General features: G+C 43.0%; 1 protein-coding gene across 1 annotated transcript; it reads right to left on the reverse strand.

Moving 5' to 3' along the window:
* Window positions 1-19035: 19035 nt before the first annotated feature.
* On the reverse strand, window positions 19036-116196 carry LOC128699676 (26S proteasome non-ATPase regulatory subunit 10-like; the record flags this gene model as incomplete). Its single annotated transcript, XM_070080736.1, has 7 exons — window positions 19036-19179; window positions 23326-23388; window positions 28737-28835; window positions 55005-55103; window positions 97536-97634; window positions 109651-109749; window positions 116098-116196. Coding segments are annotated over 7 exons (702 nt in total), but the record flags the coding sequence as incomplete, so codon positions are not given.
* Window positions 116197-124100: the final 7904 nt, after the last annotated feature.

Here is a 124100-nt window from a genome sequence, read left to right on the forward strand (position 1 = left end):
AAAAATGATATATTACTCAAATGCTGGCTTAATTGTCCACCTATTGAGGAATACAGAGACAGACAGTATAATAACCTATGTGACATGTCAAGATATCTTATTAATGAAAATAAGATACCAGATATACTAAGCAAATTTCCTAAATTTGCTTGTAACAGATAAGTGAACTATAGATATGTAGATATAAATCCATATGTATTCCTGTTAACCCTTTTGGGCCTAGTTCCTAGGCCTTTTGTGTATCCATATGCTCTCGCGCTACCGTCCACAGGATGGATATGGGATGGATATCGGTGGCAAAATCTAATCTGACATGTAGACATAAGAACCTAAAAATGGAAGAACACTGGTGGCCTACTGGCCCATACAAGACAGGTCGTTCTCTATATCAATCATTTCCTCCCACCTCTTTGTCCATCGGTTTCCCAGTACTTAATAATTTGCTTCAATACCTCAAGTGATAATTAACCAACCCCAGCCCTTCTCGCTCATATATTTGTCTGGTATAAACCTTAGTAATAAATATCGACAAGTTGGTTTAGAAAAACAGGTAAGCAACACTAGGACACATTAGAAAACGTTTTGGTCCTGGGACCTTGATCACTTCTAACACACAGGTTAAAAAGACAGTATATGTAGGCGGAGAGAGGTGTGAGTGATGCATGGTGACCTGAAGAATGTCTTGTTGGGATGAGGACGGGTAAACAATATGATCACGTGACTCCTGTGTTACGTAGGTGACGCTGTGTCTGGTTGTTTATCATGTATGATAATGTTTTAGAATTTTTTTAGCTTCTAGTATTATGTTCTATGGTGTCTGTGACGGATTTGCGAGGCTTCCAGACATCGTTTACATCTAAGATCTTATTCGAGAGGTCGAGCTGTGCCTCATTTTACTTCATCAAATGTCCCATGGAGTCCCTGTGGGGGACACAAGCGTTAAGGCGGATTGAAAAATTTCTGCCTGTTTCCCCTACATATTTCTTGGGACAGTCTCCACAGGGGATAGTGCTCACCTGAGGAAGTTAGAGGTGTGGGGCTACGTTTCATAGTGATGTCTTTGATCAAGGACGCATTTACGGTTAACACATTTATGTTTCTTCTAGCAAGAACCTGGCGGGTCAACATCACTACATGGAAGCAACATGAACTCCTTAGGCGACTATTCCACAGGGGATTTGTTCAGGATAGCTACCCAACGCTTAGCCTCTATTACCCTATTCGAAAGACTGTCCTACTAATCAACTCAAATCAAGTTTATTCTCTATAAAGATTACAATGCGGGGTTTACATATTATAGGACACTGTGTGGTTTACATATTATAAAATACTAATTACAGAGAGGGCCACTATCCACAACTCTGAAAACCAGTACTTACCTGCGTCCTTTCTAAACGTAAATTTATCTAACTTAAAATCAGTTATTCTGGCTCTTACTTGATTCGATATCTTCAGTTCTTTATTTATATCACCTTTGTTTACGCTCATCATCCAGTCATATAGTTAGGTAAGACACATATGCAACAGTTAGGTATCTTTATTATGAAACGTTTCGCCTACACAGTAGGCTTCTTCAGTCAAGTACAGAAAAGTTGATAGAAGCAGAAGATACTTGAAGACGATGTAATCAGTCCATCACCCTTAAAGTTTTGAGGTGGTCAGTCCCTCAGTCTGGAGAAGAGCATTGTTCCATAGTATGAAACAATATGGAGAAGAAGTGACAGGATGGAGCTTTTATAGCGCCAGGAGGTGAGACGTAGGCCACTAGGAGAGGTAAGAACTCAGATGTTGAAAGGTTAGGTCCCTCTCAAACCCAGCCCCTCTCACTAGTGGAAGTTGTCGAAGTTGATTGCAGGTCTGTACCAAGATACCCTTGTGTTGCAGTGTCTGACAGATTGAACATTAAAATGGTATAAAATACCGACAGGTTGTTAGGTAAGACACATATGCAACAGTTAGGTATCTTTATTATGAAACGTTTCGCCTACACAGTAGGCTTCTTCAGTCAAGTACAGAAAAGTTGATAGAAGCAGAAGATACTTGAAGACGATGTAATCAGTCCATCACCCTTAAAGTTTTGAGGTGGTCAGTCCCTCAGTCTGGAGAAGAGCATTGTTCCATAGTATGAAACAATATGGAGAAGAAGTGACAGGATGGAGCTTTTATAGCGCCAGGAGGTGAGACGTAGGCCACTAGGAGAGGTAAGAACTCAGATGTTGAAAGGTTAGGTCCCTCTCAAACCCAGCCCCTCTCACTAGTGGAAGTTGTCGAAGTTGATTGCAGGTCTGTACCAAGATACCCTTGTGTTGCAGTGTCTGACAGATTGAACATTAAAATGGTATAAAATACCGACAGGTTGTTAGGTAAGACACATATGCAACAGTTAGGTATCTTTATTATGAAACGTTTCGCCTACACAGTAGGCTTCTTCAGTCAAGTACAGAAAAGTTGATAGAAGCAGAAGATACTTGAAGACGATGTAATCAGTCCATCACCCTTAAAGTTTTGAGGTGGTCAGTCCCTCAGTCTGGAGAAGAGCATTGTTCCATAGTATGAAACAATATGGAGAAGAAGTGACAGGATGGAGCTTTTATAGCTCCACCTCAAAACTTTAAGGGTGATGGACTGATTACATCGTCTTCAAGTATCTTCTGCTTCTATCAACTTTTCTGTACTTGACTGAAGAAGCCTACTGTGTAGGCGAAACGTTTCATAATAAAGATACCTAACTGTTGCATATGTGTCTTACCTAACAACCTGTCGGTATTTTATACCATTTTAATGTTCAATCTGTCAGACACTGCAACACAAGGGTATCTTGGTACAGACCTGCAATCAACTTCGACAACTTCCACTAGTGAGAGGGGCTGGGTTTGAGAGGGACCTAACCTTTCAACATCTGAGTTCTTCCCCCTCAGGGAAGGTTCCTTGATGTTGGTGAGGGGCTCTTGATTTAGGGAATTGGATCTGTGCTCCAGTTCCCCAAATTAAGCCTGAATGCCTTCCACATCCCCCCCCCCAGGCGCTGTATAATCCTCTGGGTTTAGCGCTTCCTCCTTGATTATAATAATAATAATAATCGTATTGTAGATAGTCTTAATGACCTTGGTGTAGCAGATAGTCTTTTTAGTATGATAATAAGATGTTATCTTCATTGTAGAATAATAAGAAAATATTATAACCTTTATACTATAATAATAAGGTAAAAGGACCCCAATGGAAATAAGTCACTCTGTCTGACTTTTTTGGGTTATCCTAGGTTCCCTACACATATGCTGCTATGTATGATAATTCTATGTAACTGTATTTGTGTTTACCTGAATAAACTTACTTACTTACTTACTTACTTACCTCTCCTAGTGGCCTACGTCTCACCTCCTGGCGCTATAAAAGCTCCATCCTGTCACTTCTTCTCCATATTGTTTCATACTATGGAACAATGCTCTTCTCCAGACTGAGGGACTGACCACCTCAAAACTTTAAGGGTGATGGACTGATTACATCGTCTTCAAGTATCTTCTGCTTCTATCAACTTTTCTGTACTTGACTGAAGAAGCCTACTGTGTAGGCGAAACGTTTCATAATAAAGATACCTAACTGTTGCATATGTGTCTTACCTAACAACCTGTCGGTATTTTATACCATTTTAATGTTCAATCCAGTCATATACTTCAGTGATATCTCTCTTCATTCTAGGTCTCTCAGGAGAGTGAAGGTTCAGAGTTCTCAATCTATCTTCATAAGGGAGGTTCTTTATACAGTGCATTAATTTTGGCATCCTTCTTTGAATGTTCTCCAATGTATTTATATCCATTCTTTAGCATGGCGATCTAATGATGTATCTTGCTTATATTAGATCGCCATGCTAAAGAATGGATATAAATACATTGGAGAACATTCAAAGAAGGATGCCAAAATAATGCACTGTATAAAGAACCTCCCTTATGAAGATAGATTGAGAACTCTGAACCTTCACTCTCCTGAGAGACCTAGAATGAAGAGAGATATCACTGAAGTATATGAGTGGATGATGAGCGTAAACAAAGGTGATATAAATAAAGAACTGAAGATATCGAATCAAGTAAGAGCCAGAATAACTGATTTTAAGTTAGATTTTTGCGCCACTACTTGCTCTTGTGTCTGACTGGAAGCTTGGAGGGCTGGAAAAACTGCAGAACGAAGCAATGAGGATCATCCTAGGATGCCCTCGTACTGCCAAAATTTTAAATATGCAAAAAGAACTTGATATTCCAAGCATCAGAGATCGTGTTACTGAAAGAAATATCCTAACTGGGGTTAATATGCTCAGGCAAGCTCATTCAAACCCCTGCACAGAAGCCCTCCAAACTTTCCTCAGCACTGGTGAACACTCATCCAGATGGATCGAAAAGACTGGAACCGACCTCCGCATGAATCAGATACATGATCTATGTCAAGTAAGGCAACAGCGGCACTTCTCCGCTCCATGGAATATTACCCCATTCCAAACTACCATTCCTCCATTTCCCCCTAAACTACTACTTAAATCACAACCAAAACTTCGCCTTGAAGCCAAACATGAGGCCTTAAGCTGTATTGATAACTTAGTCACACAGCACACACTCTCCCAAATTATTTACGTTGATGGTTCTGTTCACCAATCCACTGGTGCAGCTGGTAGTGCTGCTGTTGTCGTACAGAGTGATGGCTCTCTTAAAGAAATTGGAGCACGCATCAATAATTGGGCCTCTACCCTTCAGACAGAACTGTTTGCCATACTCCTTGCACTGAAATGCATCTATGTATCAAAGATTGACAGTTTAATTGTAACTGATTCTCTGTCATCCATAAATGCTCTCAACTCATTAGGCATAAATTGTGGCATGCTTGTGTCAGAAGCCAGACACACGTATGGTAGGATTGTGGACAGTGGGGTCAGAGTGCACATGCTGTGGATTCCATCTCACATTGGTCTTCAGATGCATGATAGAACTGATAAATTGGCTAAGCTGTATGCTTTCAAAGAGGGAGTAGATTACAATCTTGGCTTGTCAGGTAGTAGTTTGAGAACAATAATACGAAAAGAACTTCAGCTGAATTTTATGGACTTAAGGCTCAGGGAGATTGACACCAGTGAGTCCATCTATCATCATTCTATCATGCAGGAGGAGCCACATGTCTATGGTGCATCCAACAAAATAAGCAGACTCTTGGATGTCACTACCGCCCGGCTCCGGCTGGGTTACAAGTATCTTTGGCAGGTTAAATCACCACCACCAGATATAGACCAAACGAAATGTAAACTTTGCCAGATGGACTATTGTCACACCCTGCGTAATTATGTACTGGAGTGCGATAAAATTAGTGAATTTAGAAACAACTCACTCAGAAGTGTTCAAGAAATGGCTAAGTATTTTATCCACAGTGATATATTACAGACCATTCTGGAGAAATACCCTGACTTTGTTAGCTGTAAATAATGTGTGTGTGTGTGTGTGTGTGTGTGTGTGTTTGTGTGTGTGTTTGTGTGTGTGTTTGTGTGTGTTTGTGTGTATGTGTGAGTGTGTGTGTGTGTGTGTGTGTGCGTGTGTGTGTGTGTGTGCGTGTGTGTGTGTGTGTGAGTATGAGTGTGTGTGTGTGTGTATGAGTGTGTGTATGAGTGTGTGTGCGTGTGTGTGTATGAGTTTGTGTATGTGTGTGTGTGTGTGGTGTGTGTGTGTGTGTGTTTATGTGTGTTTATGTGTGTGTGTGTGTATGAATTTGTATGTGTGTGTGTGAGAGAGAGACTCAGCAATCAACATTTGCACCAATAACTCACTACAGTTGTGACCGGGTGTGGAAGTGTGAATTGCTCATGATTCGCTGCCTGACCACGGTGGAGTGAGGTTGTCTCGGCACCCCTCTGCTGTCTTCAGGCGAGCTACCTTAGTTCAGCAACAACCATTGAGTAGTGAGGACGTGCGCTGCTCATTGGGATATCAACATGGCGGAACATACAGTACGGAGAGTGAATACTATCTGCATAGAGCTGGTTCGTGGTACGTTAAGTGGAGATACGATGAACGTCCTTCTCCCTAACATCATCAGGGATACATATGGTATTCCCAACGAGGAATTGTATGGCGTCGCCCTTAATGGTTTAACAAGAATCTTTGTGAAATTTCTACGAGTCGATTACTACACAAGAATTGTCGAGCATTACCAGGAACAACGCATGAGTGTGAATTCAACGATGGATGTTGTGTTACATGACGTCTCTAAGTACTTCACATGGGTGAAGGTACGGAATGTACCCTTCGAGGCTACGGCTTATGGCCTGCAGGAGTTTTTTCGAAGTTATGGGACAGTGCATTCTGCAACAATGGGGGTGTGGAGGGATGGTCCATATGAAGGAATGCCGGAAGGTTCTTACACCCTTAAAATGACCTTAACAAGGCCTATACCATCCTATGTTACGATGATCGGTTGTAGAACACAGGTTTATGTGTACTATGCTGGGCAAAGGAAAACATGTCGTCTATGTAGCTCTTATGAGCACATGGCAGCCCAGTGTCCTAGGAGGCGGGCTTCTCGAATTCTCGACACTCCAATTGTGATTCAACAGTCGTGTAATTTGGTGCCTGGCTCTGATGCCTCGGGAGGCCGGAGGAATGACCTCTGGAGCGAAGAGGTCGACCGGGAGGTGGCGGCGGCGGAGACATGTGTCACTCTCCCAGGGGCGTCGGGGGAGTTGAAGGTGACATCTGAGGAGACTTTCGTCCAGGAAGCTTCAACCCAGGATGGGTTATTGGCAGATGTGATCAAGGATTTTTTGGATGAGGAGGAACCCTGTGCAAAAGGTGTCCTCAGTTCATGTGAAGCTGGAACTTTGGAGGGACAACAAATTGTTGAGGAAGACTTGAGTAAGATTGGGCGGGAGCATGTGGTGGCCGTGGAGGTACACCAGGAGGAATTGTCTGAGGGTGATATGTGTGTAAGTGTGAGTTCTAGGAAACGAACTGCGGCATCAGAGATAGATGAGGTCATTACCCCAGGGCAGAGGCCGGGGAAGAAGTCATGGGCAGCGGTTGTGGAGCCGAGGACACATAGTGGTAGAGGTGTGCCTGAGTTGCAAATTGGGAAAGGGAGGGGGGAAGTGACTGCACAGGAAAACTCGAGTGGCAAAGGAACACGTAATATGAAAAGTGCAGTGGGTAAATCCCAGAGGCATAGGGGAAAGCCGCCCCTTCTGTAATTTTCAGATGTGTCACGCTTAATGTTAATGGACTTAAGACTGAGGTCAAGAAAGTTTGGTTGGAGTGGTTTTTAAGGCGGTTTGATGTTGACATATGCTTTTTGCAAGAGCATAATCACAGGGCTGGTAGTGTGTTGAGGGTGAAAGGATATCGGATGTATGTAACCAGTGGTTTGCAATTGAAAGGTGGGGTAGCAGTTGCGGTAAAGGAGACCAGCCCCTTGCGTGTCATCGGTTGGGAAGAGGGGGGGGGGTGGGAGGATCGTGAGGGTGGATGGCGTCTGGGGTGAGAGTCGAGTTAGTTTCGTGGGAGTTTACATGCCAGCAACTAGTAATATCAGGGTAAAAGTAGATTTTGTCAGAGAGGTATTGCTGTATCACTTGAGAGGTTTGCCTGCTATAACAGTAATAGGAGGTGATTGGAATTGTGTGATTAGGAGTGGTGATGTCGAACCGAGAGGGGCGGGTTGTGTGCTGAGTGTGCTGAGGGATGTATTGCGAGATATTGGGGTTGTTGATGTGGTGGGGAGGGGGGGTTACCTAGTGGAGCATACGTTCGTCCGTAGGGGATATGAAGCGCGATTAGACAGAATTTATATTAAGCAGGGTATAGATGTTGTGAGGGTGCAAACCTTCGATGTGGGGTTTTCTGATCACAGAGCGGTAATAGCAGATTTGATGTGGGATGGAGTGGTGCGTATTTATTCTGGGTACTGGAAATTAAATGTAAGGCTTCTTAAGGAGGAGGGGGAGGGGCCTTTTTTCAGTGATTGGTGGTTGCCTTTTTGGGAGGCTAGGAACAGGGAGATAGATCTGTTAGATTGGTGGGAAATGCAGGCAAAACCTGGAATAGCGAATTTTTTTAAGGCTAGGGGACGAGAGGAGGCGAGGTGGCGTTTTGGGTTGCAAAATTATCTGGAGGGACAGTTGCAAGATTGTTATGTTGGGGGAGGTGGTAGGAGGGATGATATGGACAGACTGCGGAGTAGAATAGCTGAATTACACAATGATAGGTTTGATGCAATTAGGGTTAGGGCGGGGTTAGAGGATGTTTTGTGGGGTGATAAACCGTCTGGGTATGTTTTACGTAAATTTCGGGACCGACAGAGTGTAACCACCATTCTACAATTGGAGACAAGCCCTGGGGTGGGAGGGTATCCAGTGGGTCGAGTCCTATCCAATACGGAAAGTATGAGTCTCTATGCTGATAGTTGGTTTAGAGAGAAATGGAGTTGGAGGGAGGGGGGTTCCTGGGAGGGTTTTTTTGAAGGGGGGTTCCATAGCGTTTTAAGTGAGCAGGATAGAGTGGGGTTGGAGGTTGGTATAAGTGAGGTTGAGGTGGAAGAGGCAGTTTTCGGGATGAGTACCGGGAAAACACCAGGGATAGACGGTATACCAAATGATTTTTATAGAGCACATTGGGGGTGTATTAGGCAGTGTTTTGTTAGGCTATTGGACCATATGTTAACTAGTGGGAAGTTGGGCATATCGCAAAGTACGGGTGTCATAGTTTTGGTGCCAAAGAAGGGGGGGGGGTAGAGAGTTGAGTGCTTACCGTGCAATATCTTTGATGTGCGCTGATTACAAGGTTTTTGCGAAAATTTTGGGTAATAGACTGAAGAAGGTCATGGGGTCGGTGATACATGGGGGACAGTTTGGTATCCCGGGGAGGAGTATGCGGGTAGGTCATGGTCGTATTCGGGATTTCCTTGAGGGTAGTAATAAGGGAGGTATTCTAGGTCTGGATTGGGAGAAAGCTTATGATTATGTGGATAGGGAATTTTTGATTGAGAGTATGGTGAGAATGGGTTTTGGAGGGAGGGTGGTTGGATGGGTGAGGACTTTGTATGAGAATGCATCAATGAGAGTACAGGTAAATGGGAGGTTGGGTAGTTCAGTAAGCATGGGAAGGGGTTTAAGGCAGGGGTGTCCACTCTCCCAAATACTCTTTGCATGTATGCAGAACCCTTTCTATGTTCTGGTTGATGGTGGGATGGGAAGGTTGGGGGAGAGTGGAGGATATTGTGGGAATATTGTTGGTTATGTAGATGATACAACTGTTTTACTTAATGAGATTGAAGATTTAAGAAAAGTGGGAAGGGTAATTGAGATTTTTGGGAATGCTACTGGGATGAGAGTTAATAAGCAGAAATCACGGTTGTTGGAGGTAGGCGCTTGGGTAGGAGGGACCTTGGGGGAGGAGTTTGGTTGGATAACTGTAGATAGGCTAAAGATTTGTGGGATTTTGTTTTTGGCAGATGCACAGGAGAGCAGGAGGGTTAATTCAGAAATGGTAATGGACAGAGCTTTGAGTAGGCTGAGGGGTCTAAGGGCCGGGGATGTAACCTTGCATCAAAGGGTTGTGGTGGTAAATACGCTGATTTATAGTAAGGTGTGGGGAGTGGCGGAAATTTACCCATTACGAAGTCAGGATATTATGGAAATGCAAAGAAGGGTCTTAAGGTATGTGTGGGGCTATGGGAGGGCGTGGTTGGGCAAAGATGTAGTAATGACTGCGGTAAGGCAGGGAGGACTGGGATTGATTGCATTAGGGTCTAGGGTGAAGGCGCTATATGTGAAGCAGAGGTATATTCGGGCAGCGGGGGAAAGGGGTCTTCGGGTGGGGGAGGTGATGGGGGATATCCGCAAATGGTGGGGTGGCAGGGACTTAGTGGAGTGTGAAGACATGTTGCGGTTTATGTTAAAGGTATGCAATGTTAAAAAACTCAAGGTAAAACGGTTAGTGGGTGTGGGCCGTCGTCAGGAATTAATGCAAGGGATGGCAGTGTATCCCACATATGATTGGAGAGTGATATGGGTGGAATTTAGTAAATTAAGAATACCGGCAAGAGCGAGGGAATTAGTATATAGATTTCTTATGGGGACGTTAGCATCGAAAGAGGTGCTAAGACGAATGGGTTTTGTGAGAGAGGCGTCATGCGCTTTTTGTGGGGAAGTTGAAACGGCTTTTCATGTAGTATATTTCTGTTCTGCATTGGAGGTGGTAAGATTGTGGTTGAAGAGGGTTTTCTTTTTATTGGGGGGGGGAAAGATATCACCCCTTAGGGCTTTAATGTTAGATATGGAAGGGGTACCCAAAGAGGTGGGAAGGGCTATCAGATATGTAATAGTTGATTACTTGTATGTTTCTTGGGGGATGAGGGAGGTGGAGGGGAACATTAGGATAAAAGCGCTGGCGGCGAGTTTTTATAGGACAGCATGTAGGAACAAACAATTATATGGGGGAAGGTGGGTAATTAGTTTTCCGGAGGGATATCGTGGACTTACTGTTGAACGTTTACTCCGTTTGAGTATGGGGTGAGAGGCAAGGGGTTGGTCTCTTCAGTGGTGCGCCCTCTTGGTGTGATTGGAAGCCTGGTGAGGTATGGTTGATTGGTTTGCACGGTGGTTGATGTGGGTAAAGTTTATTGTAGGAGTATGTAGACCTTATGAATTTTTGTAAAATCACAGAGTCAAAAGTTATGTGATTTTCGGTTTTTTCCCTTATTGTTATAAGAATCATTTTATATAGGAGGTTTATATTTATATGTAAAATGTGAGGTTATGTCTTATATATTTTTAATCTGAAGATAGATTTAGCCTTGTCATACACCTCTTTTTTATTATTGTATTGAATATGTACATTATGCACTATGTACGAAAATATATAAGTATTTGATGGGGTTTATATATCCCCTTATTTTGTATGGAAGGTCCTATTATATATAGAGTGTTAATCAGTAACATTAACTTTGTGTATGAGTAGGGTGTTTGGGGGAACCAATGTCTTTGGTATAGTTCTATCATAAATTGTAATATTTAGTTTATTTGCAGACAAGTCATTTAGCGATTTATTTTCTATGTATGATTTAGTTGGTTCTTATGAATAAGTGCACATACACGTATGTGTATATTAATGCGTATATGTATACATATATGACTGCAGGACTCGTTCCTACATGTCTTATAATGACCCTGACTGTTTTTGTTTGGAAGTCTGCTGGGTTGGGTTATTTTAGTAGAAATTGTTTTCAATGGCCATTCATTAGGGAAATTAATGTATGTTATTTAGAATGGGGACTGTACATACGGGGGGGGGGTAGAAGTGTCAGCTGTGTCGGCACTGGCAATGATGAGTATTGTAAAGGAGGGTTTGAAGGTTATGTGGATTAATAATATATAAATAACAAAGTGGAAAAAATAATGCAGATTGTAGGTTTGGGTTTTCCTTGGTTATAATAATAATGATGAATATTGTTATGTTATCTTGTGTAATCTTACTTAACATAGTTACATTGGATGTAATGTATATGACAATGGGATTTATAATTTTGAGTAAGAACTGATAATGTGTTCTTTTATCTATTTAATGTATTGTGTTGTTTTAAATAAAAATATAAAAAAAGTCCCTGGACCCATTATGTACCTCTGTAATCTTTTGACTACCGCCCACAGGATGGGTATGGGGTGCATAATAAACATATTAAACTAACTAACTTTAGCATGGCGACCAAAACTGAGCTGTAAAATATCTTTTCGACTCCTGTTACTTATATTTCATGAGATAAATCCAGGTAATCTGTTAGCCTTCATGTCTTGCCTTCAGATTTCTATTTAAAATGACTTCCAAGTCTTTTTCATATTCTGGGTAATTAAGCTCTATATCGCCTAGTTTATAACATCGAGTTTTTTTTTTTCGTTTTTAAGGATTAGGACTTGATACTTGTCTACAGTGAACTGCATCTGCCACTTTCCAGACAATACCATTACTTTGTCCAAATCCTCCTGATGTTCAGTGGTGTTCTCAGACGAATGTCCCCAGTCAAGACTAAACAAGTGTTCCCTAAATCCATTACAATCGGCTGAACGAAAATAATGTATTTTTACAGTATAATATTTATTTTCATATTCCCGGGCCACCCTGCCTTGGTGGGAATCGGCCAGTGTGATAATAATAATAAAAAAAAAAAAAAATTCCCAGGTATTAATAAAGGTGATAGATTTGTGATCACTTGTGCCAGGCTCTTCAATGATCTCTAGATTATTAACGAGGGTTGACTTATATGGTGTGTCCCGTAACTGGATCGCTAGTGAAGTCAGCTCACACACTGAGGTTCGGAGTTCGAATCCCCGGTACAGCTGGGAAACATTAGGGACGTGTTTCCATAAGACACCTGCTGTCCCTGTTCACCTATCAGTATAAAATGGGTACCGGGGTGTTAGTGGACTGGTGTGGGTCGCATCCTGGGACAAAACTGACCTAATTTGCGGAAAATGCTCACCATAACAAGTAACTTTCTATATAATCGTATGTCACTGATGTCAGCTATGGTCTGTATACCTTGTACATGTACTGCTAGAAATCAAGATTATTATTATTAGAAAAAACAGTTCTAGCAGATTACCATAGGTAGGTTATGTTACAAACTTTCAGAAAGCAGTTCTGAACTACTTCCAGCAGGTCACTCTACTCTAAATTTTCTGTCAAAGTAGTCTAGACTATTTGACCAAAGTTACAATACCTCACTATTACTACATTAGAAGCCCTAACAATTTCGTTACAAAGATGTCTCCGTCTTTCACTAAGTTCAGGGGTTGGTATCTAGCACCAAAATAAATTTTCCTGTCCTAGAAATTCTAATCCATCGATTTTTACCAGTTTTTATGCAACAATTAAAATTATATTGTACATCTAACTACTCCAATCAACTTCCCGGTGTTTCTATCAACATGGAACTTAAACCTTTAAATATAGCATTCATTAATCCTATCCCAAATCAGTAAACTATACCATGTTTCCGTTATTGCAATATCAATGTTAACTGACTCAAAATCATAATGACACGATTGCAAACAAACCATACCACGGGCGGGGATAGAACCCGCGATCAGAGTGTCTCAAAACTCCAGACCGTCGCGTTAGCCACCGGACCAGCTAGCTTCAGTAAGATTTATCCAACTATGTATACACCATAGGAAGGTTAGCACAGGCACCACTGTGACTCTCTGATCGCGGGTTCTAACCCCGCCCGTGGTAGTTTTACCTCAGTGTTATCCCCACACACTATCAAACACAGTCCATTAATTTTCATCAGTATAAAAATATATGGTAAGATGTTATTTCTTCTGCACTTTTCCTCTCATCATCTTTGCAACACCAGAATTTCTGTCACCTTCTTTACTCAGTGTTACTTGATCATTGTTACTATAATTCATGATCTAAAACCTAAATCAATATTTGACAATCCATTTTCTCCCTGCTAAAACCCATAATTCTAACTAAACCTAATTTAAAACCCTAATAAAACCCATAACTGAACTAGCGAGAACACCCACACCTGCCCTAGACAAGTGAATCCCATTATTTACACAGTGTCAATAATGGTCTCGGTTGTCAATGAATGATGCTGCATTATCTTCACAGTGTTTGTACACCAACAACTAATACCAGTTGTCCTGGACAACCATTCATCTCCATCTCCCTTTCCAGGTAAAATGCCACAGTGCTTCCTCCTCGTTCTTCCTAATTATGTCTATTGATAATAATACTACAAGGTATACAGACCATAGCTGACATCAGTGACATACTACTATATAGAAAGCCGCAGGAAATGAGTATTTCCCGCAAATTAGGCCAGTTTTGTCCCAGGATGCGACCCACACCAGTCGACTAACACCCAGGATGCGACCCACACCAGTCCACTAACACCCAGGAAGCGACCCACACCAGTCCACTAACACCCAGGATGCGACCCACACCAGTCCACTAACACCCAGGATGCGACCCACACCAGTCGACTAACACCCAGGATGCGACCCACACCAGTCCATTAACACCCAGGATGCGACCCACACCAGTCCACTAACACCCAGGTACCAATTTTACTGATGCGTGAACATAGACAACCAGTGTAAGAAATCACGTCCGATGTTTCCACCCTTCGCCGGGAATCGAACCCGGACCCTCACCACGTGAAGCGAGAGCTTTTCCTGGTATAATACCTTCTAACTTCTATGATTGCCTCCATCACTGAGGTAGATAATAGGACAGATCCCACTACCGTTCACGTTGTTAAAGTAATATCTAAACAGCTGCAGATGCTGATCAATGGGGGGGAAACCTGGAGTTTACCTGGAGAGGGTTCCGGGGGTCAACGCCCCCTCGGCCCGGTCTGAGAGCAGGTCTCATGGTGGGTCAGGGTCTGATCAACCAGCCTGTTGTAATTATTGGGAATGAAATGAATTCTTGTGAAGCCCGGATGCTGAACAGAATTCTTTGAATGAATCTAAATGCTGTAGATGTTTGGATGACTTCACATGTTTAATGGTGTAGCTGTTTGGATGACTTCACATGTTTAATGGTGTAGCTGTTTGGATGACTTCACATGTTTAATGGTGTAGATGTTTGGATGACTTCACATGTTTAATGGTGTAGATGTTTGGATGACTTCACATGTTTAATGGTGTAGATGTTTGGATGACTTCACATGTTTAATGGTGTAGATGTTTGGATGACTTCACATGTTTAATGGTGTAGATGTTTGGATGACTTCACATGTTTAATGGTGCAGATATTTGGATGACTTCACATGTTTAATGGTGTAGATGTTTGGATGACTTCACATGTTTAATGGTGTAGATGTTTGGATGACTTCACATGTTTAATGGTGTAGATGTTTGGATGACTTCACATGTTTAATGGTGTAGATGTTTGGATGACTTCACATGTTTAATGGTGCAGATGTTTGGATGACTTCACATGTTTAATGGTGCAGATGTTTGGATGACTTCACATGTTTAATGGTGCAGATGTTTGGATGACTTCACATGTTTAATGGTGCAGATGTTTGGATGACTTCACATGTTTAATGGTGCAGATGTTTGGCTGACTTCACATGTTTAATGGTGTAGCTGTTTGTATGACTTCACATGTTTAATGGTGTAGCTGTTTGGATGACTTCACATGTTTAATGGTGCAGATGTTTGGATGACTTCACATGTTTAATGGTGTAGCTGTTTGGATGACTTCACATGTTTAATGGTGTAGCTGTTTGGATGACTTCACATGTTTAATGGTGTAGCTGTTTGGATGACTTCACATGTTTAATGGTGTAGCTGTTTGGATGACTTCACATGTTTAATGGTGCAGATGTTTGGATGACTTCACATGTTTAATGGTGCAGATGTTTGGATGACTTCACATGTTTAATGGTGCAGATGTTTGGATGACTTCACATGTTTAATGGTGTAGCTGTTTGGATGACTTCACATGTTTAATGGTGTAGCTGTTTGGATGACTTCACATGTTTAATGGTGTAGCTGTTTGGATGACTTCACATGTTTAATGGTGCAGATGTTTGGATGACTTCACATGTTTAATGGTGCAGATGTTTGGATGACGTCAGATGTTTAATGGTGCAGATGTTTGGATGACGTCAGATGTTTAATGGTGCAGATGTTTGGATGACGTCAGATGTTTAATGGTGCAGATGTTTGGATAACTTCACATGTTTAATGGTGCAGATGTTTGGATGACGTCAGATGTTTAATGGTGCAGATGTTTGGATGACGTCAGATGTTTAATGGTGCAGATGTTTGGATGACGTCAGATGTTTAATGGTGCAGATGTTTGGATGACGTCAGATGTTTAATGGTGCAGATGTTTGGATGACGTCAGATGTTTAATGGTGCAGATGTTTGGATGACGTCAGATGTTTAATGGTGCAGATGTTTGGATGACGTCAGATGTTTAATGGTGCAGATGTTTGGATGACGTCAGATGTTTAATGGTGCAGATGTTTGGATGACGTCAGATGTTTAATGGTGCAGATGTTTGGATGACGTCAGATGTTTAATGGTGCAGATGTTTGGATGACGTCAGATGTTTAATGGTGCAGATGTTTGGATGACGTCAGATGTTTAATGGTGCAGATGTTTGGATGACGTCAGATGTTTAATGGTGCAGATGTTTGGATGACGTCAGATGTTTAATGGTGCAGATGTTTGGATGACGTCAGATGTTTAATGGTGCAGATGTTTGGATGACGTCAGATGTTTAATGGTGCAGATGTTTGGATGACGTCAGATGTTTAATGGTGCAGATGTTTGGATGACGTCAGATGTTTAATGGTGCAGATGTTTGGATGACGTCAGATGTTTAATGGTGCAGATGTTTGGATGACGTCAGATGTTTAATGGTGCAGATGTTTGGATGACGTCAGATGTTTAATGGTGCAGATGTTTGGATGACGTCAGATGTTTAATGGTGCAGATGTTTGGATGACGTCAGATGTTTAATGGTGCAGATGTTTGGATGACGTCAGATGTTTAATGGTGCAGATGTTTGGATGACGTCAGATGTTTAATGGTGCAGATGTTTGGATGACGTCAGATGTTTAATGGTGCAGATGTTTGGATGACGTCAGATGTTTAATGGTGCAGATGTTTGGATGACGTCAGATGTTTAATGGTGCAGATGTTTGGATGACGTCAGATGTTTAATGGTGCAGATGTTTGGATGACGTCAGATGTTTAATGGTGCAGATGTTTGGATGACGTCAGATGTTTAATGGTGCAGATGTTTGGATGACGTCAGATGTTTAATGGTGCAGATGTTTGGATGACGTCAGATGTTTAATGGTGCAGATGTTTGGATGACGTCAGATGTTTAATGGTGCAGATGTTTGGATGACGTCAGATGTTTAATGGTGCAGATGTTTGGATGACGTCAGATGTTTAATGGTGCAGATGTTTGGATGACGTCAGATGTTTAATGGTGCAGATGTTTGGATGACGTCAGATGTTTAATGGTGCAGATGTTTGGATGACGTCAGATGTTTAATGGTGCAGATGTTTGGATGACGTCAGATGTTTAATGGTGCAGATGTTTGGATGACGTCAGATGTTTAATGGTGCAGATGTTTGGATGACGTCAGATGTTTAATGGTGCAGATGTTTGGATGACGTCAGATGTTTAATGGTGCAGATGTTTGGATGACGTCAGATGTTTAATGGTGCAGATGTTTGGATGACGTCAGATGTTTAATACCAACAAATATAAAAATGGATATAAATCACTTGGTGTTTCTGTTATAATATTTCTCCCACAAACTTTACTGACCATCATCAACAAAATATTTATTGGTATTTTTAAATTTGTTAATTATTTAAAGGAACCAAAAATTTATATTATAGAGAAAATCACCAAATATCTGATCTTAGGTTCACTGTTATTCATCATGTTCACTATTATTCATGAAGTTCACTATTATTCATCAGGTACACTATTATTCATCATGTTCACTATTATTCATCAGGTACACTATTATTCATCAGGTACACTATTATTCATGAAGTTCACTATTATTCATCAGGTTCACTATTATTCATCATGTTCACTATTATTCATCAGGTTCACTATTATTCATCAGGTACACTATTATTCATGAAGTTCACTATTATTCATCAGGTTCACTATTATTCATCAGGTTCACTATTATTCATCAGGTTCACTATTATTCATCAGGTACACTATTATTCATGAAGTTCACTATTATTCATCAGGTTCACTATTATTCATCAGGTTCACTGTTATTCATCAGGTTCACTATTATTCATCAGGTACACTATTATTCATCAGGAACACTATTATTCATCAGGTACACTATTATTCATGAAGTTCACTATTATTCATCAGGTTCACTATTATTCATCAGGTTCACTATTATTCATCAGATTCACTGTTATTCATCAGGTTCACTATTATTCATCAGGAACACTATTATTCATCAGGAACACTATTATTCATCAGGTACACTATTATTCATCAGGTACACTATTATTCATCAGGTTCACTATTATTCATCAGGTACACTATTATTCATCAGGTTCACTGTTCTTCATCAGGTTCACTATTATTCATCATGTTCACTATTATTCATCAGGTTCACTATTATTCATCAGGAACACTATTATTCATCAGGTTCACTGTTCTTCATCAGGTTCACTATTATTCATCATGTTCACTATTATTCATCAGGTTCACTATTATTCATCAGGAACACTATTATTCATCAGGTTCACTATTATTCATCATGTTCACTATTATTCATCAGGTTCACTATTATTCATCAGGTACACTATTATTCATCAGGTTCACTATTATTCATCAGGTTCACTATTATTCATCATGTTCACTATTATTCATCAGGTTCACTATTATTCATCAGGTTCACTGTTCTTCATCAGGTTCACTATTATTCATCATGTTCACTATTATTCATCAGGTTCACTATTATTCATCAGGTTCACTATTATTCATCAGGTTCACTGTTATTCATCAGGTTCACTATTATTCATCAGGAACACTATTATTCATCAGGTTCACTATTATTCATCAGGTTCACTGTTATTCATCAGGTTCACTATTATTCATCAGGTTCACTGTTCTTCATCAGGTTCACTGTTATTCATCAGGTTCACTATTATTCATCAGGTTCACTATTATTCATCAGGTTCACTATTATTCATCAGGTTCACTATTATTCATCAGGTTCACTATTATTCATCACATATGACTGAGTTTAATGTTCTGTTCCACAGGTTTATTGTGGTTTATTGTGATTTATTGTGATTTGTTGTGGTTTATTGAGTTTTATTGAGGTTTATTGAGGTTTATTGAGGTTTATTGTGGTTTAAAGAAAAATATTCTCACCCTCGTTGACTATTACTCCTTCAACTTTCATTTTTTTTCTTCGTTTTATTAATAAATGAACGGAATAGTTCAGCAGCTACACATAACATGAACTAGAGCTCAACATTACCAAGTGTTGTTGATGTAGGTGGCACTGGTGCCGGTGTTCTCCAGGTGGTGTTGCTGCATGTAAGGAGACGCAAGGGTGCCACGCCCGACCCTCCCTCAGTCTGGCACTCAGTGCCCTCCACCACACATGGTGTCGACCTCTGACCTGCCTCACACACACACACACACACACACACACACACAGAGGGATAAAAAGAAACAAAAATCAATATAATCACAAAATATAAGTTAATACATCCACAAGAATGTCTAAGAGTCCCAACAGAAGTTTCCCAACACACTCAAGTGTCCCAGAACCTAACTCAATATTCTTAGAGGCCCAGCAGCTGGAGCTCAACAGGTTAATCTCCAATGCAATACAGATTAATCTGATAAAGAATTATGTCATTATTTTTAAGATAAGATAAGAGTCAGCCAGTCTCCGGTAAGAGAGTTGGTCAACCAACAGAATCACTACTGTAACAAGTGACAATAAGAGACGCAATTTAATACCCTAAAGAAACGTACAAGCTGCAGCACAACCCAGTTCAACACTGGGAATATTTAAGGCCAATCTGAAGGTGAAATTTGAAAACATCAAGCTAAACAACCTTCACGAGGCCCAGGAGCTGAAGCTCAATCCAGTAAGGATGAAAGAGCATAAGTGCATATTCTACAAAAATCTTTACTGGAAACGTTTTGGAGTGGCCATGCTACTAGGATTGAAATGTTGTTACACTTGTTGCTTACACTCAAGAATAACATGCAAGTTTGTGGCCAGAATAATGGAAATAAGTTACACTGACTTTTTTGGGTTATCCTGGATGGTTCTCTACACATATGCTACTATGTATGATAATCTACGTAACTGTATTTATGTATACCTGAATAAACTTACTAGTCGCAGTGTTCCTAAGATGCTCACGATACTTAGATTAAAAGTTTCCTTAAACCCCGTTGCTGCGACTTAATTCAGTACGATTCTGAGTAAATTTCCCATTGTTCACGCAAAACATTTCAATCCCCAGAAGTTTCCAAAGACTCAGGAACAGAAGCAGATCAGAAAGACATTTTTAAAGGTATTATACAGATTATTTTTTGTTAAGGGCGACAATGGAACCTCAGAGTCGGACAGGATTCACATACAGGTTCCTGGATTTTGTTTTACGTTTATATTTTTTACATAATTTCACATCGATGACGCGAGAACGTTTGTGATTGGATTCAATTATTTAGCGCTGATGCATCAGTCGATTTAATAGTGAAAATTTTGGGATTTTTGGAGAATGTACAGTCTTGTAGTCATACCTGGAGTTTACCTGGAGAGGGTTTCGGGGGTCAACGCCCCCGCGGCTCAGTCTGAGACCAGGCCTCATGGCGGATCAGGGTCTGATCAACCAGGCTGTTACTGCTGGTCGAACGGAAACTGACGTACGAACCACAGTTCAGCTGGTCAGGTACTGACTTCAGGTGCCTGTCCAGTGCCTTCTTAAAGACTGCCAGGGATCTATTGGTAAACCTTGTTTGATGCTGAGACTTGTTGTGGAGAAATTTTCTCCAGGAGGGGGGTATCAGCCCCCTTCAGCCCCTTTCAGCCCTGAGGGGCCCAGCCCTCTCAGAAGGGGCAAATATCTTGTTTACTGCTACAGCGAGTAATTGATCCCAGATGCAGTACCAGTATACGACCTGTGGTCAAGCAACCGCCGCTCCTTGCACCAGTGTTGCAGAGTGTAGTTTAATAAGAGACAGTACATCTCTTACCTTAGCAGGACAATTAAGGAAAATCCTGCTCCCACTTTATTACCATAGTAAAGATAGTGTACATTGTTGTCTATGCTTAAGACAGCAAGACACAAACATTCTGCTTTGCTTCATCGAGGAAGTGGCAAGGAAGCAAAAGTACTAGGTTAGCTTTTCCTTTGTGCTGGGGGCAGTGACGGCGTGGGGCACTGTGGCGTCTTCAGATTACTTTTGATTCTACTGAGAGTGACACTGATGCCAGGATAACCAACAAAGAACGATCTGTGCGTTAGTGTGAAAAAAGTGTCTCATAAAACACAATAAACACTTAAGAGAAGTGTGATCAGCTTCTTTAGTGATAAGATTGTGAACAATAAAGACAAACTTACTTGTGTGGACTCAAAAGTCCGCCCCTTACTGCCGACTATAGGTTGATTACAAACTCCTTGCCACTCAAGAACTGTGCAATCCCCCGTACTACAAGAAACTCGTAACCTACCTTGCTCTTGTAGCGTGAGCTATGGTGTTCTTCACACCTTTGACAGGTATTGGTGACTTGATAGAAACTGAAGTGTCCTTCGATGTCCACGTCTTCCATAGTCTAGGAATACGCACACTGGTACACTATGTTCCACAAGATTTGTCTTTATTGTTCACAATCTTATCACTAAAGAAGCTGATCACACTTCTCTTAAGTGTTTATTGTATTTTATGACACTTTGTTCACACTAACGCACAGATCGTTCTTTGTTGGTTATCCTGGCGTCAGTGTCACTCTCAATAGAGTCAAAAGTAATCTGAAGACGCCACAGCGCCCCACGCCGTCACTGCCCCCAGCTCAAAGGAAAAGCTAACCTAGCACTTTTGCTTCCTTGCCACTTCCTCGATGAAGCAAAGCAGAATGTTTGTTTCTTGCTGTCTTAAGCATAGACAACAATGTACACTATCTTTACTATGGTAATAAAGTGGGAGCAGGATTTTCCTTAATTGTCCTGCTAAGGTAAGAGATGTACTGTCTCTTATTAAACTACACTCTGCAACACTGGTGCAAGGAGCGGCGGTCGCTTGACCACAGGTCGTATACTGGTACTGCATCTGGGATCAATTACTCGCTGTAGCAGTAAACAAGATATTTGCCCCTTCTGAGAGGGCTGGGCCCCTCAGGGCTGAAAGGGGCTGAAGGGGCTGAAGGGGCTGAAGGGGCTGAAGGGGGCTGATACCCCCCTCCTGGAGAAAATTTCTCCACACTTGTTGTGAGTTATTAAGAAACGTCCATCTATGGAAGAACTTCCTCCAACAATACATTCACTTACTAGTCTTTCATGGTGGATTTTGCTGGTTTCACTTATTAAAGGCTACGTAAAGCTTCCCATTTCTTGCTGAACTGGCTTAGACAGACCCTACAAAATGTGTCCCACAGCTGACAATTATGTCTCAGACAAGGGAAGCAGCGCATCACATCATTGCTAATGCAAGCAAGTAGGTCCTGAATATACAACATTGTTACTGTGAAGGAACCTGTCATGTGTAGCGGCATTTTTGTGAGCATGTCATGGTTTGTGTATTAAAAAAAATTCTGTGTTTGATTATGTTTGTATACTAATATGCTTTTCTGAGCTAGTCAAGAAGTTATTTTTCAGTTGTTTGTATATATTGTTTATCTGTATGTAACTCGAAGCCCTCTCCAGGTATACCCCAGGTATACCCCAGGTATACCCCAGGTATACAGTTCTAAAAACTTTTCAATCCAACATGAAAAATGAGTAACAATTTTCGACTTAAACTTCAGATAATATTTATCATGTTTCTTAATCTTTGGATCATCAGTGAACAACCACGACGTCCATAGTTATAATTACTATAATCATTAAGTCAATGTGTACTAATACCAACAAACAATAATACTGTAAACATTTAACATGACTGCTGTAAGAAGTGAACATCATTTCCTGTTATTAGTAATTTTGTTAGAATTGTTGACTATCAAAACTATGGTGTACTTGTATCATCATGATGTGGTTAACACTGGTGGGAATATTATCGAAAATGTCATGTTAATGGCAGGTTGAAAGTGGTCTTCACAGGCACCAAAGGTTATTTTGGCAGTAGCTCTCTATCTATAATTTGTTCATTATCACCATGGTTAACTTTCCGCAGTTTGTTTTTACAAAAAAGTTGATCATTATGCTGTTTTGCTGTCTTTATCTCTGTAAAATGGAGCAAATTTCTAGGAAACTAACACGACTGCAAACAAACCACCTCCCGTTCCGTGGTTTGTTTACAATCGTGTCATTACAAATTCTTGCGTCATGATGATGGCTTTGAAGAGACTTGAGCTGGAGCTCGTCACGGTCACTCTGACGGGAGATTTATATATAAAATCTTGCATCTGTGGTTACAGTGGTGGCCCATGCTAACCTCCCTATGATGTATAAAAATATACCTAGCTCGATGAACCTTACAATAGCCAACTGGCCCAGTGGCTTACATACTGACCTCGAGTTCTAAGACTCACTCGCCATGGGTTCAAACCCCACCCGTTTCATGGTATGACAATGATAACTCATCTTACCTTGCATGATGGTCGCTAGCACTACCATCCCACTCTCCCTGGCTATGTCAGCTGGCCTCTTTCCTGCAGGGGACAGCCCAGATATTATGTTTTACTGTATGCAGGGAGGTACAAGGGAAGCAGAACAAGTAATAAGTAGAGACAGAGACGGAAAAATGAGAGGATAGAGGTTAATTAGACAGCAGGAGAGACAAGGGAAGGAGAGTTGATAAAAGAAAGACAGGGAGACAGAGAATGGTAGTTATGGAAAGAAAGAGTGAAGTAGTTCTACCAATCTACATTATACAGAGGAATATTTGCAATTGAGATAACTAATTCTATCTTGACAGATGAGATTAAGAGAGCAAGAGAGTCAAGTCTTTCTTCCCAATGTATAACTGTTGTCAGTGGCAGAAACAACACCAGCCCTGAAACAGTGTTTGAAGTGCCTAACAATGTACCGAGAAATAGTTAAGATTTCCACTTTTGCTAGTAATAATGTTACCACTGTTACTGTGCTATTGTTGGGTTGTGGTCTACTGACACCTTGGTAGGTCAACCATAGCATGGTTGATAGCGCACTTAGCTTGCACGTTGAGGTTCCGTGGTTCGATCCCCGGTACGGGTAGAAACATTAGGACGTGTTTCCTTAAGACACCTGCTGTCCCTAATCACCTAGCAACAAGTAGGTACCTGGGTGTTTGTCGGCTGGTGTGGGTCAAATCCTGGGGGGACACAATTTACCTAAGTCGCCAGAAATGCTCTGCATAACAAGGGACTTTGCTTATAGTATGTCACTGATGTCAGTTATGGTCTGTATGAGTCGTATCATATATCATATATATCATATATATATCATATATATCATATATGATTTGTATCATATATCACGGTAGGTCCCTCTTCTTCAAGAAAATCTCGATTTTCGAAGTGTTTGTTGAAGTATTTCTTGACTGTGGTGGGACTGTGGTGGGACTAGTGAGACTGTAGTGGGACTGTAGTGAGACTATAGTGGGACTATAGTGGGACTGTAGTGGGACTGTAGTGGGACTGTAGTGGGACTGTAGTGGGACTGTAGTGGGACTGTAGTGGGACTGTGGTTGGAAGTCTAACCTAGCGTCTTACGCCAGTAAAAATGTCTTTTCTAACATTTGTGGTGCAGTTGTCGCCTCAGTTTAGTCTTGTTATTATGCATTATTTAATCACTTGTAATATTTATAAAATTTTGGCTCGATTAATCTTGAAACATGAAGACACAGCGATCAAATATTACATCACTAGCGAGCCCAGTGTAAGCTTTAATACTCTCTAACTTCTAACTTATTGCAGGTCACAACGTAACTAGTACGACCACATCTCTCATTCCACAACATAAGTCTGCGCTCTTGTAGTATTCCCATTGAGTAAGAAAGGTTCACAAATGCAGTATAATGTGATCCTTTATTGACAACGTTTCACCCAAATGGTATAAAATACCGACACAATGGAAATATAAACACAAATGCAGTATAATGTGATCCTTTATTGACAACGTTTCACCCACACAGTGGGCTTTTTCAAGTCACACACGGATCTACCTGGGGTTGGAAGGTACGAGAGTATTTATAGTCATGTTCAGAATGTTGAGGTCAGGTGGAGAATGCTGCATCTGATGATCTACCGGGTGGGGTTATAGAGTCTTGGGTAGCTTGGCAGGGGTATTGGACAAGTTGTGAGTAGACCTTCTGCAGTGTTCTATGTTCTTATGTGGGATAGCGATGAAGAAGTTTCTTGGCGAGTGGTTCAGCTATGTTATAGAAGCCATTGTTCTGGTTGAAATTGTTGGTTGTAGAGATGAGCGATGATTCCAGGATTCTTCTGTATTGAGTGTTGTCTTCTGTGGCTATAAGTCTTGAGTTTCTGTAGTTAATTAAATGGTTGTGTGAATTGCGATGTTGTACACAGGCATTCCTTGTATCGTCAGTCCTGCTTGCATATTGGTGTTCTGAAATACGTGTTTGGAGGTCTCTTGATGTTTCGCCCACATATAATTTGTTGCAGTCATTACAAGGGATTATGTATACCCCTGCAGAGGATGGAGGCTTGTCCTGTCTACTACTGGTGATGTCCTTGATGGTCGTGGTTGTGGAGGTAGATACTTGGAATGATGTTTTGGCAAAGATGTTGGAAACATGTTTGGCAATGGAGTTGGTGGGAAGGACTATGTATCTCTTCTCGGCAGTGTCTTCTCTGGGTGTGTTGAAGATGTTTAATGCCCGCCGTCTGCAGTCTCTGATGAAGTGACGAGGATAGTGGAGTTTAGAAAATACTTGTTCAATTATAGTGCATTCTTCCTCAAGGAACTCATTGCTGCAGATTCTGAGTGCACGTAGGAAGAAGCCTATAATTACACCACGTTTGGTTTTGGTGTCGTGGTGAGAGTAGAAGTGGAGAAGATCGTTTTGGTTGGTGGGTTTTCGATAGACTTTAAAACGAAGTTCGTGGTCAGCTTTGCAGAGCAGAACATCAAGGAAAGGAAGAGTGTTGTCGACTTCTTCTTCAAGTGTGAATTGGATTGAAGGCTCGACCTGGTTGAGCTTGTCTTGGAGAGCTTGAACGTTGAAGCGTTTAGGAGTTATGAGGAGAATGTCGTCAACATAACGGAGCCAGGTGACAGACGAAGGAATAATGGTGGAGAAACGTTCGGCTTCTAGATGTTCCATGTATAGGTTCGCCAGGACTGCACTGAGTGGCGAACCCATGGGTAGTCCAAAAGTCTGCTGAAAGAGGTGATTTTCGAAAGAGAAACACGTAAAGCCAACACATAGTTCAACAAGGTCGATGAAATCGCTGGCTGGAATGGGAAGATCAAGTGAATCGTCAATTTTCCTGCGCAAGAGATCGATGGCTTGTGTAGTAGGTACTTTGGTGAATAGGGAAGTCACGTCAAGGCTGGAAAGTTTCTTGTTCCTGATGTTGATGTTGCGAATGCGATTGAGAAGATCACCCGAGTGTTTGAGATGTGCTGGACTGATAGTGCCCAAGAGTTTAGAGAGGTGTTTGGCGAGAATTCCTGAGAGCTGGTGGGGAGCACTGCCTATTCCCGAGGATATGGGCCTCAGTGGGATACCAGGCTTGTGAGTCTTTGGCAGGCCGTACATTCTGGCAGGTCTGGGGTTGCTGGGCATGGTGTGCAGAAGTTTCTTCCCTTGTTCTGAGCCCCTCAGAATGCGGCGAGTCCTTTGAAGAAAAGTTTTAGTGAGGTTGTCCACTTGGTTAGTTGTGAGAGGTTTGTAGGTATCTGGGTCATTAAGTAGATTAAGCATTTTGTTCCTGTAATCGTCAGTGTTCATGATAACAACACCACCTCCTTTATCAGCGGTTGTGACCCTGATGGTCGTGTCTTCCACCCGGTAGATCATCTGATGCAGCAATCTTCACGTGACCCCAACGTTCTGAACTATAAATACTCCCGTACCTTCCAACCCCAGGTAGATCCGTGTGTGACTTGAAAAAGCCCACTGCGTGGGTGAAACGTTGTCAATAAAGGATCACATTATACTGCATTTGTGTTTATATTTCCAGTGTTTGGAGGTCCCTTGATGTTTCGCCCACGTATAACTTGTTGCAGTCATTACAAGGGATTATGTATACCCCTTCAGAGGATGGAGGCTTGTCCTGCCTACTACTGGTGATGTCCTTGATGGTCGTGGTTGTGGAGGTAGATACTTGGAATGATGTTTTGGCAAAGATGTTGGAAACATGTTTGGCAAACACACCCAGAGAAGACACTGCCGAGAAGAGATACATAGTCCTTCCCACCAACTCCATTGCCAAACATGTTTCCAACATCTTTGCCAAAACATCATTCCAAGTATCTACCTCCACAACCACGACCATCAAGGACATCACCAGTAGTAGGCAGGACAAGCCTCCATCCTCTGCAGGGGTATACATAATCCCTTGTAATGACTGCAACAAGTTATACGTGGGCGAAACATCAAGGGACCTCCAAACACGTATTTCAGAACACCAATACGCAAGCAGGTCTGACGACACAAGGAATGCCTGCGTACAACACCGTAATTCACACAACCACTTGATAAACTACAGAAACTCAAGACTTATCGCCACAGAAGACAACACTCAATACCGAAGAATCCTGGAATCATCACTTATTTCTATATCCGACAACTTCAACCAGAATAGTGGCTTCTATAACATAGCTGAACCACTTGCCAAGAAACTTCTTCATCGCTATCCCACATAAGAACACTGTAGAAGGTCTGCTCACAAACTTGTCCAGTCTCCTTTCCAAGCTACCCAAGTTTTTAGACTCTACAACCCAACTCGGTACATCATCAGATGCAGCATTCTTCACCTGACCTCAGCCGGACTATAAATACTCGCGTTCCTTCCACCCCAGGTAGTTCTGTTTGTGACTTGAAAAAGCCCACTGTGTGGGCGAAACGTAGTCAATAAAGGATCACATTATACTGCATTTGTGTTTATATTGCCATTGTGTCGGTATTTTATACCATTTATTTCCAAGAAAGGTTCAGGTGAGCGAAACGTCACATTAATAAGGATATTTTATGTGACGTTCCTCTGACCCCAAGTCTCAGTCTGTGAACCACTGACAGATTTCAAAATTGTCTTAATTAACCACTGGCCAGGTAATTAACCACTGGCCGGGTAATTAACCACTGGCCAGGTAATTAACCACTGGCCGGGTAATTAACCACTGACCGGGTAATTAACCACTGGCCGGGTAATTAACCACTGGCCGGGTAATTAACCACTGGCCGGGTAATTAACCACTGGCCGGGTAATTAACCACTGGCCGGGTAATTAACCACTGGCCGGGTAATTAACCACTGGCCGGGTAATCATATGATGAGGACTAACATTAGAAAATTTTCTTGGAGAATGAATTAAATCCAAAAAAAAAAAAAAAAAATAGAAAACCACATAGAAGGCTAACACACATCACTAGAGACATGTTTGTAATCTCATGTAAACTACCAAGTGTTTCTGGTCTGGTAATTTTTTCACTCTCGTATTTCTCATATTTACAATTATGTGTTTTACTGTGTTTTTTCTCTTACAACTTTAAACCTTTTAGATATTCGTGTTTGGATTGTTTATATTTAAAGTTATTATTTATATTTGCAAATTGACTGTTTATGCACTAGTATGATGTAAGATGCAAGTTAGGTCAGGTCAGGTCAGGTTTGTCAGGAAACAGGACAAGTGTTTCTTGACAAACTTTAGTTATGTGATGACCCACAGCTGAAGCTTTTGGTCATCTGACCGAGGCCTTCCGCTGGCATACCGTTCCACCCCTTTAAAAATTATGGTTGTGATTGCATTTAACCTATGCATATAATTTATATTTATAAGCTTACCTAATATTAAAAAACACAAGTGTGATGCAGATATTAAGTACTTACTCTGGTAGTTCCGAAGAGTCATGTCTGGACAATACAGCAGCAGAATTTCGATCATGTTGACGTTCCTTCTTCGAGCAGCCAAGTGTAGCACTGTGTTACCTACGGAAGAAAAATACCATTAAGAAAATGCCATTGTGATTATGTCCAATTAGTATCGTTATAACTTTTTGCCATCAGGCGACTCACTTATTTTCAAAGTGAATCGTAATCCAGTAAACAAGGATGACTTAATGTGTTACTAACACCATAGTTTTTGCAGTGAATATTTTGAGGTGGAATGTAATTTTTATCCAGCTAGCTTTCTTCAAAATAAATAAAGGCACAATACAGTGACTGGAGTAGACAAATAATCCGCACATAGAACTGTGTGACTGTGTAAAAATTGTAAATGGTCCAAGTCGGACCGAAACAACATCGTAAGCTCCTCTCTCCTATGTGCCGGTTATTTGTGTACAGCTTCCTCCACACGGGACATCTGCTGAACCTACATTTCCATTTCATTTACGATTGTCAACGCTGAGGCGAAGCGTTATATATATATATTTTTTCTTTTTTTTTAACGAATATGAGACATCTAGTTGATTTCCCAGTTTCCAAACTACACTGTAGATAAAAACTTCAAGATGTTCCCAGCTGGGGATCCTCGAGTTGCTACTACCTTCTGCACCACCATTATTGAGCTCACAAGACGTTAAGTAAAAAGACACAGGAGCTTTATCAAGCCGTAAAGGCTTGACAAAGCTCCTGGAGAGCGAAACGTTGCCACAATAAAATGTCACATTAGTTAAGATATGATTTCGTTTGGATTTTTAACCCCTGAGAGTTAGCATTTGTGTCCTTTTATTAACATTGTCGGTAATTCTACCAATATTAGTACAAGTCGCAAGACGTCTAACAACACCTACGACAAAGTCTAAGTGACAGGGAAACAAAAAATAATGAATATAAGTGAGCATTGGCAACAATGTTAACATAACATACACACAAGCACTGATGAATTATTAACTTGCACAAAACAAAACTCATCGTAAAGGAGGACCTCAACTGACACTTTCCTAAAATCAATCGTAATATATCTCGTCAATCTTTGCAAAATAAATGTTTAAAACGCAAGTTTTTGAATTTCGAAAGTGTTGGAAAAGTTTATCTCACAGGATACTGCGGTTAGGCGACTTAACACCTCATAACATTTAACCTATTTCCATTATTAATTATGCCCTATATCATATCTCGTATACTTACTCTATTTTTCTTACAATATGTACGTATTACCTATTACCTAACCTCTTCCTATACAAAATTCAATCAAAGGCCCATCTTTATCACTTACCCATGACATCCCAAACTTACTAGTCCTTGTTCCATCGTTTCTTCACATTACCATTCAGGTTCACTACCACAATTAATCTCACTCGATTTAAAACTCCCTAAACACTTAACATCTCCCAAAATCTATCTCTATCTCTATCTCTATCTCTATATCTATCTCTATATCTATCTCTATATCTATCTCTATATCTATCCCTATATCTATCCCTATATCTATCCCTATATCTATCCCTATATCTATCCCTATATCTATCCCTATATCTATCCCTATATCTATCCCTATATCTATCCCTATATCTATCCCTATATCTATCCCTATATCTCTCTCTCTATCTCTCTCTCTATCTCTCTCTCTATCTCTCTATCTCTCTATCTCTCTATCTCTCTATCTCTCTATCTCTCCATCTATCTCTCCATCTATCTCTATATCTATCTCTATATCTATCTCCATATCTATCTCCATATCTATCTCCATATCTATCTCCATATCTATCTCCATATCTATCTCCATATCTATCTCCATATCTATCTCCATATCTATCTCCATATCTATCTCCATATCTATCTCCATATCTATCTCCATATCTATCTCCATATCTATCTCCATATCTATCTCCATATCTATCTCCATATCTATCTCCATATCTATCTCCATATCTATCTCCATATCTATCTCCATATCTATCTCCATATCTATCTCCATATCTATCTCCATATCTATCTCCATATCTATCTCCATATCTATCTCCATATCTATCTCCATATCTATCTCCATATCTATCTCCATATCTATCTCCATATCTATCTCCATATCTCCATATCTCCATATCTCCATATCTCCATATCTCTATATCTATCTCTATATCTATCTCTATATCTCTCTCTCCATCTCTCTCTATCTCTCTATCTCTCTCCTCTAGTTTCATAAACACTTAATGTAACCCACTTCACATCCGGTGTTCATTTTAATCCATATAATCCTTCAATTTATACACAAATAGCCCGCTCATAGGAGAGAGAAACTTACAACGACGTTTTAGTCAGACTTGGACTCACTGATACGTCAGGAACTGCGTCCTGACACGCGTCACAATCCTAAAATGACCCGTTTGAAAATCTCGAAGATGTCAATATAATTCAGCTGTTCTGTGGCCACGATCAGGGTCTTGGTGTGGTCCCTAAGAACATAAGAACATAAGAAAGGAGGAACACTGCAGCAGGCCTGTTGGCCCATACTAGGCAGGTCCTTTACAATTCATCCCACTAACAAACATTTGACCAACCCAATTTTCAATGCTACCCAAGAAATAAGCTCTGATGTGCAAGTCCCACTCAAATCCAACCCCTCCCACTCATGTATTTATCCAACCTAAATTTGAAACTACCCAAAGTCCTAGCCTCAATAACCCAACTAGGTAGACTGTTCCACTCATCAACTACCCTATTTCCAAACCAATACTTTCCTATGTCCTTTCTAAATCTAAACTTATCTAATTTAAATCCATTACTGCGGGTTCTCTCTTGGAGAGATATCCTCAAGACCTTGTTAATATCCCCTTTATTAATACCTATCTTCCACTTATACACTTCGATCAGGTCTCCCCTCATTCTTCGTCTAACAAGTGAATGTAACTTAAGAGTCTTCAATCTTTCTTCATAAGGAAGATTTCTAATGCTATGTATTAATTTAGTCATCCTACGCTGAATGTTTTCTAACGAATTTATGTCCATTCTGTAATATGGAGACCAGAATTGAGCTGCATAATCTAGGTGAGGCCTTACTAATGATGTATAAAGCTGCAGTATGACCTCTGGACTTCTGTTGCTTACACTTCTTGATATAAATCCCAGTAATCTATTTGCCTTATTACGTACGCTTAGGCATTGCTGTCTTGGTTTAAGGTTGCTGCTTACCATAACCCCCAAGTCCTTTTCGCAATCTGTATGGCTAAGTTCTACATTATTTAACTTATAAGTGCTAGGGTTATGGACACTCCCGAGCTTCAGAACCTTGCATTTATCTACATTGAACTGCATCTGCCACTTTTCTGACCAAGAGTAGAGTTTGTCTAAATCCTCCTGAAGTTCCCTAACATCTACGTTTGAATCAATTATCCTACCTATCTTCGTGTCATCGGCGAATTTGCTCATATCACTAGTAATTCCTTCATCAAGATCATTGATATATATTATAAACAACAACGGGCCCAAGACTGATCCCTGTGGAACGCCACTTGTTACTGATCCCCACTCGGATTTAACCCCATTTATGGACACTCTCTGCTTCCTGTCTGTGAGCCATGATTCGATCCACGAGAGCACTCTTCCCCCAATGCCATGAGCTGCTACTTTCTTCAACAGTCTTTGGTGCGGAACTCTATCAAATGCCTTACTAAAATCTAAGTAAATAATATCAAATTCTTTATCGTGGTCAACAGCCTCAAAAGCTTTACTGAAGAAAGTTAATAAATTAGTTAGACAAGACCGGCCTCTTGTGAATCCATGCTGAGTATCATTAATCAAGCTATGCTTATCGAGATGGCTTCTTATAATTTGAGCTATAATTGACTCTAGTAATTTGCCTACAATTGAGGTCAGGCTTATTGGGCGGTAATTTGACGGTAACGACTTGTCCCCTGTTTTAAAAATAGGAATTACATTAGCCATCTTCCACATATCAGACACTACACCTGTTTGAAGAGATAAATTAAAAATATTAGTTAATGGTTCACAGACTTCCATTTTGCATTCCTTTAGAACCCTTGAAAAAACCTCATCAGGACCCGGTGACTTATTTTGCTTCAGTCGGTCTATCTGCTTCACAACCATTTCACTAGTGACTGTGATGTTACATAATTTATCTTCTTCTGGCCCACTATAAAAATTAATTACCGGAATATTATTAGTGTCTTCCTGTGTAAAAACCGAGAGAAAATAATTATTTAAAATCGAGCACATTTCATTCTCTTTGTCAGTAAGATGCCCATAGTTATTTTTAAGGGGACCTATCTTATCTCTGACTTTTGTTCTATATACCTGGAAAAAACTTTTTGGGTTAGTTTTAGAATCCCTAGCAACTTTAATTTCATAGTCCCTTTTAGCTTTTCTTATCCCCTTTTTAATGTCCCTCTTAATGTCAATATACTGATTCATAAGATGACCCTCGCCTCTTTTGATACGCCTATAAATTCCTTTCTTATGCCCTAGTAGATATTTCAGCCTATTATTCATCCATTTTGGGTCATTTCTATTTGATCTAATTTCTTTATAAGGGATAAATGTTCTTTGAGCAGCATGTATTGTGTTCAGAAAACTGTCATATTGATAGCTCTCTTCGTTACCCCAGTCAACAGATGATAAGTGTTCTCTAAGCCCATCGTAATCTGCTAAGCGAAAATCTGGGACTGTTACTGAGTTATCCCTACTATCATACTTCCATTCAATTCTAAATGTAATTGATTTGTGGTCGCTAGCACCCAGTTCCTCTGAAACTTCTAAATTATTAACAAGGGATTCATTGTTTGCCAGAACTAAGTCAAGCAGGTTATTACCCCTTGTAGGTTCTGTCACAAACTGCTTCAAAAAACAATCCTGAACTACTTCTAAGAAGTCGTATGATTCTAAATTCCCAGTCAAGAAATTCCAATCAATATGACTAAAGTTAAAGTCTCCTAGAATTACTACATTATCGTGCCTTGTGGCCCTAACAATTTCCTCCCATAGTAGTCTCCCCTGGTCCCTATCTAAATTTGGGGGACGGTATATCACACCTAAAGTTAATTTTTCATGCCCCTCTGAAAATTCTATCCAAACAGACTCTGTATGTGTTACTTCAGACTTAATACCCGTTTTTATGCAACAGTTCAAGCGATCTCGGACATACAATGCCACCCCACCCCCCTTCCCGATACTTCTATCTACTTGGAACAATTTAAAACCCTGAATGTGACATTCTGCAGGCATGTCCCGACTTTTTGAATTAAACCACGTCTCAGTAATGGCAAATACATCTATGTTACCTGCACTAGCAACTAGTCTCAACTCGTCCATCTTATTCCTAGCACTGCGACTATTTGTGTAATATATACTTAAGGACCCTCCTTTCTCTTTATCATTCCTGCTCCTTTCTGTTATTCCACTAAACCTATTACTGTCCTTGTCAATTAGTGCCACTGGCTTTCCAATATCCACCTCATTTTGCCTATTACTAGTTCTCCTAGTACTCATATTACTACCCTGAGACTTCACAGTTTTCCCGCAAAACCCATACCACTAACTATTCCTAGTTTAAAGACCTAACAGCTCCCTCCACTGCGTTGGCCAGTGCTCCCACCCCACACCTAGACAAGTGAACCCCATCCCTGGCATACATGTCATTTCTGCCATAGAAGAGGTCCCAGTTGTCAATGAATGTTACCGCATTTTCCTTACAGTATTTGTCCAGCCAGCAATTGACACCAATTGCTCTGGACAACCATTCATTTCCAACTCCTCTCCTTGGCAAAATGCCACATATGACAGGTTTCCCACCCTTCTTCCTAATTATCTCTATTGCTGACCTATACCTGCTAATCAGGTCCTCACTCCTACGTCTGCCAACATCGTTGCCTCCAGCACTGAGACAGATAATAGGATTGCTCCCATTACCTCTCATGATGTCATCCAGACGGCTAACAATATCCTTCATCCCAGCCCCAGGAAAACACACTCTCTGCCTCCTACTCCTATCCTTCAAACAGAATGCCCTATCCATGTACCTAATCTGGCTATCCCCAACAACAACAATGTTTTTACCTTCCTTGGCGTCGTCCGTAGTGATGCTCCGAGTAGTCGACTCACATTCGCCAGGTAGCATTACACCACTTGTAGAATTCGTCATGACGTTCTCGATGGTCTTCGTTGGGGTTTCTAGGGATGTCTCACTCACGTCTGCCAATGCTTCCTTGGTGCTCGTTGTGGCATTCCCAGTAGAACACTCACATTCGTCAGGTAGCACCGAGAATGAGTTGGAAGTTTCCACGGCAGTCTTCTGGTTTCTCGTTGTTTCTGCCTCTCCAACCGTTTTCTTAATCTTCAGCTTGGTTCCATGTTGCCCGGCCACTGACCAAGCTCCCCTCTTAACCTGGGGACTCACAACAGGAGGATTACTACGAATCCTCTTGTTCTCCTCCGTTAATCGCCGTATCTCCAGTTTAGCAACTCTGAGTTCTTCTCTCAGCTGCTGGTAAAGCTGCTCAAGAGAGGGCATCCTGGTTCAGATTCACAGAGAGCACACAAACAGGTCTTCACAGAGCTAAGTACACGTCACCACTGAGCTAAGTACACGTGACTCTTCTCATACCCCTGTACCTTCTGCTGGTGACGCTTCATCACCTGCTTCAGGTGCTGTTGCGCCACCCCTTTCTGTTCATGCCGCTGCTTCTAACGCCTTTCACAATGCGTCCAGCTTCCCCGAATACAGTGCAATGGATCTCGGATCGCCCACCTCTCTCGGGTCAGACCACCCACGGTTCTACGCCTAAACATCCAAGACAATCTACGGATGACAGTTCATCAATGAACTCTCAAAAACGACCTACACAACACTCACTGCTTTTGTGTTCCGGACTAACGAGTATGCAAGGGACAAAATTCTTTTCTTTACAAACGACGTCTCAAACTGATTATCTTTCTGATCATGGAATTGGTAAAACTCTTTTATGGCACATTGGCCAAAATATATCCTTCCACGTTCTTCGAAGCTGTGCGCGTGTCATAACAGTGCAGAATTCAGAGTAAGCTCATGTTATCTCCTGCATCACTTCCATAGATAACATACCAGTCACCATTCATAAGCACACTACTCTTAATTCTTGAAATGGTACTGTGGTCTTACCACGTACCATTGTACAGAGTGATTTTTTTTTGTCTTACGGCAAGGATATTTTGGAACAATTAACCCTTTAGAACCTCCCTATTCTCAAGTTAGATACGTACATCCTACCTGCTCGTGGGCAGAGGCGTTTTCCTAGTAACATTACTCGTTTAACCTTCAACTGCCGTAAACTTCCATCCTCTGTCTGTATTGCGGGCCATTGTTTAGAGGTCCGTCAAGTAGTTCCCACTCCCCAACGGTGTAATTGCTGGCGTTTTGGACACCCCGCTAAACATTGCAGATCTGCAGCAGAATGCCCAGTCTGTGGTGCAGCAGATCATTCCAATACGTCTTGTAGTCTTCCCCCCTCTTGTCTCAATTGCAGGGAACCTCATCTTTCTTTTTCACTCCATTCCCAGGTTTATCGTAATGAACGAGAGATCCATCATCTTAAGGAGCGTGAGGGCCTCACTTACACTATGGCTGTGTCTCAGCTCCGCCTTCAAAGTAAACTCCCTCGTGTCCCGTATGCTCAGGTAGCCCGAAGACCTCCAACCTCGACAGCCCTCCCACCTCCCAATCCCTCTGCGTCTGTGTCTTCCGGGGTCACCCCAGTTTCTAATTCTTTTGCAGTTTTACCCTCTGACACTCCTACCTCCGCACCACTTCCTACTTCTTTTTCATCTCGCTCACTCCCTTCTCAGTCTACGAGACCTTGCAGACCTACACTTTATTCTCGTCCATCACCTGCAGAGAATATATATCCTACCTCAGAGCCTCATTCTCACCCCGTTTCCAGCTCTCACACGAAGCTAGAGGCTCATCCCCCCCCTCATGTAGTCTCCTCTTCCTCTGTCTCCCCCCCCCAGCTTCCTCCATAGTTACCCTCCAATCTCCTTCCTCTCCTGTTACACTGCAGGCCTCTTCTATCCCAGCCAATGCATCTCTCCAGGTTCATACTCCCTGCCCCCCTCAGACCTCCGTAGTTACTCCAACCTTTTCTTGCGACGCCTCTCCTGTCTCTGACATTATGGCATTGTCGGCTTCCTTAACAGACATTAGATGCTATATTGCGGAGACGACACCCCCGATGGACATCAATGTGACTCCTTCTACCCCTTCACGACCCTTGCAACAATCTATTCCTCCTCAATATTCACTTTCTTCTTTGCTTACACACTTACCGTTACTCCCACACGTTGACTTTATAGATCCTCAAAGCTCATAGGTTTTATCGTTTCTTATTGTTGCCAGTTTTATTTCTGTACATAATGTATTTTTTACAATGGAATATTCGTGGCCTTAGGGGCAATCGAGGAGAATTTCAAGTGTTGCTCTCCCAGTTGTCCCCAGTATGTGTTGGGTTGCAAGAGCTCAAAATTCATTCTGCCGTCCTTCACCCCATTTCGGGCTACGTGCTATTACATTCTTCAGATCCTTTACCTGATGAATCATTTAATGAAAGCGAGCTTCTTGTGTGCATTGATATGCCTTATCAACAAGTTTTTATTCGTTCCCCACTGCATTATACTGCAGCTCGGATTTATTTACACAGATGGTTTACAGTTTACTCTCTTTATCTTTCTCCCTCCCGTGCATTCTGTATCTTTGATATCACATTTTTAACTTCTTTTCTACCGCTGCCCATCTTGTTGTTGGGTGATTTTAACGCTCACCATCACCTGTGGGGAGAGTCCCACTGCAACTCTCGTGGTGATCAGTTAGAGACTCTTCTCGCCTCTCATCCTCTTCATGTTTTAAATACAGGTGCTCCTACTCATTTTGACTCTCACACTCAGTCTCTCTCCTGCATTGATCTTTCTATCTGTTCCTCACCAATTGCACATGATTTCACATGGTCTGTTCTTCCATATTTACATGATAGTGATCACTTTCTTATTCTTCTTGCTTCTACTACATATATCCGACCGTTTCGTAACCCTTGTTGGCAATTTGCTCGAGCAGATTGGGACTTATACTCCCATCTTACCACCTGTTGTGAGGACCCCCTTTTGTCGTCTGTTGATGAACTGGCGCACCAATTTTCGACCTTAGTCCTAACTGTGGTGACTCGTTCTATCCCCCAAACCTCAGGTAGGCATTCTCAGACATGCATACCTTGGTGGTTTCCTACATGCGCCCGTGCAGTGCATTTAAAATGTGCTGATTGGGGCCGTTATCGATATAACCATACCGCAGAACGTCTGTTGGATTTTAAGCGGGCAATGGCAGTTCCTTGATACGTCATACACTATGCTAAATGCTCTTGTTGGCAAGACTACATGTCTACCATTACTTCATCTTCCCCTGTGTTCACGATTTGGAAAAAAAGTGCGGAAATTGTGTGGTAAGTACACTCTGGACCCAGCTCCCATTTTGCAGGTTGCTAGAGTTGATGTTGCAGAGCCTTCAGAGGTTGCCACAGAAATTAGAAACTGAAACTATCTTGTCTGTATCTCCCAAGGGCTTCACCTGTCCCTCATTTCTTGCATCTAAACCTACCAAGGAGCAGTTTCCCTTTAGATTTCTCCTCTGATGGATTGGAGCCGCATAATGTACCTTTTACTCTTCTAGAATTAGAGTCCATGCTTTCCATGTGCTTGCCATTGGCACCAGGACCTGATGATATCCACATCAGTATGCTACACCATCTCCATTTTATGGCCCTTCCCGTTCTTTTACGTCTTTTCAATCTAATTTGGGAGCAAGGGGTTCTCCTACAACACTGGAAATCAGTTATTGTACTACCGTTTCAGAAACCGGGCGCCTCAGGGCTTGACACCTCTCACTATTGTCCCATTGCCCTGACCAGTGTGGTCTGCAAGGTGATGGAATGACTGGTGAATAGACGTCTGATGTGGTTCTTAGAGACACACATTAGCCTTTCCCCTTGCCAATATGGCTTTTGCAAAGGCCACTCTACATTAGACCCCTTGCTCCACTTTGATACATACATTTGAGATGCCTTTGCTAACAACCACTCTGTCCTAGCGGTCTTTTTCGATCTAGAGAAGGCATACGACACCACTTGGAGGTATAACATTCTAGCCCAAGCCCACTCCCTAGGCCTCCGTGGTAATCTACCAAACTTCATCACTGCTTTCTTGTCCCATAGACATTTTCGGGTCGGTATTGGTGCCTCGCTTTCCTTGGACTTTGTACAAGCTGAAGGAGTCCCACTCTTTTTCTCTTAGCTATAAATGACCTACCTTCCATTCTTCCTTCACATATTTCATCACTTTATGTTGATAACTTCGCTATAGCTTACTCGGGCGCTGACTGTCGACTAGTAGCAGCCTCCCTTCAGGTTGCGATAGACCAAATCTCCCATTGGACCACTTCTCATGGCTTTAAATTTTCCAGTACAAAAACCCGATTCATTACCTTCGCTAGACGTCCGCTTATACCGGATACTCCCTTGTACTTACACAGTTCACGTATTTCAGCATGTGATATGGTCAGGTTTCTGGGCCTGCTCTTTGATCGCCGGCTGACGTGGAGACCTCACATTTCTTTGTTAAAGACAACTTCCAATGGTTGGCTAAATCTCCTTAAGGTTTTCGCACATCGTTCATGGGGAGCAGATTGTTGCACTCTCCTCCGTTTGCATTCCACCCTAGTCTTGTCCAAACTAGATTATGGTGACCAAATCTATTCTGTGGCCTCTCCCGCAACTCTAAGTTAGATCCCATTCATCACCAAGGTCTCCGTCTGTGCCTTGGTGCCTTTTGTTCATCCCCTGTTGAGAGCCTCTATGCAGAAGCGAATTTACCATCCTTGTCTGATCGGCGTGATGCTCATTGCCTTTGCTGTTATGTTCGATCTCATGACCTCTACAATCCTTCCGTATATAGGATAGTCACTGATGTTAGTAGATGTTCTTTATTTGTTCGTCGCCCGTTTACTCTGTCCCTTTTCTCTCTGTATACATTCACTCATCTTCTCTTCAGTTAACACTTCTCTATGTTCCTGTGTGTGGAAATTTATTTGGTCCAAATAGTTCCACAGCTCAGATCCAGCATGAGCGTCTGGTCGTCTGAGCCGAGCGACCCTTAAACCCTCCCAAACAAGCAAGGCATTCTCTGGTTGGCGGTTGGTAAGCTTATTTAATTTATAGATTTACTCTTCAGGGAAGGAGTAGGTAGGTTTACTGGTAATACACTAATATTAGGTTTACTAAGGCATCTGTAGATAATGATAGAGTAGACCTAAGACCTTAACATAGGTAGTAATAGGCCGATAATGTAGGCAAACATTAGGATAAGTTAGCTAGGGAGAACTGGCAGCCCTAGCTTGAATGGCGGGGCGCAGGTCACAAAGACAGAATAGCGTCCTTCTTACGATAGACTTCGACTGGACAAGACGTGCCGTGAACATCAGGCGGCGCCCCCACGTGTCTTCACATCTGAGACCTGGGGAAATCTGGTAGAGACACCTCGATGTACCGTAGATGATCTCCTCCATCAGCCCATACAGTAAGACGAGATATTCACCTTTTCCCGTAGGATCTGGCCAGTGACTTAGGAGATTGTGGGTTGAGTTAACTGAGGGCTCGGCGTGCTACAGAGAGAGTATGCCCAGTAAGTACCAGCGTCTCAGAGTCGTCTGAAGCTAGCGTCTGAGTCTGCATAGTTATACTAGGGGATACATACCCTCTTGGATATAGGAATTTCTGAGGTGCAGGCAGGACACTAATAACGATTGAATATTGCAGGAATTAATGCTCCCGGTTGCACGTGGTTCCCAAGGGGAAGTCCAAGGGGGCTAAAGCTAGGCTTAGGAAGTTGAAGATCAGGATATATGCTGCAACACCAAGTAAGTTAGTCCTTTATACGTGCATGCAGGCGAGGTTTCTTGCAATACCAATCATTTGTGAAAAATCTGTCCTATAAGCCACTTGTGAGGCTGAGGTACCCATCTCAGAGCTCGGTGTCAACAGAGTTTGCCAGGGTAGGCGACTCACTTGGAGGCAGCCCAGACAAATTTTCACAAAAGTGGTCCTTCGAAAACCGGATGTGGAATAGCTAGGTTAAGCTATCATAGCTAGGCCACAGTTAGGAACCAGTTTTACAGAGTTAGGTTAAGCTATCATAGCTAGGCTACAGTTAAGAACCAGTTTAACAAAGTTAGGTTAAGCTATCATAGCTAGGTTAAGCTATCATAGCTAGGCCACAGTTAGGAACCAGTTTAAAAAAGTTAGGTTTAAGTTAGCACACCTAGGTCAAAGTTACTCAGAGGCTAGGCCAAGCTGACTATACACAGAAGTTGTTATTTGCAGTAATTTACAGGCAGGCCAGGTAGGCTAGAGAAGCTTGTGAATTTAATTATTTACAGTGATTACAAGTAATCCAGAGTAGGAGACTTGTGTGTTAATTACTTACAGTGGATTTGCAAGGTAGCCACAGTTAGGCTAGGCTTGTGCAATATTTACAAAAGGTTATAGTAGCTAGGACAGATTTAACCTAGTTATTATTTACAGGGAGTTATAAAGCCAGGTTTAAGTTATAGCACACTAGCTAGGTTAGGATTTACCTTATCCAACCATCCACGCTAAACAGAGTAAGCTGGGCACAGTTAGGCCAAGCTGTTTACATACATTATTTATTTACTGTTTCACAAGTTGAATTGTTGAATTTGCTTGTGTTAACCAAGTGATTTTAATTTGTATACTGCACTTTAGTGTGTGATTTTCATTGTCTTTGATTCATGTTAATGTGGGATTTGTGAATTATACCTGAGACTAGGTTAAGTCCTGTAATTATTTGCTGGCATTGTACAGTTAAGTGCTAGATTAAGCTTTCACATCGATACACATTTTGATTGGGATTTGAGAGCTAACAGTGTACATTTTTGATTCATAGTAGAGTCAATATAACAAAGGGAATTGTTAAGCTTGTTGAGAAGCCTTAAGACTCGTTCATTCTTACCTAACACCGTGACGTGCTGTGGGGTGGACTGGGTAAAGTACAATTAGTGTCACACTCCTCATTAAACTTCGACAATGGCAGATGGGGGTTCAGGAGAGTCTGGTTCAGTGCTAACAAAATTAAAACGATCAGTAGCAGCATACAAAGGGCATCTGAACAGAACGCGTAACAGGTGCAAGGCTACTTGCCAACGCAGTAATGTAGACTGCGATGATTTGCAGAACTGCTTGAAGAGTTTGGGGGAAAAGTGGGAAGCCTATGAACAAGCATTCTCAGCATATGAGCTACAGGCTATTGAGGATGAGGAATCCCAGGGAAGTCTTCAGCAGGCTATGGACGAATTCACTAAGGATGATGTAGATTGTCATCAGGAGATGAATATGTACAAAGATAAGTTAAGTACATTAAAGGCTAGTATTCCAAGGATGGTGTTGAACACCGCAGGTACCCCAAACAACCACACACCTGTCAATATGTTGCCCAAGTTGCCCCAGCTGAATTTACCAACGTTTGACGGAACCTTAACAGAGTACATTGGTTTCTGGGATCAGTTTAGAGCCCAGATAGATGACAGAAATGATTTGTCAGATGCCGTCAAGTTGCAGTATTTGCGGTCGCAGCTCAAGGGTAAAGCCTTAGATCTGGTCCGGCACTACCCGATTACTGACGCTAATTACCAACATGCCAAAGACCAATTAGAAGACATGTTTGGCAACACTGAGGAGATAAAGGTAGCTATACTTTATCGGTTGTTGGATCTAGAGGCTTGCCGACATGACCGTCAAAGTCTAGAGAAGTTCCGTATTGAGATTATGAGCTTGACCAATAGTTTCAGAGATTTGCATGATGAGAATGATTCAAAATGGGTCCTTAGCCAGGTGATTCAGAGGAAACTGGCTAGCACGACAGTGCATGAGTTACACTTAAAATATCGGACGAATAGGTTCACGATAGACCAAATTATTGAAGGGTTAGGGGATCTCATATCTCACCTGAGCATAGGTCAGGGGGAGAAATTACCTACCAAGGAGAAGTCGGTCGACTTCCCCAGACATTCGAGAGATAGACCTAAACCACCTCCCACTAAAGTAGGCACGTATTATGCCCAGGGCGAACCCTCCACCCACAGGGCCAAGGGAGAAGCCACTAAAGCGGCCAGTATGAGACGGTGCGTGTTTTGTGATGAAGAACACGCTAGTTCAGGGTGTTCAAGCTTCACCACCTATAACCAAAGGGTTCAACGGCTAAGAGAGTTGAGACTTTGTTTCAAGTGTTGTGGAGAACATTTTGCCAGGGACTGTAACACCATGCTCAGGGAGTGTCGGGGCTGCCGGAAGGGAAAGCACCACAGTGCACTGTGTCCTAATGATGCCGGATTAGCACAAGTTAAGGAGAGCAAACCGCAAGAAAGGGCGGAGAGCAAGAACAAGTCAGAAGTAACGATGAGTGTGGTGAGTACGGCACCGAGAATTTGTTCTGGTGAGCAGTTTCAAGGCTCGGTGGCCTTGCCCACCATAATGGCGGTGGTCGCGAACGGGAAGAAGTCTGAAACAACCCGTTTGTTCTTCGACAGTGGGGCACAGAGATCCTTCATAGCGGAGAGTCTAGCCACTAGGTTGAAGCTGGAGACAGTTGGTAAAGTTGACATGAAGGTGGAAGGGTTTGGTGGGGAAGTCCCACGCAGGTCTTATCCAGTAGTCAATGTGACGGTCAGGTTAGCCGGGCATCGACGGGAAATTTCAGCCTTGATGGTGAAGAGGCTGCCCAATATCATTACCACTAGGGGACTGGCTGAAGCAGTCAAACGTTTGAGGGAGTTGGGTGTGAAGCTAGCAGAACCAGACATTGCTACAGACAATGTTAGTAATGTAGGCATATTGGTAGGAGGGGATTACCTAGACGAGTTCGTGTCTACGAGAAGGGTTATCAAGGAAGGTGTGGGCCTGTACAGGACTCCAGCGGGGTACATCGTAGGAGGCAGAATACCAGCTCACTTCCCTGCGACCCCGGGAAAGGAGGGCTCTGGTATTACAGCGACTGAGGCTGTACTGGTGATGCAGATTGGTGTGCACGAAGGCCTGTCAGAGGCGCAAGTTGGCATATCCGACAGTGAGCCGGTCCATAAACTATGGGACCTGGATGTAGTAGGGATTAAAGGTGACCAGCCGCCCCCCGAACACGAAGAGACGTATCGAGATTACTTGAACCATGTGCAGTTCAGGGACGGGCAGTATTGGGTGCGACTCCCATGGAAACCGGGCCACCCAACGCTGCCCACTAATTTCAAGAGGGCACGTGGTCAGTTGAATTCATTGGTGAACAGCCTGACCAGGAAGGGTCTGGTGGGGAAATATGATGATATTATTAAGGAACAGCTGGCCCTTGGGTTCATCGAGAAAGTGCCCAATGCCAGCCCTGGGGAAAACACCCATTATCTTCCACACATGGCAGTCACCAAGGAGTCGGTAACCACTCCCATCAGAGTAGTCTTCAACTGCAGCTCGCAGGCGAGTCCCCGAGAGCCATCGTTGAACGACTGTCTGCTCACAGGGCCCTCCCTGACGCAGAAATTAGCAGATGTGTTGTTGAGATTCAGGACGGAACAGTACGCCTATGCGGCAGACATTAGCAAAGCCTTCCTACGTATTGGGTTGCAGCCACAGGATAGGGACTACACAAGGTTCTTGTGGCTGGCTAACAGGGAGATGCCCAAGCAAGGGTATGATACCTATAGATTCAGGGCAGTGTTGTTTGGTGCCACTAGTTCACCATTCCTATTACAGGCTACCATAGACTACCACCTTGTGAACTGTAACAGCCCGCTTAAAGAATTACTGAAGACCCTATTTTATGTAGACAACATGCAGGGTACCACCTCAGATGAAAGGCTGTTGATGGATATTTACCGAGAGTCTAATCAGGAGATGCTCTCAGCTAACATGCCATTGAGAGAATGGGTGACAAACAATCCAACGTTGCGGGGCATGGTGGAACATGACTATACTGGCTACTCAGTGCCTGAGGTAACATCGGTGTTGGGACTAGAGTGGGAAGTCAAGGAAGACAGACTTAGGCTAAAGAGGAAGCCTGATGGGGAAGGGAAGCTGACCAGGAGGTCTTTGCTGAGCAAAGTGCAGACTGCCTTCGATCCTTTGGGTTTGTTGACACCCATCACCATTCGAGGGAGGATGCTAGTACAACAGACCTGGGAGCTGAACCTAGGTTGGGACGACCCACTGCCAGAAACAGTCTGCCAGGAGTGGGATCTGGTTAACAAAGACCTAGCGGAATTGCACGAGTTCACATTCCCCAGGTCCATCGGGTGCACCGGGCGGGATTATGACTTGCACGTCTTCTGTGATGCCTCCTCCAGGGCCTATGGGGCAGTAGCGTATTTGGTGGCCGGGGACCAAGTCAATCTGGTCACCAGTCGTGCGCGGGTGACACCCCTGAAGGATTGCTCGATCCCAAAGCTAGAGCTCACGGCGATGTTGCTGGGAGCAAGACTGGGTAAGTACGTAGAGGAGGTGTTAAGTAATCTGAGGGTGACACACACCTATGTATGGACAGACTCGGAGGTGGCCTTACAGTGGGTCCAGAATGACAGGTCTAAGCTCCCCTATGTCAGGAATCGGGTAAAGGAGATACGGGAACTACAGTCAACGTCAACAATTCTGTATGTGCCTACAGATCAAAACCCAGCCGACCTGATAAGCCGAGGGGTGACACACAGAAAGTTGAGTAAAAGCGAGCTTTGGTTCAAAGGCCCAGACTGGTTACCGGCAAGGGATTGCTGGCCGGAGCAGAAATTCGTGGAGACAATCAGCAGCATAGTACATTTTGCGGGGGAACACGACACTGAATTATTTGACCCCAGGCGCTACTCCTCGTGGAGAAAACTTATAGGAGTCACGGAAATGGTATTTCGATTCGTGAGGAAGCTGCATGACAAGGTAAGCCAGGGTCGACAGTTGTCTCTAGTGGGTCCCAGAGAATATTGGATAAGGCAGTACCAAAGGGGGAGGTTTCCAGGAGTGCTGGAAGTACTTGCGACCCGGCAGCAGGTTATGGCGTCAGGACGCGTGTCCAACGATGACGACTCAGGGAACAGCAAATTGGTTCACTCATTGGGATTGTTCCTAGATCATGCGGGGCTAATAAGATGCAGGGGAAGAATACAAAACTCTGAGCTCAGCTATGGGGCCAAACATCCCGTGCTGCTGGGAAAGGAGGGATGGGCGACAGAGCTATTGATACAAGATGCCCATCAGAGGACCTTACATGGGGGGTTTGGAGATACCCTCACCTGCCTACGTCAGAATTACTGGGTACTGAAGGGTCGAGCTGCCGTCAAAAGGGTGCTAAAGAGTTGCACGGTCTGCCGGCGGTACGATGGGAGGACCCTACCCTACCCAGGTCCACCACCGCTGCCTCAGGAGCGGGTACATAGTGACAGGCCCTTTGAGACTGTAGGAATAGACTATACGGGGGCTATCACATTGAAGAACCCAGGAGACGTTAAGGAGGGCCCTCAGAAAGTATATGTCTGCCTGTTTACCTGTGCCACTACTCGAGCGGTGCATTTGGAGTTGGCAGAAGATATGACGACAGAGACTTTCGTGAAGTTGTTCAGGAGGTTTACTGCCAGATTCTCGTGCCCGCGATTGATTATCTCGGACAATGGCACAAGCTTTAGGGCGGCCGATAAAGTTTTCAGGAATCTTAGGGACAACGGAGAAGTACGAGAACACCTGAAGAGAATAGAGTGCGAGTGGAGGTTCATAGCTCCCAGGGCACCCTGGCAAGGGGGATTCTATGAACGCATGGTGGGCACAGTCAAAAGGTGCATTCGGAAGGTCTTGCACGGCAGGAGGGTGAGCTGTGATGAACTGAGGACAGTGTTAGTTGAGATAGAGGCAAGAGTTAATAACAGGCCTCTGACCTACGTACAAAATGGGATTGACGAGCAAGAAGCTCTCACCCCCAATCACATGCTGTTTGGAAGAAGGATTGAGCCCTTCCCCGCAATTTTGAGTCAGTCTTCCAAGGAGCTGGATTATTATGGGCCAGATGGTCCCCCCATCAATGAAGAACTGCACAGGAGTCACAACAGACTGGTGAACATCCTGGACAAATGGAACCAGGTGTGGCGCAGGGATTACTTGACAACCTTGCGGGAACATTTCTATGGTGCCGACCCCGAGGCGAATAAGATGATGCTAAGTGAAGGGGACCTGGTGCTGGTAGAATCCGAGGCGCCGAGGGCATACTGGCCTCTTGGCCTGGTAGTGTCAACCCACCCAGACAAGGCTGGGCGGTTGAGAATGGTGAAAGTGAGAATGAACGGTGTCGAGACTATAAGACCCATCAACAGGCTTTTGCCTCTCGAGGTCCACACGGTGGGACCGGGACATGAGAAATCAGACCAGAGGTTGAGCGAGCTGAGCGGCCGGACGACCCGTCGAACGGCGCTCGAGTCCAGGGCCCACTGGGGGGGCCTGCGGGAGGCAGACTTGATCTAGACTTAGCGCCTACCTTCGCCGGCGGGAGGATGTGGAAATTTATTTGGTCCAAATAGTTCCACAGCTCAGATCCAGCATGAGCGTCTGGTCGTCTGAGCCGAGCGACCCTTAAACCCTCCCAAACAAGCAAGGCATTCTCTGGTTGGCGGTTGGTAAGCTTATTTAATTTATAGATTTACTCTTCAGGGAAGGAGTAGGTAGGTTTACTGGTAATACACTAATATTAGGTTTACTAAGGCATCTGTAGATAATGATAGAGTAGACCTAAGACCTTAACATAGGTAGTAATAGGCCGATAATGTAGGCAAACATTAGGATAAGTTAGCTAGGGAGAACTGGCAGCCCTAGCTTGAATGGCGGGGCGCAGGTCACAAAGACAGAATAGCGTCCTTCTTACGATAGACTTCGACTGGACAAGACGTGCCGTGAACATCAGGCGGCGCCCCCACGTGTCTTCACATCTGAGACCTGGGGAAATCTGGTAGAGACACCTCGATGTACCGTAGATGATCTCCTCCATCAGCCCATACAGTAAGACGAGATATTCACCTTTTCCCGTAGGATCTGGCCAGTGACTTAGGAGATTGTGGGTTGAGTTAACTGAGGGCTCGGCGTGCTACAGAGAGAGTATGCCCAGTAAGTACCAGCGTCTCAGAGTCGTCTGAAGCTAGCGTCTGAGTCTGCATAGTTATACTAGGGGATACATACCCTCTTGGATATAGGAATTTCTGAGGTGCAGGCAGGACACTAATAACGATTGAATATTGCAGGAATTAATGCTCCCGGTTGCACGTGGTTCCCAAGGGGAAGTCCAAGGGGGCTAAAGCTAGGCTTAGGAAGTTGAAGATCAGGATATATGCTGCAACACCAAGTAAGTTAGTCCTTTATACGTGCATGCAGGCGAGGTTTCTTGCAATACCAATCATTTGTGAAAAAATCTGTCCTATAAGCCACTTGTGAGGCTGAGGTACCCATCTCAGAGCTCGGTGTCAACAGAGTTTGCCAGGGTAGGCGACTCACTTGGAGGCAGCCCAGACAAATTTTCACAGTTTGAAAACAGGTGAATTTGTAAATGAAGTGATAAGCCTATAGAGGCAGGTGCCAGAAGTCGCCAGAAACTTACCACAGGTCAGCTGTTTTTAATAATCTTCCTGGCCTGCTAGTGTACTCGCATATAATCTAGTGATACCAGTGAATAGCAGAATACAGTGTTGTAGTAGCAACTAACCAGTATTATAATGGTACTTAGTGGAGTGGAGTGACTTTCATTAGTTTCTTTTTTCTTGAAATACCAGACGTATACTGTGAATTTCATATAACCTGTAGTTACCAGCGGTCGCAATATACACAACGAGAAGCAATTATTACTACAGAAAAAGCGTCCTTCCTCCAAAATTTCCACCAGTCAACTATAGTGATAATATAGCATTTATTGTGGTGGAGACGGAAAAAAAAAATAGAAAAGCTAGATACAGCGATTGATAAACAAGGGTTGAGGTCGACCGTTCGTCATTGTAGGAGCTGCCAGATATCACCGGTTTCTTCAACACGCAAGTTATACTTTTGTATCAGTCAAATCACATATTACTCGGGTAGAAATTTTCCAGTAGATCATTCATGTGTTAGCTCAAATCACCTACCAGTATGTTTTAAATAAGTGACCCACTGATCAGATCAGATCGACTGGTCCGAACCCTTGACTGGTCCGAACCCTTGACTGGTCCGAACCCTTGACTGGACCGAACCCTTGACTGGTTTCAAACGGTTTCGTTGGACAATAAAGCAGACTGTAAACGGATGGGGTTGTAGGCGCCCTTATAAACACAAACATTAAATATAAATCAGGAACGTGCACGGTAAGCTGTCCAATATACAAAAACAGTTAGAAACAGAAATACAAATAGCTAGAGCTTCATTTAAGGAGGTTATTAATAGAATATTCAAGAGGTTGCTAGTAGAATTGCAGTAAATCAACCATTCAAATCATTATGAAGCTGTGTGTAGTCTGTGGTCAGTCAAACAAACGGGCTTCCACATGGATAAATTGTCATTTTTGTGGAAATTGGTGTCACGCCCCTTGTGCAGATATCCAAGAACTAGCTACAAGCAGTATTAAAACAGGGAAGTGTTTTTGGGTATGCCCAAATGAGATAAATCTGTGGACTAAAATCACAAGGGTATTAAAAGAGGACAACATCAAAGCTGCTTTCATAGAAAACCTGGAAGCTTTCTACAACAGATGGGAACATAAAAAGTCTGGGCTGAATGGTACTGCCCTTGATACTGGCCATGTAGTCAGAAACTGTAAGGCTGGAGGTGATGTCCTGGTAGTCAGTAAATGTGGGGCTGATAGTGCTGTCCTGGGAGACAGTAGTGAAGCTGGAGGTGCTGTCCTGGGAGACAGTAATGGTGAAGCTGGAGGTGCTGTCCTGGGAGACAGTAATGGTGAAGCTGGAGATGCTGTCCTGGGAGACAGTAATGGTGAAGCTGGAGATTTTGTCCAGGTAGTCGGGAATTATACGCAGGAAGGAATACATATAAATGACCTCATAGGGGACAGGAGCCATAGTAGGGAAACAAGTGTAGTCAAAGATAAGATAAAACCAATATTGCAAACTAGAAATACCGCAGGAAATAGCAAACAAGAGGACTCCACTAGCAATAGTGAGGATATATTACCAAAAACAACTGGTGGGAGCTCCATTGTTGGTGCTAGGGAGGATAGAAGTAAGACAGGGAAACATGCACCAACAGGGAATACAGTCACAGAAACCCAAGGCAAACGGAAACCAAGCCTGTGCACATACTATGCACTTGGTATCTGCTGGCATGGGAAATCTGGAAAAACAGATGGGACGTGCAACTATGACCACCCTAGAAAATGCCATGCCCATATGACAACAGGAAAATGCAAACTCCCTTCCTGTAAGCTTTTTCACCCTGAACTGTGTACCTCTTCAGTACAGGAAAGACTGTGCTATAACTTAAATTGCCAGGCATACCATCTAAAGGGGACAAAAAGATACAAAACATCCAGGCCATGGGAAAACCTGGGTAGCCACAGCCACTCAAGAGGGAGAGGTTTTTTAGTGCCAGGAAGGAAAAAAAACTGGCAGGAAATGGCAGAAATCGTACACCAAATCCAGTCATTCCTGGAGTGGAACCACAGTCGATGGCCTCCACTCCAAACCAACAGATACAGATACTAATGCCGGAAAAAAAATCCCCCCCCAGTACCAACAATACCACCAGTCCGATAACATTCTTCTTTGCAAATATACAGGGTCTAAAGCCAGCAACAAACAACAAAATACCTTTCATCCGTGGACTGCTTGCAGAGGCAAAGGCAATGTTCGCGGCTTTCACTGAGACCCACATAAAGGATCACTTGGACAACGAAATATGGATCCCAGGTTACAACCTATACAGATGTGACAGAGTGAACAGGCAAAAGGGGGGGGGGGTTGGCCTGTACATTGCAGAGTCACTTGTTTGCACAGAACTGCTTAATGCCTCAAATGATGTAGTGGAAGTTTTAGCAGTAAAGGTCGAGAACCAAAACCTAGTCATTGTGGTAGTCTACAAGCCTCCGGATGCAACATCCCAGCAATTCCAGGAACAGCTGTTAAAAATTGACCACTGTCTGGAAAATCTTCCAGCTCCTGCACCCAACATCTTGCTCCTGGGGGATTTCAACTTAAGGCACCTAAAATGGAGGAATATAGCAAATAATATTGTTGCAGTAATAACACCAGGAGGCAGCTCTGATGAAAACTCACACTCACACGAGCTTTTAAATCTCTGCACAAAATTCAATTTAAACCAGCAAATAATAGAGCCTACTAGACTGGAGAATACACTAGACCTCATCTTCACTAACAATGATGATCTGATAAGAAATGTCACCATATCAAAAACAATATACTCAGATCACAACATAATTGAGGTTCAGACATGTATGCGTGGAGCCCCAGACCGACATAATGAGACTAGTCACGAGGGAGCATTCACCAAATTCAACTTCAATAACAAAAACATAAAGTGGGACCAAGTAAACCAAGTCCTAACCGATATAAGCTGGGAAGATATACTAAGCAACACAGACCCCAACTTATGCCTAGAACAGATTAACTCGGTGGCACTCGATGTATGCACAAGGCTTATTCCTCTAAGAAAAAGGAGGAGTAGATGTAAAATAGAAAGAGACAGGCGCTCCCTTTACAGGCGACGGAAAAGAATAACAGAGCGGCTAAAAGAGGTCAATATATCTGAAATGCGTAGGGAGACACTGGTCAGAGAAATAGCAAGCATCGAACTTAAGCTAAAAGAATCCTTTAGGAGTCAGGAATCGCGGGAAGAACTAAAAGCTATAAATGAAATCGAAAGAAACCCAAAGTATTTCTTCTCCTATGCCAAATCAAAATCGAGAACAACGTCCAGTATTGGGCCCCTACTTAAACAAGATGGGTCCTACACAGATGACAGCAAGGAAATGAGTGAGCTACTCAAGTCCCAATATGACTCAGTTTTTAGCAAGCCGCTAACCAGACTGAGAGTCGAAGATCAAAATGAATTTTTTATGAGAGAGCCACAAAATTTGATTAACACAAGCCTATCCGATGTTATCCTGACGCCAAATGACTTCGAACAGGCGATAAATGACATGCCCATGCACTCTGCCCCAGGGCCAGACTCATGGAACTCTGTGTTCATCAAGAACTGCAAGAAGCCCCTATCACGAGCCTTTTCCATCCTATGGAGAGGGAGCATGGACACGGGGGTCGTCCCACAGTTACTAAAAACAACAGACATAGCCCCACTCCACAAAGGGGGCAGTAAAGCAACAGCAAAGAACTACAGACCAATAGCACTAACATCCCATATCATAAAAATCTTTGAAAGGGTCCTAAGAAGCAAGATCACCACCCATCTAGAAACCCATCAGTTACACAACCCAGGGCAACATGGGTTTAGAACAGGTCGCTCCTGTCTGTCTCAACTATTGGATCACTACGACAAGGTCCTAAATGCACTAGAAGACAAAAAGAATGCAGATGTAATATATACAGACTTTGCAAAAGCCTTCGACAAGTGTGACCATGGCGTAATAGCGCACAAAATGCGTGCTAAAGGAATAACAGGAAAAGTCGGTCGATGGATCTATAATTTCCTCACTAACAGAACACAGAGAGTAGTCGTCAACAGAGTAAAGTCCGAGGCAGCTACGGTGAAAAGCTCTGTTCCACAAGGCACAGTACTCGCTCCCATCTTGTTCCTCATCCTCATATCCGACATAGACAAGGATGTCAGCCACAGCACCGTGTCTTCCTTTGCAGATGACACCCGAATCTGCATGACAGTGTCTTCCATTGCAGACACTGCAAGGCTCCAGGCGGACATCAACCAAATCTTTCAGTGGGCTGCAGAAAACAATATGAAGTTCAACGATGAGAAATTTCAATTACTCAGATATGGTCAACATGAGGAAATTAAATCTTCATCAGAGTACAAAACAAATTCTGGCCACAAAATAGAGCGAAACACCAACGTCAAAGACCTGGGAGTGATCATGTCGGAGGATCTCACCTTCAAGGACCATAACATTGTATCAATCGCATCTGCTAGAAAAATGACAGGATGGATAATGAGAACCTTCAAAACTAGGGAGGCCAAGCCCATGATGACACTCTTCAGGTCACTTGTTCTATCTAGGCTGGAATATTGCTGCACACTAACAGCACCTTTCAAGGCAGGTGAAATTGCCGACCTAGAAAATGTACAGAGAACTTTCACGGCGCGCATAACGGAGATAAAACACCTCAATTACTGGGAGCGCTTGAGGTTCCTAAACCTGTATTCCCTGGAACGCAGGAGGGAGAGATACATGATTATATACACCTGGAAAATCCTAGAGGGACTAGTACCGAACTTGCACACGAAAATCACTCACTACGAAAGCAAAAGACTTGGCAGACGATGCAACATCCCCCCAATGAAAAGCAGGGGTGTCACTAGCACGTTAAGAGACCATACAATAAGTGTCAGGGGCCCGAGACTGTTCAACTGCCTCCCAGCATACATAAGGGGGATTACCAACAGACCCCTGGCAGTCTTCAAGCTGGCACTGGACAAGCACCTAAAGTCGGTTCCTGACCAGCCGGGCTGTGGCTCGTACGTTGGTTTGCGTGCAGCCAGCAGCAACAGCCTGGTTGATCAGGCTCTGATCCACCAGGAGGCCTGGTCACAGACCGGGCCGCGGGGGCGTTGACCCCCGGAACTCTCTCCAGGTAAACTTATGAAACAGTAAACAGGCCAACTGTTAAACGAGAATAAACTACTTTAACTCTCTACCATGCTTTGAAGAAGTTTAAGAAGATGAATTTTGTAACAAGAGGCTATACGGAAATTTTACACCTCACCCCCTAGTTCTTCGTATCCAACTTTGGTTACACTATCTCTCGCATATACAGAGATGATATCATATAGAGGTGTCCCATTCACTTACTATTTTGCTGTAATTGTTACCCATCTTCGCACCCTTTGGCAACAACGTTGGCCTGATCCGCTGCATAACAATCTTCATTCTGTTAAACCGATTATGGGTTTCTGGCCGTTATCTTGTCATCATTGTCGAGGTTGGGAGACTACTTTCTCCCGTCTTTGCATCGGCCACACTCGTCTTACTCATGGGTATCTCATGGAAAGGCTTCATATTCTTCTCTGGGAGAATTGTCAAGTTCCAGTATCTGTTAGCCACATTCTGTTGGACTGCCCACTCCATCAAAGAGCATGCAGAATTTACTTCCAATGTCGTCTCCGCTCTGCTGCCCTTCCTTTACTTTCCCTTCTTGCTGATGGACCCTCCTTTAATCCGGATTCTCTCACTGACTTTTTGACAGCGACCGATTTACTACACAAACTCTGACGATGATGCCTCTAGCACTCTCCTCAGCCCTTTCTACCTTAATCTATACCTATCCTCTACCCCGCTGCACCTCATAACCTAATAATCATCCCTCTCCCTCTTGCTACCCATTACCCTTGCATCCTTCCTTGCCCTGTTGCGCTGTATGACCCTTGTGGCTTAGCACTTCTTTTTGATTATAATAAATACCTCATCTTTTGAATATATCTCTGTCTTCCATTCATATCCTGGAATTTGTACTGATAAAGTCACTGGAGGGCGAAACGTCTACAATAAAGATGCCCAGATGTTGCTCATGTATCTAATTTTCATCTATCGGTATTGTATACAAGATATTGTATACAAGATATTGTGTACAAGATATTGTGTACAAGATATTGTGTACAAGATATTTATCAAACACATGTCATCTTAACAGACACACAAAGCCCTCTTCCATTATTTTTTCATACATATCCTCTTCGCCCCTTTTCCAAGGCGGCGAATATCACGTTTATGTAACACATGTGCCTCTCACTTCCTTCAGTAGGTACATATCCTCTTTATCTTCCCTTTCCTGAATAGCATATCCCAGTCTCCCACCGCATACCTTTTATTCAACATATATCTCTATGCCTACCATGCATATAAAGTATAACATTCGATGAATATTCACTCTTACACTAACAACTAAAGCCATAAAATTCAATAACACTGCAAGTGACTTCTTACCATTGTTGTCAGCAGCATTTGTTTCAGCACCATGATTGAGAAGTGTGATAGCTAAGTCTACCTCCTCGTTGTCCACAGCGTAGTGCAGGGGTGTCTGTCCTGTTGAGGGAACCACAGCACATCACGGACGGTTCACTCAAATATTCCCTCTTGCTTACTGAATAATTCTTTCATAAAAACCCACATCTGTGGTGGCTCACGCTAACACCTCTTAAAATTACTGAGCATACTTCCTACATCTATAATACTACGTATGTAATTTCCTGCATATGTAATGCAGCAGATGTAGGACAAACAGGGGCTGCAACAGGCTCCTTAAACTACAATGATTGCCAATAGTAAGTGGCCTCAAAAAGAATTAATTTGAATCTAATTAATGGGTAACTAACTTGAAGTACTTTAGATCATTACCTCCTAATATTATAACTCAGTTGTACATAAAAAGTTTAATACAGGAAACATCGTAAGCTATCCCGTAGCTCGATCGCTAACTCACTCAGCTGACACACTGAGGTCCGGGGGTCGATCCCCGGTACGGGTGGAAACAATAGGACGTGTTTCCTTAAGACACCTGCTGTCCCTGTTCACTTATCAGTTAAACAGATACCTGGGTGTTAGTCGACTGGTGTGGGTCGCATCTTGGGACAAAATTTACTTAATTTGGCCAAAATGCTCTGCGTGAAGAGAAATATTAATTACTCCGACATGGAAAACTCGAGGAAATTTAAACATTTTCGGAGTATAAAGCAAATTTCAACCACACAATGGAGCGAAAAACTAATGAACAACCTGGAAGCGATAATTTCAGAGAATCTCACTTTTAAAGATCACAACAATATATCTAATATATCTCTAAGGAAAATGACAGGATGGAAAATGACAACCTTCAAAACTATGGACGCCAAGCCCATGATGATTCTCTTCAAACGCTTGTTTTTTATAGGCTGGAATATTGCTGTACACTAACTGCCCCTTTCAAGGCTGGCGAAATTGCTGACCTGTAGAATGTAAAGAACTTTCACAAGTACAATAAAGCACCTAACTTACTGGGAACAGTTGAACTCCCTTGATTTGTATTCCCTGGAATGCAGGCGAGAAAGATACATGATAATATACACTTGGAAAAAGCCTAGAGGGACTAGTCCAAAATTTGCACACGAAAATCACTAAGGAAACAAAACACTGGCCAGGAGATACAACATTCCCCTGATGACAAGCAGGGGCGCCACGAGTACGTTGAGGGACAAAACAGTAAGTGTCCGGGCCCCAAGACTGTTCAACTGCCTCCCAGCATACATAAGGGGGATTACCAATAGACCCCTGACTGTCTTCAAGAAGGTGCTGGACAGGCACCTGAAATCAGTACCTGACCAGCTGAACTGTGGTTCGTACGTCGGTTTATGTGCTGCCAGCAGTAACAGCCTGGTTGATCAGGCCCGGATGCACTACGAGGTCTGGTCAGAAACCGGACCGCGGGAGCGTTGACCCCTGAAACCCTCTCCAGGTACAACAAGCGGCTTTCTATATAGCAGTATGTCACTGATGTCAGCTATGGTCTGTATACCTTGCAAAAAAACAATAAAAAACTTTATTCTTATTATAATTAACTGAAATTAAATGTATTTGTCTTAAAAATACTTCTTTTCCATGAATGATTTGAAAACTTCCCGAAAAGTTGCAGAAAATAGTTCACCCTAATGAAAAAATTCTGAAAATTAAGACTAAGTTGAACACAACGAGAGTTGCTTATGTGGGATTTTTATTATATGAACTTAACAGAACTTGGAACGTTGTAGAATGTGAACTTGGAACGTTGTAGAAAGTGAACTTGGAACGTTGTTGAAAGTGAACTTGGAACGTTGTTGAAAGTGAACTTGGAACGTTGTTGAAAGTGAACTTGGAACGTTGTTGAAAGTGAACTTGGAACGTTGTAGAAAGTGAACTTGGAACGTTGATAAACTAAAGTGGCCACAATACTCAGAATATGGTCATTTTATACAGTTACATCTACCAGCCACAAGCATCGTGATGAGGACTCCAAGATGCTTGCAAATGTTAACATATTGGATACAGGGTTGATGCAGGAGACAAATGAACTACGGAGACAGTTAAGACCTAAGGAGGACATGCTTACGATTCTAAATTCTAAGACACTAGATAATGTGGCTGACAGGTAGTATAAGATAGGATTAGAGAGAGCAATGGAACCTTGATGGAATGGATGGATGATAAGCCATAGGCACGACATAAAATATAAGTGGAAGAATCGTTTAAACATGTGGTGGAAGCCATCAAACACATTTTTATTTTAGAAGCGGGAAGCAACCTTGAAGGCCAGGCCAGGAATCAATAAAATCAGACAAGAGTTAACTGGCAGGTCCATGTGCTATGAGTCAACTCCTACAGGCAGGCACGCACTCACAAGCATGCACACAGGAGCTGTGAATCGACCCACGCAGACGTAGGGTCACAAGGCTCCGAGAACCTTAGTGTTTTTAAGGAGTAATTAGCTGCTAGCAGTAACCAGTGGTAGTGACAACCCTACAAGGAATAAACAAAGTTAGTGGTTAAAAAAAGTCGAGAGGAAGCCTGAAATCATTCAACAAAACTTCAAAGTGCCAAATCGTTAGGGGCCTAGTAGGCACCTGTTCCCACACAGTTACAAATATACAAAGATAAGCGAGTGTGAAAGTGGGTGTTCAAGAATTACGAGAGGTGGGTTAATAAGTGAAATGTGGAGCAGCATACAGTGAGAGTGAAAAAGTTAACAAGTAAAGGGAGATAAAAAATATATAACTAGGGAAGGTGGCACGAGTAGGCCTTCTTGAAGCAGTGATGTCATAACAGATTGTGTGCCATTATAAATATAAAGTGTAGCTCACCGAATGTGAAGTGTATTCTACCATAAGTGAAAACCCTTGAGGAATGCGGGATGTATGAGCATGAATGGTTATAACTATCACGGGTGAAGGATTTTCAAAATAGTGATACAAGGCCTAAATGTACGACAACAATATCAGCATTTGGCAACTTGTCATCACCCCGCTGCCACATCGCAAGTCCTTCTCACTTACTGTGGTTGCATGTTGTCAGATTCTGGTCTCTACATCACTAAGATACTGGTTACTCCTGCATTTTACGGGAATTAGAGTAGAAACAGCATAGATAAGGTGGGGATAGTGTTGACGAGAGTGTGAGGAGAGGGAAGTTGCATAGCTAGCGAGGGGTAACTATTAGACACGTACTCACCTATTTGTACTCACCTATTTGTGGTTGCAGGGGTCGAGTCCTAGCTCCTGGCCCCGCCTCTTCACCGGTTGCTACTAGGCCCTCTCTCTCCCCGCTCCATGAGCTTTATCAAACCTCGTCTTAAAACTGTGTATGGTTCCTGCCTCCACTACGTCATTTTCTAGGCTATTCCACTGCCTTACAACTCTATGACTGAAGAAATACTTCCTACTATCTCTCTGACTCATTTGTGTCTTCAACTTCCAATTGTGGCCTCTTGTTTCTGTGTCCCCTCCCTGGAACATCCTGTCTTTGTCCACCTTGTCTATTCCACGCAGTATTTTATATGTCGTTATCATGTCTCCCCTGACCCTCCTGTCCTCCAGTGTGGTCAGGCCGATTTCCCTTAATCTTTCTTCATAGGACATTCCCCTTAGCTCTGGAACTAACCTTGTCGCAAACCTTTGTACTTTCTCTAGTTTCTTGACGTGCTTTATCAAGTGCGGGTTCCAAACAGGTGCTGCATACTCCAGTATGGGCCTGACATACACGGTGTACAGTGTCTTGAATGATTCCTTACTAAGGTATCGGAATGCTGTTCTCAGGTTTGCCAGGCGCCCATATGCTGCAGCAGTTATCTGATTGATGTGTGCTTCCGGAGACATGCTCGGTGTTATACTCACCCCAAGATCTTTCTCCTTGAGTGAGGTTTGCAGTCTTTGGCCACCTAGCCTATACTCTGTCTGTGGTCTTCTGTGCCCCTCCCCCATCTTCATGACTTTGCATTTGGCAGGATTAAATTCGAGAAGCCATTTGCTGGACCAGGTGTCCAGTCTGTCCAGGTCTCTTTGAAGTCCTGCCTGGTCCTCATCAGATTTAATTCTCCTCATTAACTTCACATCATCTGCAAACAGGGACACTTCTGAGTCTAACCCTTCCGTCATGTCGTTCACATATACCAAAAATAGCACTGGTCCTAGGACCGACCCCTGTGGGACCCCGCTCGTCACAGGTGCCCACTGTGATACATCATTACGTACCATGACTCGTTGTTGCCTCCCTGTCAGGTATTCTCTGATCCATTGCAGTGCCCTTCCTGTTATATGCGCCTGATGCTCTAGCTTCTGCACTAATCTCTTGTGAGGAACTGTGTCAAAGGCCTTCTTGCAGTCCAAGAAGATGCAATCAACCCACCCCTCTCTCTCTTGTCTTACTTCTGTTATTTTATCATAAAACTCCAGAAGGTTTGTGACACAGGATTTGCCTTCCGTGAATCCGTGCTGGTTGGCATTTATACTCCTGTTCCGTTCCAGGTGCTCCACCACTCTCCTCCTGATAATCTTCTCCATAATTTTGCATACTATACACGTCAATGACACAGGTCTATAGTTTAGTGCCTCTTTTCTGTCTCCTTTTTTAAAAATGGGAACTACATTTGCCGTCTTCCATACCTCAAGTAGTTGCCCAGTTTCCAGGGATGTGTTGAAGATTGTGGTAAGTGGCACGCACAACATATCTGCTCCCTCTCTAAGGACCCACGGGGAGATGTTGTCTGGTCCCATTGCCTTTGAGGTATCGATGTCCCTTAGCAGTTTCTTCACCTCCTCCTCATCTGTATGTATGTCGTCCAACACTTGTTGGTGTATTCCTTGCTGGTGTCCCCATCTGGTCTGTCCCCCCAGAGTCCTTCCTGTCTCTACTGTAAATACTTCCTTAAATCTCGTGTTGAGCTCCTCACATACCTCTTGATCGTTTCTTGTGAGTTCTCCACCTTCTTTCCTCAGCCTTATCACCTGGTCCTTGACTGTTGTCTTCCTCCTAATGTGGCTATACAGCAGTTTCGGGTCAGATTTGACTTTCGATGCTATGTCGTTTTCATACTGTCGCTGGGCCTCCCTCCTTATCTGTGCATACTCGTTTCTGGCTCTTCTACTAATCTCCTTGTTTTCCTGGGTCCTATGCCTCCTGTACCTTTTCCATTCTCTGTTGCACTTAGTTTTTGCCTCCCTACACCTTCGGGTAAACCAAGGACTCGTTTTGGTCTTCCTATTATTTCCGTTTCCCTTGGGAACAAAACTTTCCTCTGCCTCCTTGCACTTTGTTGCCACATATTCCATCATCTCGTTTACTGATTTTCCTACCATTTCTCTGTCCCACTGAACCTCCTGCAGGAAGTTTCTCATACCTGTGTAGTCCCCCCTTTTATAATTTGGCCTGTCCCCTTCAGTTCCTGTTACCTTCTCCACTTGTAACTCTACTATATAGTCAAAACTCAGAACCACATGATCGCTAGCTCCAAGGGGCCTCTCATAAGTGATGTCCTCAATGTCTGAACTGCTCAGGGTGAACACAAGATCCAGTCTTGCTGGCTCATCCTCCCCTCTCTCTCTGGTTGTGTCCCTGACATGTTGATGCATGAGGTTTTCAAGTACCACATCCATCATCTTGGCTCTCCATGTTTCGGGACCCCCATGTGGCTCCAGGTTTTCCCAGTCGATCTCCCTGTGGTTGAAATCGCCCATTACCAGTAACTTTGCTCTGCTCGAGTGAGCTCTTCTTGCCACCTCAGCCAGTGTGTCCACCATCACCCTGTTGTTTTCTTCGTACTCCTCTCTTGGCCTCCTGCAGTTCTGTGGTGGGTTATACATCACTCCAATGACTACTTTATGTTCTCCGGACTGAATTGTACCTACAATGTAGTCTCTTTCTCCAATCATGTCCATGCCTTCCATTTCCTCAAATCCCCATCGGTGTTTTATGAGCAGTGCAACCCCTCCTCCCCCTCTACTCCTTCTATCTTTCCTCAGGATCTGATATCCTGTTGGGAAGATTGTGTCTGTTATTGTCTCAGCGAGTTTTGTTTCTGTGACTGCTATGATGTCTGGGGATTTTTCACTGATTCTTTCATTCCACTCCTCATGTTTATTCATTATTCCATCCGCGTTTGTGTACCAAACCTTTAGTTTCTTTTCTATCATTGTGGTCATGCAAGAATATTGGGGTTGGGGGAGCGAGAGCCTTGGTGGGGGCCTATATGGGGCTGTGGTGTAGGTGGGGTTTGTGTTGATGGGGGTGGGGTCAGAATGCCCATAAGGGACAGCTGTTGGGGTGAGGTTTGTGATATGGGGATTGGTGGCAGAGGGAACAGTGAGTGGGTTGTAGTATAGGTTGCTCAGTTGCGTTGGGAATGTCGCGGGTGGAGTCTTTTGGTGGGAGATTCTGTGGGGTGTGTTTGCCCTTCCTCCTGTGTCTGGGTCCTGCTCATTTTCATTGCTTCTCGTTCCTCCTTGCGTCTCTGTACCCTCTCTTTCAGTGTAGTCCTTTCTTCTTGTGTTCTGTCGCGGTCGAGGTATACTCTCTGGTACCCCTCTTTGTCCCTCAGTCTTGCTTTCTCTTGCAGAATCCTGGTTCGAACTGATTCTTCCTTGAAAGTTACTCTGACAGGCCGTATCCTTCCACTCGCAAACCACCCAATTCTCTGAAAATTTGTCACCTGGGTCATATTGCCCTCCCCTATTGTTTTCATGATGCCTTCAATCATTTTTTTCTCCTCCTGTTTTATTTCTTCAAAGTTGGCCCCCTTGGCTTCTTGGAGCCCGTACACAAAAACTGACCTCGCCCTTTCCTCCTCCCACTGAGTCTCCATCTGCGTCCTCTGAGGCATTTTATTTCCTTCCATTGACATGTTCTTGCCTTCAGTCCCTGTCATATCTGAAACTTCTATTCTCAGTGGACTGTCTTTCCTGACCAGCTGTCCCTTGCTACTGCAGTTGGCTGTTAGAATCTCTGCATATAGCATACCTTCATTGTCTTCGGACCTGTCGTTTGATCTTAGTGTGCTCGTCGTCTTTTCCCTGGCCCCACGTGGGTCTGATAGGGCCTTCATGTTCGGCATGTCTCCGTTGTTGCTTACCATCCCCTTGTCTGCGCCTGACTTTGAATTTCCTGATGTTACACCTGAATTGTCATTTGTCTCTCTAATCTGTTTCAGGCTTTGCAGTTTCTCTTCTAAGCACTGTATCCTAGCTTCTGCTGCTAAGACCTGTACTTCCCACTTCCTGCACTCTTCAGCTATCCGCTCCTCCATTTTCTTACCAAGCTCTACTATCTTCCTTCCCCACTCTTCCTCCCTTTTTTGGAGCTCTAGCTCCCAGTCTTTCCTCCCTGGTTCGTCCACCAGATCTCTGGGTTTCCGTCCTCTAAGGCCACCCATTTTTTTTTTTTTTTTTTTTATTTTTTTTTTTTTTTTTTTTTTTTTTTTTTTTTACTTTTTATTACCACAGACAGAAGGCTAGAGGAGGGAGAGGGTGTGGGGGAGAGAGAGAGAGGGTAGAAAGAGGGAGAGAGAGGAGAGAGAAAGGGTAGAAAGAGGGAGAGAGAGGAGAGAGTATGGGGGTGAGGGATAAGACCAAGGGGGAGGGAGAGAAATGTGAGGGGGGAGAGAAAGGGTAGAGAGAGGGAGAAAGAGAGGGAGAGGGAGAGGGAGAGAAAGAGAGAGAGAGGGAGAAAGGAGGGAAGAAGGCTATGAGAGAGAGAAACGCGAGGGAGGGAAAAGGTAAGAGGTCTGTGGGGGAGGCAGTCAAATTCCAAGGATCAGCTGTGTGTACTCACCTAGTTGTGGTTTCAGGGGTCGAGACCCAGCTCCTGGCCCCGAGTGTGTATGTGTGTGTGTGTGTGTGTGTGTGTGTGTGTGTGTGTGTGTGTGTGTGTGTGTGTGTGTGTGTGTGTGTGTGTGTGAGCACGTCAGTTGTTTATATGTCCCAGAAATACAATTCACTTCTGTGTATCCGTAATACTAATGAGATACCATTAACACTGAGAGTAGTTCTAATAATTATAATACTAGCGTGTGTTAACAAGTCATTCTTTCACCCAGTTATGTACTACCTTTTACTACATGTGTAGAGGAGGGAGAGGGTGTGGGGGAGAGAGAGAAAGGGTAGAAAGAGGGAGAGAGAGGAGAGAGAAAGGGTAGAAAGAGGGAGAGAGAGGAGAGAGTATGGGGGTGAGGGATAAGACCAAGGGGGAGAGAGAGAAATGTGAGGGGGAGAGAAAGGGTAGAGAGAGGGAGAAAGAGAGGGAGAGGGAGAGAAAGAGAGAGAGAGGGAGAAAGGAGGGAAAGAGGGTATTGAGAGGGAGAAACGCGAGGGAGGGGAAAGGTAAGAGGTCTGTGGGGGAGGCGGTCAAATTCCAAGGATCAGCTGTGTGTACTCACCTAGTTGTGGTTTCAGGGGTCGAGACCCAGCTCCTGGCCCCGAGTGTGTATGTGTGTGCGTGCGTGTGTGTGTGTGTGAGCACGTCAGTTGTTTATATGTCCCAGAAATACAATTCACTTCTGTGTATCCATAATACTAATGAGATACCATTAACACTGAGAGTAGTTCTAATAATTATAATACTAGCGTGTGTTAACAAGTCATTCTTTCACCTAGTTATGTACTACCTTTTACTACATGTGTACCCAATACTTGTTTCTCAGATTGTACTGTCTTTGTGTCCTAGAACATTATCTCTCGAAACTGTTGTCAGGGCTGTAGTCCCATTAGCCACGACTTAATCCTCCTGCTTAATCCTTACTCCTACAAAGTTTATCTTCCTACTACTGCTAGGTGTTGTGTGTATGATAATCGCTCTGGAGCAGGGTTTAGATAGGGAGTTACCAGTGACCGCTGGGATGGCTCTACCCTCAGACTTCCCGCCAACCACAAACAGGTGATTTGTACGTTACTGGTCAGAGGGGACGTCCATCCAGATGCCTGATGTACGATGCTCGCTGTACGATGCTTGCTGTACGATGACTCGTGCACCTCGCCCTTCCGCCACTGGCTTCTTCGCTATTCTTATCTCGTTGCCCTTTTGAGTCCTCATTTACCACACTTATCACTTGTATACTGCTACTTTTATAATTTACACTTCACTTTGGGTAAGTACACTACTTATTTGTGATGACACCCAGCCTGTTATGGCGGCGCTACTCCCTCAGGCCTACTGCTGCCACCACCTCTGCTTATATATATTTATGTATATGTATGTATATATATATATATCCCCTTTCTGGCTAGCTTGTTCACTCTGTGTGCTACATCACATTTTGTCGTTAGCCACCCTCTCTTAATTCTATTTGGTCTTTTCTCTTTAGTCACTCGATTTGTACTTTGTATATGTGTAACAATGTGGCAACAGGTGCCAACTAGGCCTCAACGACTGGCGCTTTGAAATTTTGTTGTATAATTTCAGGCTTTCTCTCGCCTTCACTTTATTTATGTTTGCTAATACACTGGTTATCACTTGTAGGGTTGTTCACTGACGTTGTCACTAACACTGGTTGCTTCTAGCTGCTAAAACACGCCCTAAAAGCACTAAGATTCTCGGAGCCTGGCGCTTGTGACCCACTACACTGTCCCCACTACTGTGTGTGTGCATGCGTGTGTGTGTGTGTGTGCGCGTGCGCGCACACACACACACACACACACACACACAGGCGAGGGAGACATGTCCCAGGTGGCAAATTTTCGGAGAATCGGGTGGTTCACAAAGAGAAGGAAACGGCCTCTCAGAGTAATTTTCAAGGCAGAATCAACTCAAACCATGATCCTGCAGGAGAAAGTACGGCTGAGAGGCAAACAGGAGTTCAAGAGTACCTCGATCGAGACAGAACACAGGAGGAAAGGATGATACTGAAAGAGTGCAAAAACGAAAGGAGGAATGGGAGGAAATGACAAAGAAGAGCAGAATAACCCAGGCACAGGTGGAAGGGCAAGCACATCCCTCAGAAACACCTGCAGAAGGACTCCAACCACAACACAACCAAGGCAACTGAACAATCTAAACCATCACACACCGATCCCTCTGTTCCCACCCCCTGCACCACGAACCCTACCCCTACAGCAACCCCCTATGGGAGCTCTTCCTCCACCTCCACTGCAACCCCCCACAGGCCCCCACCAGGGCTCCTGCTGGAAATAAATGGTATAAAATACCGACACAATGGAAATATAAACACAAATGCAGTATAATGTGATCCTTTATTGACAACGTTTCACCCACACAGTGGGCTTTTTCAAGTCACACACGGATCTACCTGGGGTTGGAAGGTACGGGAGTATTTATAGTCATGTTCAGAATGTTGAGGTCAGGTGGAGAATGCTGCATCTGATGATCTACCGGGTGGGGTTATAGAGTCTTGGGTAGCTTGGCAGGGGTATTGGACAAGTTGTGAGTAGACCTTCTGCAGTGTTCTATGTTCTTATGTGGGATAGCGATGAAGAAGTTTCTTGGCGAGTGGTTCAGCTATGTTATAGAAGCCATTGTTCTGGTTGAAATTGTTGGTTATAGAGATAAGCGATGATTCCAGGATTCTTCTGTATTGAGTGTTGTCTTCTGTGGCGATAAGTCTTGAGTTTCTGTAGTTAATTAAATGGTTGTGTGAATTGCGATGTTGTACACAGGCATTCCTTGTATCGTCAGTCCTGCTTGCATATTGGTGTTCTGAAATACGTGTTTGGAGGTCTCTTGATGTTTCGCCCACATATAATTTGTTGCAGTCATTACAAGGGATTATGTATACCCCTGCAGAGGATGGAGGCTTGTCCTGTCTACTACTGGTGATGTCCTTGATGGTCGTGGTTGTGGAGGTAGATACTTGGAATGATGTATTGGAAAAGATGTTGGAAACATGTTTGGCAATGGAGTTGGTGGGGAGGACTATGTATCTCTTCTCGGCAGTGTCTTCTCTGGGTGTGTTGAAGATGTTTAATGCCCGCCGTCTGCAGTCTCGGATGAAGTGACGAGGATAGTGGAGTTTAGAAAATACTTGTTCAATTATAGTGCATTCTTCCTCAAGGACCTCGACCAGGTCGAGCCCTCAATCCAGTTCACACTTGAAGAAGAAGTCGACAACACTCTTCCTTTCCTTGATGTTCTCCTCTGCAAAGCTGACCACGAACTTCGTTTTAAAGTCTATCGAAAACCCACCAACCAAAACGATCTTCTCCACTTCTACTCTCACCACGACACCAAAACCAAACGTGGTGTAATTATAGGCTTCTTCCTGCGTGCACTCAGAATCTGCAGCAATGAGTTCCTTGAGGAAGAATGCACTATAATTGAACAAGTATTTTCTAAACTCCACTATCCTCGTCACTTCATCAGAGACTGCAGACGGCGGGCATTAAACATCTTCAACACACCCAGAGAAGACACTGCCGAGAAGAGATACATAGTCCTCCCCACCAACTCCATTGCCAAACATGTTTCCAACATCTTTGCCAAAACATCATTCCAAGTATCTACCTCCACAACCACGACCATCAAGGACATCACCAGTAGTAGACAGGACAAGCCTCCATCCTCTGCAGGGGTATACATAATCCCTTGTAATGACTGCAACAAATTATATGTGGGCGAAACATCAAGAGACCTCCAAACACGTATTTCAGAACACCAATATGCAAGCAGGACTGACGATACAAGGAATGCCTGTGTACAACATCGCAATTCACACAACCATTTAATTAACTACAGAAACTCAAGACTTATAGCCACAGAAGACAACACTCAATACAGAAGAATCCTGGAATCATCGCTTATCTCTATAACCAACAATTTCAACCAGAACAATGGCTTCTATAACATAGCTGAACCACTCGCCAAGAAACTTCTTCATCGCTATCCCACATAAGAACATAGAACACTGCAGAAGGTCTACTCACAACTTGTCCAATACCCCTGCCAAGCTACCCAAGACTCTATAACCCCACCCGGTAGATCATCAGATGCAGCATTCTCCACCTGACCTCAACATTCTGAACATGACTATAAATACTCCCGTACCTTCCAACCCCAGGTAGATCTGTGTGTGACTTGAAAAAGCCCACTGTGTGGGTGAAACGTTGTCAATAAAGGATCACATTATACTGCATTTGTGTTTATATTTCCACCCATGGGTCCTTAGAGAAGGAGCAGAGATGCTGTGTGTGCCTCTAACCACAATCTTCAACACATCCCTTGAAACTGGGCAACTACCTGAGAAATGGAAGACAGCTAATGTAGTCCCCATATTTAAGAAAGGAAACAGAAACGAGGCACTAAACTACAGACCTGTGTCTCTGACATGTATTGTGTGCAAAGTCATGGAGAAGATTATCAGGAGGAGAGTGGTCGAACACCTGAAAAGGAACAAGATTATAAATGAAAACCAGCATGGGTTCATGGAAGGCAAATCCTGTGTCACAAACCTCCTGGAGTTTTATGACAAGGTAACAGAAGTAAGACACGAGAGAGAGGGGTGGGTAGATTGCGTTTTCCTAGACTGCAGGAAGGCCTTTGACACAGTTCCCCACAAGAGATTAGTGCAGAAGCTGGAGGATCAGGCGCATGTAACAGGGAGGGTACTGCAATGGATCAGGGAATACCTGACAGGGAGGCAGCAACGAGTCATGGTACGTGAAGAGGTATCACAGTGGGCGCCTGTTACGAGCGGGGTCCCACAGGGGTCAGTTCAAGGACCAGTGCTATTTTTTATATATGTGAACAACATGACGGAAGGAATAGACTCCGAAGTGTCCCTGTTCGCAGATGATGTGAAGTTGATGAGAAGAATTAAATCGGATGAGGATGAGGCAGGACTGCAAAGAGACCTGGACAGGCTGGACATGTGGTCCAGTAACTGGCTTCTCGAATTCAATCCAGCCAAATGCAAAGTCATGAAGATTGGGGAGGGGCAAAGAAGACCGCAGACAGAGTATAGGCTAGGTGGACAAAGACTACAGACCTCACTCAGGGAGAAAGACCTTGGGGTGACCATAACACCGAGCACATCACCGGAGGCACACATCAACCAAATAACTGCTGCAGCATACGGGCGCCTGGCAAACCTGAGAATAGCGTTCCGATACCTTAATAAGGAATCGTTCAAGACACTGTACACTGTGTATGTTAGGCCCATCCTGGAGTATGCAGCACCAGTCTGGAACCCACACCTGGTCAAGCACGTCAAGAAGTTAGAGAAAGTACAAAGGTTTGCAACAAGGCTAGTCCCAGAGCTCAGGGGAATGTCGTACGAGGAAAGGTTGAGGGAAATCGGACTGACGACACTGGAGGACAGAAGGGTCAGGGGAGACATGATAACGACATACAAGATACTGCGGGGAATAGACAAGGTGGACAGAGATAGGATGTTCCAGAGAGGGGACACAGGGACAAGGGGTCACAACTGGAAGCTGAAGACTCAGACGAGTCACAGGGACGTTAGGAAGTATTTCTTCAGTCATAGAGTTGTCAGGAAGTGGAATAGCCTAGCAAGTGAAGTAGTGGAGGCAGGAACCATACATAGTTTTAAGAAGAGGTATGATAAAGCTCAGGAAGCAAAGAGAGAGAGGACCTAGTAGCGATCAGTGAAGAGGCGGGGCCAGGAGCTGAGTCTCGACCCCTGCAACCATAGGTGAGTACAACTCAGCTTGGGAAGGGGTTGAAAGAAGGAACACTCCAAGGGAAGGGACTAAAACACCTCAGAGGACACAATGAGAGACACAGTGGGAGGAATAATGGGGAGATCAGTTTTTGTCTATGGGTTCCAGGAAGCCGGTGGGGAAACCTATGAGGAGAGAAAACAGGAGATAAAAGCGATTGAAGGCATCATGAAAGCAATAGGTGAGGGTGACATGACCCAGGTGGCAAATTTTCGGAGAATTGGGTGTTTTGCAAGAAGGAAACGGCCTCTCAAAGTAATTTTGAAGGCAGAACCAACTCGAACCATGATCCTGCAGGAGAAAGCACCGCTGAGAGAAAAAAAACTGGATTTCCAGAGTGTGTACCTCGACTGAGACAGAACACAAGAGGAACAGAGGACACTGAAAGAGTGCAAAAACGAAAGGAGGATTGGGAGGAAGAGACGAAGAGAAGCAGAATAACCCAGACACAGGTAGAAGGGCAAACACCATCCCCAGAAACACACTTGAACAGAGCAAAGTTACTGGTTATGGGCGATTTCAACCACAGGGAGATCGACTGGGAAAACCTGGAGCCACACGGGGGTCCTGAAACGTGGAGAGCCAAGATGATGGATGTGGTACTGGAAAACCTTATGCATCAACATGTTAAGGACACTACCAGAGAGAGAGGGGAGGATGAACCAGCAAGACTGGACCTTGTGTTCACCCTGAGCAGTTCAGACATTGAGGACATCACATATGAGAGGCCCCTTGGAGCTAGTGATCACATGGTTCTGTGTTTTGAATACATAGTAGAATTACAAGTAGAGAGGGTAACAGGAGTTGGATGGGAAAAGCCAAACTATAAAAAGGGGGACTACACAGGTATGAGGAACTTCCTGCAGGAGGTTCAGTGGGACAGAGAATTGGCAGGAAAGTCAGTAAATGAAATGATGGAATACGTAACAACAAAATGCAGGGAGGCAGAGGAAAGGTTTGTTCCCAAGGGCAATAGAAATAATGGGAAGACCAAAGCGAGTCCTTGGTTTACCCGAAGGTGTAGGGAGGCAAAAACTAAGTGCAACAGAGAATGGAAAAGATACAGGAGGCAAAGGACCCAGGAAAATAGAGAGACTAGTCGAAGAGCCAGAAACGAGTATGCACAGATAAGGAGGGAGGCCCAGCGACAGTACGAAAACGACATAGCATCGAAAGCCAAGTCTGACCCGAAACTGCTGTATAGCCACATTAGGAGGAAGACAACAGTCAAAGACCAGGTGATCAGGCTGAGGAAAGAAGGTGGGGAACTCACCAGAAGCGATCAAGAGGTATGTGAGGAGCTCAACAAGAGATTTAAGGAAGTATTTACAGTGGAGACAGGAAGGCCTCTGGGTGGACAGAACAGAGGGGGACGCCAACAAGGAATATACCAACAAGTGTTAGATGACATACACACAACTGAGGAGGAGGTGAAGAAGCTGCTAAGGGACCTTGATACCTCAAAGGCAATGGGACCAGACAACATCTCCCCGTGGGTCCTTAGAGAGGGAGCAGAAATGCTGTGTGTGCCACTAACCACAATCTTCAACACATCCCTTGAAACTGAGCGACTACCTGAGGTATGGAAGATGGCAAATGTAGTACCCATATTTAAAAAAGGAGACAGAAAAGAGGCACTAAACTATAGACCAGTGTCACTGACGTGTATAGTATGCAAAGACATGAAGAAGATTATCAGGAGAGTGGTGGAGCACCTGGAACGAAACAAGAGTATAAACACCAACCAGCATGGATTTATGGAAGGCAAATCCTGTGTCACAAACCTACTGGAGTTTTATGATAAAGTAACAGAAGTAAGACACGAGAGAGAGGGGTGGGTTGATTGCATCTTCTTGGACTGCAAGAAGGCCTTCGACACAGTTCCTCACAGGAGATTGGTGCAGAAGCTAGAGGATCAGGCGCATATAACAGGAAGGGCACTGCAGTGGATCAGAGAATACCTGACAGGGAGGCAACAACGAGTCATGGTACGTGATGAGGTATCACAGTGGGCACCTGTGACGAGTGGGGTCCCACAGGGGTCGGTCCTAGGACCAGTGCTATTTCTGGTATATGTGAATGACATGATGGAAGGGTTAGACTCAGAAGTGTCCCTGTTCGCAGATGATGTGAAGTTAATGAGGAGAATTAAATCAGATGAGGATCAGGTAGGACTTCAAAGAGACCTGGACAGGCTGGACACCTGGTCCAGCAACTGGCTTCTCGAATTTAACCCCGCCAAATGCAAAGTCATGAAGATCGGGGAAGGGCAAAGAAGACCGCAGACGGAGTATAGGCTAGGTGGCCAAAGACTGCAAACCTCGCTCAAGGAGAAAGATCTTGGGGTGAGTATAACACCGAGCACGTCTCCGGAAGCACACATCAACCAGATAACTGCTGCAGCATATGGGCGCCTGGCAAACCTGAGAATAGCGTTCCGATACCTTAGTAAGGAATCGTTCAAGACACTGTACACCGTGTACGTCAGGCCCATACTGGAGTATGCAGCACCTGTTTGGAACCCACACTTGATCAAGCACGTCAAGAAATTAGAGAAAGTGCAAAGGTTTGCGACAAGGTTAGTTCCAGAGCTAAGGGGAATGTCCTACGAAGAAAGGTTAAGGGAAATCGGCCTGACGACACTGGAGGACAGGAGGGTTAGGGGAGACATGATAACGACATACAAAATACTGCGTGGAATAGACAAGGTGGACAGAGACAGGATGTTCCAGAGAGGGGACACAGAAACAAGGGGTCACAATTGGAAGTTGAAGACCCAGATGAGTCAAAGGGATGTTAGGAAGTATTTCTTCAGTCATAGAGTAGTCAGGAAGTGGAATAGCCTAGCAAGTGAGGTAGTGGACGCAGGAACCATACATAGCTTTAAGATGAGGTATGATAAAGCTCATGGAGCAGGGAGAGAGAGGACCTAGTAGCACTCAGAGAACAGGCGGGGCCAGGAACTGAGTCTCGACCCCTGCAACCACAATTAGGTAAGTACAATTAGGTGAGTACACTGAAGTTCTATGACAGGGTGACAGTAGTAAGACAAGAGGGGTGGGCGCCCATATGCTGCAGCACATGGGCACCTAGTAAACCTAGGAATAGCACTCTGACATCTCAACAAGGTATCGCTCAGGACCCTGTAAATTGTGCATGCCAGACCCATATTTGAGTATGCAGCACCAGTTTGGAACCCACACCTAGCCAAATATGTCAGGAAACTAGAGAAAGTGCAAAGGTCTGCAACAAGACTAGTCCATGAGCTAAGGGGCATGTCCTATGAGGAGAGGTTAATGAAAATCGACCTGACGACACTTGAGGACAGGAGACAGAGGGGGGATATGATAACAACATATAAAATACTGAGGAATTGACAAGGTGGACAGACAGAATGTTCCAGAGATGGGACACAACTACAAGGGGTCACAATTGGAAGCTGAAGACTCGGATGAGTCACAGGGATGTTAGGAAGTATTTCTTCAGTCATAAAGTTGTCAGGAAGTGGAAGAGTCTGAAAAGTGATGTAGTGGAGGCAGGATCCATACACAACTTCAAGAGGTATGATAAAGCTCATGGAGCAGGGAGAGTAACCTAGTAGCAACAGTGAAGAGGCGGGACCAGGAGCTGTGACTATCCCTGCAACCACAACTAGGCGAGTGCAACTAGGTGATTACAATTAGGTGAGGACAAAGTTTACAACCCTTATAATCTAGCATATCCTAATCAGAATAAAAAAAATGGGATCCAAAAAGGCAGGACAAAGAAACAAGAGAACCAAGGATAATCAGTATGAGAAGGAATTATGAGCAGCAGAGCTCAAGACCATGATGGAAAAAGAGTGGGAAAAAAAGTGGGAAAAAGGCTAAATGAGACTTCCAATACAATGGACGAGAGGATATCTGCAGAGAGCAAGAAATAGAAGTGATGAGCTGGAAGCTGCTGGGGAAAAGATACAGAGCCTGGAGGAGGGACTGAAGGTGCTGGAGCAGGAAATAGAAATGAGGAACAAAAGGGGTAAAGCAATTGGAGCAAGAACATGAGTGGCCAGTGAGGGGACTGAAGGAGGGGAAGGAGCTAAGAAGTCCTTTGCAGAAGTGCTATAAGGACACCAGGAGGTCTAGATAATGGAAACAACAATGGAGATGCTAAAATCAGATACAGAGATATGGAGGGAATGGAAATAGGAGGAACAGAGGGAAAGATCACTAATTATTCATGAGCTTCAGGAGTCTAAATGGAGTAGTTGGAGGAAGAGATAAAAAATATTATCACAGTAATAGGAGAGAAGGACATGTCCCAGTTGACAAATCTTCAAAACCTTGGGGGGTATTTGAAGGGGGAGAATCGCCCAGTCAAACAGATTCATGACAGAATATGAAACATGATCTTGCAGCAGAAACAACAGTAAAAGAACTCACAAAATTACCACCAGGTGTACCTTGACCACAATAGAACGAGAAAGGAATGGGAGTAACTGAGAAGACACAATGACGTCAGAGGCAGGGAGGAAAGACAAGGCAGGCATCAACAGGCACTTAAGTTCAGCCATGGAAGACCAAACACATCCACCCACAGAACCACCTGCAGAATCCCCTCAACCCAAACCACCCCATCCCAAACACAATGGCACAAAACAAACCACCATCCACACTCACAGTCCCCACCTCACACAGCAGTCTCACTGAACCTCGCCATGCTTTTTGCACAACCAACCCCTCAGCTCACGGAGATAACAGGCACAATCTTCCCGACTATCAGATTCTCAAGAAAGACAGAGGGAACAGAGGGGGAAAAGGAGTTGCACTGCTTATCAGAGACCAATGGAGTTTTGAGGAGATGGGAGGAATGAATGGTCAGAAGGGAACCAGATGACTACGTAGTAGGAACACTTCAGACTGCGGGTCCAAAGGTGGTGACAGTAGTGATGTGCAACCCATCACTAAACAGCAAGAGACCAACACAAAAAGCACAAAGAGCAACAGAGCAATGGTGGATACACTAGCTGAGGTGGCCAGAGGGTAGGACAAAGTTACTGGTCATGGGGGACTAACTACAAGGGAATTAACTGGGAAAACCTGAACCCGAATGGGTTACCAAAAATGTGGAGGGCCAGGATGGTGGAGGTGGAACTGGGAAATTTCAGGCACCAACATGTCAGAGAGAGAAAGAAAGAGAGAGAGAGAGAGAGAGAGAGAGAGAGAGAGAGAAATAGAGAAAGATGAGCCATAAAGATTGGACCTCATTCACCCTGAGTTGTTCCGACACAGGGGATATTACAAACGAAAGGCTCCTCAGCGCTAATGACCACTTGGTCCCTAGTTTCAAATACCTTGCAAAGGAGACTTCATAGGTATGTGACAATTCCTGTATGATGTGCAGTGGGAAAGAGATCTAGAGGGTAAGACAGTATATGAAATGATGGAACGTGTGGCTACAAAGTGTAGGGAGGGAGAGGAAAAGTTTGTATTCAGGGGCAACAGAAAAGAAATGGGAAGTCCAGAGTGAGCTCATGGTTTATCCGGAAGTGTAGAGAGGCCATAGCAAAGTGTGCTAAAGCATGGAAAAAAGTATAGAATCCAAAGGACTCAAAAACTACGAGTCGAGCTGAAGAGCCAGAAAAGAAAGTGCAGAAGTATGCAACGAGACGAGTTCCATAGCTAAGGGGTATGAACTGCGAAGAGATGCTAAGGAAATTAATTCTAGCGACCTTTTTAGACAGTAGCACAAGGGGATATGTTTACAGCATATGCTTAAAAGAACTGGTACAGCAGACAGGGACATGCTACTTCAGAGGTAGGAAACAAGTCATCAGGGGCATAGCTGAAAGTTAAAGAAACAGGCGATCCACAAGAATATCACGAAGTATTTCTTCAGTCTGAGGGTGGTGGTAAGACTAGATTATAGTAACCAAAAATAGGCGAGTACATATGCACAAACACCTAGACATGCACACACACACCGCGTGCGCGAGTCACGCCTCTCATACTCAGTGAATGTGTGTTTTTGAGGGCTACCCAAGAGTACTGCAAGGGCTGCTAAATGTGTCAGGATAGTGAACAATCCTTGAAGCGATTTACAATTTGCCCTGAGCCACACGAGCGTGGGGAGAGCCACAATTTTATAAGTGAACTAGAAAGTGATACTTGGTGGCGCATTCAGAGTGGGCAGGTCTAGTGCGCTCCAAGCGACGTTGCCACGTGTCAGCCAAGATAATAAAGTGAAACAAATGTGTGACCAGTGAAAGAAATACAGTGAATAGGGTACATTATATATCGAGAAGAAACGGAGGTGGATCTACGCCAGGACATCAAATCGAGCTGGACAATCTACAGGCTGCATTGCAAGTGTTCACCTCCAAACCGTGAACAGTCCAACTCTCCTAGTTCAATAAAGAATAGGCTATCAAGTACTCAATAAGGAATAGCAAATGGTAATTTATAGAACAAGGTGAGATAGGAGTCTATTAGACTAGGTAGAAGTGAAAGTATTGAGGACACAAAATAGTAGGTAGGTGTGGGTCAGGTCACAGGAGGGTGTGGGTCAGGTCACAGGAGGGTGTGGGGTAAGCCAGGTAATGGAGCACTGCAATTCCACATACACAAACATACTCCACAAACATACACCACAAACATACACACACACACACACAGCGTGCGCGAGTCACGCCTTCCGTGCTCCGCTAATATAAGTGTTTTTGAGGGCTACCCAAGTGTTCTGCAAGGGTTGTTAAGTGTGTTAGGGTAGTGAACAAGTCCTTGAAACGATTTACAATTTGCCTGAGCCACACAAGTGTGGGGAGAGCCACAATTTTGTAAGTGATCTAGAAAGTAAAATGTGGTAGCCCAGTCAGAGCAGGCAGGTTAGTGTGGGTGAGGCGACGTTGCCGTGTGTCACCAAAGAAAGTTAAAGTGAAACAATCGTGTGACCAGCGAAAGAAATACAGTGAATAATGCACATTGTACAACGAGAAGAAATTGAGTGGATCTACGCCAGAATAAGGAATAGCAATTGGTAATCTATGGAACAAGGCGAGCAAGTTACTATAAGCCTAGGTGGTTTCAAACCGGTTTCAAATGGATTTGTTGGACAATAAAGCAGACTGTAAACAGACGGGGTTTTAGGCACCCTTATTAAACACAAACAATAAATATAAAACAAACATACTCCGGTAAGCTGTATTAATATACAAGTACAGTTAGAAATAGAAATACAAATAGCTTGAGCTTCACTTTAAGGAGGTTATTAGTAGAATATTCAAGAGGTTATTAGTAGAATTACAGTAAACCAACCATTCAAATCAAATTATGAAGCTCTGTGTAGCCTGCAGTCAATCAAACAAACGGGCTTCCACATGGATGAATTGTCATTTTTGTGAAAATTGGTGTCACGCCCCTTGTGCAGATATCCAAGAACTATCTGCAAGCAGTATTAAATCAGGGAAGTGTTTTTGTGTATGCCCAAATGAGATAAATCTGTGGACTAAAATCACATTGGTATTAAAAGAGGATAACATCAAAGCAGCCTTCATAGAAAACCTGGAAGCATTCTATAACAGATGGGAAAATAAAAAGTCTGGGCTGGATGGTATCACCCTTGGTGCTGGCTATGTAGTTAGAAACTGTAAGGCTGGAGGTGCTGCCCTGGTAGTCAGTAAATGTGGGGCTTATAGTGCTGTCCTGGTAGACAGTAATGGTGAAGCTGGAGGTGCTGTCCTGGGAGACAGTAATGGTGAAGCTGGAGATTTTGTCCAGGTAGTCAGGAAATATACGCAGGAGGGAATGCATATAAATGATCTCATGGGAGACAGGAGCTGTAGTGGGGAAACAAGTAGTCAAGGACAAGATAAAACCAATATTACAAACTAGTAATACCACAGGAAATAGCAAACAAGAGGACTCCACTAGCAATAGTGAGGATATATTACCAAAAACAACTGGTGAGAGCTCCATTGTTGGTGCTAGTGAGGATAGGAATAAGACAGGTAAACATGCACCAACAGGGAATACAGTCACAGAAACCCAAGGCAAACGGAAACCAAGCCTGTGCACATACTATGCACTTGGTATCTGCAGGCATGGGAAATCTGGAAAAACAGATGGGACATGCAACTATGACCACCCTAGAAAATGCCGTGCCCATATGACAACAGGAAAATGCAAACTCCCTTCCTGCAAGCTTTTTCAACCTGAAATGTGTCCCTCTTCAGTACAGGAAAGACTGCTATAACTTAAATTGCCAGGCACACCATTTAAAGGGGACAAAAAGATACAAAACATCCAGGCCATGGGAAAACCTGGATAGCCACAGCCACTCAAGAGGGAGAGGTTTTTTTAGTGCCAGGAAGGAAAAAAAGCTGGCAGGAAATGGCGGAAATCGTACACCAAATCCAGTCATTCCTGGAGAGGAACCACAGTCGATGGAATCCACTCCAAACCAACAAATAGATACTAATGCCAGAAAGAAAATCCCCCCCCCAGTACCAACAATACCACCAGTCCGATGACATTCTTCTTTGCAAATATACAGGGTCTAAAGCCAGCAACGAAGAACAAAATACCTTTCATCCGTGGACTGCTTGCAGAGGCAAATGCAATGTTCGCAGCTTTCACAGTGTGAGGGAAAAGTTCAATAGACAGGAGTAGCGATGGAGTATATAGTAACAATAGTTTCATTGCCGGCTACTTGTTAAGGTAGGGTCAGTCTAGCTCCCTCTATCCCTTCCCCTCCTTCCCCCCCCCCTCCCGAAGGTGACGTGTGGGGCTCCGGTCCAAACAGTAATCACTAGACTCACAGCTCCCAGCACTACTGTAAGTACATTCCTGCCTTGTATTCTAGTGGATTTATTGGTTGAAAGCTTCACTTTTGACCAATAATAAACTTAGTCCTTTCAGTTTTGCTCTAAGTTGACTGTTGTAATAATCACCACATCTTTTAGGTATTGTACTTATCATTGAGAGTGATTTCTTAAGCAGTGGGTAACCTGTCTATCTTTCCAGCTTGGATGACAGAGAGGGTCACCTGCCAATCAACGAGTAGAACTGATGGAGATGGACGAACGTCCTGAGACTTCCCCTTTTTGGATTTAATTACCTGTGCACCTGTATGAAATTGCAGGACGTAACCCCTCATCATTGCAGCGGTAAAGAACCTGCTTTCCTGTCATCGGGATAGAATACTCAAGGCTATACTGTGAAGAACTAGCCAGTGGGTTGTAACCAACACCTGCGACCCCCCCCCATCATCGGCAACGGCTACGATTTCAACAAGCAGTGTCACTAACACCAGACACTCAAGTTTTATATTAGCGTTGAATTCAGTTATTTATATTTTTCATTTTTCATTTTCTTAAATGTAGGATTAATATTTCATATTTAAGTGTTTTATATTTTCTATATAATAAATTGTTTATGTTTGTTATTATTTCTTTTTCTATTCATTAATTTTCCTGAGGAGGAGCCAGCTTTGGTAATACTGTCTGAAGTTGTTACAGAGCTGAGTAAGCCTTCACAAGTGGCGACCTTGCCAGGATCAACTCTACTGAATCAAGATTCAACTCCATCTCGAATCTACCATTGGAACTTCAATGCCGCATACCACAGACGGTTACCACCAGCCATGAGTAATCATTCTCTATGGTAGGACTACAGTACAGGTATTTAAAAGATTTGGTGATTGTTATGGTCTCAATTTATTGTAAGTCAAGTCAAGGCAGGAATACTAGTTAATTCTGCCATCTATTTTTGTGTGAGCTTGAAACACTTTGGAGGATTAGACTCTAGGGACCCGAGATTTTCCAGTGACAACTTGTTTCATTGAGCTCTTTATTATATCAAGGGAACTGTCATAGGACACTCTTGATTTGTTGGTGAGAAGATTGGATGGTCAAGTGACCCCATTCTACTTACTGTTTGCTCGGAGCCGGCATAGAACCCTTCGTTTTAATTAATACATATTGTTTAATTGAAGCAGGGATCGAGCCCTCTGGTTTATTTACAGTTTGAGCGGAGCAGGAATTGAACCCTCCGTTTTCTTTAATACCCGTTTCATTTCCCCTGATAGTTTAAGTTATTCTTGCAAGTATGGAGGAATACCAGTTTTGGATGAATGCTGGAAGTAAGTTAGGAATAACAGGGAAAAATTTAGAATCTTTCATTAGTGCTAAGATCCAGGAAAGACTTGAAAGAGAGAGAATCGAAAGAGAAGAGAATAAGGAGAGAGAAAGAATAGAGAGAGAGAATCAAGAAAGACAGAAAGAGAAAGAGGATAAAAAGGAGAAAGAGAATCTTGAAAGACAGGAGAAAAAGGAGAGAGAGAGAATTGAGAGAGAAATCCAAGAATGACAGTTAGAGAGAAAGACAAAAAGGAGCGTGATAGACTTGATCGTGAAAAAAGAACTAGAGTACGTGAGGAACAAGTTAAATTAAGGGAACTTGAGGAAAGAGCAAAGGACAGAGAATATGAGTTAAGGGAGAGAGAAAAGGATCACGAGCTCGAACAAGCTCGCCTTGAATTAGAGAATAAAAAGTTAACTTTCTCACAACAGCAATTAGATGAAGGAGTAATGGAACAACGTGCAGCTAGTGCACATATTCCAACACCTAATTTACCTCCCTTCACAGAGGGGGAAGACATAACTTCATACATTATCAGGTTTGAAAATACCGCTACCCTCTGTGAATGGCCTGCTGACACCTGGGCTACCAGGTTAGGAATGTTATTTTCTGGTACAGCCTTGAATATCTATGCAACTTTGTCGCAGGATATCATATGTAATTATAACCTACTGAAGAAGGCAATCCTTAAAGCATATCAAAAAACCACTAATTCTTACAGGAAAGATTTCAGGTATGCCACCTTACAGCCTGGCCAGAACTTTCAGCAGTTACAGGTGACACTCTTTCGTTTGTTCGACTTTTGGATAGAGAGTTCAGGAATTGATCACAGTTATGAATCTCTTAGAGACTTCATGGTTGCTGACCAGTTCCTGACAGCTCTTCTCCATCAGATACGAACATTCATCAGAGAACGTAACCTGATTAAAGCTGAGGAAGTTGCTGAGGCTGCTGACCTGTATGCTGAGGCTCACAATTCCTATAAAGACCTAAAGGGATTGAACCCTAAGGGCAAGGGTTCATCAGACCTTAAGAAATCAAAGCCTCTAGTCACTAGAGTGGTTCCCAAACTTTTTCAGCTTGTTACCCAATTTAACATGCCACATAAAGCATGTTACCCCTTTCACAAAATGTTGTTATTATTGATATATATGGCTAAACGTGAACGTATACAGCCTCGCATACTCTGCTAATCCTAGCAAAACCATTGAAAACGTAAGAACCACACATACATTATATATAAAATTAATAATAGCTACAAATTCACAGTAACAGTGGGTAAATACTAACTATATACTGCACAGGGCAGTACACATACATACCAGCTTATGTCTACCTCGGCTGATGCTCACAGATAAACTGACAGTGTGAAATAGAGGCAGCCTCAGGAAGTGAGTGACGCGTACTGGACAGGTCGATCTGGGCTACTGAGTGACTTTTGTCCTGAAGCATACTTGTCAAAATACTTTTGGGTTTCCACACACTTAGCTATATATTTCTTCTTTTCTAATACTGTATATTAGTTTTTGATGTTTATTGTTATTTGGTTTAACTTTATTACTTACTTATAATAGGTTTACTTTACAACTTTATATACTAAGACAAAGTTAACAATAATCCTCATACCGGGTACCGCATTGTTTTCTTGATTTTCAGAATTCATAACTTTTTTTCTGTCACCCCTCCATTACCCCCCAAAAATGGTTAAATTACCCCCAGGGGGTAATTTACCCCCAGTTTGGGAACCACTGCTCTAGTGGAAAGTAAAATGACTTCTTTTATTCCTGTTTGTCATTTGTGTGGTGTTAAGGGACATAAACGTCCAGATTGTCCTTCTAAGAAGGTCCAAAAAGTTGGAAGATGTTTTAAAGACTGTAATGACCAAGCACCCTTCTGTTCAGGAACAGTTAATGGACTTAATGTATCTACCATTTTACGAGACACTGGATGCACATGTATAGTCATTTCTGATAAGCTGTTCCCTAACCTTAAAGAAACTCATTCCTCTGCTATACTTTCAGACTACTTGGGCCGTACGGACACTTTTCCTACCATCCGTTGTTACATTAGGTCTAAATGGTTCACAGGTTGGTCTGAAGCCGTACTAGCTCCCATCACTTCTTGCTCCGTACTAATAGGTAATGTAAAAGGTGCCATTCTTCCTTCTGAGGTTGACCTTTCATCACCAAAGATGGACATAGGTGTTTCAGATCCTCTTCCTGTAGAGTCAGAGAAGCCCCTCGAAAGTTCAGATGAGACAATGTCTCGTGAGATTCATGTGGGATTAAAAACCAGTGATGCTACTCTCGAAAGCGAGGTAGTAGGATCACCGGTTCACTTATTAGATGAAAGTGAAGATATCACCTCCGATACTATAAATGTCTTGACTAGGGCTCAGACCAAAGCCCAGGCTTCTCCTACTGTCCATCCTTTGATTTTCCCTGACTTTAAGCCTTTAGACATATCGAAGGACTCCTTTGTCAATTTACAACGTAATTGCCCTTCTCTTCAGAATTGCCATAATGCCGCTAAACAAAATCAAGTTATCCAAAGGAAAAACTTTTCATATAAATTTGAATATATAAAAGGTATCTTGTACAAGTCAGTATTCAAATTAAATTCAGATGAGATAGACTATTCCATCTTAGTTGTTCCAAGTCAATGCAGAGAGACTGTTCTTAAAATGGCTCATGACCTGCCAGTGGCCGGACATTTCTCGCATCGTAAAACCTTAAATAAAATTAGGGAAACCTATTTTTGGCCAAAAATGTCCTCAGATGTCACTACCTATTGTAGATCGTGTAAAGTTTGCCAACTGTCATCCTCCCGAGGTACCAGGCGAGTACCTATGGTCAAAATGCCAGTCTTTACGGTACCTTTTGAAAGAGTAGCTATTGACATCGTTGGTCCTTTATCTCCACTTTCATCTGGGGGACATAGATATATATTAACATTAGTTGATTATGCTTCGAGTTTCCCTGAAGCCATACCCTTAAAGACCATAACCACTACAGAGGTGGCTGAAGCCCTTTTGTCCATCTTCTCCAGAGTGGGCATCCCTAGAGAAATTTTGTCTGACCGTGGGACACAATTCACATCTGACTTAATGCAACATCTATACCAACTTCTGGGAGTGAAGCCTCTCTTCACCACACCCTATCATCCCAGCTGTAATGGGAGGATTGAGCGCCAGCATTCGATTCTCAAGTCCATTTTAAGGAAACTTTGCTCCCTTAAACCTAAGGAGTGGCATCGTTACCTACCCTGTGCTTTGTTTGCCATGAGGGAAGTTCCCAGTGACTCTTTGGGGTTTTCACCTTTTGAACTTCTCTATGGTAGACAGGCCAGAGGCCCATTGTCCATCCTTCATGACTTATGGACTAATGAGGAGGTAAATGCTGAGGTTCAGTCTTCTTACCAGTTTCTCCTTGACCTTAGATCCAAACTTGAGGAGACCTCTGACATAGTTTCGAAAAACCTAAGCTTGTCAATGGACCAGTACAAAACCTATTTTGATTCCAAAAGTCAGAGGAGAAGTTTTAAAGTAGGGGATGAAGTTCTGGTACTTTTGCCTATCAAGTCAAATAAATTATTAGTAGCATGGAAAGGTCCATATAAAGTATTAAAAATTTGTGGGAAAGTTGACTACCTCATAGAAGTCAAGGGGAAACCTAAGCTTTATCATATCAACATCCTTAAGAAATATTACCGAAGAAATTCGGTTAACTGCCTTAATAACTTTGACTTAGTTTTTCCACACGAACTTGATACGACAACTGAAGAATGTAAGGTGTGCATAATTGACACCTCTAACTTAGACTATGATGAAGAACTACATGACTTGGTGACTCTTGACCACTTGGGCGCAACCAACATTAATATTAATGAATCTTTGGATGACCATAAGAGACATGAACTACTTCAATGTGCGAGTAACTTTTCAGACGTCTTTACTGATATTCCAGGTGTTACCTCCACGGTAGTCCATAAGATTGACTTAGTGACGGACAATCCTATCAAACGAAAATTATACCCAGTTCCAGTTCACCTTAGGGATGCATTTGACCGAGAGGTAGACAAATTATTAAAACTAAAGATCATTGAACCTTCAGTATCTTCATATTGTTCACCAGTAGTCATGGTTAAGAAGGAGGATAATTCATATAGACTTGCTATTGACTTCAGAGGCCTTAATGCTATAACTCGGTGGGATGCTGAGCCTATGCCCTTAATAGATAGCGATCTACACAAATTTTATGACGCTTCCTTCTTTTCAGAGATTGATATTGCGCAGGCATATCATCAAGTAATGTTAGATCCTTCTTCTAAGCAGTACACCGCTTTTCCTACACACCAAGGACTGATGCAATATAGAACTATGCCCTTCGGTTTGGTAACTGCCTGTGCTACCTACGTGAGACTGATGAGAAAGGTCTTGGGTAATATGCCAAATGTTTCAGTTTATTTTGATAACATTTACGTAATGACATCCACGTGGGGCGAACATATCCAAACATTAACATCAGTTTTGCGTAGGTTACGCTCACATGGCCTCACTGCCAAGCCGAAGAAATGCTTCCTTGGGTATAACAAGATTAGATATCTTGGACTGATACTTTCTAATAACTCTCTGCAGCCTCTCCCCAGTAAGATCAAAGCTTTATTAGAATTTAAATTCCCCAAAACCAAGAAGCTCATGCGTAGCTTTCTTGGTTCTGTAAATTTTTATGCACGGTTTATCCCGAACCTTACTGATCTTACAGGCATCTTATCCGACTTCCTTAAAAAGTCTGTGAAGGAACCTCTTGAACTTTCCGACGTAGCTCGGGAAAAGTTTAATGAGATTAAAAGTATCTTTTCGAAAGACCCTATACTTAAGATTCCAGATATTAATAAAACATTTTGTTTAAGAACTGATGCCTCCAATACTGGCTTAGGTGTGGTGTTACTACAATACCATGATGGTACTCCCTTCCCTGTATGCTTCCTAAGCCGGAAACTCCTTCCTGCAGAAACGAGATACTCCACAATAGAAAAGGAATGTTTAGCCCTTGTGTGGGGTATCTCCAAACTTAAATTTTATTTGCTGGGAAAAGAATTCATTTTAGAAACGGACCACAAACCTTTGATATACCTAGAAACTTTTAAGGGAACCAACAGTCGCCTCTTGAGGTGGACATTGGCACTCCAGGCTTTTAAGTTCCATATTGTGTATATCAATGGTTCATCCAATTATTTCTCTGACTGGTTAAGTCGTGACAGTCAGTAGAAGATTTGTTGCCTTACGCGACTTCCACATGTTAGAACTTTTTCCTCGCCTATTCTTCTTATACTCCTTGACTATAAGTCTTGGTATGGGGGAGTGTGAGGGAAAAGTTCAATAGATAGGAGTAGCGAGGGAGTATATAGTAACAATAGTTTCATTGCCGGCTACTTGTTAAGGTAGGGTAAGTCAAGCTCCCGCTATTCCCGCCTTTTTTCCCCCTCCCCGAAAGTGATAGTTTGACTGCCGGCTGCTTGTTAAGGTAGGGTCAGTCTAGCTCCCACTATCCCTTCCCCTCCTCCTTCCCCCCCCCCTGAAAGGTGACGTGTGGGGCTCTGGTCCAAACAGTAATCACTAGACTCACAGCTCCCAGCACTACTGTAAGTACATGCCTGCCTTGTATTCTAGTGGATTTATTGGTTGAAAGCTTCACTTTTGACCAATAATAAACTTAGTCCTTTCAGTCTTGCTCTAAGTTGACTGTTGTAATAATCACCACATCTTTTAGGTATTGTACTTATCATGGAGAGTGATTTCTTAAGCAGTGGGTAACCTGTCTATCTTTCCAGCTTGGATGACAGAGAGGGTCACCTGCCAATCAACGAGTAGAACTGATGGAGATGGACTAACGTCCTGAGACTTCCCCATTTTGGATTTAATTACCTGTGCACCTGTATGAAATTGCAGGACGTAACCCCTCATCATTGCAGCGGTAAAGAACCTGCTTTCCTGTCATCGGGATAGAATACTCAAGGCTATACTGTGAAGAACTAGCCAGTGGGTTGTAACCAACACCTGCGACCCCCCCCCCATCATCAGCAACGGCTACGATTTCAACAACACAGTGTCACCAACACCAGACACCCAAGTTTTATATTAGCGTTGAATTCAGTTATTTATATTTTTCATTTTTCATTTTCTTTAATGTAGGATTAATATTTCATATTTAAGTGTTTTATATTTTATATTTTCTATATAATAAAGTGTTTATGTTTGTCTGTTATTATTTCTTTTTCTATTCATTAATTTTCCTGAGGAGGAGCCAGCCTTGGTAATACTGTCTGAAGTTGTTACAGTGGGAAGATAGACTAAGCAACACAGACCCCAACTTATGCCTAGAACAGATTAACTCGGTGGCACTCGATGTATGCACAAGGCTTATTCCTCTAAGAAAAAGGAGGAAAGTGACTTCGAACAGGCGATAAATGACATGCCCATGCACTCTGTCCCAGGGCCAGACTCATGGAACTCTGTGTTCATCAAGAACTGCAAGAAGCCCCTATCATGATCTTTTACCATCCTATGGAGAGGGAGCATGGACACGGGGGTCGTCCCACAGTTAATAAAAACAACACACATAGCCCCACTCCACAAAGGGGGCAGTAAAGCAATAGCAAAGAACCACAGACCGATAGCACTAACATCCAATATCATGAGAATCTTTGAAAGGGTCCTAAGAAGCAAGATCACCACCCATCTAGAAACCCATCAATTACACAACCCAAGGCAACATGGGTTTAGAACAGGTCGCTCCTGTCTGTCTCAACTATTGGATCACTACGACAAGGTCCTAGATGCACTAGAAGACAAAAAGAATGCAGATGTAATATATACAGACTTTGCAAAAGCCTTCGACAAGTGTGACCATGGCGTAATAGTGCACAAAATGCGTGCTAAAGGAATAACAGGAAAAGTTGGTAGATGGATCTATAATTTCCTCACAAACAGAGCACAAAGATTAGTAGTCAACAGAGTAAAGTCCGAGGCAGCTACGGTGAAAAGCTGTTCCACAAGGCACAGTGCTTGCTCCCATCTTGTTTCTCATCCTCATATCCGACGTAGACAAGGATGTCAGCCACAGCACCGTGTCTTCCTTTGCAGATGACACCCGAATCTGCATGACAGTGTCTTCCATTGCAGACACTCCAAGGCTCCAGGCGGACATCAACCAAATCTCTCAGTGGGCTGCAGAAAACAATATGAAGTTCAACGACGAGAAATTTCAATTACTCAGATATGGTAAATACGAGGAAATTAAATCTTCATCAGAGTACAAAACAAATTCTGGCCACAAAATAGAGCAAAACACCAACGTCAAAGACCTGGGAGTGATCATGTCGGAGGATCTCACCTTCAAGGACCATAACATTGTATCAATCGCAGCTGCTAGAAAAATGACAGGATGGATAATGAGAATCTTCAAAACTAGGGATGCCAAGCCCATGATGACACTCTTCAGGTCACTTGTTCTATCTAGGCTGGAATATTGCTGCACACTAACAGCACCTTTCAAGGCAGGTGAAATTGCTGACCTAGAAAATGTACAGAGAACCTTCACGGCGCACATAATGGAGAAAAAACACCTCAATTACTGGGAGCGCTTGAAGTTCCCGAACCTGTATTCCTTGGAATGCAGGCGGGAGAGATACATGATTATATACACCTGGAAAATCCTAGAGGGACTAGTACTGAACTTGCACACGAAAATCACTCACAACGAAAGCAAAAGACTTGGCTGACGATGCAACATCCCCCCAATGAAAAGCAGGGGTGTCACTAGCACGTTAAGAGACAACACAATAAGTGTCAGGGGCCCGAGACTGTTCAACTGCTTCCCAGCATACGTAAGGGGGATTACCAATAGACCCCTGGCAGTCTTCAAGCTGGCACTGGACAAGCACCTAAAGCTGGTACCTGACCAGCCGGGCTGTGGCTCGTACATTGGTTTGCGTGCAGCCAGCAGTAACAGCCTGGTTGATCAGGCTCTGATCCACCAGGAGGTTGACCCCCGGAACTCTCTCCAGGTAAACTCCAGGTAGGACAAGCATAAAGGGCAACATTGTAAGTAGGTGCGGGTCAAGTCCCAGGAGGGTGGGGGTCAGGTCACAAGAGGTTGTGGTCAGGCAAGGAACCACTGACACTCCACATAACACTCCAATGCACAATTCCACCTACTTTTCAGACACTTAATAAATGCACCCATAATTCCACACGTAACACACACACACACACACACACACACACACACACACACACACACACACCCATATACAGACTCAGACACACGCACTCCCCCCTCCCCACCAATCTCTCTCTCCTTCCCCTGATCCCCCCCTCTCTGTCACCCTCCTCCCCACCTCTCCCTCCTCCCCACCTCTCCCTCCTCCCATTCACCCCCTTGCTTCTCCTTCCTCACTCCCCATATTCCCCTTTAAATACCCCCTCCCCACCCCTCTCTTCCATATAGCCACTGTCCACAGTTCCTCCTCTACCTTCTCCCCCACACTCTGACAAACACACTACTAACCTAACACTCAGAATTACACAAGTTTTCCATTCTGAGGCAATCAAAATAAAAAAAAAAAATGGGTTGCCAGAGAGCAGGAAGAAAAACCAAGGGGCAGGAGGATGAATCTGCAAAGGAAGATTTGGGAGCAGAGCTCACAAGAAGGGAACATGAATGGGAAAAGAAACTAGAAGAACTTTGCATGAGAATGGAAGAGAGGATGCATATGGAAAGCAGGAAGTGGGAGATAGGATAGGATACAGACATTAGAAGAGGAACTGAAAAATCTGAAACAGCCGAAAGAACTAAAGAACATTTTGGGAATGACATCAGAGACTGCTACCTCAGTCACAAATAAGGGGACTGTAGGGAAAGAAGGAGCAAAACTGCATGTAGAAGCTCTATCAGAGGGGACTGTAGTAAATGAAAGAGCTAAGCTATATGTGGAGGCCCTAACAGCCCACAGCAGAGCCCAGGGAAAGCTGAAAAGGGAAAATGACAGGTCACAGAGCCGAAGTACAATATATAGTGAAACTGAAGAAAGGAAAGCTGCAATGGAGGAAATTAAATTGAATGAGTGGATACACAATGATATGCAGTGGGAGAATGAAAGGGTGAGGTCAGTCATTGTGTATGGGCTCCAGGAAGTTGAAGGGGAAACATATGAAGCAAGAAAACAAGGGAAAAAAAAGCAATTGAAAGCATCATAAAAGCAATAGGAGAAGATGACATGACCCAGCTGGAAAATTTTTGGAGAATAGTGGGGTTTGCAAGAAGAACCCAGCCATTGAAAGTGACTTTCAAGGCAGAATCAACTCGGAACAGGATCCTGCAGGAGAAAGCAAGATTAAGGAACATGCTGGCATACAAGAAGGTGTATCTCGACTGCAACAGAATACAAGAAGGCAGAAACAGAGAGATGGTACGAAGGTGAAAGGAGGAAAGAGAGGGGATGGAGGAGACATACAGGAGATCCCAGACCCAGGAAGAAGATCAAATACAGCCTCCCTCAAAACTTACTATAGAAGCTCCCCAACCAGGTCAACCCCAGTGCAACCAAACATTCTAAACCAAAACACCCATGCCATATCCAATGCCCCCACCCACTATATTACAAACTCCACCCCCACAGCAACCACCCATAGTTCCTCATCAGGTCTCCCATTTCCTCAACCCCAATATACCTCCCAAACCACAGTCTTAGAAAAGAAGTTGAAGGTGTAGTATACAAATGCAGATAGAATAACAAATAAGTGTGAGGAGTGGCATGAAAACATCAAGGAGACATCCCCAGACATAATAGCACTCACAGAAACAAAACTCATCAGCATAATAACAGATGCAATCTTCCCATCCGGTTATCAAATCCTCAGGAAAGACAGAGGGAGGAAAGGGGGAGGAGGAGCTGCACTGCTCATTAAAAACCAGTAGGGTTTTGAGAAAATGGAAGGAATGGATGGCACGGGCAAAAGGGACTACTTAGTAGGAACAATTTAGTCTGAGGGACATAAGGTGATAATTACAGTAATGTACAACCCACCACAGAACTGCAGGAGGCCAAGAGAAGAATACGATGAGAGCACCAGAGCAATGGTCGACACACTAGCCGAGTTGGCCAGAAGAGCACACATGGGGGGTGCAAAGTAACTAGTTATGGGTGATTTCAATCACAAGGAAATTGACTGGGAAAACCTGGAGCCCCATGGGGGTCCCGAAACATGGAGAGCCAAGATGATGGATGAGGTACTGGAAAACCTCATGCATCAACATGTTAGACATATTTCCAGAGAGGTGAGGATGATCCAGCAAGACTGGACCTTGTATTCACCTTGAGTAGCTCGGACATCGAGGATATCATGTATGAAAGGCCCCTAGGAGCTAGTGATCATATGGTTCTGTGCTTTGACTACATAGTTGAGCTTCAAGTGGAAAGAGTAGCAGGAATAGAATGGGAAAAACCAAACTACAAAAGGGGGAACTACTCAGGCATGAGAAACTTCCTGCAAGATATTCAGTGGTAGAGGGAACCGACAGGAAAACCAGTACAAGAAATGGACTATGTGGCAACAAAATGCAAGGAGGCAGAAAAGAGGTTTGTTCCCAAGGGAAACAGAAATAATGGGAAGAACAGAACGAATCCTTGGTTCACCCAAAGGTGTAGGGAGGCAAAAACTAGGTGTACTAGAGAATGGAAATGGTACAGAAGACAGAGAACTTAGGAAAATGAAGAGATCAGCCGAAGAGCTAGAAACGAATCTGCACAGATAAGAAGGGAGGCTCAGCGACAATATGAAAATGACACAGCATCGAAAGTCAAGTCTGACCCGAAGCTGTTGTATAGCCACATCAGGAGGAAAACAACAGTCAAGGACCAGGTAATCAGACTGAGGAAGGGTGATGGAGAGTTCACAAGAAACGACCAAGAGGTATGCAAGGAGCTCAGCATGAGATTTCAAAAAGTATTTACAGTGGAAACCAGTAGGACTCCAGGAAATCAGAACAGGGGGGTACACCAACAAGTGCTGGGTGGGACCAGACATCTCCCTGTGGGTCCTTAGAGAGAGCAGAGATGCTGTGTGTGCCATTAACAAAGATCTTCAACAAATCCATTGAAACTGGGCAACTCTATGAGGTATGGAAGATGGCAAATGTAGTCCCAACTTTTAAAAAGGGACAGACATGAGGCACTAAACTACAGACCAGTATCACTAACGTGTATAGTATGCAAAGTCATGGAGAAGATCATCAGGAGGAGAGTAGTGGAGCACCTGATAAGAAAAGTGTATAATTGACAACCAGCACTGTTTCAGGGAAGGAAAGCCTTGTGTCACAAACCTACTGGAGTTTTATGACAGGGTGACAGAAGTAAGACAATAGAGAGAGGGGTGGATCGACTGCATTTTTTTGGACTGCAAGAAGGCCTTCGACACAGTTCCTCACAAGAGGTTACTGCAAAAGCTAGAGGATCAAGCACACATAACAGGAAAGGCACTGCAATGGATCAGAGAATACCTGACAGGGAGGCAACAACAAGTCATAGTATGTGACGAGGTATCAGAGTGGGTGCCTGTGACAAGCGGGGTTCCACAGGGGTCGGTCCTAGGACCTGTGCTGTTTCTGGTATATGTGAACGACATAACGAAAGGAATAGACTCAGAAGAGTCCTTGTTTGCAGATACAAAGTTAATGGGAAGAATCTAATCGGACGAGGATCAGGCAGGACTACAAAGTGACCTGGACAGGCTACAAGCCTAGTCCAGCAACTGGCTCCTTGAGTTTAACCCTGCCAAATGCAAAGTCATGAAGATTGGGGAAGGGCAAAGACCACAGACGCAATATAGTCTAGATGGACAAAGACTGCAAACCTCACTCAAGGAAAAAGATCTGGGGGTGAGCATAACACCGAGCATATCTCCTGAGGCGCACATCAATCAGATAATTGCTGCAGCATACGGGCGCCTGGCAAACCTACGGATAGCGTTCCGATACCTCAGTAAGGAATCGTTCAAGACACTGTATACCATTTACGTCAGGCCCATACTAGAGTATGCAGCACCAGTTTGGAATCCACACCTGGTCAAGCACGTCAAGAAATTAGAGAAAGTGCAAAGGTTTGCAACAAGACTAGTCCCAAAGCTAAGGGGACTGTCCTACGAAGAAAGGTTGAGGGAAATCGGCCTGACGACACTGGAGGACAGGAGGGTCAGGGAAGACATGATAACGACATATAAATTACTGCGCGGAATAGACAAGGTGGACAAAGACGGGATGTTCCAGAGATGGGACACAGACACAAGAGGTCACAATTGGAAGTTGAAGACTCAGATGAATCAAAGGGATGTTAGGAAGTATTTCTTCAGTCACAGTAGTCCGGCCGTGGAATAGCCTAGAAAGTGACGTAGTGGAGGCGGGAACCATACATAGTTTTAAGGCGAGGTATGATAAAGCTCATGGAGCAGGGAGAGAGAGGACCTAGTAGCAATCAGTGAAGAGGCGGGAACAGGAGCTGTGAATCGACCCCTGCAACCACAAATAGGCGAGTACACACACACAATACTCTCCTAATATGTTTAAAAATAGAATATCAAGTACTCGTCAAGGAACAGTAATTGGCAATTTCTAGTAGAACAGGACAAGCAGACAGGTGAAGCACAGAGTATACAAACTGACAGGTGGGTAGGTCAGGCGAGTCAGGGCAGGCGAGTCAGGGCAGGCGAGTCAGGGCAGGCGAGTCAGGGCAGGCGAGTCAGGGCAGGCCAGGTACAGAAGCACTGAGATCGGCACACACAGACCCCACATACACTCTCAAACACCAAAACACACAAATCACTACTTTTCATACGCTCATATAGTTGAAGACAGACACTTATGCAACATATGGGAATCTTTATTCAGGAAACGTTTTGCCACACAGTGGCTTCATCAGTCCAATACAAAGCAGGTGTAAGGAGAGGAGGAGTTTGAGGTAATCAGTCCCTCAGCCTGGAGTTCATGTGTTCAGTCCATCAATCTTGTAGAATGTACAGCATAGGGCCGTACATCCACTAGTCGAAGTAGGTCTTCGTCCAAAGGTTGGACAAGTGTTGAGGAATTCTTTGTAACAAGATCATGGGATCTTATTACAAGATCATGGGATCTTGTGTGGATGGGTGTGATTTGGACCTGATTAGCGTGTGCTACTGGGTCAGTTGCCATGTTCCTGCCTTAAGTGAATGTGACCTGACCTGACTAGGTTGGGTGCATTGGCTTAAGCCGGTAGAAGACTTGGATCTGCCTCGCATGGGCCAGTAGGCCTGCTGCAGTGTTCCTTCATATGTACTTACGAAAGCTGAGGTGGGAAAATGACAGGCCACTGGGCCCAAGGACAACAGTGGGGAAACTGAAGAAAGGAAAGCTGCAATGGAGGCAACTAAATTGAATCAGGGGATATGTAAGGATATGTAGTGGGAGAATGGAAGGGAGAGGTCAGTCTTTGTTTATGGGCTCCAGGAGGTTTAAGGGGAAACTTATGAAGCAAGAAGACAAGGGGAAAAAATGCAGTCGAAAGCATCATAAAAACAATAGAAGATGACATGACCCAGTTGGCAAATTTTTGGAGAATAGGAGAAAATGATATTGGGAAGGGTAGGAGAGAAGAGCTGCTAGATAAGTACAGGTCAGCTATAGACTTAAGTCTAAGGGAGGGGTCCTAATCATATGTAGCATCTTACCTAGAAGGGGAGAGGGCAATGAATAGTTGTCTAGGGTAATTGGTGTAAATTGCTGGGTATACAGATACTGCAAGTAACTTGCAATCCCATTCATTGACAACTGGGACAACTTTTATGGCAAACATGATATGTATGAAAGGGATGGGGTACATCTCTCTGGGGCAGGGATGGTAGCACTTGCAAACTCAATCGAGATGGCCATTTCTGAAATGCCTAGGATTTTAAACTGATAGAAGACAGAGGTATAGGTGTGAGTAGGAAACAGTCAGGTTGCAACACTAGGGTTGAAAACAGTAAATGTATGAAAGGCATTCATCATGAAGTTATAAAGACAATAGATCAGGTTAGCAAACAAAGGGAGACAGCAGAGGGCAGCAAGGGACTAGCTCCTTTAAGGTTTACTATACTAATAGCAGGAGTGTAAGAAATAAGATAGATGAGCTAAGATTAATTGCAAGTGCAGGAAACAGATATTATTGCTATAACAGAGACCTGGCTCAATCTGGAAGATAGATTGTTAAATTAGACACATGTGCAACTCTTTGGTATCTTTATTGAGGAAACGTTTCGCCACACAGTGGCTTCATCAGTCCATACATAGGAGAAACTTGAAGAACAGGAGGAGAATGAGGTAATAAGTCCCTCAACCTTGAGTCGATGTGGTCAGCCCATCAATCTTGAATAGAATACGGCATATGAGCGGAGAAGCAGCTTATAAACCGTATGGCAGGAGAGGCGCAGCAGTCGTAGATTCTATTCAAGATTGATGGACTGACCACATCGACTCAAGGTTGAGGGACTGATTACCTCATTCTCCTCCTGTTCTTCAAGATTCTCCTTTGTATGGACTGATGAAGCCACTGTGTGGCGAAACGTTTCCTTAATAAAGATACCCAAGAGTTGCACATGTGTCTAATTTATCATCAGGGAAATTTAAAGCTGGAACATAAGAACATAAGAAAGGAGGAACACTGCAGGAGGCCTGCTGGCCCATACTAGGCAGGTCCTTTACAATTCATCCCACTAACAAAACATTTGCCCAACCCAATTTTCAATGCCACCCAAGAAATAAGCTCTGATGTGAAAGTCCCACTCAAATCCAACCCCTCCCACTCATGTACTTATCCAACCTAGATTTGAAACTACCCAAAGTCCCAGCCTCAATAACCCAACTAGGTAGACTGTTCCACTCATCAACTACCCTATTTCCAAACCAATACTTTCCTATGTCCTTTCTAAATCTAAACTTATCTAATTTAAATCCATTACTGCGGGTTCTCTCTTGGAGAGACATCCTCAAGACCTTATTAATATCCCCTTTATTAATACCTTATCTTCCACTTATACACTTCGATCAGGTCTCCCCTCATTCTTCGTCTAACAAGTGAATGTAACTTAAGAGTCTTCAATCTTTCTTCATAAGGAAGATTTCTAATGCTATGTATTAATTTAGTCATCCTACGCTGAATGTTTTCTAACGAATTTATGTCCATTTTGTAATACGGAGACCAGAACTGAGCTGCATAATCTAGGTGAGGCCTTACTAATGATGTATAAAGCTGCAGTATGACCTCTGGACTTCTGTTGCTTACACTTCTTGATATAAATCCCAGTAATCTATTTGCCTTATTACGTACGCTTAGGCATTGCTGTCTTGGTTTAAGGTTGCTGCTCACCATAACCCCCAAGTCCTTTTCGCAATCTGTATGGCTAAGTTCTACATCATTTAACTTATAAGTACTAGGGTTATGGGCACTCCCAAGCTTCAGAACCTTGCATTTATCTACATTGAACTGCATCTGCCACTTTTCTGACCAAGAATAGAGTTTGTTTAAATCCTCCTGAAGTTCCATAACATCTACGTTTGAATCAATTATCCTACCTATCTTTGTGTCATCGGCGAATTTGCTCATATCACTAGTAATTCCCTCATCAAGATCATTGATATATATTATAAACAACAACGGGCCCAAGACTGATCCCTGTGGAACGCCACTTGTTACAGATCCCCACTCGGATTTAACCCCATTTATGGACACTCTCTGCTTCCTGTCAGTGAGCCATGACTCGATCCACGAGAGCACTTTTCCCCCAATGCCATGAGCTGCCACTTTCTTTAACAGTCTATGGTGCGGAACTCTATCAAAAGCCTTACTAAAATCTAAGTAAATAATATCAAATTCTTTATTGTGGTCAACAGCCTCAAAAGCTTTACTGAAGAAAGTTAATAAATTAGTTAGACAAGACCGGCCTCTTGTGAATCCATGCTGAGTATCATTAATCAAGCTATGCTTATCGAGATGGCTTCTTATAATCTCAGCTATAATTGACTCTAGTAATTTGCCTACAATTGAGGTCAGGCTTATTGGGCGGTAATTTGACGGTAACGACTTGTCCCCTGTTTTAAAAATAGGAATTACTTTAGCCATCTTCCACATATCAGACACTACACCTGTTTGAAGAGATAAATTAAAAATATTAGTTAATGGTTCACAGAGTTCCATTTTGCATTCCTTAAGAACCCTTGAAAAAACCTCATCAGGACCCGGCGACTTATTTTGCTTCAGTCTGTTTATCTGCTTCACAACCATCTCACTAGTGACTGTGATGTTACATAATTTATCTTCTTCTAGCCCACTGTAAAAATTAATTACTGGAATATTGTTAGTGTCTTCCTGTGTAAAAACTGAGAGAAAATAATTATTTAAAATCAAGCACATTTCATTCTCTTTGTCAGTAAGGTGCCCATAGTTATTTTTAAGGGGACCTATCTTATCTCTAACTTTTGTTCTATAGACCTGGAAAAAACTTTTTGGGTTAGTTTTAGAATCCCTAGCAACTTTAATTTCATAGTCCCTTTTAGCTTTTCTTATCCCTTTTTAATGTCCCTCTTAATGTCAATATACTGATTCATAAGATGACCCTCACCTCTTTTGATACGCCTATAAATTCCTTTCTTATGCCCTAGTAGATATTTGAGCCTATTATTCATCCATTTTGGGTCATTTCTATTTGATCTAATTTCTTTATATGGGATAAACGCTCTTTGAGCAGCATGTATAGTGTTCAGAAAACTGTCATATTGATAGCTCTCTTCGTTACCCCAGTCAACAGATGATAAGTGTTCTCTAAGCCCATCGTAATCTGCTAAGCGAAAATCTGGGACTGTTACTGAGTTATCGTTACTATCGTACTTCCATTCAATGCTAAATGTAATTGATTTGTGGTCGCTAGCACCCAGTTCCTCTGAAATTTCTAAATTATTAACAAGGGATTCATTGTTTGCCAGAACTAAGTCAAGCAGGTTATTTCCCCTTGTAGGTTCTGTCACAAAATGCTTCAAAAAACAATCCTGAAATACTTCTAAGAAGTCGTATGATTCTAAATTCCAAGTCAAGAAATTCCAATCAACATGACTAAAGTTAGTCTCCTAGAATTACTACATTATCGTGCCTTGTGGCTTTAACAATTTCCTCCCATAGTAGTTTCCCTTGGTCCCTATCTAAGTTTGGGGGACGGTGTATCACTCCTAAAATTCCGCAGGCATGTCCCGACTTTTTGAATTAAACCACGTCTCAGTTAAGGCAAATACATCAATGTTACCTACACTAGCAACTAATCTCAACTCGTCCATCTTATTCCTAGCACTACGGCAATTAGCATAATAAACATTGAAAGACTCTCCTTTCTCTTTACCCTTCCTGCTCATTTCTATTTTTCTACTAAACCTATTACTGTCCTTATCACCCAAGGTCCCTGGCTTTTCAATATCTATCTCGTTCTTATTATTACTAGTTCCCCTAGAACTCGTAATATTACTACACTGGGACTTCACTGTTTTCCTGCCAAAACCCATACCACTAACTATTCCTAGTTTAAAGTCCTAACTGCTCCCTCCACTGCAGTTGCCAGTGCTCCCACCCCACACCTAGATAAGTGAATCCCGTCCCTAGCATACATGTCATTTCTGCCATAGAAGAGGTCCCAGTTGTCTATGAATGTTACCGCATTTTCCTTACAGTATTTGTCCAGCCAGCAATTGACACCAATTGCCCTGGACAACCATTCATTTCCAACTCCCCTCCTTGGCAAAATACCACATATGAGAGGGTTCCCACCCTTACTTCTAATTATTTCTATTGCTGACCTATACCTGCTAATCATGTCCTCACTCCTACGTCTGCCAACATCGTTGCCTCCAGCACTGAGACAGATAATAGGATTGCTCCCATTACCTCTCATGATGTCATCCAGACGGCTAACAATATCCTCCATCCCAGCCGAGGAATAGGCAGGACTACAAAGAGACCTGGACAGGCTACAAGCCTGGTCCAGCAACTGGCTCCTTAAGGATAGCATTCCGATACCTCAGTAAGGAATCGTTCAAGACTCTGTACACCACGTACGTCAGGCCCATACTGGAGTATGCAGCACCAGTTTGGAATACACACCTGGTCAAGCACGTCAAGAAATTAGAGAAAGTGCAAAGGTTTGAAACATGCCTAGTCTCAGAGCTAAGGGAACTGTCCTACGAAGATAGGTTAAGGGAAACTGGCATGACGACACTGGAGGACAGGAGAGTCAGGGTACATGATAACGACTCATAAAATACTGCGCTGAATAGACAAGTTGAAGAAAGACAGGATGTTCCAGAGATGGGAAACAGAAACAAGGGGCCACAATTGGATGTTGAAGACTCAGATTAGTCAAAGGGATGTTAGGAAGTATTTCTTCAGAGTTGTCAGGCAGTGGAACAGCCTAGAAAGTGATGTTGTGGAGATGGGAGCCAAACATAGTTTTAAGACGAGGTTCGATAAAGTTCATGGAGCAAGGAGAGAGGACCTAGTAGCAATCGGTGAAGAGGCTGGGCCAGGAGCTATGAATCGACCCCTGCAACCACAAATAGGCGAGTACACTGCTGCTAGGTCTCAACTCCGAAAAGAAGATAATTGTTAACTACCTAGATTATCCCTTGCAGTGAGGTCAGCTCCGTGTTCCAGCAAAACGGTCACCACGTCCTTTTTACCAAACCAGGCGGCGTAATGCAGTGGTGTGAGTCCTGTCGGAGACGTAAGAGTAGATCAACAATGCAATGTGCAGTATACCGACTCCCTCAATCCTATCCTTAAAGTATTCTATAGTTACTTTAATGACTCTGATAAGCTTTTTATTTCCTTCATGTGCAACAGCTGTCTTACTCATCAACTACTCAGTATTTTATATAATTTTCAATATATTTAATTTCTCTTACCAGTGTCTTTAATGAACTACTCGACGTGATGGTAACTGCTGTGTTTCTCTCCTCAAGTACAAGTGTTCTGAGTGGATCACCGGAGACTTTAAAGGATTTACCTGGCTGCTTAGACTGGGCAAAAAGTTAACGTATTCACCTATACACTTGTCTCTGTTTGCCTATAGAAGTCATCACTACTGAATTTTGTGAGTCTGCCGTTGTGCGAGCGAAGCAATGTCTGCCAAGTCGTCACTTCTGTGTATCACAGAGAGCTCTGTCTCCTGGGTTCGCCTAATCAACACTGGTTCACCAAGGTTAGAGCCAGTGAACACTGGTTCATCAAGGTTAGAGCCAGTGAACACTAGTTCACCAAGGTTAGAGCCAGTGAACACTGGTTCACCAAGGTTAGAGACAGTGAACACTGGTTCACCAAGGTTAGAGCCAGTGAACACTGGTTCATCAAGGTTAGAGCCAGTGAACACTAGTTCACCAAGGTTAGAGCCAGTGAACACTTTCACCAAGGTTAGAGACAGTGAACACTGGTTCACCAAGGTTAGAGCCAGTGAACACTGGTTCACCAAGGTTAGAGCCAGTGAACACTGGTTCACCAAGGTTAGAGCCAGTGAACACTGGTTCACCAAGGTTAGAGCCAGTGAACACTGGTTCATCAAGGTTAGAGCCAGTGAACACTAGTTCACCAAGGTTAGAGCCAGTGAACACTGTTTCACCAAGGTTAGAGACAGTGAACACTGGTTCACCAAGGTTAGAGCCAGTGAACACTGGTTCACCAAGGTTAGAGCCAGTGAACACTGGTTCACCAAGGTTAGAGCCAGTGAACACTGGTTCACCAAGGTTAGAGCCAGTGAACACTGGTTAACCAAGGTTAGAGACGGTGAACACTGGTTCACCAAGGTTAGAGCCAGTGAACACTGGTTCACCAAGGTTAGAGACAGTGAACACTGGTTCACCAAGGTTAGAGCCAGTGAACACTGGTTCACCAAGGTTAGAGACAGTGAACACTGGTTCACCAAGGTTAGAGACAGTGAACACTGGTTCACCAAGGTTAGAGACAGTGAACACTGGTTCACCAAGGTTAGAGCCAGTGAACACTGGTTCACCAAGGTGAGGGACAGTGAACACTGGTTCACCAAGGTTAGAGACAGTGAACACTGGTTCACCAAGGTTAGAGCCAGTGAACACTGGTTCACCAAGGTGAGGGACAGTGAACACTGGTTCACCAAGGTTAGAGACAGTGAACACTGGTTCACCAAGGTTAGAGCCAGTGAACACTGGTTCACCAAGGTTAGAGCCAGTGAACACTGGTTCACCAAGGTTAGAGACAGTGAACACTGGTTCACCAAGGTTATGAATCCTGTTGTGGATTGAGAGATAATGTTTGTAAATAATTTCGTCTGTTTGCGAAATGTGCAGCAAATATCGCGCCTAATAGGCCGAACTTCCTCAAAAATTTGACTCTTCTCAAACACTCTTTTATAGAGTGATACAAATTTTTTCATGGATGATATAAAAATTTAGATTTTTGATCCAAAATTTCGAAACGTCACCTAATCTAAATTCTACTAGGTATAGAAAAGGTCAGTTTAAATATATATATTTTTAGCGTTATGTTTAGGCTGATTTCTGGTGATTTATGGCAATAACAAATTTTTTTCAGCTAATTCAGGAAAAGAAACCTTTATATATATATATATATATATATATATATATATATATATATATATATATATATATATATATACATACATATATATATATGTCGTGCCGAATATGTAAAACTGGTCAATTAGCAAGAACTCATTTAAAATTAAGTCCTTTCTAAAATTTTCTCTTATACGTTTAAAGATATATTTTTTTCATTAATGTTAATGTAAAATTTTATAATTTTGCACCAAAAGAATCTTAGAAAACTTACCTAACCTTATTATAACAAGAACAATTTATTTTAGCCTAACTCAACTAAATATATTTTAGATTTGTTTACAATAATTTAATACTAAACAAACACAGTGAAATATATTTTTTTCGTTAGGTTCAGAATGATTTTGGCGAAATTGTTGCATACACAAATTTTCACTTGTCCTATATGGCAAGATGAACGTTGCTATTTAAGCCAAGATCGTAAGTTCTGCCTATTCGGCAACACACACACACACACACACACACACACACACACACACACACGACATATATATATATATATATATATATATATATATATATATATATATATATATATATATATATATATATATATATATGCAAAACAACCACTCTGAAAGAATAGAGAAATTCCAAGCGCTTTCGTGACTACTCACATTATCAAGGAACTATGAAAGTGAAGCATCCAAGGAAGCTATATAAGGGGTCGGCCAGCACCTCACTATCAGATCCCACAACGGTTAAACACGTGACGCGCGGCGAGCCAACTTGGACAGGTCCTTTGCAAAACTCACCCCCAAGCTATTTATTTGTCCAGTGTATTATTAAATTCTACCCAAATTCTATTAATTATAAATGGATCTAATTTATATAAACCAAAGGAAATATTCATATTATTGTCAAAACTGCTTTTTATGAAACAAGATTCAATTATATTCCTGTCGACCATGGACTTGCTTGATACTACTTTCTCAACTTTTTGAAAATCAATTGGATGGTTAAAATCTCTTACATGAATAAATAGAGCATTGGAATCTTGTCCAGTTCTAATGCTATATTTATGTTGTTTTAATCTTAGTTCGAGATTTTTACCAGTTTGACCGTAATAAACTTTATCGCAAATTTTACAAGGAATCTTATAGACACATCCATCAGCATTTTGGGGGGAATTCTTAATCAAAAACATAAATATAATTAGAAACTTCCAATGCTCTATTAAGTAAGAGATTTTAACCATCCAATTGACCAAGTTGATGGTAAAGTAGTATCAAGCAAGTCCATGGTCGACAGGAATATAATTGAATCTTGTTTCATAAAAAGCAGTTTTGACAATAATATGAATATTTCCTTTGGTTTATATAAATTAGATCCATTTATAATTAATAGAATTTGGGTAGAATTTAATAATACACTGGACAAATAAATAGCTTGGGGGTGAGTTTTGCAAAGGACCTGTCCAAGTTGGCTCGCCGCGCGTCACGTGTTTAACCGTTGTGGGATCTGATAGTGAGGTGCTGGCCGACCCCTTATATAGCTTCCTTGGATGCTTCACTTTCATAGTTCCTTGATAATGTGAGTAGTCACGAAAGCGCTTGGAATTTCTCTATTCTTTCAGAGTGGTTGTTTTGCATATTTTGAAATCACCTGTTTACTGTGATCTTATTGCATATATATATATATATATTCTATTTTTCTCCATCTTCTCTAAATGACCAAACCACCTTAACAGCCCCGTGGCCTGGTGGCTTTCTATATTGTAGTATGTCACTGATGTCAGCTATGGTCTGTATACCTTGTACATGTAGGAATAAAGATATATTATTATAAGAAACCCATGCCTCACACTCATATAAGAGTGTTGGTACCACAATGCTCTCGTACATTCCATTCTTTGCTTCCATGGATAACATTTTTTTGTCTCCACATACACCTCAACCCATGCCTCACACTCATATAAGAGTGTTGGTACCACAATGCTCTCGTACATTCTATTCTTTGCTTCCATGGATAACACTTTTTTGTCTCCACATACACCTCAACGCACCACTTTCCTTTTTTCCTTCATCGCTTCCACCGTTAACCTCATCCTTCATAAATGCAACCGCTGACAATTCAACTCCCAAATATCTGAAAACATTCACTTCTTCAATACCATTCGTCTCTCAACCTGCGGGCTGAGAGGACGCTTTCTGAGCCTGCTCCTGCTTACACCTGGGGGCGAACCGTGTACTACAGTACGCAAGATGGCGGATCGTCAGGGTAGAAGAGTAAACACTGTGTGTTGAATTCATTCATGGCTCTCTCAGTGGTGCAACGATGCATGTCTTGTTGCCTACCATTATTCTCGACGTCTACAGCATCCCCACTGAGGAATTATATGGTGTGGCTCTCATTGGGATGTCGAGGATTTTTGTGAAATTCGCAAATGCCGGCTTTTACTTCAAGATTGTGGAAGCTTTTCAAGAGAGGAAAATGGCGGTGAATTCAGCCGTAGAAGTATGCCTGCATGACGTCTCCACATACGTCACCTGGGTCAAAGTAAGGAACGTGCCTTTCGAGGCGGAGGAGTATGATCTTCGGAAAGATTTTGGTAGATATGGCACGGTACATGCAGCGACCAAGGGAGTGTGGAGGGAGGGCCCATACGAGGGGCTCCCAGAGGGCTCCTTCACCCTCAAGATGACATTAAAACAGCCAATTCCATCTTACGTTCATATGGAACGCTACAAGACCCAAGTTTTTGTTCACTATGCAGGCCAACGGAAGACATGCAGGTTATGCAACTCGTATGACCATATGGCTGCTCAGTGCTCCAGACGCCTGGTTGTCCGCATCCGGGAACCTTCTCCTGTGGTCCTAAGAACCGAGGCCTTCGATCTGGGGACTGGTCCCTCGACAGGACAAGGAACTAAACTTTGGAGTAAGGAGGTACAACAAGAGGAAACGCGGTCTGTGGCGTGTGCCACCCTGTCGATGGACACTACAAACGTGCCCACGCCATCTGTAGGGCCTGCGGAGCCTGTGGAGTTGTCACAGGAAAGTTTGCTGAAGAACGTGCTACACGATCTCCTGGATGGGGCAGAGCATGGCCCAGACGTTCCACCAGAGTGTCAAGAAGTGATGAAGGATGATCCCCCGAATGTGGGGGACCTGGACGTAACTACAATGACATGGTTGCATGAGGTGGTGGTGGAAGTCCACCAGGAGACTTCGTCTGGTGAGGAGATGTGTGTGGAAGGTGGTTCCCGCAAACGGACTGCAGGAGTGTCGGATATGGACGAGGTCCTGACACCGGGACAGCGTCCTGGGAAGAAATTATGGTCGAAATTGGCTGAGGCACCACTTGCAGAAGGAGTTGTGGGAAGTGCCCAGCATATGGGTAGGGCACTGGGGGGTGAGGGGTGCCTTGGGAAGTCAAAGGTCAAAGAAGGTCAGTGTAATGTACGTGTGGGAATGGGAAAGGCCCACAAACAGAGGAAAACCTCCTTTTGTGAATTCAAGTTACCATCAATGTATATGGCCTGTGGGCGGAGGTTAAGTGTGTGTGGATGGAGTGGTTTTTGCGCAGGTACGCTGTGGATGTATGTTTCATACATGAAGACAATTACATATAAGTTTGGGCGAGAGTTACGGTTAAAAGGCTACCGAATGTATGTTAGCAGTTCTTTAAAATTAAAGGGTTTATCACACTGGCCGATTCCCACCAAGGCAGGGTGGCCCGAAAAAGAAAAACTTTCACCATCATTCACTCCATCACTGTCTTGCCAGAAGGGTGCTTTACACTACAGTTTTTAAACTGCAACATTAACACCCCTCCTTCAGAGTGCAGGCACTGTACTTCCCATCTCCAGGACTCAAGTCCGGCCTGCCGGTTTCCCTGAACCCCTTCATAAATGTTACTTTGCTCACACTCCAACAGCACGTCAAGTATTAAAAACCATTTGTCTCCATTCACTCCTATCAAACACGCTCATGCATGCCTGCTGGAAGTCCAAGCCCCTCGCACACAAAACCTCCTTAACCCCCTCCCTCCAACCTTTCCTAGGCCGACCCCTACCCCGCCTTCCTTCCACTACAGACTGATACACTCTTGAAGTCATTCTGTTTCGCTCCATTCTCTCCACATGTCCGAACCACCTCAACAACCCTTCCTCAGCCCTCTGGACAACAGTTTTGGTAATCCCGCACCTCCTCCTAACTTCCAAACTACGAATTCTCTGCATTATATTCACACCACACATTGCCCTCAGACATGACATCTCCACTGCCTCCAGCCTTCTCCTCGCTGCAACATTCATCACCCATGCTTCACACCCATATAAGAGCGTTGGTAAAACTATACTCTCATACATTCCCCTCTTTGCCTCCAAGGACAAAGTTCTTTGTCTCCACAGACTCCTAAGTGCACCACTCACTCTTTTTCCCTCATCAATTCTATGATTCACCTCATCTTTCATAGACCCATCCGCTGACACGTCCACTCCCAAATATCTGAATACATTCACCTCCTCCATACTCTCTCCCTCCAATCTGATATTCAATCTTTCATCACCTAATCTTTTTGTTATCCTCATAACCTTACTCTTTCCTGTATTCACCTTTAATTTTCTTCTTTTGCACACCCTACCAAATTCATCCACCAATCTCTGCAACTTCTCTTCAGAATCTCCCAAGAGCACAGTGTCATCAGCAAAGAGCAGCTGTGACAACTCCCACTTAGTGTGTGATTCTTTATCTTTTAACTCCACGCCTCTTGTCAAGACCCTCGCATTTACTTCTCTTACAACCCCATCTATAAATATATTAAACAACCACGGTGACATCACACATCCTTGTCTAAGGCCTACTTTTACTGGGAAATAATTTCCCTCTTTCCTACATACTCTAACTTGAGCCTCACTATCCTCATAAAAACTCTTCACTGCTTTCAGTAACCTACCTCCTACACCATACACTTGCAACATCTGCCACATTGCCCCCCTATCCACCCTGTCATACGCCTTTTCCAAATCCATAAATGCCACAAAGACCTCTTTAGCCTTATCTAAATACTGTTCACTTATATGTTTCACTGTAAACACCTGGTCCACACACCCCCTACCTTTCCTAAAGCCTCCTTGTTCATCTGCTATCCTATTCTCCGTCTTACTCTTAATTCTTTCAATAATAACTCTACCATACACTTTACCAGGTATACTCAGCAGACTTATCCCCCTATAATTTTTGCACTCTCTTTTATCCCCTTTGCCTTTATACAAAGGAACTATGCATGCTCTCTGCCAATCCCTAGGTACCTTACCCTCTTCCATACATTTATTAAATAATTGCACCAACCACTCCAAAACTATATCCCCACCTGCTTTTAACATTTCTATCTTTATCCCATCAATCCCGGCTGCCTTACCCCCTTTCATTTTACCTACTGCCTCACGAACTTCCCCCACACTCACAACTGGCTCTTCCTCACTCCTACAAGATGTTATTCCTCCTTGCCCTATACACGAAATCACAGCCTCCCTATCTTCATCAACATTTAACAATTCCTCAAAATATTCCCTCCATCTTCCCAATACCTCTAACTCTCCATTTAATAACTCTCCTCTCCTATTTTTAACTGACAAATCCATTTGTTCTCTAGGCTTCCTTAACTTGTTAATCTCACTCCAAAACTTTTTCTTATTTTCAACAAAATTTGTTGATAACATCTCACCCACTCTCTCATGGTTGTGTCTTGCGTAAATTTAGGGTCAGACAACTGGCGACGTCCCTCTTGCAATTGGAAGTATGCACGGGTTTGGGTGGTTACCTGCCGGGTCAAGTACTCCTCACCATGGACAGCATGAGTTTTTATGCTGATCTATGGTTTGGGGACAAGCTACGGCAGGGAGTAGGGGGGTCCATGCGGGTGGCCTGGTGGGGAGGGATTTCAGAAAAGTTATAAGTGACAGGGATAGAACGGTACTAGAAGGTAGAATTCGAGTGGAGGAGGTAGAGGAGGCGATTTTTAGTATGAGTAAAGGAAAGGCACCAGGTATAGATGGCATTTCGAATGATTTTTATAGGGAGCATTGGGGAAGTATTAAGCATTGTTTGGTTGATGTATTGAATTGCATGGTCACGGAGGGGAGGTTAGGTATGTCACAAAGTACGGGGGTAGTTGTGTTGGTGCCCAAAAAGGGAGGGGGGAGGATCTGAGTGAATATAGAACAATATCTCTTATGTGCTCGGACTATAAAATCTTTGCAAAAGTTTTAGGAAACAGAATGAGGAAGGTTATGGGATCTGTTATTCATGAGGGACAGCTAGGCATACCAGGTAGGAGCATGATGGAAGGACATGTACGTATTAGGGAGTTTTTGGGGGAATGTCAAGGGGGGGGGGGGGTGTCCTCGGGCTTGACTGGCAAAATGCTTATGACTGTGTTGATAGAGATTTATTGAGGCTTATTTTATTGAAGCAGGGTTTTGGAGAGGGGATTGTAAGATGGGTTGATACCTTGTATGCCTTGGCTATGGTACGAGTACAAGTAAACGGTAAATTGGGGAAGCCTGTCCGTATGGAAAGGGGTTTGAGGCAAGGGTGCCCCCTCTCCCAGCTGCTTTTTACTTGTATGCAAAACCCCTTTTATGAGCTGGTGGATGGTGGTTTGAGGCATGGAGCGCTGAGCAGTGACCATGCAGCGCGTGTGGTCGGGTACGTAGATGATACCACGATTTTGTTAAAAGGGGAGGAGGATTTGCAGACCGTGGGATGGATTGTTGGTTTTTTTGGGGCAGAGTCTGACATGTGCATCAAAAAGGCAAAATCGAAATTATTGGAGGTGGGTACATGGGTGGGGTGGGGGGGGGGGGTTTGGGCGAAAGGTATGGGTGGTCAGTCGTGGTGCAACTTAGAATATGTGGTATCGTGTACATGGCAGATGAGAGGGAGGGCCGAAGGGTAAACTCTGAATTGGTGGTTAACAAGGCTTTAGATCGACTTCCGGGGTTACGAGCTGGGGATGTCTCATTGCAACAGAGGACAGTAGTGGTTAATACACTTGTTTATAGTAAGGTATGGGATGTGGCTGAGGTGTACCCTTTAAGAGACTTGGATATTCAGGAACTGCAGAGAAAGGTCTTACATTATGTTTGGGGTTTCGGGAGTGCTTGGTTAAGTCGGGAGGTTGTCATGACCCATGTTCGTCGTGGGGGTTTAGGTCTCTTGGCTTTGGGGCCACGGGTGAAGGCCCTCTATGTAAAGCAGCGGTTCCTCAGGGCGGGCGGTGAGAAGGGCATCCGGGTGGGTCGGGTAATGATCGAAATGCGTAAATGGTGGAGCAGCAGGGGATTAATCGAGTGTGAAGACATGCTGCATTTGTTGTTAAAGTTGAGAAATGTGCAACGGATCAGGGTGGAGCAAATTGTCAGAATATGTTATCGTGGGGAAATTGTTCAGGGATTGTCTGTTTTTCCGCTGTATAATTGGGGGGAAATATGGGAGGGTTTTGTAAACTTAAGTTGGCACCAAGGGTTCGTGAATTGGTGTACAGATTTGTCATGGGGATTTTAGCATCAAAATCGGTCTTAAATAGGATGGGTTTGGTAAGGGAGGCAGATTGCTTATGCTACAGTCTAGAAGAAACAGCTTTTCATGCAGTCTACTTTTGTGATAAATTGGACAAAGTTCGTTCGTGGTTTGGGCGGGTTTTCGACTTTCTTAGTGGGGAAAGTATCTCAACCCTACGGGCCTTAACATTGGACGTTAGCGGAGTATCAAGTGAGGTACGAAAAGCAATAATGTACGTGGTGGCTGATTTCCTCTGTATCTCGTGGAGTATGCGGGAAACCGGGGGATGATTAGTTAGGATCAGGGCAATTGCGGCAGGCCTCTACAGAACGTATTGCAGAAATAAACTCATATATGGTAGAAGTTGGGATAATAGTTTTCCTGCAAACTATCGAAGTCTTACTGTTCAAAGGTTGCTGCAACTGCGGGTGGGGTAAGGCAACGGGGGGCTGGACTCCCCCCCCCGTGGTAGCACCAAACGGTGGGTTCGGGACTTCAGAGTAGAAGGCGGGTTTTAGTGAGTGACGTGTATGTATTATGAATGGTTCCATGCCTCTGTGTGTGTATGGCTGTGGCGATGTGTGGAACTGAGATCCTGGATTAATCCTAAAATGGTCATGCATCTCGATAATACAGATAAAAAGCAATATTTCAATATATGTTCCAGCCTCTTGCAAGACTGAACCGGTTCCCGACTATGGCTGGGGTTTGGTGAAGTATGTTGGGTCTTTCCTGAGATTCCCGTTAGGTTTTGTTTAGTCATTTGTAAGCCTTTAGTCATTTGTGGCCTTCAAGGGGAATGTTCATAAGCAGACCTTTTGGTGATGATTGTAAACTTTTGATGAAGGGCAAAAAGTTTAATTTGCTTAAGATTGTTTTGTATATGTAGTAGCGGTCACCACTGTGAGGAGGGGGGTTGAGATGTATAATATCCTATATTGTAATCTTTGGACATTCAAGTTCCTTGGGCAGCAGCTTTTGTGGGATAATATGTTGCTCTGTCACCCAGTGATATCACATGTATTTTTTTTTATCATTTGTGGTGCACATAGTCAGTTGATGTTCAATTAAGCCCCTTTACTAATATCACTGTATACAAGCAAGGTATATTTTTTGTGGGTTTATAATTAGTTTAAGAAACTAAATAGGGGGTTGGTCGGGGTATTAGGTGTCTCAGTGTTTCCTCATATGTAACCATACATGCTGGATCTGTAAAAGTCTTGGGTTAATTATTAAGGGCTTTTTGCATATTTTGATTCCATTTTCATTATATACAAAAACAAAAATAAAGAACACCATGTTTCAACTTCAAGAGTCATGTAGGTTTCTGATAGTTATTTTATATAACCATTTGTACCATGGAGTGTGCAATGTATTAGTTTATATGATATTGTTTTTGTATATAAAATTTTATACACAATATGAATAGAGTATCAGGTTTTGGTTATATAGTTATTTTGTGTTTAAGGTATGTTCAGGTAGTCCTCTGTTTAGTTATATATATGTTGTTGTCTTATATAATGCTTCACGTGTTTTGTTTTAAATCAATTATGTACCATACATGTATACTGTGTTTTAAATCAATTATGCATACCATACATGTATACTGTGTTTTTTAAATAAAATATAAAAACGTTCACTTCTTCCATACTCCCTCCAGTGTGACATCCAGTTTAAACCATACCCCCGGCCGGGATTGAACCCGCGGTCATAGAGTGACTTAAGAAATCGTAATGACACGATTGCAAATAAACCATACCCCCGGCCGGGATTGAACCCGCGGTCATAGAGTCTCAAAACTCCAGCCCGTCGCGCTAGCCACTAGACCAGCTAGCCACAATAAGATTCATCCAACTAGGTATATTTCTACACCATAGGAAAGTTAGCACAGGCACCTCTGTGACCACAAATGCAAGTTTTTACAGACGAATCTCCAGCTAGCGTGGCCGTGACGAACTCTAGCTCAAGTCCCTTCACTGCCGTCAACATGACTTAAGAAATCGTAATGACACGATTGCAAATAAACCATACCCCCGGCCGGGATTGAACCCGCGGTCATAGAGCTGGTCTAGTGGCTAGCGCGACGGGCTGGAGTTTTGAGACTCTATGACCGCGGGTTCAATCCCGGCCGGGGGTATGGTTTATTTGCAATCGTGTCATTACGATTTCTTAAGTCATGTTGACGGCAGTGAAGGGACTTGAGCTAGAGTTCGTCACGGCCACGCTAGCTGGAGATTCGTCTGTAAAAACTTGCATTTGTGGTCACAGAGGTGCCTGTGCTAACTTTCCTATGGTGTAGAAATATACCTAGTTGGATGAATCTTATTGTGGCTAGCTGGTCTAGTGGCTAGCGCGACGGGCTGGAGTTTTGAGACTCTATGACCGCGGGTTCAATCCCGGCCGGGGGTAGGGTGGTACCAAACTTACTGATGGGTGAACACAGACAACCGTATATGGAAACACGTCCAATGTTTCTACCCTGGCCGGGAATCGAACCTGACACACTCAGCGTGTGAAACGAGAGCTTTAGCCACCAGGCCACGTGCCAACGTAAACAAGAAAAGTGAAAATATGAAATAGGATGAAAGAAGAAGTTAAAAAGAATATAGTGTACCTTCATTATCTGTGGCTTGCACATCAGCATGTCTGGCTAGCAACATCTTAGTTACCCTGGCATTCTGCAGCTCCGCAGCGTAGTGAAGAGGCGTCTGGCCTGTGGGTAGTGCAAGATTTTATTATTAACCACTGAGAGTAACCTAACCCAACTCAAAAGGGAACTATTTTTAAGATGATAGTAGATATTTTTTTTTTTAGTTTGTTAAATAGAAAGACTTACAGGCACAATATTTGTGTGTGTGTGTGTTTGGTGAGGAATAATTACCGGATGTGACTAAGAGGTGCAGTGAAATTATCCAAAAATTGTGTTAGTAAGTAGGATAACATCATGATAACAGATTATGTAGGATAACATCATGATAACAGATTATGTAGGATAACATCATGATAACAGATTATGTAGGATAACATCATGATAACAGATTATGTAGGATAACATCATGATAACAGATTATGTAGGATAACATCATTATAACAGATTATGTAGGATAACATCATTATAACAGATTATGTAGGATAACATCATTATAACAGATTATGTAGGATAACATCATTATAACAGATTATGTAGGATAACATCATTATAACAGATTATGTAGGATAACATCATTATAACAGATTATGTAGGATAACATCATTATAACAGATTATGTAGGATAACATCATTATAACAGATTATGTAGGATAACATCATTATAACAGATTATGTAGGATAACATCATTATAACAGATTATGTAGGATAACATCATTATAACAGATTATGTAGGATAACATCATTATAACAGATTATGTAGGATAACATCATTATAACAGATTATGTAGGATAACATCATTATAACAGATTATGTAGGATAACATCATGATAACAGATTATGTAGGATAACATCATGATAACAGATTATGTAGGATAACATCATTATAACAGATTATGTAGGATAACATCATTATAACAGATTATGTAGGATAACATCATTATAACAGATTATGTAGGATAACATCATTATAACAGATTATGTAGGATAACATCATTATAACAGATTATGTAGGATAACATCATTATAACAGATTATGTAGGATAACATCATTATAACAGATTATGTAGGATAACATCATTATAACAGATTATGTAGGATAACATCATTATAACAGATTATGTAGGATAACATCATTATAACAGATTATGTAGGATAACATCATTATAACAGATTATGTAGGATAACATCATTATAACAGATTATGTAGGATAACATCATGATAACAGATTATGTAGTGTCTTCCCTCTAATGTTGAGAACTGTCCAAATATTACTGTCATTATTACTGTCATCATTACTGTCATTATTACTGTCATCATTACTGTCATTATTACTGTCATCATTACTGTCATTATTACTGTCATCATTACTGTCATCATTACTGTCGTCATTACTGTCATTATTACTGTCATCATTACTGTCATCATTACTGTCATTACTGTCATTATTACTGTCATCATTACTGTCATTATTACTGTCATCATTACTGTCATTATTACTGTCATCATTACTGTCATTACTGTCGCCATTACTGTCATTATTACTGTCATCATTACTGTCGCCATTACTGTCATTATTACTGTCATCATTACTGTCGTCATTACTGTCATTACTGTCATCATTACTGTCATTACTGTCATCATTACTGTCGTCATTACTGCCATTACTGTCATCATTACTGTCGTCATTACTGTCATCATTACTGTCATCATTACTGCCATTACTGTCATCATTACTGTCATTACTGCCATCATTACTGTCGTTACTGTCATTACTGTCATTACTGTCATCATTACTGTCATCATTACTGTCATTACTGTCATTACTGTCATTACTGTCATCATTACTGTCATTACTGTCATCATTACTGTCATTACTGTAATTACTGCCATCATTACTGTCGTTACTGTCATTACTGTCATCATTACTGTCATTACTGTCATCATTACTATCATTACTGTCATTACTGTCATTACTGTCATTACTGTCATCATTACTGTCGTCATTACTGCCATTACTGTCATCATTACTGTCATTACTGTCATTACTGTCATCATTACTGCCATCATTACTGTCGTCATTACTGTCATTACTGTCATCATTACTGTCATCATTACTGTCATTACTGTCATCATTACTGTCATTACTGTCATTACTGTCATTATTGTCATCATTACTGTCATCATTACTGTCATTACTGTCGTCATTACTGTCATTATTATCATTACTGTCATCATTACTGTCATTACTATTATTACTGTCATCATTACTGTCATTACTGTCATCATTACTGTCATTACTGTCATCATTACTGCCATCATTACTGTCATCATTACTGCCATCATTACTGTCATTACTGTCATCATTACTGTCATCACTGTCATCATTACTGCCGTCATTACTGTCATTATTGTCGTCATTACTGTCATCATTACTGTCATCATCACTGTCGTCATAACTGTCGTCATAACTGTCATCATTACTGTCATCATTACTGTCATTACTGTCATCATTACTGTCATCATTACTGTCGTCATAACTGTCGTCATAATTGTCGTCATTACTGTCATTATAACTATCATCATTACTGTCATTATAACTGTCGTCATTACTGTTATTATAACTATCGTCATTACTGTCATAACTCATAATTACTGTCATCATTACTGTTATCATAACTGTCATTATAACTGTTTATCATTACTGTCATAACTCGTAATGACTGTCATCATTACTCTAATCATAAGTGTCATCATTACTGTCATCATAACTGTCATCATAACTGTCATCATTACTGTCATCATTACTGTCATCATAACTGTCATCATTACTGTCATCATTACTGTCATCAGTACTGTCATCAGTACTGTCATCATTACTGTCATCAGTACTGTCATCAGTACTGTCATCAGTACTGTCATCAGTACTGTCATCAGTACTGTCATCAGTACTGTCATCATAACTGTCATCCCGCATCATGTTAAAACACCGTCACAGTTACTACAGTCTTCACATATTCTTGACAGGAACACAAAACCCTGTACGATATATCATGTCTTTGTATATGCACAGTCTGGAACAACAGCAATATCTACCTTTCTATTTTTACTCTGTCTTAAATATACACTGTATAATTTTTGTAACACCCAAGATCATAGTGGACTTTAATAACCAAACAATCCTGACACAATATTTACAATAGTATAATCCTCGTCTTTTTTTCCATTTCTGCAGCAGGACGCAACTTGCCTCTAAAAATAAATATATACAGAGTGGTTATTATAATGACCTACAAATCAACTTGATCATTGAGAAGTTTTTTTAAAGAACTTTTCAATTATATTCACTAACTTCATATTCTTTGCATTCTGAAGGTCCAAAAATATATTGCGATAACTACACAATTGTTTCAATAATTCAAATACTCTCCCTATGATTAATTATACCCATGAGGTGACTGAATATGAATGAAAACATTTTAATTGACCCTTGTGAGTCGGGTCAAATTAACCATTCTCAATCCCATCAAGATCAAGAGAGTAAAGGTAAGACCCCATGTGGGGTAAGTTGGGAAGACCCCTTGTGGGGTAAGTTGGGAAGACCCCTTGTGGGGTAAGTTGGGAAGACCCCTTGTGGGGTAAGTTGGGAAGACCCCTTGTGGGGTAAGTTGGGAGGATCCCATGTGGGGTGAGTTGGGAGGATCCCATGTGGGGTGAGTTGGGAGGATCCCATGTGGGGTGAGTTGGGAGGATCCCATGTGGGGTAAGTTGGGAGGATCCCATGTGGGGTGAGTTGGGAGGATCCCATGTGGGGTGAGTTGGGAAGACCCCATGTGGGGTGAGCTGGGAAGACCCCATGTGGGGTGAGTTGGGAAGACCCCATGTGGGGTGAGCTGGGAAGACCCCATGTGGGGTGAGCTGGGAAGACCCCATGTGGGGTGAGCTGGGAAGACCCCATGTGGGGTGAGCTGGGAAGACCCCAGGTGGGGTGAGCTGGGAAGACCCCATGTGGGGTGAGCTGGGAAGACCCCATGTGGGGTGAGCTGGGAAGACCCCATGTGGGGTGAGCTGGGAAGATCCCATGTGGGTTGAGCCTGGAAGACTCCATGTGGGTTGAGCTGGGAAGACCCCATGTGGGGTGAGATGGAAAGACCCCATGTGGGGTGAGCTGGGAAGACCCCATGTGGGGTGAGCTGGGAAGACCCCATGTGGGGTGAGCTGGGAAGACCCCATGTGGGGTGAGCTGGGAAGACCCCATGTGGGGTGAGCTGGGAAGACCCCATGTGGGGTGAGCTGGGAAGACCCCATGTGGGGTGAGCTGGGAAGACCCCATGTGGGGTGAGCTGGGAAGACCCCATGTGGGGTGAGCTGGGAAGACCCCATGTGTGGTGAGTTGGGAAGACCCCCATGTGGAGTGAGCTGGGAAGACCCCATGTGGGGTGAGCTGGGAAGACCCCATGTGGGGTGAGCTGGGAAGACCCCATGTGGGGTGAGCTGGGAAGACCCCATGTGGGGTGAGCTGGGAAGACCCCATGTGGGGTGAGCTGAGACCCCATGTGGGAGCTGGGAAGACCCCATGTGGGGTGAGCTGGGAAGACCCCATGTGGGGTGAGCTGGGAAGACCCATGTGGGGTGAGCTGGGAAGACCCCATGTGGGGTGAGCTGGGAAGACCCCATGTGGGGTGAGCTGGGAAGACCCATGTGGGGTGAGCTGGGAAGACCCCATGTGGAGCTGAGCTGAGCTGGGAAGACCCATGTGGGTGAGCTAAAGACCCCTGGGAAGACCCCATGTGGGGTGAGCTGGGAAGACCCCATGTGGGGTGAGCTGGGACTCGGGCAGGAAACACGTCTGCAGGTGCAGTAAAGTTCACGAGGTTGGGAGGGATCTTAAGGATGTCAGCTGAAACTGTGGAGTCCGGGATATTGAAAGCAGGCATGTTGTTCAGACGGAATAGTTCGTTAATAGTGGTGTTGAAAATGCCATACACCATGCAGTGCACCACCTTGGAGGAAGCACCGTCGGGAAGTGGAGAGAGTTGCTAGGCGAAGGTGTCAGTAGAGTGGCGTGTAGAATCTTGGTGGTGTCAGCTTGTAGTTTGGTTATTGCAGCGTATGTCGGTGAATTGGAGGTGTTCTTCTTCAGATCTTCTTTAATTTTCTTCAATGTGATTTCTTTCCTGAGTGGGCAGTTAGCTGCAATTAAGACATGTTGGAGCCGTAGTGATGGTGCAGGATCTGAATTCGTGTCCATCATTCCTACATTTTGAACAAAAGTTCTTATCCTTGATGGGACAGTCCTTGGTGGTGTGATTATAGGAGTAGTAGGTCCAGCAGTGGGAGGTATGTGTGAAACGTTCTGGTTCTATATGGCTTGGGTGAATGTGGTAATAAGAGAAGGCCAGACCGTCAGAGAGAGCTTGGGCAGCCATGGAGAAGTCTGAGAATATAATCTCTAGCATAGATGAGGCCCAGGTGTTTTATTCTTCTTCAGATGTCTTCAGAGCTTCAGTAAAGAGAGAGAGAGAAGTGATGATCTTGTCCAGTCTTTTCACAAAGACTGAACGTTTCGACTTCAAGAATGGAGACGGGGATATTGTGAACTGTGGTGTCTTGACTGAAGAGTCGTCCATTAGTTTTGAAGCTTCATTGTCGTCTGTGCAGACGACAATGAAGCAGTCCTTCAGAGAGTGGATTGCCGTAAATTTGACCTGCAGGCACATCCTAACGGCGGTAGCTAAAGCTAGCTTCGCGGAGTCATTGATTACTCCATTCACAGTCTTGATTTTCACACGTTGCAACAGCACTGTGAGAGAGGAGGTGGCGCTCGTGGAATATAAATTCCCCTCTCCAGCGGGAATCGAGCGAACTGTGTCTTGCCAGTAGCAAGATCGGCAGTGATGACGGATGCACAGTCTCATCAATTCCCTCTATTCGTTATTAATATACTAACCTCCATTTATTGTTTCGGCCATTTTCTTGATTTATTCACACGATTCTCTTACAATGCATACAGCAGGCAAAATATGTACTGAATGCGATTCATTCTATGTAAACGGTGTTGTCTTCTTTTAGATAATAACAGTAGTTGCTCATTATTTAGCTAGGTTCAAGTTCAGAAGATTCATTATGATTATCATCTAACTTTTCCTCAAAAAGTTTTTTATACTTCTCTTCATCACGTTCAGTCAAAGTCTTGTTGTCCAACACGAGTAACCCCGCCGGTGATAGCCATAACCTTTATTTACCTCATGAGGGTTATCCTTGCCAGTACACCTGATAGTAGTGCTCGTGGTAAATGAGCTCTAGTTCTTGGGCACCCGATGCACACCTAACCTAAAACCAAATAGAGAAGGTTAAGACCAGGCAAACAGAAGCAAGAATGCAAATAAAGAAGACTTGAGAACACAGTACCGTTATTATCCACAGCGGAGACGTCAGCATGGTGGTCCAGCAATGTCTTAACAACCCGGGTATTACCCAGCCATGCAGCCTCGTGCAGCGCTCCCTTACCTGCAATACCAACATAACAATATTAAAATATAGCATAATTTCTACTGGCTCATAATAAGAAGACTAAGGACAGCCAACCATTTCCACTCATGTATGTCTAATTTGCTTTGAAAACTGCTTTAGACAGTTTCTCCAGAGCTTCATGCTCCGCCGTGATCGGTGTTTTTCGTGATTATCACGGTCTCTCTTGCGTGTGCCAGTGAACTTACAAGGTACATTCCTCCAGCACTTGGAACTAATTAAACAGAAAATAGTATACACCGAGTCAAAAAAGGAGAAATAGTGCAGTACCACAGCAGAGCCATATGCAAATAACAAAAATATTAGAACAATTTTGAGAGAGGAAAGTCTCCCCTGATAATAGTGTCATACACTGTGGTATAGTGTATATCACAGTTGTACCGTAGTGTATAAATAAGATACCATAATAAATGCTATGGTGAAAATTAAGGCTGAAGTGTTAGGCCTAAAGAGATAGGTTCAGGTTGTAAACAGTTGCCAGGATCCTACCACGCAGGTCAGCTCGTATTAATAATCTTCCTAAACCTGCTAGTGTACCTGACCTGTAATCTAGTGATACCATTGAGCAAAAAAATCCTATTGAAATGCGAAAAGGTGCACAATCTTGAGGAAATACGAAAAGTGTAAAGCTTTGTAGAAATACGATAAACACTGTCGAGTTGTCAGTGAATGTTTATACCAACATAAAATCATCTATTATCCACAAACGTTTTCACAGTGTTGCTGTAGCTAATAACCAGTAAAAACCAATAGTGTGGAATGTCCAAAAATTCAGGCGGTAAAAAAGGGTGTCAGATATCACAAGCCGCTCGTCATAGTAGGAGCTGTCAGAAGTCACCGGGTTTTTCAATATGCAAGTTATACTTTCTGTATCAAACTGAAACATATTACTCTACTGAATAATATTCCAGTAGTTTTTTCATGAGCTAGTCCAAAATCACCGACCGGATTCGTTCAAAATAAGTGATCCACTGACCGGATTCGTCCGGATTCATCCAAGAAATAAGTGAACCAATGACTGGTTAAAAAGCTGAAAGAGTTTCTAGGTGCCCTTAACATCCAAACGGATTCGTTGAAAAAATAAGGTATCCTCTGACCAGATTCATAAGCTGATGGGGCTTTACGTGCCCTTATCAAACACCCAAACAATAACTACTAGAATGATAAGATTGTCCCAAACACATGCACATACAAATACAAATAGATACAATGCAAATAAATAGATCTATACTTTAAGGAGGTTATTAGTAGAACATACAGTAAAAAAAACAATCAAATCACATCATGAAATCCTGTGTAGTCTACAACCAAATAAACAAACGGGTTACTGCATGGATTATGTGCAACTTTTGTGGGAAATGGGCCCACGCATCTTGTGCAGATATTCAGGAATCATCTACAAGATATATTAAACCAGGGAAGTGTTTTTAGGTATGCCCAAATGAGATCGAACTGTCGAATAAAATCACGGCCTTCATAGAAAACCTGACAGCATTCTATAACAAATGGGAAAACAAAAAGTCTGGGCCAGATGGTGCTATCGTCCCTGATGAAGATGCTGTCCTGATGGACAGTAACAGTAAGAACAGAGGAATGAAAGCAAATGCTGTTCTGGTAGACAGTAACTGAAATAATAGAGGAATGAATGTTAGAGGCCTGAAGGGAGACATGAACTTTAGTGGGGAAAAAGGGGCAGCCAAGGATATGCAAAAACCAATGTTACAAACTAGCAATACCAAGGGAGATAGAAAACAAGGGAATGCCTCTAGAAATAGTGAAGATAAATTACTTGAAATAACTGGTGAAGGCTCCATTTTTGTACTAGTGCTGAAGATTGTAATGGGGCAGGAAAACACACACCAGTAGGAAATACACACACACACACAAAAAAAGGAAAACAGAAACCAAGCCTATGCAAACTCTATGCACTTGGTATCTGCAGGAATGAGATATCTGGAAAAACAGATGGGACCTGTAATTTTGACCATCCCGGGAAATGCCGAGCCCATATGACAACAGGAGAATGCAACCTTCCTTCCTGTAAGCTTTTCCACCCTGAAACGTGTCGCTCTTCAGTTCAGGAAAAACAGTGTTATACCTCATATTGTTAGGCACACCACCTAAAGGAGACAAGAAGATACAAAACATCCAGACCATGGGAAAACCTGGGTAGCCACAGCCACTCCAGAGAGAGTTTCTTTTTTAGAACCAGGAATGGAAAAAAGCTGGCAGGAAATAACAGAAATCGTACACCAACTCCGATCACTGCTGGAGTTGAATCACAGTTGATGGCCTCCACTGGTGAAATTAAGACACATGTGCAACATCTGGGTATCTTTATTGTAGACGTTTCGCCATCCAGTGGCTTTATCAATACAAATTCTAGGACATAACTTGAAGACAGTAGAACTATATACAGAAGATGAGGTAATCAGTCCCTCAACCTAGGAGTAGGTGCGAAGAGCACCGTAGTCGTGGAGATTCTGAAGCAGAAGAAAGGAGCCTGGCGCTTATATAGTAACGTCAGGTGTAGCAGACGAGGGCATAGTCACTGGTAGGCGGGATTCCCCAGTGGAAGTAGGTCCTTCCCAAAGAGATGGGTTAGTTGTAGTAGTAGTTGTCGTAGCCGTGAAGGTTATGTACATGTCCTCAGAATCAAGATTCCATGATGTTGCAGTGTCTGACAAGTTGTGCAAGAATGGTATATAATACCGACAAGATGAAATTAAGACACATGTGCAACATCTGGGTATCTTTATTGTAGACGTTTCGCCATCCAGTGGCTTTATCAATACAAATTCTAGGACATAACTTGAAGACAGTAGAACTATGTACAGAAGATGAGGTAATCAGTCCCTCAACCTAGGAATAGGTAGGTGGGACCAAATAAACTAAGTCCTAAATGATATAAACTGGGAAGATAGACTAAGCAGCATGGATCCCAACCTATGCCTACAAAAAAAATTATCTTTGGAGCACTCGAGGAATGCTCCAGGCATATTCCTCTAAAGAAAACGAGATGTCAACTAGAACGAGAAAGGCACTCCCTATACAGGCGAAGGCAACGAATAACAGAGCGGCTACAAGAGGCCAATATATCTGCAATACGTAGGGAGACACTGGTCACAAAAATAGCAAACATCGAACTAAAGCTAAAGGAATCTTACAGGAATCAAGAAACGCGAGAAGAACCAAAAGCCATAAATGAAATTGAAAGAAACCCAAAGTATTTATTTTCTTATGCCAAATCAAAGTCGAGAACAACATAGAGTATTGGGCCCCCTACTTATACGAGATGGGTCCTACACAGATTACAGCAAGGAAATGAGTGAGCTACTCAAGTCTCAATATGACTCGGTTTTTAGTTAGCTACTTACCAGAGTCGAAGACTTAAATTAATTTTTTATGAGAGTGAGACAGAATTTGGTAGACACAACCCTAATATTATCCTGACGCCAAATGACTTCGAAAAGGCGATAAATGACATGCCCATGCACTCTGCCCCAGGACCAGACTCATGGAATTCTGTGTTCATCAAGAACTGCAAGAAGCCCCTATCACGAGCTTTTACCATCCTATGGAGAGGGAGCATGGACACTGGGGTCGTCCCACAGTTACTAAAAAACAACAGACATAGCCCCACTCCACAAAGGGGGCAGTAAAGCAATAACAAAGAACTACAGACCAATAGCACTAACATCCCATATCATAAAAATGTTGGAAACAGTTCAAAGAAGCAAGATCGCCAACCATGTTGATACCCATCAGTTGAAGACTGAGACACTTATGCAACATATGGGAATCTTTATTCAGGAAGCGTTTCGCCACACAGTGGCTTCATCAGTCCAATGCAATGCAGAAGGTGTAAGGAGAGGAGGAGTTTGATGTACATCAGTCCCTCAGCCTGGAGTCGATGTGTTCAGTCCATCAATCTTGTAGAATGTACAGCATAGGGCCGTAGACGTGGCTTATATACTGTAGTCAGGTGAGGCGAAGCAGGAGGAGGTGGGGTCATAGTGGTATCATCCACTAGTCGAAGTAGATCTTCGTCCAAAGGTTAGACAAGTGTTGAAGAATTCTTTGTAACTAGATCCCATGATGCTGCAGTATCTGAAAGTTGTGATGAATATGTTGCATAAGTGTCTCAATCTTCAACTTGTCGGTTTTCCAAGCCATTCATCACAACTGTCAGACACTGCAGCATCATGGGATCTTGTTACAAAGTATTCTTCAACACTAGTCCAACCGTTGGACGAAGACCTACTTCGACTAGTGGATGGTACCACTATGACACCGCCTCCTCCTGCTTCGCCTCATCTAACTACAGTATATAAGCCACGTCTACGGCCCTATGCTGTACATTCTACAAGACTGATGGACTGAACACATCGACTCCAGGCTGAGGGACTGATTACCTCAAACTCCTCCTCTCCTTTCACCTGCTTTGTATCGGACTGATGAAGCCACTGTGTGGCGAAACGTTTCCTGAATAAAGATTCCCATATGTTGCATAAGTGTCTCAATCTTCAACTTGTTGGTTTTCCAAACCATTCATCACATACCCATCAGTTACAAAACCCAGGGCAACACGGGTGTAGAGCAGGTCGCTCCTGCCTGTGCCAACTACTGGACCACTATAACAAAGACCTGGATGCTCTAGAAGACAAAGAAAATGCAGATGTAATATACACAGACTTTGCATAAGCCTTTGACAAGTGTGACCATGTTGTAATAGCACACAAAATGCGTGATAAAGGAATAACAGAAAAAGTTGCTAGATGGATCTATAATTTCCTAACAAATGGAACACAAAGAGCAGGAGTAAACAGAATAAAGTCTGAGGCGGCTACGGTGAAAAGCTCTCTTCCCACAGTACTCGCTCTCACAGACAGGGATATTATAAGCCACAGCGCTGTATCTTCCTTTGCAGATGACAGCCTAATCAGCATGACAGTGTCCTCCATTAAATACACTGCAAGACTACAAGCGGACATCAACCAAATCTTTAAATGGGCTGCAGGAAACAATATGAAGTTCAATGATGAGAAATTTCAATTACTCCGATATGGAAAACGAGAGGAAATTAAAATTACATCGGAGTAAAAAACAAATTCCAACCACACAATACAGCGAAAAACCAACGTCAAAGACCTGGGAGTGATCATGTCGGAGGATCTCACCTTCTAGGACCATAACATTGCATCAATCACATCTGCTAGAAAAATGACAGGATGGATAATGAGAACCTTCAAAACTAGGGATGCCAAGCCCATGATGACACTCTTCAGGTCGCTTGTTCTATCTAGGCTGGAATATTGCTGCACACTAACAGCACCTTTCAAGGCAGGTGAAATTGCTGACTTAGAAAATGTGCCAGCAGTCTGACTTCTGGCAATTTCACTCAACATACTAAAAATAAAATTGAGAAATTCTGGTTATTTTAAATATTTTATGAAAATATTTAATTAAATATTTATTAAAATATATATGGCTAGGTTAGATTAACTTAAGTTAGGATAGTTAAATTAAGGTAAATTAGAATAGGTTAGGTTAGGTTAGGGTAGGTTAGGCTAGGTTAGGTTAGGCTAGGTTAGGCTAGGTTTGGCTAGGCTAGGTTAAGTTAGGTTAGGCTAGGCTAGGTTAAGTTAGGTTAGGCTAGGCTAGGTTAGGTTAGATTAGATTATATTAGATTAGGTTAAGTTAGGTTAGGCTAGGTTAGGTTAGGCTAGGTTAGGTTAGGCTAGGTTAGGCTAGGCTAGGTTAGGCTAGGCTAGGTTAGGTTAGATTAAAGTTAGGTTAGGCTAGGTTAGATTATATTAGATTAGGTTAAGTTAGGTTAGGTTAGGTTAGGCTAGGATAGGTTAGGTTAGGTTAGATTATATTATATTAGGTTAAGTTAGGTTAGACCAGGTTAGGTTAGACTAGGTTAGATTATATTAGATTAGGTTAGGTTAGGTTAGGCTAGGATAGGTTAGGTTAGGTTAGATTATATTAGGTAAGGGATAAACAAGTTTAAGTTAGATTAGTTAAGTACACTAAGACAGTCAAGGTCATGTTAGTTTAACGTGAGATACATTTCTCAAATTTTTAAATCTCTAATTTTTAACTACATTATTATTTTATATTTTATATACTGAGAGTCAAACTCCCGGGAGTTTCTGGGGGCGTTGACCCCAGAAACCCTCTCCAGATATACTCCAGGTATACCTAAGACCATTCTTCATATTCTGTTCCTTGTTCAATGAGGTTGTTGCTGTTAATGTCAGCATAGTTGCTGATCCTCCTTTGCATGTGTTGTATGTATAGATTAACTGAGCATTATAGTACCATCCATGTGCTTTATATAGAAGATCCCTATGCCTGTGACTGTATGACGTCACGGGATGCAGCATGAGTGAGTGGGTCGCTCTGCCTCGTTCTCACTCAGCGTTTAGACATCCAGGCAGTAACACGGCAGGCTGGGCCCATCCCTTCCTTACCACAGTCTAACAATATATATCGTTACCATCCAACAAGTGAGTTTACCTTATCCATCTTATCTCCTTCCGAACCCCCTACGACAAATTGGTGTCAACAGAGGGCCTGTAATTCTGACGATTACAGCGATTTCTGGAGATAAATTTCTACTGAGCCGGTCGCCATCTTCTGACGCTAGGCCTCCTGAGAAGGGTAACGCTCGACCTAGCCAGCCAGCTACCCGACCAAGCGTCTACCAGCTCTCTACATTATTCACTGGTCAGTCTCTGTATTAGTGTTTATCTGCTTATTTGCATCACTCCCGAGGGGTTGACCCAAGTTTGCAAAGCAAGCCAAGTCAGCAGCCAGTCTGTGGTGGGGGAGTCAGTCAGCCTAGCCTTACATCATCCAGCCTTTGCCTGCCAAGCCAGCTTTCCACCCCTGCTGTGCTCATCGTTAGAAGTTATCAAACCATTCTGTGTGAAGGGTTAAGCTAAGCAAGCCAGCAACTAACCCAGGTGACTAACCCAAGTGTCTTAACCCAGTACTCAAGCAAACCACATGGGTACAGTCTTCATCGCTTTGTGCTTCAAGCTCCAAGCCATTCTGAGTGCTTTTTCATCCCTGTGGTGTTGTGGTATTTCGTGGGTTTGTTTTAAGCCACCCCAGCATAGAATAATTTTCGCGTCTAGTGAGGGCGTCCCCAGTGAGGCTTACGCCGTTCATCCCATAGGCCCAGTTACCATGTGGTCTTGCCACTGCAGCCTCAGCCCTGCCTCAGCCCACTCACCAAACCACTACCACTGATTTTGTAGTCTTATTACGGGTTCTAGTACCATATTTTAAGGACCACATAGGGGGTCAAGAACTAGAGTGTGTTCTTTCGTTAATGGCGCCATCATTGAAAGCCTCCTGTTTAAGTCCATCGTCGATTTAAGCGTCATTCTACGATCACGTGTGCAGAGGAGCAGCGAATGCAGTCAGCCACCAGTCTCCTCTACCCTTCACCACCATCCTCCACCCCACTTCAGTCAACAACGCCGCTACAGCGATAATATTTTTCATAGAGACATTTGCGAGTGTTGAGACATTTCTTTTTTGTGTTCCAGTGATTTTTTTTCTTAGTGACATTCAGTAACTCTCGATTAGACTCGGTGTTTATATACTGTTTGCAATATTTTTTTTTCTCTTCTTAATTCAGTGTTAATTTTCGTGCATAATTTCATGTCTGTTGTGTTGTGTTCTTTTTTTATATACTTGAAGTAAGTACCTTAGTGTTTTTCCATGTTGTGTGCAACATATAAGCAGTATAGAATTTGTGTTTACACTTCAGAATCACCTTGTGTTCACAGTATTCCAGTGAAGTAATTCAGTAATTTATTACCTTGTATTCTGCATCACAACTCAGTGTTGTCTGTTATATTTTT

Source organism: Cherax quadricarinatus, unplaced genomic scaffold (genome assembly GCF_038502225.1).
Source record: "Cherax quadricarinatus isolate ZL_2023a unplaced genomic scaffold, ASM3850222v1 Contig882, whole genome shotgun sequence".
NCBI classification, from domain to species: domain Eukaryota; kingdom Metazoa; phylum Arthropoda; class Malacostraca; order Decapoda; family Parastacidae; genus Cherax; species Cherax quadricarinatus.